Raw genomic sequence first — 144,179 nt, 5'->3', positions numbered from 1 at the left:
AGGGCAGAAATGAGATCTAATCAGGCTGAACTTAAAAATGCTATGAATGAAATGCAGTTTAAACAGGATACTTTGACTGCCAGGGTAAATGAAGCAGAAAAATGAATTAGTGAGTTAGAGGATAAGATGATAGAGAAGAAGGAAACTGAGGCAGCATGGGAAGAACAAATTGAAAGCTAAGGAATCAAACTGAGAGAGATTAGTGACTCAATGAAGCATTCCAATATCAGAATTATTGGAATCACTGAGGGGGTGGAGAAAGACAGAGGTCTAACAGATATATTTGAGCAAACCATAGCTGAGAATTTCCCTAATCTGGAGAGGGAAAAAAGCATTTGTGTCCAAGAGGCAGAGAGGACCCCTCCCAAGATCAATGAGAACAGACCAACACCACAACATATAATAGTACAATTTGCAAATCTTAGATCCAAGGAAACAATCTTGAAAGCAGTGAGGGGGAAGAGATTTCTTATGTACAGGGGGAGGAACATCAGAATAACATCAGACTTGTCCACAGAGACCTGGCAAGCCAGAAAGGCCTGGCAAGACATATTCAGGGTACTAAATGAGAAGAACATGCAGTCAAGGATACTTTATCCAGCAAGGCTGTCATTCTGAATGGATGGAAAGACAAAGAGCTTCCAAGACCAACAGAAACTGAAAGAATATGCGACCACCAATCGGGCCCTGAAATAAATATTAAGGGGGGGTTCTATAAAAGAAGAAAGACCCTAAGAGTGATATAGAACCGAAATTTACAGAAACAATCTATAGAAACAAGGACTTCGCAGGCAACATGATGACATTAAAATCATATCCTTCAATAATCACTCTCAATGTGAATGGCCTAAATTCTCCCATAAAACACCACAGGTTTCCAGATTGGATACAAAGACATGACCAATCCCTTTGTTGTCTACAAGAGGCTCATTTTGAATCTAAAGATACATCCAGACTGAAAGTGAAGGGATGGAGAACAATTTTTCATGCCAATGGACCTCAAAAGAAAGCTGGAGTACCAATTCTCATATAAGACACGTTAGATTTTAAGCTAAAGACTGTAGTTAGAGATACAGAAGGACACTATATCATTCCTAAAGGGTCTATCCAACAAGAGGAACTAACAATTATAAATATCTCTGCCCCCAACATGGGAGCAGCCAACTACACAAGCCAACTGTCAACCAAAATAAAGATACATATAGATAATAATATGTTAATAGTAGGGACCTCAACAGTCCACTCTCACCAATAGACAGGTCATCTAAGCAGAATATCAACAGAGAAACAAGAGCTTTAAATGACACACTGGACCAGATGGATCTCATACATATATACAGAACATTCCACCCTAAAACAACAGAATACTCATTCTCAAACGCACACCGAACTTTCTCCATTATAGACCACAAACCGGGTCACAAATCAGGTCTCAACCAATACCAAAAGATTGAGATTATTCTCTGCATATTCTCAGACTGCAATGCTTTGAAACTGGAACTCAATCACAAGAAAAATCTTGGAAGAAATTCAAACACTTGGAAGCTAAAGACCATCCTTCTTAATGTTTGGGTCAACCAGAAAATCAAAGAAGAACTTAAACAATTTATGGAAACCAATGAGAAAGAAAACACATAGGTCCAAAACCTATGGGATACTGCAAAGGTGGTCCTAAGGGGGAAATACATAGCCATCCAAGCCTCACTTAAAAAATAGAAAAAGCCAGAATATACACGCTATCTCTACACCTTAAAGAACTGGAGAAGGAACAATAAAGAAGGCCTAAGCCATGCTTGAGAAGAGAAATGATTAATATTAGAGCAGAGATCAATGAATTAGAAACCAGAAATACAGTAGAGCAGATCAATGAAACTAGAATCTGGTTCTTTAAAAAGATAGGTGTAGGCCCATTTGGAAAATCTATTTGTCTTTGAAGGATTTTAATAGTTATAATAAATCTATAGGAATTTTTAGAACCCTAATTAATTTGTTTCATTTAACATTGCCTGAAAATGAAAGTAAGTAATTACCTTATTTTTAATAGTTTAAAATCATAAAATTGAGCAGTGTATTCTATGGATGAACTGTAGTATCTCTGACTAACCCATGTGTTTATACTCATTTCTAATATGTTACAGAATTATCTGTGCAGAGACATATGAGAGATTTAATGTTTTGTTTTTAATTTTAAGGGGGAGGAGAGGACAGTGGTGGCAGAGTAGAATAACCGTTGGCCTGTCTCCTCACATTAACACAACTAGGAAACTATCAAATCATCCTAAATATCCCAGAAATCTACCTGAATACTGACAGAACAAACTCCTAAGGGGAGAAACAGGCCATATCAATGAATGTAGAAAGTGCAAAGATGTGGTTTAGGAGAGAAAGAGATCATGGCTGCTGCAATGGAGAGGGAGAGCTGGTGGCACAAAAGGGTGGGAAAGAGTGGAGTAAACAGGAAAAGCACAAGGGGAATAGTTCTCCAAGACCATCATGCATGGAAATCAAGAAAAGCTGAAGTACCAGAATTCTTACAACCAGAAGGGCTTAAAGCCTGGAGCCTTAAAGATGACTGGGCTTGGCTGGGATAGAACCCTGAGGGCACAGCTCTGCTCTAGGAGATAAGGCGAACAAACAACCTGGGGATAGATAGCTCCATAACAAAGATCTGAAGAATGCCTGAGGCATAAAGGGGGGAGAATATTGGCTCTTCTTAAAGACACTCTCTGAGAGGCAGTGTTCACAGAGATGCCTCTCCATAAAAAAGGAGCTGACTGGTGCCATTTCCCTCCCCTGCCACTCAGCACAAAATCAGAGCCACAAGTGAAGCACAAAAAGTGGCTGCCTAACTTGCTTACACCAATCCTCCCACCCTGCGTTCTGGCAGGACTGCCCGTTTTAGTCAAGCTTGACTTAGACCCAGTGCCATGGGCCCCTCCACCAGAACCAGCACAAAACCCTGCTCACACCGTGTCTTTCAACCAGAGTTTTACAGGTACTCGGATTTAGTGGAAGTGATGTCAGGTCTCATTTCACAAGCTGACCAGAGCACACCCAGTTAAAACTTGCCACATTCAGGACAGGGACCAAACACTGCCCACAGTAGGCAAGGAGAGCCTCTGCAGACAACTGACCTGAAGGAAAGAACAGCCAAAACATGACCACAGAGCACCTACAGCACATATCAAAGACATTCCGTGAAGCATCAGGTCCTGGGCACTAGGACATTCCTCATAATGCCATTAGTTTCAGGAGCAGGAGACATAAATGGCATTCGTAACTCAGAGAAGAAGGCAGAGACTTAGAAAAAAATGCTAAGACAGGTGAGTATACCCCAAATGAAAGAACAAGATAAGGCCACACCTAGAGATCTAAGCAAGCAAAAAAGGTATAACTAACATGTCTATGGAGAATTTAAAGCAGTAATCACAAGGGTACTCACTGGGCTTGAGAAAAAAAAGATATCAGTGAAACCCTTACCACAGAGGAAAAGAGTCAAAAGAGAATCAGTCAGAGACGGATAATACAATAAACAAGATTGTAAACAGGCTTGATGCAATGAACAGCGACTGGAAAGCAGAGGAACAAACTAGTGACCTAGAAGGCAAAATAAAGAAAAATAATGAAACTGAACAAAGGAAAGAAAGAATTATAGAACATGAGAAGAGACTTAGGGAAATAAGTGATTCCATCAAACATAATAGCATTCATATTATAGGAGCCCCAGAAGAAGAAGAAAGAGAAAGGGAGACAGAAAATTTATTTGAAGAAATAATAGCTGAAAATTTCCTTAATCTACAGAAGGAAACAGACATCCTGATCCAGGAGGCAGAAAGAACTCCCTTCAAAATCAACAAAAGCTGGCCAACAAGACATATTGTAATTAAATTTGCAAAATATAGTGAAAAAGAAAAAAGAATCTTAAAACCAGCAAGACAAAAAAAAATCCTTAACATACAAGGGAAGACTCATAAGGATAGCTGCAGATTTCTCAACACAAACTTGGCAAGCCAGAAGGGAGTGCCATGATATATTCAAAGTACTGAATGGGAAAGTCTGCAGCTAAAAATACTCTAACAATTGTAAATATTTATGCCCCCAACTTGGGAGCACTCAACTATGTGAAACAATTAATAGCAAGTATAAAGAAACTCATTTATAATAATACAATAACAGTAGGGGACTTTAACACCCCACTACATCAATAGACAGATCTCCTAAACAGACAATAAATAAGGAAACAATGGCTTTGACTGACACACAGGACCAGATGGACTTAATAAGTATAATCAGAACATTCCATCCTAAAACAGCAGAATACACATTCTTCTCAAGTGCACAGGGGACATTCTCCATAGTAGATCACATATTAGGTCACAAAACAGGCCTCAACAAATACAAAAAGACTGAGATCATACTATGCACCTTTTCTGACCACAATGCTATGAAACTGGACGTCAACCACAAGAAAAATTTGGAAAGAACACAAATACATGGAATTTAAATATCATGCTACTAAGCAATGACTGAGTTAACCAGGAAATCAAAGAAGAAATTTAAAAATACATGGAAACCAATGAAAATGAAATGAAAACACAATGGTCCAAAACGTTGGGATGTGACAAAAGTGGTCCTAAGAGGGAAGTATATAACAATACAGGCCTACCTTGAGAAGCAAGAAAAATCCCAAATAAACTACCTAAACTTACACCAAACCAACTAGAAAAAGAACAACAAATGAAACTTAAAGCCAGCAGAAGGAAGCAATTTAAAAAAAAGGCTAGAGCAGAAAAAAATGGTATACAAACTAAAAAAACAAACAAAAAATCCAAACAAACAAAAAAACCCAAACAAACAACAACAACAACAAACCCCAGGAGCTGGTTCATTGAAAAAATAAAAATGATAACCTCTAGCCAGATTTATCAAACAGAGAGGACCCAAATAAATAAAACCACAAATGAGAAAAGAAAACAACAAATGGCACAGAACTATAATTACAAGAGAATATTATGAAAGATTATATGTAAACAAAAAGGACAACATGGAAGAAATGGATAAATTTCTAGAAACGTATAAACTATCAAAAGGAAAAAGGAAGAAATAAAGAATCTGCAAAGACCAATAACAAGCAAAGAAATTGACCCAGTAATCAAAATACTCCCAACAAAAAGCAGTCCAGGATCATATGGCTTCAGCGTTGAATTCCACCAAACATTTAATGAATAAATAAATACATATATATCAATAAATACTGTAAATATAAATGGAGTAAATGATCCAATCAAAACACATAGGGTGTCAGAATGGATAAAAAAAGGACCCATCCATTTGCTTCCCACAAGAGACTCATTTTAGACCTAAAGATACCTGCAGATTGAAAGGAAGAGTTTATACCTATTTTCAAAATATTCCAAAAAAATAGAAAAGGAGAGAAAACTTGTAAATTCATTCTGTAAGGCCAAGCAGCATTACCCTGTTACCAAAACTAGATATCTTCCACTAAAAAAGAGAACTAGAGGCCAATATCCCTGATGAACAGAGGTGCAATAAAATACTAGTAAACCAAAGGCAACAATACAAGAAAAACTCATTCACCATGATCACTAGTAAATATTGTTAAAATATCTATATACCAAATGTAACCTACACATTTAATGCAATCCCTATCAAAATACCAACATTTTTCACAGAGCAGAAAGAACAATCCTAAAATTTATATGGAACCACAAAAGACCCAAAATAGTCTAAGCAATATTGAAAAGAAAAATATATCTGGAGGCATCACAATTGTGGACTTCAAGTTATATTACAAAGCTGTACAGTATGGTACTGGCACAAAAAGAGACACATAGATCAGTGAAACAGAATAGAGAACTCAGAAATAGACCCTCAACTCTATGGTCAGCTAATCTTCAACAAAGCAGGAAAGAATATCCACTGGAAAAAAAAGACAGTCTCTTCAACAAATGATGTTGGGAAAAGTGGACTGCAACATGCAAAAGAATGAAACTGGACCACTTTTCTACACCATACACAAAAGTACATTCAAAACGGATGTAACACCTAAATGTGAGACCTGAAACCACAAAAGTCCTAGAAGAGAACACAGGCAGTAACTTCTTTGACATTGGCTCTAGCAACTTCTTTATAGGTATGTGTCATGAGGCAAGGGAAACAAAAATAAAATCAAGTGATTGAGACCATATAAAAATTAAAAAGCTTCTGTACAGTGAAGGAAACAATCAACACAACTAAAATGTAACCTATGGACTAGGAGAAGATATTTGCCAGTGACTTATCTGATAAAGGGTTAGTGTCCAAAATCCATAAATAACTTATCAAGCTCAACACCCCAAAAACAATCCAATTAAAATTTGGCAGAAGACATGAATAGACATTTTTTCCAAAGAAGACATAGAGGTGGCCAGCAGTCACATGAAAAGATGCTCAAAATCTCTCATCATCTGGGAAATACAAATAAAAACTGCAATGAGATATCACCTCACACCTACCAGAACAGCTAAAATCAAAAACACAAGAAACAACAAGTGTTCGTGAAGATGTGGAGAAAGGGGAACCCTCTTACACTATTGATGGGAATGCAAACTGGTGCATCTACTCTGGAAAACAGTATGGAGTCTCCTCAAAAAGTTAGAACTACCCTACAATCCATCAGTTGCACCACTAGATATTTACCCAAGGAATAAAAATACTAACTCAATGCGATACATGCACCCTTATGTTTATAGCAACATTATCTACAATAGTCAAACTATGAAAACAGTTCAAATGCCCATCAACTAATGAATGCATAAAGAAACTGTGTATATATATTCCATTATATATATAAACACTGGCCTTTACTTAACTGTAAGGAACAAACTGATGGTTACCAGAGAAGAGGTGGTTGAGGGGGTGGATTAAATAGGTGATGGGGATTAAGGAGGGCATTTGTTGTGATGAGCACCAGGTGTTGTATGGGAAGTGTTGTATGACTCTACTGTACACCTGAAACTAATTTTACACTATTTCTTAAGTAACTGGAGTTTAAACAAAAATGTAAAAAATAAAATTAAGTAAGTAAAAGAGGAGAAGAAGAAGAAGGAGAAAAGAAGAAGAAGAAGAAGAAGGAGAAAATAGAAATGTAGCCATGGTTATTCTACTCACAAGTAATTTCTCCTAAAGAATGACATTGAAAAACATCAAAATATTTTATATAGCTACACAAATGCCCAGTTGGTGGGACTTGAAGGAAGATCTATAAAGGACAGATAACCAGAGAATATCTCCCAATGACTTTTCCCTATTTGCAAAGTATAACTAGTTAGTAATAGATAGGGTTTTCTTTGAATATAACCTCTCTGTAATTCCTAGCCTGACAAAAGCTATCCTTCCCCTTCATTAATTCCTCAAGAAAGTATCCACCAAAGAGACTGAAGTGTTTCTCTGGACATGCATGCCCAACCTGCCCATCATGATGTCTGAGTCCCAGTGCTAATGTTTATCTGGATTTTTAAAAAATTGTTCATTATTGTTACTAGTTGACATCCATTACAATTAATTTTTCTCTTGGCGTACTGTTCTATGAATTTTAATGCATGCATGAATTCTTGTAATTGTCACTGTTGATAGGATAAAGAACAATTACAACACCATAAAGTATTCCCCCTTTTTTCCCCCTTTGTATTTAGACCCTCTTCTCAGTACTAATCCCTGGCATCCATTGTCTCTATAGATTTGTCTTTTCCATAAAATCATAAATGAAATAATATAATATGCATCTTTTTGGGTCCATGTTCTTTTACTTAGTAAAATGCACTTAAAGTTCATCCATCTTGTTACAAATGTAATATTCACTCTTTTTAACTGCTGAGTAGTATTTCATTGTGTGGATATATAACAGTTGAAGTTCATCTGGACTGTTTCCAGTTCTGGGCAGTTATGAATAAAACTGCAATAAATATTTGCATGCAGGCTTTTGTGTGAATATAAGTTTTACTTTTTCTAGGATAAGTACCTGGAAGTGTGATTGATGGGTCTCAAGGTAAGTGTATATTTAACTTTATAAAACTGCCCAGATCTTTTCAAAAGTGGCTCTACACGCTTCTTATTTCTAACAGCAAGGATAGAGTGTTCCAATTACTCCTCATTCTTGCCAGCACTTTGTAGTGTCAAGATTTGATTACTATTTATTTCCAATCTAATAGATATTTAATAGTATCTCATGGTTTTAATTTGAATGTCCTTGACTTATAATGCTAAACGTTTTTCATGTGCTTACTTGCCACCTATTTATTTTCTTTAGAGAATTGTCTGTTAAAATCTTTTGTCCATATTGAAAAAATAGGTTGTTTATTTTTTTATCATTGAGGTTTGGGAGTTCTTTTATTTTTTTATTTTTATTTTTTAAAAGATTTTATTTATTTGAGAGAGGGAAAGCAAGCACAAGCAGGGGTGAGGGGCAGAGGGAGAGGGACAAACATATTCCCTGCTGAGCACGGAGTCCAACATGGGGATCGATTCCAGGACCCCAGGATCATGACCTGAGCCAAAGGCAGACACTTAACTGACTGAGCCACCCAGGTGCCCTTGGGGGTTCTTTTAATGTATTCTGGATACAAGTATTTTATCAGATATGCAATTTGCAAATATTTTCTGCCACACTACAACTTGTCTACTCATTCTATTTACAGTGTTCTTAGTAGAACAAACTATAATTTTGGTGAATTCCAATTCAGTGAGTTTTTCTTTTATGAATTTTGCTTTTTATGCCACTCTTAAGAAGTCTTTGCTTAACACAAGGGTATGAAAACGTGCTCTTATATATTCTTCCATGAGTTTTGTAGCATTACATTTAGGTCTATAATTCACTTTGGGTAAACCTTTGCATACAATGAAAAGTTTAGGTTGAGTTTTATATTTTTTGCATGTGTATATTCAGTTGTTCCAGCACCATTTGTTGAAAAGACTCACCTTTCTCCATTGAATTGGTTTTACATCTTTGTCAAAAGTGTACTGACAAAAAATCCAAAAAAACAAACAACAACAAAAAAAACAAAAACAGAAACAAAAAACCCAGAAAACAAACAAACAAAAAAAACAAAAAAACAACCTCCTGAAACTAATGTAACATTGCATGTCAACTGTACTTCAATATAAGAAAAAAAGGGCAATTGATCATATCTTTGTAGGCATGTATCTGGACTTTCTCCTCTGATTCCATTGAACTATGTGTCTATTGTTTCTCCACTACTACACTGTCTTGATTATTGTAGATTTATAGGAGATCTGTTTTTTATCATTTTATTTGATTTCAATATGATAAGTGTACTCTTTAATCACCATCTCCTATTTCCCCCATACTCCCACCCACCTCCCCTCTCGTAAGTATCAGTTTATTCTCTATAGCTGAGTCCCTTTCTTGATTTCCCTCTCTCTCTTTTTTTCCTTTGCTCGTTTTGTTTCTTAAATTCCACATATGAGTGAGATCATATGGTGTTTGTCTTTCTCTGACTTATTTTGCTTAGTGTTATATTCTCTTGTTCCATCAACATCATTGCAAATGGCAAGAATTCATTCTATATTTTGTGGTTGAATAATATTCCATTTTAAAAAGCTTTTATTCTGATTTGCTCCCATAGTGTATTTTTGCTTTTATTTCCCTTGCCTTCGGAGATGTATCTAGAAAAAAATCGCTGAGGCCAAATGTCACAGAAAATACTGTCTGTGCTCTCTTCAAGGATTTTTATGGTTTCAAGTCTCACATTTAATCCTTTAATCCATATTGAGTTTATTTTTGTGTATAGTGAAAGAAAGTGATTTAGTTTTGCATGTTTCTGTCCAGTTTTCACAACACCATTTGTTGAAGAGATTGTCTTTTTTCCCATTGCATATTAATTTCTTCTTTGACAAAGATTAATTAACCATATAATTGTGGTTTTACTTCTGGGTTTCATGTTTGTTCCATTGACCTATGTGTCTCTTTTTATACCAGTACAATACTGCATTAAGTACTACCACTTTGTAATGTAACTTGAAATTCAGAATTATGATACCTCCAGTTTTATTTTTCTTTTTCAAGATTCCTTTGGCTATTCAGGGCCTTTTGTGATTCCATAAATATTTTAGGATTGTTTTAGTTCTGTAAAAAATGCTGTTGGTATTTTGATAGGGATTTCATTAAAATGTAGATTCCTTTGGGTATTATAGACATTTTTTAATTTAAATTCAATTAGTTAACATATAATATATTATTTGTTTCAGGGGTACAGATCTGTGATTCATCAGTCTTATATAATACCCAGTGTTCATTACAACACATACCCTCCCCAATGTCCATTACCCAGTTACCCCATTCCCCCAACACCCTCCCCTCCAGCAACTCTCAGTTTGTTTCCTAAGATTAAGAGTCTCTTATTGTTTGTCTCCCTCCCTGTTTTGCCTTGTTTCATTTCATCCTGTCTTCCCCTGTGATCCTTTGCCCTATTTCTTAAATTCCACATATCAGTGAGATCATATGATAATTATCTTTCTCTGATTGACTTATTTGGCTTAGCATAATACCTCTAGTTCATCCATGTTGTTGCAAATGGTAAGATTTCCTTCTTTTGATGGCTGCATAATTCTATCATCTATCTATAGCTTTATCTATCTATCTATCATCTATCAATCTATCATCTATCTATTATCTATCTATCTATCATCACCTCTTCTTTATCCATTCATCTGTCGATGGACATCTGGGATCCTTCCATAGTTTTGTTATTGTGAACATTGCTACTGTAAACATTGGGGTGCAGTTGCCCCTTTAGATCACTACATTTGTATCTTTGGGGTAAATACCCAGTAGTGCAATTGCTGGGTAATAGGGTAGCTCTATTTTCAATTTTTTGAGGAAACTACATAGTTTTCCAGAGTGGCTGTACCAGCTTGAATTCTTACCAACAGTTTAGGAGAGTCCCCCTTTATCCACATCCTTGCCAACATCTGTCATTTCCTGACTTAATTTTAGAAATTCTGACTGGTGTGAGGTGATATTTCATTGTGGTTTTGATTTGTATTTCCCTGATGCCAAGTGATATTGAGCATTTTTTCATGTCTGTTGGTCACTTGGATGTTTTCCTTGCAGAAATGTCTGTTCATGTCTTCTGCTCATTTCTTGATTGGATTATTTGTTCTTTGGGTGTTGAGTTTGATATGTTCTTTACAGATTTGGGATACTAGCCCTTTAACTGATAGGACATTTGCAAATATCTTCTCCCATTTTGTCTGTTGTATTTTGGTTTTTTTGACTGTTTACTTTGCTGTGCAAAAGCTTTTACCTTGATCAGGTCCCAAGAGTTCATTTTTGCCTTTGTTTCTCTTGCCTTTGGAGACGTGTCTAGCAAGAAGTTGTTGCAGCTGAGGTCGAACAGGTTGCTGACTGTTTTTTCCTCAAGGATTTGATGGACTCCTGTCTCACATTTAGGCCTTTCATCCATTTTGAGTCTATTTTTGTGTATGGTGTAAGAAAATGGTCCAGTTTCATTTTTTCTTCATGTGGCTGTCCATTTTTCCCAATACCATTTGTTGAAGAGACTGTCTTTTTTCCATTGAATATTCTTTTCTCCTTTGTCGATTTTAGTTGACCATAGAGCTGAAGGTCACCTTACAGGCACTAAAATAGCACTAAATATACAATAGCAGTCACCTTACAGGCAATACAATGGCACTAAATTCATATCCTTCAATAGTTACCCTGAATGTAAATGGGCTAAATGCTCCAATCAAAAGACACAGAATATCAAATTGCATAAAAAGGCAAGACCCATCCATAAGCTTTCTGCAAGAGACTCATTTTAGAACCAAAGACACCTCGAGATTTAAAGTAAGGGGGTGGAAAACTATTTATCTTGCTAATGTATGCCAAAAGAAAGCTGGGATGTCAATCCTTATAGCAGACAAATTAGATTTTAAACCAAAGACTGTCTTAAGAGATGAGGAAGGACACTATATTATACTTAAAGGGTCTATTCAACAAGAAGATCTAACAATTAGAAATATTTATGCCCCTGACATAGGATCAGCCAATTATATAAGCCAATTAAGAACAAAATCAAAGAAACACATCAAAAATAATACAATAATAGTAGGGGACTTTAACAACCCCCTCACTGAAATGGACAGATCATCTAAGCAGAAGATCAACAAGGAAATAAAGGCTTTGAATGAAAGACTGGACCAGATGGACTTCACAGATATATTCAGAACATTTCATCCCAAAGCAAAGAACAAACATTCCTCTCGAGTGCACATGGAACATTTTCCAGAATAGATCACATCCTGGGTCAGAAATCATGTCTCAACTGATACCAAAAATTGGGATCATTCCCTGCATATATTTGGACCACAATGCTTTGAAACTGGAACTCAATCACAAGAGGAAAGTTGGAAAGAACTCAAATACATGGAGGCTAAAGAGCATCCTATTAAAGAATGAATTAAAGAAGGAAATTAAAGAATTTAAAGAATTCATGGACACAAATGAACATGAAAACACTACTGTTCAAAACCTTTGGGATGCAACAAAGGTGGTCCTAAGAGGGAAGTATAGAGCACTACAAGCCTTCCTCAAGAAACAAGAACAGTCTCAAATGTACAACCTAACACTATACCTAAAGGAGCTGGGGGAAGAACAGTAAATAAGGCTTAAACCCAGCAAGAGAAGAGAAATAATAAAGATTAGAGCAGAAATCAATGAAATAGAAACCAAAAGAACAGTAGAAGAGATCAACATAACTAGGAGTTGGTTCTTTGAAAGTATTAATAAGATTGATAAACACCTAGCCAGAGATATAAAAAAAAGAAAGGACCCAAATAAATTAAATCATGAATGAAAGAGGAGAGAACACAAACAACACCAAACAAATACAAAAAAATATAAGGACATATTATGAGCAACTATATGCCAACAAATTAGACAATCTGGAAGAAATAGATGCATTCCTAGAGACCTATAAACTACCAAAACTGAACAAGGAAGAAATAGAAAACCCTAACAGGCCCATTAACCACCAAGGAAATTGAAGCAGTAATCAAAATCTCCCAACAAACAAGAGTCCAGGGCCACATGGCTTCCCAGGGGAATTCTACCAAGCTTTTAAAAAATAATTATTAACTATTCTTCTGAAGCTGTTTCAAAAAATAGAAATAGAAGGAATATTTCCAAACTAATTCTATAAGGCCAGCATTATCTTAATCCCAAACCAGACAAAGACTCCACCAAAAAGGAGAAATAGAGACCAATACCCCTGAAGAACATGGATGCAAAAATTCTCACCAAAATACTAGCCAATAGGATCCAATAGTACATTAAAGGATTATTCACCAAGACCAAGTGGGATTTATTCCTGGGCTGCAAGGTTGGTTCAACATCCACAAATCAGTCAATGTGATACACTACATAAATTTAAAAAAAAAAGACAAGAACCATCTAATCCTCTCAATAAATGCAGAAAAAGAATTTGACAAAGTAAAGCATCCTTTCTTGATTAAAACTCTTCACAGTGTAGGGATAGAGGGTACATACATCAATATTATAAAAGCCATCTATGAAAAGCCCACAGCAAATACCATTCTCAATGGGGAAAAACTGAGAGCTTTTCCCCTAAGGTCAGAACATGACATGGATGTCCACTACCACCACGCTGTTTAACATAGTACTAGAAGTCCTAGACTCAGCAATCAGAAAACAAAAAGAAATAAAAGGCATCTGAATTGGCAAAGAAGTCAAACTCTCACTCTTTGCAGGTGACAAGATACTCTATGTGGAAAACCCAAAAGGCTCCACTCCAAAATTGCTACAACTCATACAGGAATTCAGTAAAGTGGCGGGATATAAAATCAATGCAGAAAAATCAGTTGCGTTTCTATGAACTAACAATGAGAAGAAAGAGAAATTAAGGAGTCAATCCCATTTACAATTGCATTCAAAACCATAAGATACCTAGGAATAAATATAACGAAAGAGGCAAAGGATCTATACTCAGTAAACTATAGAACACTTATGAAAGAAACGAGGAAGACACAAAGAAATGGAAAAAATTTCCATGCTAATGGTTTGGAAGAAAAAATATTGTTAAAATGTCTATGCTACCTAGAGCAATCTACACATTCAATGCAATCTGCATCAAAATACCATCAACTTTTTTCACAGAACAGGAACAAAGAATGCTAAAATTTGTATGGCACCAGAAAAGACCCCAGATAACCAAAGGAATGTTGAGAAAGAAAACCAAAGCTTGCGGCGTCACAATTCTGGACTTCAAGCTCTATTACAAAGCCATAATCATCAAGACAGTACAGTACTGGCACAAAAACCGACACATAGATCAATGGTCATATTGAAATTTTAACAATATTTGTTCTTCCAAACCATAAGAATCAATTGTTTTTTCCATTTTTTTATATTGTCTTGAATTTTCTTTCATCAGTATTTTATTATTTACAGAGTACAGGTCTTTCACCTCTTTGATTAACTTTATTCCTAGATATCTTTTTGTTTTGGGCATAATTGTAAATGGAATTGCTTTCTTCATTTGACTTTCTGCTGCTTCATTAGTGCATAGGAATGCAAATATCTGTACATTTATTTCATATATGTGACTATTGAATTCATTTATCAGTTATAGTTTTTTTTTCTTGGAGTCTTCAGGATTTTGTACATACAGTATCAGGTCATCTGCAAATAGTGACAGTTTTACTTCTTCCTTACCAATTTGGATGCCTTTTATTACTTTATGTATTCTAATTGCTGTGACTAGAACTTCCAGTTTTATGTTGAATAAAAGTGATAAGTCAGTATCCTTGTCTTGTTCCTTACCTTAGGGGAAAGCTCTCAGTTTTTCAATAATGAGTATGGTGTTTGTTTTGGGTTTTTCATATAAGGCCTTTATTAAGTTGAGGTAAGTTCCCTCTAACCTTACTTTGCCAAGAGTTTTTATCATGAATGGATATCGTACTTTGTCAAGTGATTCTTCTGTATCTATTGAAATGATCATTTTTTTAAAGATTAAAAGAGAAATAATTTTATTTTTTATTTTAATTTTCATTTATTTATTTTTTGAAAGTTTTTAAAATTTTTATTTTTATTCTAATTTAAAGGAGATAATATATTCACATAATTCAAAATTCAAAAGATTTATAAATGTAGGCATGAAAAGTCCCCATACATTTTTGTCCCCAAGCTATGTGTTTCCATTACCAGGACATAGTTGATTTACTGTGTATATTTTTTGTTTTGTTTTGTTCTGTTTTGTTTTTATTATGTTATGTTAGTCACCATACAGTACTTCATTAGCTTTTGATGTAGTGTTCCATGATTCATTACTCGCATATAACACCCAGTGCTCATTGCAATATGTGCTCTCCTTAATACCTGTCACTGGGCTAATGTTTTTTATCCTTTCTCTTATTATGTGATATATAACATTGATGGTTTTGTGAACCACTTTTACATCTCAGAAATAAATAACACTTGATTGTGGTGTATGATTTTTTATATGTATTGTTGATTCAGTTTGCTAATATTTTGTTGAGGATTTTTGCATCTATATTCATGAGAGTTATTGCTCTAAATTCTTTTTTTTCTTGCATCTGGTTTTGGTATCAGGATCATACTGCCCTCATTGAATGAATTTAGAAGTTTTGTTTTCTCTTGTGTTTTTTTTTTTTGGTGGGGGAGGAATAGTTTGAAAAAAATAGGTATTAACTCTTCTTTAAATGTTTGAGTGAATTCACCTGTGAAGCCATCTGCTCCTGGACTTTTGTTTGTTGGGAGTTTTTTGCTTACTGATTTAAATCCATTACTGCTAATTGGTCTGTTCAAGTTTTCTACTTCTTTCTGCTTTTGTTTTGGTAGGTTATAAGTTTCTAGGAATTTATCCATTTCTTCTCAGTTGTAAATTTGTTGACATATAGGTTTTCATTACATTGTTACAATTCCTTGTGGTGTTGGTTGTTATTTGTCCTCTCTCATTTGTTTTTTGTTTGTTTGTTTAGGTCCTATCTCTTTTTTTTGTTGAATCTTGCTAGAGTTTTATCAATTTTGTTGATCATTTCAAAGAACCAGCTCCTGATTTCATTGATCTGTTCTATTGTGTTTTTTTTTCAGTTTCTATATCATTTATTTTTGCTCTATTATTTCCTTCTTTAGCTGGATTTGAGTGTTATTTGTTCTTTTTCTAGCTCCTTTAGATGTAAGCTTAGATTCTTTATTTGAGATTTTTCTCATTTCTTGAGGTTGGCCTGTATTGTTATAAACTTCCCTCTTTGAACTACATTTGCTACATCCTACAGATTTTGAACTACTTTATTTCCATGTGCTTTTTGACTTCTTTGATTTCTAGGTTGATGCATTCACTGTTTAGTAACATGATATTTAACCTCCATGTATTTGTGCTGTCTCCAGATTTTTTCTTCTGATTGATTTCTAGTTTCATAACATTGTGGTCAGAAGCGTTGCATGCTATGACTTTTTTTTTAATTTGTTGAGACTTGTTTTGTGACCTAATATGTGATCTATTCTGGAGAATGTTCCATGCGCACTTGAAAAGAATGTATATTCTGCTATGGTATGATGGAATGGTCTGAATATGTCTGCTAAATCCATCTGGTCCAGTGTGTCATTCAAAACTGTTGTTTCTTCATTGATTTTCTTTTTTTTAATTTTAACTTATTTTCTATAAATTCAATTAGTTAACATGTAGTGTATCATTAGTTTTAGATGTGGAGTTCACTAATTCATCTGTTGCATATAACACCCAGGGCTCATTGCATCATGTGCTGTCCTTAATGCCCATCACCAAGTTACCCAATTCTACCCATCTCCCCTCCAGCAACCCTCAGTTTGTTTCTTATAGTTAAGAGTCTCTTATGGTTTGTTTCCCTCTCTGATTTTATCTTATTTTATTTTTTCCTCCCTTCTCCTGTGATCCTCTGTTTTGTTTCTTAAATCGCACATGAGGAAAACCATATGATAATTATCTTTCTATGATTGACCTATTTCACTCAGCATAATACCCTCCAGTTCCATGCACGTTGATGTCAATGGTAAGATTTCATTCTTTTGATGGCTGAGTACTATATATATATCAGACACACACACACACACACACACATACACACACCCCACCACCACCACCACCACCTCTTATCCACCTGTTATTTATCCATTCATCTTTCAATGGACATCTGGGCTCTTTCCATAGTTTGATTATTGGGGACATTGCTGCTATAAACATTTGGGTCCAGGTACCCCTTTGAATCACAACATTTGTATCCTTTGGGTAAATACCTAGTAGTGCAATTGCTGGGTCATGGATGATCTGTCCATTGATGTAAATGGTATGTTAAACTTCCCTATTATGATTTTATTACTATCGATTAGTTCCTTATGTTTGTTATTAACTGTTTTATGTGTTTGAGTGTTCCCGTGTTGTGTACATAAATATTTACAATTGTAATAACCTCTTGTTGGATTGTCACCTTTATTATTATATAGTATCTTTCTTTTTCCTTTGTTACAGTGTTTATTTTAATGTCTATTTTGTCAGCTATAAGTATTGTTACCCCAGATTTCTTTTGACATCCATATCCATGATAAATGTTTCTCTAGCCCCTCACTTTCAGTTTACAGGTGTCTTTAAGTCTGAAATGAGTCTTTTATAGGCAGCATATAGACAGATCTTGTTTTCTTAACCATTCTGTCACCCTGTCTTTCAATTGGAGCAGTTAGTTCATTTATAGTTAAAGTTATTATTGACAGATTGTATTTATTACTCTTTTTTTTACTTGTTTTGTGGTTATTTCTACAGATTTTCTCTGATCCTTTCTTCTCTTGTCTCTTCCATGGTTTGTTGGTTTTCTTTAGCAATATACTTGGATTCCTTTCTCTTTATTTTTTGCATATCTATTCAGGTTTTTGATTTGTGGTTACCATTAGGCTTGTATATAACATCTTCTTTATATAGCAGTCTATATTAAGTTGATGACTGCTTAAATTTAAGCCAATTCTTTACTCCTCTCTTACACCCCCACGTTTAAGTATATGATGTCATATTATTCATGCTTTTATTTTTTTAATCCCTTGACTGATTTTTATAGAAATATTTATTTTTACTGTTTTTGTGTGTGGGGGGGTTCTTTTCATATTCTCACTTATGGTCTTTCCATTCCACTCAGAGTCCTCTTTAATATTTCTTGTAGAGCTAGTTTAGTGGTCATGAACTCCTTTAGTCTTTGTTTATCTGAGAAACTATCTCTCCTTTTCTGAATGATAGCCTTGTTGAATAGAATATTCTTGGCTGTAGATTTTTCCCTTTCAATACTTTGTATATATCATGCTATACTCTTCTAGCCTGCAAAGTTTCTGCTCAAAAACCCACTGTTAGCCTTCTGGGGTTTCCCTTGTATGTAAATTTCTTCTTTTCCCTTGCTGCTAATTTTTTTTTTCTTTATTGCTACTTCTTGCCATTTTAATTACTAGCATCTTGGTGTGGATCTCCTTGAGTTGATTTGAGAAAGGATGTCTGTGCCACCTGGATCTGGATATCTATTTCTTTCCCCAGATTAAGGAAGTTTTAAGCTATTATTTCTTCAAATACTTTTTCTGCCCCCTTTCTCTCTCTTCTCCTGAGATCCCTATAATGCAAATGTTATTATGCTTGATGGCATCACTGAGTTACCTAAGACTAATTTCAATTTTCATAATTTTCTTTCCTTTTTTCAGGTTGGTTACTTTCCATTTATCTGTCCTCTGGTCATTAATTCATTCCTCTGCTTCATCTAGCCTGATACTTACTCTATCAAGTGTATTTTTAATTCATTTATCATGTTCTTCATCTCTGATCGGTTCTTTTTTTTAATCTCTTTGTTAAGAGTCTCACTGATGTCCTTCACTCTTCTCCAGCCCAGTGAATATCTTTATGATCATTACTTTAAATTCTTTATCAAGCATGTTACTTATATCCATTTTGCTCTGGTCTCTTGCTGTGGTTTGATTCTGTTCTTTCATTTGACAGATATTTCTCTGTCTCATTTTGTCTGACTTTCTGCATTTGTTTCTGTGTTTAGGAAAGTGAGCTACTTCTCTTGCTGCTAATGATAATAGCCTTATGAAGAAATCCTATTACAACCTGCAGTGCAGTGTCCCCTGTTTCCCAGGGCCTAGAGCTTCAGGGAGTGTGTCCTATGTGTGTTGCATGTGCTCTACTATTGTTTTTTCCTCTTTTTCATTCAGCCTAGTTATCTGAAGATGCTCTTTTTGCCCATTGTGGGGGCCCATTTAGTCCCCAGGAGGGGTGGGTGCATTTTAAGTAACTGTGCAGTGGTCTGCTTGTGATATGAGAACTGCCCACTTCTGCCAGAACTGAGGCCCCACAAAACACACAATTCAGGAGATATGGTGCTGGTAGAGTTTGGGCTGGTTTTCTGGGGGAGGCTCCCACAGTGTTGGGACTGAGGCCAGAATGACTGGGAAGGGTGGATCCGCTGAAGTGCAGAGGGTGAGGGTTTGGTGAAAACCAGTCAGGTGGTGAGTGTTGGTGCTGGGCTAGTTCTTGTGGTGGTGATTGTTTATGGGGGGGGAGGAAAATGTCACCTGCTTGTTCCTTTGTTCCTGGAGGGGTCACCCCATGATCCCTGTCTCTTCAGGCCACAATGAGGTGAGCAAATCACTCTCCCCCCCATCTGCCCCTGGCATTTTTCAAACTCCTGGCTCAAGGCTGTATCTGCAAAGGCTTTCTGTCATGCTGTCTCTTCAAGGGCAAGGACTCTGCTTCCTTTTGTCCTCCAGGCTTTCCCAGACCCAAGCATGCCAATTTTTAAAATTCCAGGCTTTAAGTCCCAGTGGTCATAAGAACTCATGAAATTGCTGCAACATGGACGGCACTGGAGGAGATAATGCTAAGTGAAATAAGTCAAGCAGAGAAAGACAATTATCATATGATCTCTCTCATCTATGGAACATAAGAACTAGGATGATCAGTAGGGGAAGAAAGGGATAAAGAAAAGGGGGGTAATCAGAAGGGGGAATGAAACATGAGAGACTATGGACTATGAGAAACAAACTGAAGACTTCAGAGGGGAGGGGGTGGGGGAATGGGATAGACTGGTGATGGGTAGCAAGGAGGGCACGTATTGCATGGTGCACTGGGTGTTATACGCAACTAATGAAGCATCAAACTTCACATAGGAATCTGGGGATGTACTGTATGGTGATTAACATAATATAATAAAATAATAAAGAAAAGAACTCATGAAATTGGGACCCTCTCACTTTCAAAGGCAAATAATATGGGGAGTCATCTTCATAAAGTCTGTTTTTTTTTTTTTGCTCTTCTCTGTGCCACCAGTTCCCTCCCTGCTGTGGATGGTAATTGTCTGTTTAGCTCCTGGACCACATCTTCACACTTCCTACCTTCTTCAATGTGGCCTCTTCTTCTACTTTTAGTTGTGGAGTTTGTTCTGCCAGTCTTCAGGTCAATTTTGTTTGCTTGTTTGCTTGTTTTTACACTAATGTGAGTGTTACCTAGCTGTATCCATGGGGTGCTCCTACTCTGCCATCTTCCCAGCTGGCCACTTTTTAGTAGATCTTAAGTGGCGTACTCCTCCTACTTTGATCATTTTTTTTTTCAAAATTTGTATGGCTAAGCCAAGGAAACAGTCAAAAAAACTAAGAGGCAGCCCAAGGAATGGGAGAATATATTTGCAAATGATGCTACAGATAAAAGACTGGCATCCAAGATCTACAAAGAACTTCTCAAACTCAATACACGAGAAACAAATGAACAAATCATAAATGGGCAGAAGATATGAACAGACACTTTTCCAATGAAGACATACAAATGGCTAACAGACACATGAAAAAATGTTCAAAATCATTAGCCATCAGGGAAATTCAAATCAAAACCACACTAAGACACCACCTTACGCCAGTTAGAATGGCAAAAATTGACAAGGCAAGAAACAACATTTGCTGGAGAGGATGTGGAGAAAGGGGATCCCTCCTACATTGTTGGTGGGAATGAAATTTGGTGCAGCCACTCTGGAAAGCAGTGTGGAGGTCCCTTAAAAAGTTAAAAATTGAGCTACCCTATGACCCAGCCATTGCACTACTGGGTATTTACCCCAAAGATGCAGACGTAGTGAAGAGAAGGGCTACATGCACCCCAATGTTCATAGCAGCCATGTCCACAATAGCCAAATCATGGAAGGAACCGAGATGCCCTTCAACAGATGACTGGATTAAGAAATTGTGGTTCATATATACAATGGAATATTACTAAGCTATCAGAAAGAATGAGTTCTCAACATTTGCTGCAACATGGAAGGCACTGGAAGAGATAATGCTAAGTGAAATAAGTCAAGCAGAGAAAGGCAATTATCATATGATTTTTCTCATCTATGGAACATAAGAACTAGGAAGATCAGTAGGGGAGGAAAGGGATAAAGAAAGGGGGGGTAAACAAAAGGGGGAATGAACCATGAGAGACTATGGACTCTGAGAAACAAACTGAGGGCTTCAGAGGGGAGGGGGGTGGGGGAATGGGATAGACTGGTGAAGGGTAGTAAGGAAGGCACGTATTGCATGGTGCACTGGGTGTTACACACAACTAATGAATCATCAAACTTTACATCAGTCACCAGGGATGTACTGTATGGTGACTAACATGATATAATTAAAAAAAACATTAAAAAATTCGTATGGCTATTCTAGTACCTTTATCTTTCCATATAATTTTTAGTATCCACTTGTGTATATCTACGAAGAATCTTGTTCAGCTTTTTATTGGGGCTGCATTAAATCTGTAGACAAATTTGGAGATAACTGTCATCATAACTATATTGAATCTTTCAGTCTATGAACATAGGATCTTTTTCCATTTATTTAGGTCTTGTTTGATATCTTTCATTAGCATTTTATAATTTTCAATATGCAGCTCATATATTGTTTGATATATGCTTCAATATTTCATTGGGGAGTTATGAATGTTATTTTTCTTTTAATTTCAATTTCCAATTATTCATTGGTAGCATATAAATTTCTATTGATTTTTATATTTCACCTTGTGTCTCACAGTCTTCCCAAACTCACTTATTAGTTCCAAGAGGTTTTTTTGTAGAGTCCTTAGAGTTGTCTACATAAAAAATCATGCCATTTGCAAATAGAGGTAGTTTAACTTTTTTCCCTTTCAAATGTGAAATCCATTTATTTAATTTTCTTCCCTTTCTTTCACCATCAACGACTTCATGTATGATATTAAATAGGATTGATAAGAGCAGATATCCTTGCTCGTTCCTGATTGTAGGAGGAAAGTATTCAATCTTTTATCATTAAGTACGATATTGTAAGTTTTTTGTAGATGCCTTTTATCTGATTGATGAAATTTCTGTCTTTATCTAGTTTATTAAGACTTGTTAACAGGCATGGATGTAGGATTTTGTAAAATGCTTCTTCTGCATTTACTAAGATAATTATGTTTTTTTTTCTTTTTTGGTTTCTTAGTATGGTGAATTATATTGATTGATTCTCAAACATTGAATCAGTCTGGCATTCCTGGGATAAACCCCACTTGTTCATGATATATTATTCATTTTATATATTGTGGATTTGAATTACTAATATTTTGAGGAGGATTTTTTAGTTTATGTTCATGAGGGTTATTTTTCTGTAGTTTTCTTGGATTGTCTTTGTCCGTTTTTAATATCAGGGTAATGCTGGCTTCATAGAATACATTACAAAGTACTCCTTTTCTATTCTATGGAAGAGATTGTATAGAGAATATACTGATTTTTCCTTAAATGTTTGGTGGAATTCAACATTTTTCTTTCTGGAAGGTTTATTATGTATTCTAGTTATTTTATAGATGTAGGATTGATCAGATTCTCTACTTCCTCTTGGGTGAGTTGTGGTACTTTGTGGTTTTCAAGGAATTGGTCCATTTCATCTAAGTTGGAGAATGTATGTGCATAGTTGTTCATAGGGCAGTTCATTATCCTATTAATGTAGGTGGAGCCAGTAATGATATCTCCTCTTCCATTCATGATTTTGGTTATTTGTACTATCTTTTTTTTTTGGTCTATCTTGTTAGAGGATTATCAATTTTATTTTTTTTCAAAGAACCATCTTTTGGTTTTATGAATTCTCTATTCTTTTGCTTTTCTAACTCATAGATTTCAGTTATTTGTTTGTTTCAAGTTTTTATTTAAATTCCAGTTAGTTAACATGTGGTGTAATATTAGTTTCAGGAGTAGAATTTAGTGATCATCATTTACATATAATACCCAGTGCTCATCACAAGTGTTCTTAATACCCATCACCCACTTAGCCCATCCCCTGACCACTTCCCCTCCAGCAAGCCTCAGTTTGCTATCTACAGTTAAGAGTCCGTTTTACAATTTGCCTCTCAGTTTTTCCCCTTATGTTCATCTATTGTATTTGTTAAATTCCACATATGAGTGAAATCATGTGGTATTTGTCTTTGTCTGACTGACTTATTTTGTTTAGCATAATACAGTTCTTATATTTATTATTTCCTTTTTGTTTGATTTGGGTACTTTTGTACAGAATTAGGGGAGGTAGGGGAATGGGTGAAATAAATAAAGGAGATTAAGAGTACACTTATCTAGATGAGCACTGAGTAATGCATATAATTGTTGAATCATATTATATAGCTAAAATATATAACACCGTTAATTATACTTCAATAAAAAGATGTTGATAATTGTAGCTACTCTAATGGATCCCCCTCTGATGAAAATAGCCACTCTCCCTTCAAGAAAATAAAACTTCTTATAAGTTCTCTACATTGCACACACATATCTGGAACAAATATCACAAGACTTAACCTCCTATGTAAACTCTTTCATCCTACCCAAGTTTTTTAAATTATAAATGACTGTCTTACAATCAAGCTTCTTTATGCTGTCTCCTTTCTGTTCTGTTTGTTGGGTTTCTCTGTGACTAAGTTATTTGGTATTTCCCCACTTCTGTTGTTTTTCCCGTTTTTAAGTCCAGCCTGCCTCATATATTGCTTTCTACTCTAAGCAGATTTCCATCTGCAAATCCATAGCAAGCTCTTTTTCCTTTATCCCAAACCAAATTTGGAGCAGAATGTTTAAGAACTGCCATTTAGTGAGTAGCTACTATGTACCAGATGCCATGCTAAACATTTTACACACACATTTTATCTAATCTACACAACAAATCCTTCGTTAGGGGCTATTATCCATTTTTCTGAGAATAACAGAAGCTCAGGGAAGTAATATGATTTGCCAAGCCATAGAGCTAATATATAACAGAGCTAAATTTTAAATCTAGGTCTGTGTGACTGCAAAGCTACACTCATCAGCACTATACAGTCTTTAGGTATACTCCAAATTCTCCTTTTATTAAAATAAAAATATTTTATGTTTAACATCAGATAACTCAGTTATAACTGATGTACTACACCATAGTTCATTCTCATTCTAACTTCTCCATATATATAAAACAGTTTGACTCTTACTAAGGGTGGTAGCTCACCGCTATTATAGACTTTTAACCACCTGAGCTGCTTATGAGTTCTTACCTAATACACTGAAAGTCTCATCTCTCTAGCACTACCATCTTCCTCTTTTATCCAAGCCTGCCTTAAACATACTGGTATAATTCAGGGATTTACAAATTGTAGTGTGCCTCAGAATCACCAGCAGAGCTTGTTAAACAGATTGTTGAGCCCCACCCCAGAGTTTCTGACTCAGGAGATCTGGGGTGGGGCCCAAGAATTAGCATTTGTGAAACTTTTCCAGGTGAAGCTAATGTTTCTGGTTCAGGGACTTCACTTCAAGTATCACTGGTATAGTGATATGGCTTGATCAAATGGTCTTTGGTATGTTTTTATGATATTGATAGAACTATAAATTAGATGTGAATTCCCACTTGCTTTATGAGTTGCGTTTAGAGCACATGGAAGAAAAAAGCATAAAGAAGAAAAAATCTGAAGAATACAAGTAACTGAAGTTATTCCACACAAAATATATTCCATCACCAACAAAACTTGAAAAACTCTACACATCAATCACATCACCCATTTAGAAGATCATAGTGTATATTAGCTTATGAAAATCTATAATTATGTCAGGAAAGCTACTTCTCAAATTATATTTAACCAAGTATTTCTTAAACTCATTCAGAGGCAAAACATTTCTCTTTTCTAGGTGTAACACTCTGGTGTTATTCAAGACATACTTTGAGAAATGCTACCGTAAAGTTATCTTTTTTACAGAAAAGGTCAGATATCCCTGGGGGTCTTCCAGAATCATAGAAGCCTGGTCTCTGTTCAACTGCATTAAAATCATATGGAGGAGTGATTTACTTTGTCTAGAATTGAAGTCTGGTTTTCTCTAGTGTGGCTCTTGGAACATTGAAATTAGTTCTCAGCAAAATTATGCCACAGTTAAAATTTACTTAAAGACTGAGATTCAGAAACCAGGATAAGGGATAACCAAAGGTCTTTCAGAGATTACTTATTTCTATTCTAAATATGTGTATTATCAGGCACCTGATAATCTGATAAAGACTTTTGACTGAATTGATGTCAGATTAAACTGTTCAGTTTGTAAACATCACCATTCATTTTTTTAAATCAAAACAGTGTTTTTTCATATCTGACATTCTGAAATATTTCCCAGTCTAAAGTTTCCCAACAGCAGTTAAGCAAGCTCAACTTTAAGATCTGTCAGAAGGCTGGAATGGAGTTCTGCTAGATCAAGTGACCTGGACTCATTTAGTAAAACACATAGGAGCTCTCATACAATATCTCATTATCTTGGTCTTCAGCTCTCTCTGACCAACGACTATTGACTCTTTCCATACGAACATACTTCTCCTTGATCATAGAGAAAGCAGTAGTAAAAAGACTTGAGTAACTTCACTTTAACTCTCTACCCTTTGCCATCACACCCTGAGCCTCAAAAGTGGGCCAGGGCTTGAGATAGACCTGGGCATCATTCCGATAAAACAAGAGGTGGAGTACAGGATTAGTTATACATATAAAAACACTACTGCTGATACTGATGAAATTCATTTGGTGTTAAAGTTATAATTACTTACATTGTTCGGTATTCTAAGATAGTTCTGTACATCCATTTTGGTAAATTAATTACCAATCTCTTTTACCTCAATGGTTTCAGGTAGATAAGCTTCTCAAAAACCAGGCCCATTCATATTTGCTTTTCAAACCCTACTATTTTACAAAAATCACACACATCATCTGTGAGTAATATATTTAAAAGCTTATACATGGATAGTGTGTTGTAATTAGCAGACACTTTCTAATTTGATTCTAATAACAATTTTATGAGGTAGGTAAAATCAAGACTTTTTCAGATGATCTTCAAAACATCTCAGTCAAAATGTAATCAGTTTTTTAAAATTATCAATAAAGTATACAGCAAACATTCCTGATCCTTAACGCATCCCTTACTCCTACCATCAATATGAGAAGTTTCATTTTCTACTTTATACATCTCTTTAATTATTTGAATTCTTTAAAATAAAGATTTATTTACTTATTTGAGAAAGAGAGAGAATGAGCAGGGAAAAGGGCAGAGAAAGAGGGAGAGGGAGAGAAGCAGACACTGCCCTGAGTGCGGAGCCCAACATGGAGCTCAATCTCACCACCCTGGGACCATAACCTGAGCCAAAATCAAAAGTCAGACACTTAACCAACTAAGCCACCCAGGCACCCCAATTATTTGAACTTTTAAAGAATGAATTATTTTTATAATCAGAAACAATAATTTTAAAAAAATCTGTTAGAACTGAACTAGTTTCTAAGAGTGTATCAGTTCTAAGGTGAAATCAAATCTATCATATAAATGAGTTTTTCAGTACTAAACATAAAATATCTACATTAGTGAGTAAAACAAAATATCTGCCAGAAATATAATTTAGGATTCTGTGAGCAAGTCTGGAGCTGAGAATAAGGAATCAACTCTAACTGTTTTATCCACCAATGCAGAATACAGTGTCAATCCCTTGGGTTTTCAGGTAGAAAACAGACAAATACCATTATTAAAGAGTCAAATATATTTATATGCATTTCTTAATAAAAATGGGTGAGAATATTATTTGCATTAAGAAGAAATAATACAATTGGAGATTCAGATCATTGAAGGCACAAATGAATTCTCAGAAAAGGAGCAGAAACTTTGATAAGAATATTGATAAACCTCTCTGAGGTGAACCAGGTTAGTCAACATCTATTTCATAGTTAGATGTGGTTTGTCTGCCAGATAGTGCCTAATCTCATTTCTTATATACTATCCCTGAGCTTTAAGTTTTCTCCTTCTCTCATACCCAGAGATGGGGAAGAATAATGGACGAGGCTCAAGGATTTCACACATTAATTTTTGCCCAAATGCATAAAAGTGGTTGCCTCAAAATGCCATATATCCAAGAAATGTGGACGACAGGTATAGTCACCATTTTATGGATGCAGGAATTTTTATTGTTCATCTCCATCTCTATTTAGTAGTCCATCTCTTGGCTGCAGATATTAACCGTACTATGTGTATGTGTTTTGAGCTTGTGTGTATTTTAAACCCAAATTTCAACAATCATAGCTGACTAGTTAACCTCACTTACCCATTCCCTTTTCACACATAAAGGTAATCCAAAATGATACTGCTAAGGAAATTAACAAGTTATCAATCTGATATTTTGCCAGGCTGTTTGGCAGGTTACATGTTTCTAATTAAATTTTCATTGATTCTTGAGGAATAGCATTAAAATGAACAAGGACTAGATTTGAAGCATACAGTATACAATGTAAATATACAATAATTTATTTTTAATAATTTTAAAGACATTTCAAGGTTGATTTTCAACATTTTGCTCACTTCTCCCCCATAAAAATTCTAAAGATTCCTTTTAAAGTCACTTAAAAGCCAGCAGGTCAAAAGTGTATTTTGATTTCCCACCTAGAAGATGTATTAGATGGCCAGAGGCAGAACACAATTTTAAAATTTATATAACAAAAAATACAGTAAATAAGAGCTTAATCTCAAAAATGAGCTGCTCTATATTAAAATTCTAGACCCACCATTTACTAGTTGTTTAACTTTGTGAAATATCTGTGGCTCTCTATGTCTGTGCCTCTGTTCCCTTCCTATACACCCTCATAAAGTTATGAGGATGACAGCTAATCCATGTAAAGCTCCTCACACAGTACCTGGTTATAGTAAGTTACCACTAAATCAGTATTTTTTGTTTACCTAGCAGATAAAAGACTGGATAGCCAGCTCAATGATATTCTCCTCCTCTCCAGAATGATGGTGTGCTAGGTTCTATGGTGTATATACAGACTAGGAAGACACCCCTTTTCTGAAGACACACTTGGTGAGTATTATATGGTTCAGTGATGCTGAAGTATCCTGCAGGGCAAAATTTGGTGGGTAAGTAGGCATTATGATAGTAATTTCAAGTAGTAATAAATATAAGTGCTGAGCATGTTTAAATCTCAATTCATAAAGTAAGGCATCTTTCAGGACTTGCAGCTTCCTTAACAGCTAGATACTACAAAATAAAAAAAAAAATAAGCTCAGTATTTCTTAGGGCACACGGAAAGTCAGGGTACATTCCTTTGCAAAAACGCAAAACAATAAATATAAATGCTGAAATGCAAAGCATTTGTGGAATGGCAAGCCCTTTCTTGACCAATCTCTCATTTATAGACAACAGCTCAATCATTTAGACAAATCTACTTCAATGTATGTTAAAAAATCATAGGAGGCCTGGAGGAAGATAAACAGGTCCATAAATTAGAGTTGCTAGAAGGTGACCCCATAGCAATCTTCCTTAAATGAAATTACCAGCTGGGTTTTGCAAAGAATGCAAATTTATCTGTGAAAATTAGTGTGTTCCTTGGCTACTACCTTGGTGTTTTGGTCTGGGACTCTAGAACGATAAGGTATTATCGTTCTAGAGTCCTTAAGCTTCGGTAAGCTTAAGAACCATGGAAAAGCCACTTTCATGTGATGTTTGTGACTTTGTTTTCTCTAGTAAGTTTAGGAATGAGCATGTCTTCGCCTATTTACAGTTAAATGAATTTCCAAGACTGTGGACTTGGAAGCTCTGGCTTCAGCCCTAAAATTCCTCCTTTCTGTTCTTTCCAGATTCCCTTACCTACTTGAATGCAGCCTTGTATCCCTGTGGCAAAGCAGGGCCTCTCCTGGCAGGTAAACCAGCCAGGTGAATCCACCCCTGAGGGGCGTGTCACTACCATTTCCTGGAGCAATCTCACGGGGTGGCTCTACTTTTCATTCGCGCTCCAATAACTTTGCGGTCTCTTCTGCAGCTGCCAGACTTGTTCCTGCCGCTGCTCAGGTAACTCTAACCTCTCCAGGGCACCACGACAGGCAGAGGGGCTTGATAAATGACTTCTATGTGTGCCTGCTTGCCTTCCCTTTTACCCTTATTCATGAGCGCGCTCTCGCTCTCTGTTTGTTCCATAGGGAGAGTGTCTGGGGAGTACCTTGCTGACCACTGAGACCATCATGAGCTCAAGCTATTGGAGCGAGATGAGCAGCAGCAGCTGTGGAACTCCACAACCCCCAGACGTGCTGCAGCACCAGCCCCAGCATTACCACTGCTACCATCAGTCAAGCCAAACCCAGCACCCACCAGAAAAAAATGTAGTGTACGAGAGAGTGAGGACCTACAGTGGGCCCGTGTACAAGGTGGTTCAGGCCTTGGACCCCATCACCTCACAGGAAGTGCTCTCTCCTCTCAAAACTGCCTCCTCCTACCAAAATTTGGTTTGGAGCAACCATTCTCAGGTACCATAAAGATAACTATGTGTGTGATTTGTAGAGAGGGGATATCTTGAACTTCATTTCTTTTCTTTCTGCTTCTCTGCCTCTGTTCTACAGGTTGTTATCTTTTGGTGGATTGCAGCTGTAGAAGCAATGTACGGTCACCCAAATTCCATCTCTTGCTGTTCTTTCATTTACTAGTGCCTGTGGTTGTTTAACAGCTCCAATGAGTTTTACAATCTAACTAGAGCACAGGATGACTCATTTTTTGTTGGATTTGATTGAAATATCTGATCCGGGATATTCCTTTGCGCTTACCATAAAGCAATCCGCAACTTGAATACAGTAATTTTTATACACTAGGTTCCCACTGATTCACTTTATTTCAGAAGTAAACAGATTTTTTATATCAAGTATGGTAGTTCAGAGACAATGACTTATATGGAGTGATGAGCAGCCATTTGTGCTCAGCAAATGCTCCTGGGTAAGTGACATGCACAAATATCTGTTCAAATTGTCGTATGTGTTTCATCTTCTGAAAATGACACACTGGTTCTTACACAGCCAAAGTGAATAATTTCTGAATATTGGTAGAAAGGGGATTGAAAGAGTGGATACAGGATTGAGGAAGGCAAGATCTAAGCAATTGTTATATAAAAGCTTCAAAAAGCAGAACTCTAAGACACCCTTTAAAATGAAATAAATTTATTTTTAAAGGGGTTATTTTAGCATCAGTATCTGTGCTAATAACCTTGCCAGTGAATGTAAAGGAACATTTTAAGACTATAAAATTAAAAGCTCTGTGTCTGTTTTCGTTCTTTGAATCCCTTTACGTTAAATTTGCATGACTTTCTGGAAACATCTGTCCAAACTAAAATTATGTTTTCAAGATAAAATTTATACTGTAAAGAGCTCAAAAAGCAACCATTGGGATGATATTATCTGAGATTGCATTGTTTTACCGATCTGGAATAATATGGGCTCTTTTTCCCAAAACCACAATTTAAAATAGGATATGAAGCAAAATTTCTAAAGTATATAATAAAACTGTATATAATATACAGTATATAATATACAGTATATAATAAAAAACTAAGAATTTTTAAAGACATAGACAACACAATTACAAAGGCCACAATTTTACTGATATTTCATGCTCAGCTTAATTTGAGGAAAAAAATATGAAGAAAAAATTCCAGAATTTACTATCAGTAATTTCCTAATTGAAAAAAACTCCACCTGTATTGAAGTTAAAGGGAAGAAAAATATGAAGGTAAAAAGTACTAGTTTGCATAACTGATAATAATGTGAATGTACATTCCAATATTTAGTATTAGGATGTTAATGACAGCAAAGTTGGTGTCATCTGTGTTCCTTAGTAGCCCCAAAACAATACAAAAACAAGTTACCATCATCATGGAAATGCTAAAATCACCCTGTCATAATTATTTAAAAACATTAATCTCTTTTCTTGTCAACTTACTAGTAAAGATAGATAAAAATTTAGCAGCAGAAATTCAACAAATTATTAATATTGACTACAAAACAAATTTTAGGATCACTTTATTGTATACTCTTTAGTTCAACTTTCCTTCTTAATAATCCCAGGACCAAGCTGGTCAAGATTTTTTACAAGACTTTTCTTCTTTCTACCTGATAATTACTAAAGTGATCCTTGTAAGACTATCTCCATTCTGAAACACAGTTCCCCATAAAGGAGTTTATAAAGAAACCTAGGGACAGAACGTGTGGCCACAAAAACTGGGATAAGAGATTTATAATAGAAAAGAAAGAAAAATAAGGACTATGTGAGCATGAAGTAGGTGAAATTCTATACATGTAGTAAAGGACAAAACTAAGAAGTTTCATTCCCTTAGTCAAACAAGAAGAAGGAAAATTTGACTATAAAATTTCAGACTGAGTTAGATAACAAAGGGTTTTCACAAATCCACTAAAAGGTAATTTGGCAAGAAAGCTTTTAGATAGTTGTCACAAATAATGTGATAAAGAAACTATTCTATTTTATTTTTCTTTCTCCTCATTTCTCAGCAGGATGGCATTGTGTAACGTAGAACTTAGATTTGATCTGAAATTACCTTCATGTTAATAATAGGTAAGATGAGGCAGCAGCTTTATTATATACCATGCCAAGCACTAGCAAACAGGACATATTACTTAAAACCCTTGATTGTTTCATGTTTTAATAAAGCTTCTCTTTAATATGCCATGTTTTAGATACATTTTGAGTTGGTACTTAGCAACTATTCTGATTGCTAGAGTTTGTGATCCTTGCAGGTAGGAAAATGTGTATTATTTAATTGTTGGTTATCATAAATTCAGTTAAACTTTTACTTTCTCTTTTAGCATTTTGGTGTTTGGATGACATTCAGATAATTCATAAGATTTAAAAATACATATAATTGGGTGTCTGGCTTTTTTTATTCATAAATTAAAAAATTAAGTAAAATAAAATAAAATATAAAAAATATGTAATAGTAGTAAAATATGTTCTCTTCAAGAAACTGAAATTGATGTCACTCTTCTTTGTTCGCTGATCTTTTTTTTTTTTTAAGATTATTTATTTATTTAATTTATTTGACAGCTATAGAGACAGCCAGCGAGAGAGGGAACACAAGCAGGGGGAGTGGGAGAGGAAGAAGCAGGCTCACAGCAGAGGAGCCTGATGTGGGGCTCGATTCCATAACGCCGGGATCACGCCCTGAGCCGAAGGCAGACGCTTAACCGCTATGCCATCCAGACGCCCCTGTTTCCTGATCTTAATTTTAGTTTATGTAGTACACATTTTAGATTTAACTAAATGCTTTTAGATTTAACTAAATGCTTTTTGCAGCACTTTAGTATTTTCTATTTCTGGCTTTTTAGTACATGTTTTTCCTCTATTGCCTTCTTGTGCACTAAAATGGTATTTATAAATACAAACATATTTTCAATTTCTCCAGATATAATGTTGCTTTGTTTCTTGTCTATAATAGATATATTTTATTATTCTCTCAGTTATTTTATCTGATTGATAGAACAGAGAAAATTGAATATAGAAAACAGTTGCTGGTGAAATTGTCTAAGCTAATTCTGGAATTAAAATGACCAGGTTTATCCATATGGACAGGTAAAATGAAACATGGGGTAATCAAGGGCACAGATACATTTTAAAACTGAATGCAGTCTTGTAAATAAATGAAGTTCTAGAAACTACACAAAATGAAATAAAACAACTTACCGCTCAACCTTTTAAAAAGCTTAAATATTAACCTCAAAATAAAATACTGCCTTAATGAACACCATTGACGTAAAATTACTCAACATATATATTTCCCATCCACAAATTTAGCTTTTCATGAAGTTGAAGATATTTTCCATGTATCCAAAGGAACTCTGTTGTGTGAGAGAGAATTGAATAAAAATAAAATATTTTTAATAAGTCATTCATTGAATTGAATATTTATTAATGCCTATTACATAGAAAGCACTGAGATTATTTGGATAAATACCACTTGCTTATCCCAGTGAAAGTTCACGTTGAGGATAGATGTACAGGACCTGCTCTATAATTGTTCCATATGTCTATATTTCATTTTTAAATATTATTTTGTGCTTTGGCCACCAGTATTTTACTGAATAAAACAAGTTTTGGTGAAAGAAGGGACCTCTTAATGTGTGTGTCATATGGGTTACCATTCTTTTGAAGTTAAAACTTGCAACCAAATTTAACTCTAGAAAGCAGCTGGGGAGAATGGTTTTTATGTGTGTTATTGACAGCCTCTGCTATCAACAATTACTCAGCTTGGGTTTATCTTTGTTTACATGATTTTTTTCCCCTTTCTTTGGTTGCAAAGATTGTGGATAGCTCCCTTGCTCTGCCAGGATTTCTATACAGTATCAGAAAAATTTCCTGTTCTGTGGGGAGGGGTGTGTTGCTTTGATAAATTGTTGTTCAAGGGTGTGGTCACTAAAGTGAATGACTGTTCAGGGAAGTAGGTTATAGAAAAGGAATGAGGTCATAGGATAAAGAGGCCCATGTTTTCAGCTTTGGTCAGCCCTTTTATGCTTGCAGTTAAATAAAACTATAGAAATTGTGAGTGTGACTAATTGCTGGGTAAAAATGCCCATGCCAATTGTCTATTGTTTAAGGGAGGTTTGATAAATTGCTGGGCCTGTTTTCAGGCCATGACACTCATAAACTGTCCTTGTGTGTGTATGTGACAAGGTGGGGAAGGGAGGCAGGGCAAGGGGAAAGAAGGTGAACTAGTCCTTTAAATGTTGTGATCTAAATTTCTTTTCTTGACAACTCATGGTAAAACAACTGGTAGATTTGCCATCTCTTAAATCCCATATATTTTTATTTAAATTTTTTATTTGATTATAGTTGACACACAATGTTACATTAGTTTCATGTGTACTACATAGTAACTCAACTTCTTTATACATTATGCTATGCTCACCACAAGCGCAGCTACAATCTGCCCCCATACAACATTATTACAGTATCATTGACTATAGCTCCTACGTTGTGTCTTTTATTCTAGTGACTTATTCATTCCATAACTGGAAGACTGTGTCTCCCACTCCCCTTCACCCGTTTTTTTCTATACCCTCACATCCCTTCCCTCTAGCAACCAACAGTTTGTTCTTTGTATTTACAGGTCTGATTCTGCTTTTTGTTTGTTAAAGCCCATTTAAAAGTGAAAACCTTTGTAAACAAGTATATTTGAGCTAACTTTTTTTTTTTTACACCAGCAGTTATGGTAATAGCATCTTTTTTTCTTTTTAATTTCCAACAGAGCATATATACTTCTAGTTTTTAAGACAAAGAGCATGTACTGTAAAGAGAGTATATACTTTATTTTTCCCCCAATTTCCTTCAGGAAAAGAAGAGAAGGAATGCATTTCTTAAGTGAGGGATTTCCTTTGGAGGAAAGGGGTGAGGGGAAGAAGTTCTATTTCTAGTACACTCCTTTGCTTTCTTAACATGAAAATAGACTTACAGATTTTATCCTAAATCCAGGAAGTGTTTGTTTCATCTAAAAAAAATCATTATGATTTGTATGTTTCTTCCTGTACAAAGTTCAGAACAGCATTGAACAATAACCTAAGGCAGGTGTTTAACTATGTTATTGGCTTTGAAAGATTTTAGCAAAAGCATCTTTTAAACTATTCAGGGAATGTATTCAAATGACAGTTTACTTTGGCAAATTCTGTCAGAACAAATGTCAGTTGGTATTTAAAGATATTGCCTTTTTTGAAGTTGTTGGTCCTAAACTGTTCCTAAGTCACCATTATTACTTTCAGTGATTCTCATAGTCATTTTAAGACTCCTTTTTGGTACATTATATTATTTATTAGTTTTTCAAAGTTTTAAAGTTCAAATTAGACAGCATACAAGTTCCATGTTCATTTCAACAAGCTTCCAAATGTTTAGAGAACAAAGTCCTATACTGTGTATGTAATCTCTATTGCCTAATTCTCATTCCCAGCAATCTTGCCATCTCTCCTGTATTTATTGCACCAAAGACTTGAACTCTTTGAACCAGGGATGTACTGTATGATGACTAACATAATATAATAAAAAATCATTTAAAAAAAGAAAAAAAGAAAATAAAATTGTGAAATCACCTATAAAAAAAAAAGAGTTACCAATAGTAGATGAAAGCTAATAGGTGTTGGCTGCAGAGGTTCCTATTTTGCAGAGTAATAATATGAGTCACAGAAAACATTGTGTGTGGAGATTATGCTAAGTGAAATAAGTCAAACAGAGAAAGACAATTATCATATGGTTTCACTCATTTGTGGAACATAAGAAATAGCAGGGAGATCGTTGGAGAAGGAAAGGAATAATGAAGGGGAGGTAAACAGAAGGGGGAATGAATCACGAGAGACTATGGACTCTGGGTCCAACTTGAACTGAGGGTTTTAGAGGGGAGGCCGGCTGGGGGATTGGGCTAGGCTGGTGGTGGGTATTAAGGAGGGCACATATTGCATGGAGCACTGGGTGTTATACGCAAACANGCACTGGGTGTTATACACAAACAATGAATCATGGAACACTGCATCAAAAACTAAGGATATACTGTATGGTGACTAACATAACATAATAAAAATTTTATATATATATTATATATATATAATATATATATAATATATATATATAAACATAACATAAAAAATTTTATAAAAAAATGACTGGAATAGCATTGTGTGCAGAAAATGTCCATACAAATGAAATCTATGGGCAATGGCTCATAGACAGCTGCAAATAATAAATGGACAGTGATGAGGTAGACTTAAACAGAACCAAACTATGAAAAAGTCTAGTGTAGTGGCTAAGAGTGTAGTTTTATATTTTAAATGACTTGGGTTTAATTCCTGGTTCAGGGACATGCTAGCTATAGGTATTAGTTGCTTAATTGGTAAAATGGGACAATAATCCCTAACTCATAGGATCGTTGTTAGAGTCAAAATCGATAATACATGATGGAAAACACACAGCATAGTGTCTAACACATAGTGTTAATGTCATAGATCCTAGAATAAATTTTGACCTCTCAGGACCTCATTGTCCTCATTTGTTAAATGGAGACAATAATACCTTCCTTCAGGGTTTTAGTGAGTATTAAATGAGATAACATGTGCAGGAGTCGAGTACACTGTCTGGACACTCAATAATTCTTTCCATTTTTATCATTGATTTATAAAAATAGAGCCAACAAAAGCCCCTAGTTGCACAGACAAAATAGGATAATAGATAACGAATGAATAAGCTATAAAGTGAGAGTTTTTTTTAACACTGGAAAGATTAGGTAAAGGCATATGCTTGAAAGGCTTATTAGGGTTCTACTAGCTAAGAAAGACTAATGAGGAAAACCATTAAAGCAATTTTCTAAAATTCGTGGTATATGATCAAATGACTGGAACAGCAGGAATGTATTTATAATGTTTACTGGCCTAAGTATCCTCTAGAAAGAGTAATTTGGAAGTTCCCATGCTCTTAGAGTCTTTGAACTTGAGCCTTAATATTTGAGATGGAGATTTTTTTAGTTTGTGCTTTGTTTTTTCTTTTTAAAATGCAGTGACACTGGGCATTTTAAGCTTGTTTGCTGTCTTTCTCCTACCTAATGTTTCCTCTAGAGCTACACTTCTAATAGGGTATCATGTGGCTATTTTCATTTATATCTAAATTAATCAAAATCAAATAAAACTAAATATTCTATTCCTCATTGAACCAGACATGTTTTAACTGTTCAACAGCCATTTGTAGCTGGTGGTCACTATATTGGACAACACAAATGTAGAACATTTCCACCATTGCAGAGTGTTCTGGACACTGCAAATCTACACAATCAGGCTATTCATTTGAAGATAGAATTACCTCTAAGATCACCACATTCAAGGAAATTTATGGTGGTACAATATGCGATCAAAGTGCTGCCAATTTACATAATCAGCTATAATGGGTAGATAAAAATGAAATAAAAAATGAAGCTACAAACTCTCAAAGCATAAGTTTAGAGTGACTATTTTAGGAGAAAGAATTAAATTCATAAACCTAAATAAAATATTTTTATGTATGTATATATCCTTCTGTTTATCTATACAATTTTTCTGGAACCTCACTTTTTGGCAGAGCAAATGGTTAAGAAGAGGAAAAAGATGAAAAATGACCTCCCTCAATCAAAATGCATCTTTCTTTCTTTTGGGCACATGACTGTTTTTCATAACCTCTCTGGAACTACCTATTTCCCTTATCTGACTGAATTAATTTTAAACTTTAGTCAGTAAAGTTCAAATATCATTCTCATTTTTACAGATGTGGTAACTGAAGCACAGGGATGTTATATGACTTGCTGAAGTTCATAAAGCTAGTATGTGGTGGAACTAGGATTTAAGTCTAGCGGTCTAGTTCCAGGTCTATGCTTGTAACCTCCATGCTATGCTATGTATTCCTGGTCTACACATTTGACTCATTTGTGTTACACAGTAACATCGGATATCTGATTCATATTTTTACTTCATGTATGTGCTTCCATTATGAACCACTTAAAATCTTTTGACACAAACCAGGGCATAAATAATAATGTAATGAACATCTCATTGTGTTAAATTTTGTTATTTACCAAGATGGGATAGGCTGGTGATAGGTAGTAAAAAGGGCACGTATTGCATGGTGCACTAGGTGTTATACGCAACTAATGAATCATCGAACTTTACATCAAAAACCAGGGATGTACTGTATGGTGACTAACATTATAATAAAAAAACATAAAAAAAAGATGGCAGACATTTTTTGCTGCTGTTCAGAATTCTTTTTAAAATATTTTTCTCATAAATTGTATTGATTGTTTTATATCAAAATATATAAGGATCGAGCAGTGGGTAATAAGTTGATTAATTTTTAGTTATTTAAAGATTCATAAATGCTTTAAGAGAAATTTGATAGAAGTATTATGAAGAAATAAAATCAGCTTTTACCTTATTGTGTGATTTATAATCTCAGCAATAAAATGTAATTTACTTTGTAGTACAGAATCGTTTCAAAAACTTTAATAATCAAGTTCCAAAGTTAGGTTCAAACTCCATACCTTGATGACGTCAAAGTATCTCCTTAGAACAGTCCTATCCTACTTTTATCCTGTTATTTCTCACTACCTACTTCCTCCCACCTTGTGTGCTGGACACACTTTACTGCTGTTTCTTGAAGAAACTAAGCATTTTGCCTCCCTCCCACCCCTGCCTTTATTCATTTCATTCCCCACTCTGGCAACAGTCACCCTTCCCTCACATCTTCCCTGGAATTCTACCTATCCCTTAAAATACATCTGAAAAATTGTCTCCCTAAAGACATCTTGTCCAATCCTGAATCTTCTTACCTTCTTCTCAATATAGTACCCCACTCCCACCTCCATCCCAGATGTGTTCTCCTAGATAGTACCACTTTTTATTATATAACTATAATGCACTTACAATACTTATAATCCTTCTTCCCCTCCACCATGGACTGTACACTTATTGAGGGTTAAGATTTTTAGAAATCAAAAGACAAAAATCAAAGACAAATCAAAAATAATGTTTTTGGGAATGGGATGGAACTGGAAATTCTCTCTCCCACTCTTTCATTTTCCTTTCCCCCCTCCCCTCTCCTTTCTTCTCTTCTTTCCTCTTTCTTCCATTCCCTCTCCCCCTGCCCTTTGTGATTATGGCTTGCAAAATGCCTGTGAATGTGGCTGTGAGCAAAGATAATAAAGATATATGGCTATGATTATTAGTGAGTTTCACTCTTCTATTCCTTCTCTTTGAACTGAAAATGGAAAGTAGGGGACAAATTGCTTCTTTAAATAAGTCAAAACCACATAAAGTAAATATTAGGAAGCCATTTAATAGGCCAATTAGTTTTCTATTTTAGTTCTTGGGTCACATTAAGAATCTGGACTTGACTTGTTTATATTCTATTTATTCTTTTTTCACCTATGAACAAATATTTATCATTACTTATAATGGCAAATTATGTTAAAGTGTTGTTGATTCTGATCTGTCATCATATTATTTCCCTGGGATATTGTTATGTTGCTTCTTTTAAGCAAATTAGTTTGAAGCTGCTAATTAGTCTGCTTATACAGATATTTCTTTTACTTCCCCTGCTACTTAAATTCTGTCTAGGTGAAGTGATTTTATTTATTGAATCTTGCTCAGTTATCCTGTAACTGTTTTAGTATATCAGTTATGTGCCCCAAGATTCCCTCATAAAAACTATTACTAGTGTTCAGTAGTCATCCAACATTATTTTAAAATATTCACAAACATAATTATATCTAAGAGTATGTTATCCAGAAAATTTCCTTAAAGACAATTATCATATGGTTTCACTCATTTGTGGAACATAAGAAATAGCAGGGAGATCGTTGGAGAAGGAAAGGAATAATGAAGGGGAGGTAAACAGAAGGGGGAATGAATCACGAGAGACTATGGACTCTGGGTCCAACTTGAACTGAGGGTTTTAGAGGGGAGGCCGGCTGGGGGATTGGGCTAGGCTGGTGGTGGGTATTAAGGAGGGCACATATTGCATGGAGCACTGGGTGTTATACGCAAACAATGAATCATGGAACATTGCATCAAAAACTGGGGATGTACTGTATGGTGACTAACATAATATTTTATTTTAATTCCAGTTTGTTATCACACAGGGTTATATTAGTTTCAGGTGTACAATATAGTGATTCAACAATTCCATACATCACTCAGTGCATGCTCATAACAAGTGCACTCCTTAATCCCCATCACCCATTTGACCCATTCCCCCACCTACCTTCCCTCCGGTAACCATTAGTTTGTTCTTCTTGGTTTGTCTCCTCCCCGCCATTTGTTTTGTTTCTTTAATTCCACATATGAGTGAAATCATTTGGCATTTGCCGTTCTCTGACTGACTTATTTCACTTAGCATTATACTCTTTAGCTCCATCCATGTTGTTGCAAATGACAAGATTTCATTCTTTTTTATGGTTGAATAATATTCCATTGTGTATATATGCAACATCTTCTTCATTCGTTCATCAGTCAATGGACACCTGGGCTGCTTCCATATCTTGGTGATTGTAAATAATGCTGCTATAAACATCAGGGTACATGTATCCCTTTGAATTAGTATTTTTGTATTTTTTGGATAAATATCCAGTAGTGCAATTGATTGCTGGATCATTGGGTAGTTCTATTTTTAACTTTTTGAGGAACCTCCATACTGTTTTCCAGAGTGGTTGCATCAGTTTACATTCCCACCAACAGTGTAGGAGGGTTCCCCTTTCTCCACATCTTCACTAAAACTTGTTTCTTGTGTTTTTTATTTTAGCCATTCTGACAGGTGTGAGGTAATATCTCATTGTAGTTTTGACTTTCATTTTCAGGCCAGTAGACTTAGTTGAGCTTTCAAAGGTAGTTTTCTACCATGGTTGGAAATTTTTGTATTTTATGTTTTTGTGTTGATAAATTTTGCATCTTGTTACATTGCAGACGTATAATAACATTGGGGTATATATATATATATATATATATATATATATATATATATATTATTTATTTGACACAGAGAGACACAGCAAGAGAGGCAACACAAGCAGGGGGAGTGGGAAAGGTAGAAGCAGGCTTCCCATTGAGCAGGGAGCCCGATGTGGGGCTTGATCCCACGACCCTGGGATCATGACCTGAGCCGAAGGCAGANTTCAGTAATGTGCTCTTTGGATATCATCTAAGAAAACATGAAATAAAGTTCTAACAAACTGGGTTATCATAAAATTAAAGGAAATATGGGGCACCTGCGTGGCTCAGTTGTTAAGCATCTGCCTTTGGCTCAGGGCATGATCCCAGAGTCCTGGGATCGAGCCCCGCATCAGGCTCCTCGGCTGGGAGCCTGCTTCTTCCTCTCCCACTCCCCCTGCTTGTGTTCCCTCTCTCGCTGGTTGTCTCTATCTCTGTCGAATAAATAAATAAAATCTTTTTTAAAAAATTAAAGGAAATAATACCTAAAGAAAGACATTCAAATAACACTGCTTAGTAACCATTTCTGAAACCCCCCTTTTTTCTCAACAGGAACTCCATTCTCCAACTCTGAAAATATCTACTTGTCCCCCAAGCAGTGTACATATAACCCCAAATACTGAACAGGTAAAAGAAGTTATGGATTAGATTAGATCTTTTTCTTTTTATGTAAGCGTTGCTCATATATTTAAGTAATCTTTAAGCCCTCCTAGGGCTTTACACATTTCCAAAATGTCAGGAACACGAAACTGGGAAGGGGATTCTCACATAATAATCAGCTCAGCGCATCAAAGGAATGTGAAACAAGTGCCGAAACAAATGCTATGAACTGAGTTTTTTCAGTTTCATTGTCTATTCAATCTGATTGCTTTAAGTTTGAGTGCAGTTTATTTTTAGTCAAGGATCTCCTAGTAATTATATATATTTTAGGGTCCTTGATTTTAGCACAAATAAAGTACTTAGATCTTGGATTAATCAAGGACCTGACTGTGTACTATAAGCTTACATTCAGAGAGAATAGCTTATAGGGTCAGAACTACCCCTTCTCAATTTGAAAGACATGCAATGATCTAGTTCCTTAGCCTTTACAACTTAATAATCACATGTTTAAGACTACCCTGGAGTCTAGGCATTATATCTCTAAAAGGTGCCTATAATAATAATTCAATACCATATTAACAAATATGTGTTTAATGAGCTAGTCACCATTCATTAAAAAGTGAATCCTAAGAAAAGAAAATAAAAAACTTCCTACGTTTGTTACTACATAGGAGGGGAATACGAAGGATGTGGGATTTGGAGGCTAGGATGGAGAAAGATGGTGTTCTAAGAGAGCAGGCCTGCCCAGATGAGGTGCTAGGGTATGAGCTTGAACAATAAGGGAACAAAGGGACAAAAACTGGTTTCTAGACTTTGGTACAGTAAGGAAAATGTGATCTTATGCAAAACAAATAAGATTATCAAAAGTTTGTCTACCATTTCCCAATTTGGCCGAGCTGGGAGCTAAGTCGGTTAGAGTCATGCATTTATTTATTTAAAGATTTATTATTTTAGGGGCGCCTGGGTGGCACAGCAGTTAAGCATCTGCCTTTGGCTCAGGGCGTGATCCCGGCGTTATGGGATCGAGCCCCACATCAGGCTCCTCCACTATGAGCCTGCTTCTTCTTCTCCCACTCCCCCTGCTTGTGTTCCCCCTCTCGCTGGCTGTCTCCTATCTCTGTCAAATAAATAAATAAAATCTTTGAAAAAAAGATTTATTATTTTAGAGAGACAGAGAGCAGGAGTGGGGGGGAGGGAGGGGTCCAGAGAGAAGCAGACTCCCTGTTGAGCATGGAACCCTATGTGGGGCTTGATCCCAGGACCCTAGGATCATAATCTGAGCTGAAATCAAGTTGGTCACTTAAACCACTGAGCCACCCAGACGCCCCTAAGGTCATGCATTTATTTAGCAAACATGTGCTGAGTGCTATGTATCAATTATTGTACAAAGATGTATTAGACCCAATTACTATTCTCAAAGAGCTCAAAGAGCTCACAGACTAACATGGGTCACATACACAGCAAAACATAGGGCAGTGGAATAAAGGCTACAATAGAGATAAAAATAGAGCCCTATAGGACCACCAAAATAGGATTTCCTCAGAAAAGTAAGTCTACTTAAATCACAGAGCTATTCATTACATTCTAATCCAGGCAGCAAATTGCATTAGCTGTTATTTTTCATAATGAAAGCTTTAAAATTGGGTTTGCTCTGTTTTATTTCTGATAATACAAATTTGTTTATTGTAGATAATTTTGGAACCATAAAAAATGTAGAGAAAAAGAAATAAAAATCACTCATGATCCCTTCCCTTACCAACAGATAGTATTATTAGCATTTTATGTTTTCTTCCATTCAAATAAAGAATTGAGATCATACCATATATGCAGTTTTATACCTTCATTTCTCACTTAACTTTATATAATATTATGAGCTTTTTCACTTAAATGTGTATTACTCAAAATCATTATTTTAGTAGCTACATATTTCAGCCTATAGATGATTATTTAATCTTTCCCTTCTCCATGGGAAAGTGCTGCTCTTAGTGTACCTTCATCAGTATTATTATTTAAAATTTTTTCCTGGTTGAAATATGGTACTTTTGTTATGTTTATTTGATTCTTAGTTTGATTGAATACTTCTTGCTCTTTATTAACCATTTGCTTTTCTTCTTTTATAAATGTTCATGCCATTTGCTCATTTTTCTGTTAGTATGAATTTTTTTCTTATTGAGGTATAAAAACTCTATATTAATGATATTGACTCTTCTTCCATCAAAAGCTTATAAATGACTTTATTCTAATCTTTTGTCTCCCTTTAATGTTATTTATGGCCCTCTCCCACCACCACACTGAATATTTAAATGTTTAAGTACACACACACACATACACACACAATTTTCTCTCTGTGTCTCCTTCCATTTTTAAAAATATGAGATAATAAATTTTAATCTATATTTTCTTCTAATATTGTGGGGGTATTACAATGCAATGAATATTTTGAAACTTTCATCAACTATAGCTTGGAATGTGTGGTGAATTACCATGAAATGAGTATTTAATAGAAATACCTAGCACAATGCTGAATACAAACACAAGTTTTCATATATTTTTCTAAGACTGAAGTTAACTAAAACCATAATTTCATATGTCATCATTTATTCAAATGACTTTTATAATTTCACTCTGAAAATTGCTCCCTATTATTATTATAATGGCTTCAAGGTCACTAAGCAACTATAATTATATGCAGCTTTTATCTTTCCTTACAGGAACTCCATTCTCCAACAGTGAAAGTCACTGCATATCCACAGACTACTATTAGGAGATACATAGTACAAAATCCTGAACAGGTGAGCTATATCACACAAACTCTTGTCCCAACCTATAATTCCTTAGAAGTTGATAGCTTAAATGAGAAGGGTGAGTCAGTTACCAGATCCCTAAAATCAGATCATTGGGAGTTTCTTCTGGTTATAAAGTTAATTTTTAATCATTAGTATAAAAAAAGTCATTTTTAAATATTTTAAAGATTTTATTTTTAAAATTTTAGTGATTCATCAGTTGCATATAACACCCAGTGCTCATTACATCAAGTGCCCTCCTTATTTCCCATCATCCATATATCCCTTCCTCCCACCCCCTTCTCCTACAGCAAATCTCAGTTTGTTTCTTAGTTATGAGTCTCTTATGGTTTGCCTCCCTCTCTGTTTTTATCTTATCTTTCCTTCCCTTCCCCTATATTCATCTGTTTTGTTTCTTAAATTCCATATATGAGTGAATTCATATGGCATTTGTCTTTCTCTGACTGACTTATTTTATTTATCATAGTGCACTCTAGCTCCGCCTACATCATTGCAAATGGTAAGATTTCACTCTTTTTAATGGCTGAGTAATATTCCATTGTATATATTTACCACATCTCCTTTATCCATTCATCTGTCGATGGACATCTGGGCTCTTTCATAGTTTGATTATTGTGAACATTGCTGCTATAAACATTGGGGTGCATGTGTCCCTTTGAATCACTATTTTAAAAAGTCATTTTTAATTCCAGACAACTATGTGCCCATATACTCTCATTTAGTGAGGCAACAGTTCCAAGCAGCATGGAAAGTCTTGGGTTATAAAATCTTTCTACTTCTATAGCACCACCTTTGTACTACAAAGGATTCTGTAGCCTTTGAACCAAAGGAAAAAAGACAAAGTTCTTTCACAAACTTCACATAAAAGCTATCAGCTGTTATATCAGGGGTTGGAGTCCTTAGTTTATTTAGATTTGCCATTGAGATATGGGATAGGAAGAAGAAAATGAAAAATCAAGAGTTCAAACTGTCTCCATGCCTTTATTGCCTATCCTGTGAACTTTTGTGCCTATCAGTGAGCTCTTTTGAAAATTATAGTTATATTTTCTACTAAGATATTTAACCTTATATTTTACAAACTAGGATATTATTCTCTATCTCATTTTGAGGAGAAAATTAAGAAAACTTTTTCCCACAGTAAAAAGCCTTCCTCAACACATGCAAAACCATATACAGTCCTTCTTTAGCTCTAACAGGAAGTTCTATGGGGTTATAAGGACAAAGTTTTACAAAGAGAAACAGTGTGCCACAGATAATAACACAGCAATTCTTTGTGTTGCTCTTTATTTCTCCATGATTGCAAGAAAGAATCTACCCCTCTCTCACAAAATAAAATCAATGATTCACTTCAGTTGTGGAAAGCAAAGGATTAAATTAGGGTTACACACCTGATACTACTCTAGGTGCATGGGTGGGGAGGTGCACAGTTTTTCTGCTATCTGTTCTCCCCTCTTCTTTCTTTATTTTAAAATCATTTTCTCATGTCTCTTCAGCTACAAAGGCAGTTAGTTGTGTATGTGTGCATGTGTGAACATATGAGCATGCGGGTCTGTGGTCAGGGGGATGATTATTTTGAACATTTGCTTCAGTTTTCACGTATTTTTTGTAAATATCAAAAGAGAATGTGATTACACTAAAGCAATTGCTTGTGCCTTCATTTGCAGAATCAAATGTTTAAACAATAAATCTCAAAAGTGTGTTGGGGAAGGGAGACATAAAGAGACATTGGGAGATGAGAATGTACATTTTTCTATGACATGGCCACTTTACCCTTTCCCCTTCTTCTTCCCTTTTTCTCTTTTTTCTTCCTTTCACGTACAAACTGGGGAATATGTATACTTGGATGCATATTACATTTGATATCCCTGGCTTTCAAATAGTTAGTTCTAGATAGCACTTTTTTTTTTCATAATGTGAGAATTGTTGTGTTTACCTAGGATATATTCATAGTGTAATTTTTAAATATCAAATAATTTGGATTCCAACCCACTTTGTCAGTGATTCTTATTTGACTTTGAATAAATTCTTATTCTTAAGTTAATGGAGAAAAGGAAGAATTAATGTTTATTGGATATATGCTCCATGCTGGGAAATTTACATATTTTATCCCATTTAATCCTAAAAAGGTGAGAAAATAGAAGCATAAAGAAGTTCAGTTATTTATTCAATGAATATTTATCAATTGTCTACTATGTATTAAAAATACCTCCAAGAATTGGGGATAGAGCGGTGAACAAAACAAAGTCCCACTCTTCTTGAAGCTTAGGTTTTTAACTAGCCTCAAACTATTCAGTTACAAAGTAACAGACTAGGAACAGAAATTGAACAATGCCCATCTGGAAAGATATATTTGCAAATTAAGGACAATTGAGGATGTAGGTGAATTAGGTTCCAGAGACTTATCTACATACCAACTTCCCCTCATCATCTCCTGTGATGGTGTAATACAAAGGCAGAGAAATTAGAAGTACGTATGGAAATGCATAGCATATTTGTAACACTGAACCTGCCCATGTATAAAGACTTACTATTATGGCTATGTTCTACTATAAAGAAGCAAATAGTTTCTTAGGGAAAATCCCCAGCAGAGGGTAATGATTATTTTAAAGCTTTTAACTCTTTCTGTTATTGAGGAATAAAACAAATTTCAACCCCTATGCTTTGTAAACAAAAATAATCTAACTTGTTTTGCAGAACAGCTTGAAAATCTTCTTTAAATATATTCCCCATTTTATTTATCTAAGTATATGCCGTTTTGTCTGTTCTTTTAAATCCCCCCAGGAGAAGATTCTGGTGTAATTACAATATTTATAATAAGCTGAGCCTCCTAAATGGCAACTTTATTCTCTTTCACCTCCCAGCTTGTCTAATCTTCACTTCTCCTCCCTGTAATTAATCTGATCTCAATCTACTTCTCTTATTATGATTTCCTTCTACCTCTGTTCAGCCTTTTTAAATTTTTGGTTGTTCATGATCTTCTTTATTCTCCATTTATTGTCATTTTAATCAAAGCATTCTGGTATATAATTTGACCTAGAAATGAAGAAAATATTTTTGTCCCATCAGTAGATAGAATCCAATTGATATTAATCAGTTTTATTAATTTTCTAGTTGTGGAGCTCCTGCTATGCAGACTGAACTGTACAGCCTTCATATGGGTGAGGGGAAAGAAACAAGACATAGTTCCCATACCAAAAAAGCTTACAGTTCCTCTTGGCAAGGGAAATAAGATATGTCCACAAATCACTATGAAAATATATGCTGGGGTGTATGATAGATGACACGAGAAAATGACAGATTCAGTCTTGCTGAAGTTCCAGGGGTTGGAGATAACATGTTTATTTGGGGGAATCAGAGAAGGATTTATTATGGTATTTAAGGTATTATTACAGTTAACATTGTTGCTAGTATCATTTTACTAATGAGGAAATCAAAGGTTAAATAAGTGTGGCTTGTTCAGGTCTTCTGACACCAAGTCTATTGTTGTCTTTTCTGACAGTTATTCTGGGGGTAGTTTTGATAAGATTTAATAACTTATATTGAATATGGAATTGAAAGAAGAAGAAAAGTCGGGTGCCTGGGTTGCTCAGTCAGTTAAGTGGCCAACTCTTGATTCTGACTCAGGTCATGATCTCAGGGTACTGGGTTGGAGCCCCGAATCAGGTTCCACTCTCAGTGGGGAGTTTGCTTGAGGATTCTCTCTCTCCCTTTCCCTCTGTCCCTACCCCCCATTCATGCTTTCTCTCTCTCTAATAAATAAAAATAAATCTAAGAAAAAAAAGAAGACTAAAAGTCAAATATGACCCTAAGCTTCTCAGTTTGAGATACTGGGAGTATGGTAGCCCAATTAAGAAGTGAGGGGGAGCAGAAGCTCATTTGGAAAGGGGTAGATCATGAGATCTACTTGAACCAGTAGTGTTTGAGGTGCATGGAAGGGAAGATGATCACAAGGGCAGTTAAAAATGACCTGAAGAGGGGCATCTGGGTGGCTCAGTTGGTTAAGCGGCTGACTCTTGATTTTGGCTCAGGTCATGATCTCAGGGTCCTGGGATTGAGCCCCTTGTTAGTCTCCATGCTCAGTGAGGGATCTGCTTCAGTATTCTCTCTCCCCTCTCCCTCTGCCCCTCCACCTGATTGCTCTCTCTCTCTCTCAAAAAAAAGTAATCTTAAAAAAATGACCTGGAGAGGGCAACTGCATGGCTCAGTTGGTTGTGTCTGACTCTTGATCTCAGCTCAGGTCTTGATCTCAGGGTCATGAATTTAAGCTCCACACTGGGCTCCATGCTGGGTGTGGAACTTACTTAACAACAACAACAACAACAACAACAACAAAGACTGGAGAAAGGTCACATTTGAGGTAGAGACATGGAAGTTATTCCTTTGAAAGTTGTCATTGTAGCTGTGAGACTGAATGAGAAAACCAATGGGTAACGGAGAGGGTTGAGGTACAGAACTTTGAGAAATGCCTAACTTAAGGAAACAGAAAGGAGCCACTTTCATGCACAGAGGAGTTGTCAGAAAGAAATGTGAACAAAGAGTAACTGAAACAAATAGAGAAAGGGGGTGGTCAACTGTCTCAAATAACCAAAAGGCCAAAGAGGATGAGGATGAAGTTTGAGAATAGAGAGTTTGTCCATTAAGTAATGGTGATGTTTGAGGTTTCCCTATACTTGTGGAAGCAAAACCCAGACGTACAAAGTTAATGCGTGAATAATCAAGAAGTGGAGGAAATAAATGAAGATTACTCTTCTAAGAAGGATATCTTTCAAATGAAGGAAAGATGGGATTGTAGCTAAAGGAGAAAACAGAATCTTGGAGATCTGAGAAATTTACAGGCAGAGGAAAAAGAACCAATAGTAAGGCAAAAGATCCCACAGAGAAGGGAAAAATGGAACATAATTCTGGAAGAGACAAGAGGGGATAGGATTCCAGGTATAGAGAAGTGACTTCAGGATAAAAGGAGGACTTTGTCTTTCTTGGTGATGAGATGGAAGGAGCAGAAATTGAAGAGAGATTTTTGAGGTACAGAGGAAAATGAAGGGATCTCATTGAATAGATCTTGGTTTTCTCAGTAAGAAGAATGAGGGAATGTGAGCATAGGGGATTGAGGAAATTGAAAAAACATTGTAACCACAGTTATAGAGAATTTGATAAATACAACTGTGACCATGAAGGTTAGAGAGACTCTTAAAGTTAGGTAACTTGAATTTGTACTGAGCCAAATCAGCAAACATTTTTTTTTAACTTTCTCCAGCAAGGTTTCATGGCCTGGGAACAGCAAAGTAGATGCTGGGGATTATGTACTTTGTTAGACGTGAGAACTACTGCCATAGATTCTAAAAGTAACAATTAAAATGATAAAATCAGCCATCTTTGAAGACACCTATATAATTTTTAGGGTGGATCTGGCACCAATTCAAGTGTACAGATAAAAAAAAAAATAAGCTGCCAAAATAGTAAAGCTAACAGCTCATTTGTGAAAAATCTAAGACTTTAATTAAATTTATTTTGCTGAACTGCTTTACTAAGAATGATTTATTCAAATATAGTAAAATTTGGTTTTAATTTTTGTAAACATTTTGGGAAAATAATAATATCCTAAAGTGGAAGTTTTTTTTTTTTCAGTAAGTCATTTAAAATAGTAAGTCCAGCACATATTTTGGAGAGAATTGACAGTTAGGACCCAAACCATTTTTCTTCTTAAAATTAATAATAGCTCAGCATTTATAGTGAACAAAGAGAAATTTTTTTTTGCTAACTTTGTTTTCCCCTGTTAGAAGGTGCTTGTATCTTTAAGATAAACATTCATGTCATCTCTTCTCATCCAGTCATCTGTTCATTCACTATGGGGTATTCAAGATGGATACAGTCCCTGCCTTCAATAAGCCTATTTTTGTATATACTTTATCTTGATATCTTAGAATAGCTCTAACAAAGTTCTCATCAACTTTTTTAAATGCAGTATGGACTTAAAACATTATATTACTATATTATTACAAACCAATATCATTTGTACATTAAAGTCACAGATTAAAGGTATTTAGAATACATTAATTTACTTGATATAAAGTGTTCTGCATTACTATCTCCGTGATAAGAAAGCTAAGCCTCAGAGAAGTTAAATGACTTTCCCACATTTCCACAACAAGTAGGTGATAGAAGCAGAACTGAGTACAGATTTTATGACTCCAGAATTTTTTTCCATTACATTTTCTTCCACTAATTTTAGTAGTCAGATCCAATGGATCTGTAGTAGTCCAAATCCAATCCTCTTTGGAATTCTCACCTGTTGACATCTCTGAAGCATTTATACTGTCACTTACCTTTCTACTGCTTTATGAAAATTTTTCATCTCTTTTTGTTTATTTATTTATTTCTATTATAATAATATTTTTATTATATTATGTTAGTCACCATACAGTACATCCCTGGTTTTTGATGTAAAGTTCCATGATTCATTATTTGCGTATAACACCCAGTGCTCCATGCAATATGTGCTCTCCTTAATACCTATCACCAGCCTATCCCAATCCCCCATCCCCTCCCCTCTGAAGCCCTCAGTTTGTTTCCCAGAGTCCATAGTCTCTCATGGTTCATTCCCCCTTTTCTTTACCCCCCCTTCATATCTCTTAAGACTTATGTAGTTACATCTTTGATCTTCACTTGCCTTTTTAGCAATTGCATGATTTTAACAAGATCTTCTAAGCATATGATTCTGAAATCTAGAACTAGAACTGTAGCCATGAAATCTCCACTCATTGTGTTCTGGACATCTATAACCTGGTGCCTTCCTGCACGTTTTGATAAAAGTCTCTTTGCTAATTCTTTGCATAATTTAATACATGTTTAAGGTATTACTATGCTCTATATATTTACTAAATATTATGAGGAATAAAAGCATGAATCAGACCTAGGTTTTTACCAGGAGCATGTAAAATTCAATATGTCTCAACTTTTCTTGTTTTTGTTTTTGGCACCATTGGTTATGTAGATTTCTCAGATTTAAGATCTTAGAGTCATCTTTGGAAAGCACTGTCCTTGATGATTTAGGATAATCTCTTAACTAATCTCCTCCCCTGTACTCTTTCCTTTCTCCAACAAACCTTCCTAAAGTAGATTTATGTTCACCTCACATCCTTGTTTAAAAGCATTCAAGGACATCTCACTGCTTTCAGAACCAAGCTTCCGTCTGCCATCTGTGTCCCTTACATATTACTTTACACTTTTACAGTCTTGGTTTCATGACTTATTTTGCTTACTTCATTTGGAATACTACTTTCTTCCATCTCCTCATATGCAAAGCCCACCTTAACCTTTTCTCAAATGCCACCTGATGCAAGTAACCTACCTGAGCAGTGCCAGATGGAATTCAATTTTTCCTCTTCTGAATTCCATCCCATAAGTTATTTCTCTGTACCTCTTAAAGGCACTTGCTTCTTTCTACCTTGTACTATAGATGTTTATGTTAATATATTATCTAGACCAGGAATCAGCAAAAATTTCCCATAAAAGGCAGTATAGTAAATATTTTAGGCTTTTCTGTCACCATAGGGTTTTGGCCTTCTTTGTACTTACATTCTTTTAAAAATCTAAATATCATTCTGAGCTTGAGGACATTATAAAAATCGGCTGCTGGCTATAGTTTGATGAATGCTGATCAATATTCAGTGTTTCTGGTAATAATCTAAGTGTGATTCATGTCTTATAAAACAGCACTGGGTGTTATAAGCAACTAATGAATTGTTGAACACTACAACAAAAACTTATGATATACTATATGTTGGCTAACTTAACATAATAAAAAAAGACTAAAATGACAGAGTAAAGTGGAAAATGAGGAAAAGAGATGTATTTTTTAGTAAAAAAAAGTTTAGCCATTTTTTAAAACAGATCATTGATATATAGTCTACATTTACATAAATGTGCATATTTCAGTCAAGTCACCTTTTATATTTTTAATCTTTACTATCACCAATAATATGCAGTAAGCTAAAGTATATTGATATCAGTTATGTTGACATTAAATAGTTATGATGACTATATTGTTACAGTTTGAAGTTATTGCAGTGCTAGATTTATACATAATTATAAGTATTAAACATCCCAGTAAAATGCTTAAAAAAACTTAGCCAAGTGTATTGTGAATAGTAAGTTCTTAAACATGTGTTATATGATTGCAAATAACTACCAAAAAGTCTTTTTTTTTTTACAAAGACAAACACAAAAGAGCTTCTAGGGGAATCTTTCTAAACATACCCACCTTTAGATTTAACAATTCATCAGCTAGTCAAATTTAATCACTTGCATATTTGTTTCACCAAAGTATTCCAGGGACATTTAGTTAAAGCACCTTTCATTCAAACTTGAATATGAGAAGTATATAGCTTTGGATTTAAGAGTGTCTTACATTCTCAACAACCAGTGTTTTCATCCAGTTGTTTTAAGAGTTTTTACAATCGCAGATGACAAAAATGCTAGCATATTTTGATTTTGAAATGGACTTAAATATATTAACTGGTAGCAGGCTTAGTCAATCCTCTTCTATACTGTTCCCATGTATTACGAAAATAAATGAACGCATTTTTTCTCTGTAACAAAACAACCTCAACTCCCCCCATACAAGTAGACTCATATGAAAACCAAAAGAAAGGAAAGAAATATAGCAATATTGCATTTATTTTAAACTTTTTAAAAAAGATTTTATTTATTTATTTGACAGAGAGAGAGCCAGCGAGAGAGGGAACACAAGCAGGGGGAGTGGGAGAGGAAGAAGCAGGTTCCAAGCCGAGGAGCCTGATGTGGGGTTTGATCCCAGAACACTGGGATCATGCCCTGAGCTGAAGGCAGACGCTTAATGACTGAGCCACCCAGGCACCCCCGCATTTATTTTAAACTCTTGATCTAATTCTTATTAGTCCTTCCCTGATTTCTTTCAGATCTTGGACATGTCACCAGTCTTTATTTCATTGGCTGATATCTTTTAAGCACTTGGATAATCCTACATCAATTTAGTTGATTATATGGGGATACAGTGGCGCTTAATGACTCTACTCTGTTCTTAGTATTCAAAACATATGTTGTACAGAGAGACTTAGCTTTGGTTATAATCACAAGTAAGAATTATACACTTCAAGCACACCAAAGCTATGTTCCAGGAAAAAAAAATCTTTAATGCAGTTTTACCGACTTTACAGCTCAGGGATGAATTGTTTATTTTGCATTTCTCCAATAATACTTTTGCATAAAAAGAAACCTGCTAGTGAACTCAATTTAAATGAAGTTGACCTCATGTGTGTCTACCTCAGAAAACTCACTATATCTTACTTTAAGAACAGGAAAAACTCTCTTCTATTCTCTGAGGAAAAAACTCTTTTCTATCCTCTAACAATGAGATTGTCTGTCTTGAGACTTTATTAAAACTTGACACTAGAAAAAAGAAGAAAGAAAGAAGAAAGAAAGAAAGAAGAAAGAAAGAAAGAAAGAAAGAAAGAAGAAAGAAAGAAGAAAGAAAGAAAGAAAAAAGAAAAAAAGAAAAGAACAGGAAAAAAATTATCTTTTTCAGCCCCTTCCAATTTCCCTTAAAACACTTTGTTAGGCTTAGTAAAAGGTAGTAGGAGAAATCCAGATTGCTCTGTTTGACAAAATAGACCATCTTTGTTACTATTTCATTACGTCTCTCAAAGTTTTATTGGGATGTCATTCCATTCTCCTAGTATGTTACTAACTCAGAGTTTATTAGAGACTAGATATTTTTTTTTCCTAAAGATTTTATTTATTTATTTGACAGAGATAGAGACAGCCAGTGAGAGAGGGAGCACAAGCAGGGGGAGTGGGAGAGGAAGAAGCAGGCTCATAGCAGAACAGCCTGATGTGGGGCTCGATCCCATAACGCCGGGATCACGCCCTGAGCCGAAGGCAGACGCTTAACCGCTGTGCCACCCAGGCGCCCCTAGAGACTAGATATTTGATTAAGTTAATGTTCCTCTGAAAAGGTACCCTTCAAAACAAAATGCAGTCATTATTATCTTTATAGGAACCACTTTCTCCATTCCTAAGAGGAGGCCATTTCTTCCCAGGAAACAATGTTATTTATGAAAAAACAATAAGAAAAGTAGAGAAGCTAAATATGGATCAGGTATGTAAAATTTTTGTTTTAAAGCTTATTAAGTGTATACTTTTAATTACCAGCATTTTAATAGAGTTAAAATGACAATTTTCAAGTGCCAAGCAGGGCCACTATGAGTCATGATAATACCTTATTATGTCTACAGCTCTTCATATCATCCTTAACACTTTCATATTCATTCTCTCATGTGAAGTATTATTGTCCCTGTTTTAGTGAAAGGGAAACAAGTAAAAATATGTCAAGTCACATAGAAAATTAATGGTAGAAACTGAATTTAATACAGATATCCCAATGCTTTGTATGTTTCTTTTAAACTGGTCTCACACAAATTATAATTTAAAACATTATAACTTTGTCCTAATTGTGGAATTTGAGAAACAAAACAGATGAACATAGGGGAAGGGGGGAAAAAAGAGAGGGAGACAAACCATAAGAGACTCAACAATAGAGAACAAACTGAAGATTGATGGAGGGGAGTTGGACACAGGATGGTCTAAATGGATGATGGATATTGAAGAGGGCACTTGTGATGAGCACTGGATGTTATATGTAAGTGACGAATCACTAAATTCTACCCCTGAAACTAATACTACACTATATGTTAACTAACTAGCATTTAAGTAAAGACTTGAAAAAATGTAAAAAATTATATAAAATGAATTTTCAAATGTTATTTGAAAATTGGTATGTATGAACAGATATGTACAGTACTATATACTGTAAAAGTCTAGAAAACTGCATTTCACATTTTAAAAATTTCATTAAAATCAACTGAGACCAAGTACAACATTCAAAACTGTAGCAGGGCAATGGTAATTCCATAACAACTAGAGCTACTAGACCTATAAGCACAGTGGTTACTGTAGCCAGCAGAAGTTTTGCATTGATCTGCCAGTGGATACAAGCATGTCCAATCCAGACAAAGCCTAGGACTTGTCTCTTGGACATTCTTGAAGTAGTGCAATGTATTAGTTTCTTAGGACTACTGTAAAAATGTATCACAATCTGAGTGGCTTAAAACAACACAAATTTACTGTCTCACAGCTCTGTAGTGAAGTATGAAATCATTGTGTTGGCAGGGCCATGCTCCCTTTGAAGCCTTTAGGGAAGGAGCTCTCTATGCCTGTCTTCTAATTTCTTGTAGTCTCAGATGTTCCTTGGTTCATAGATACTTTATCTTCACATGGCATCCTTCCTGTATGTCTTCATGTCATCTTCCCTCTGTGCATGTCTGTCTCTGTGTCCAAATTTTCCCTTTTTATGATGACAACAGTTATATTTGATAAAGTCCCATCCTAATGACCTCATTTTAACTTCTTACTTCTATAAAGGCCTTGTTTCAAGGAAAAAAAAAAGAAGAAGCCCCTGTTTCTAAACAAGGTCACATTCTGAGGTACTAAGGATCAGGACTTTAACATATTCTTTTTGTTGGGAGGACACAATTTAACCTATAAAAGGCAGTTAAATAATATCAAATGAATTTTTATCACAAAATCATTTTTCTCATGTACAAATGAAATATTAAAGTATACTAAATTTTTTAAAATTTTCTTGGCATGAGAACACATCTTATTTTTATGAGCATTTATGGGCAGTTGTTATCAGATTCATAGGAACTAATACATTATCACTTATTTGATGCTCATTAAAAATAAAATAGTGTAAACTCTCAGAATCATAAAAATCCAAACCTTTAAGACGCTGGTCTGCTTATAAAGTTGGATATAATAGAGGATTTGGTATGGTATGTATTGAACACATATCTTTCAGAAGAACAATAGAATATTTCTGGACATTATGATACCAAATAGAAAAATTTTATCAAGTATGTTAGTTCTTTAAGGGACACTTTCCTCGAGCTATCAAATTATAACATCTGTCCTTTATCCAACTGGACTGACAAAACAATAAGTTTGACACATTTTAAAAAGAAATGTTTGAGACACATCATTTTGTGCTTCTTCTAATTTCTTGTCTCAAGAAGGATAAATACTTCTCTAAATCTTGGTTCCTAGAGGAAAAGACTGAATATCCTGTACATTATTATTGCTATACATATGGAACCATTAAAGAAGAACTCCTTTAAAAGAACATTGCAGTTACTTACTATTAATTTGAATATTTACCTTTTTACATCTACTTTTTTTATTAGTGACTTAAATGATTTGGGAATTTGGGGACTGCCATGAGAGACTACCCAAGATAAAAGGAATGATGCATATGGAACAAACTATAACTGCCTTGATATAGTTGAGTTTCCTCAGTGATAGAAATGCAATAGGACAAGCTGGATAAAGCTAGAGTCTGGATGAAATGCTTAATGTTACATGAGAATAGTTCAAATAAGACTAGCTCTTAGGAGATAAGATGTGCCCCAAAAAGAGGTCTTTGTCTTGGAAGGGTGGCAAATTGGTGCCAGTTGCAAGATAATTATGCAGTTCATATGAACTGTACTCTACATATTATTCCATCAAAAAAGACAAAATATATGATAAATCAGAAATGTTTGTTCTTTCATACATTAAAAATCTAGCTTTGGTACACTTCAAAAGTATGAGTAATGTATGAATATCATGCTTTACAACAATAATTTTAGTAGTCAGGTGTGAGAATTGAAACTGAAAATCTGCTAAGACTTCAGTGATACTAATAAGTGGTTCAGAGGCCAGATAGGCTCAGGGAAACCACAAGACACCCCAGATTGAGAGACTGTCAGCATTCTATTCAAGAGTCAACTGATATATTAATAAAGGAAGATGATTGAGAAATTAGTTTTGTTTTGTTTATTGTCCTGTATTGATATGTCCTTCAGAGTGTTTCCTAACTTGCTTTTTAAAGAGCACATTCATTTTTTTTTCAGGAGGAATTCTATTTCAGTAGTGTACAAGTTCCCCACTGGGTGAAGGTTTTCTCAGCCTGTCACTCTGACTTTATTCTAATCCAGTGTATGAAGGTATTTTGTAACATAAAAGAACAGATAATACATTCAGCCCTACAATTTGTACAAAAGTGGCTGATAGTACACAGTCTGACTTCTAAACTGTAGAGATCTTAGGGCTAGCATATAAAGTGAGTCATATTTGAAAAGATCCTGGAGAAAATGATTCTATGAACAGATTCTATGACCTTTATTATCAATTACTACCAAGGTAGTTTCTATTTGTAAAATATGTTTCTTTATATATTTTTCTTTCTTTCAAAATAATTTTTTGTATACATAAAAAGATAATTTGTATACATGTTAAAAATTTCAAAGCATGAAAAGTATGAAAAGATAATAAAAAGAATATAAAAAGAGAATAAAAATATATGCAGTGGTAAAAAAAAGCCTCTCTATCTTAACCCTCTCATCTCTCAATTCCTCTTCCCAGGGGCAGTCACCTTTAAAAGATTTTTGCTCTATGCATTTAAAAGCAGTTGTGTATATTTGTAAACATACACATATATATATTTTTAAAAATGTTATACAAAAGGGAGCATAGTACATTCCTTCTTATGCATCTTGCTTTTTCCATTTAATATAGTTTGAAAATTGTTCCACATAAAAAATATAAAATTTGAAGTGTTTACTTTATTAATGCAGGTCAGCTTTCCACTGTCAAAAGGAAATAGAGCATTGAATTTATACTTCCAAAGCTAAATGTGTGTGCATGAATGTAGCATTCTGATTCAAAATAGAGAATGTTTTTCTTTGAAAACTGGCTTTCAGATGCCTGTTATCAAAGTAGAATAATAACAAAATAATATAGGAAATTGAAGTATATCTGAAATCCTCAAAACTAAAACAACCTGATATCCTTTATTATCCTGTGCTCTATACTTTATCAGCAAAAAAAGCCATGACAAATAAACAAGTGGATAGTAAAGATTTAGTTTAAAACCAAAAAGTTCCAGACTATTTTGAGGACAGTAAAAATTCAGCCTTATGTTCTGAAAGAACTCTGAGCTGGAAATCATGAATTCCAATCCCAATTTTTCCAAGAATTAGTCATGTCATTATGAGTAAAGCATCTTACTTCTCTGGATCTCAGGTTTTTTTTCCACCTGCAAAATTAGTGGGGTGGATGATGATTAAGTTTATGATGACAACGATAATGACATAACATGATAATAGTAAATGTTTATTACCCACATACTTTGTAATAGGCACTTTATAAACATTATAAACATTTACTCCTCACAGCAACACAATGAGACACATATTATCTCCATTTTTGCAAATGAAGAAACTGAAGCTCATAAAGATTGCATAGTTTCCCAAGATCAGAGAGTAAGTGGTAGAATCAGTTAGAATCCCTGTTTTCTGGATCTGAAGCTTCAGTCACTGTTTTCCAACCTTTTCTCTTAATTTGTGCTTGATTTTCATAAGCGTAAGAATTTGTTCTGCCCCCACTGTGATTCTAATATGCTTCCTGATATTGAAAATCACTGCATTATATTATTTTCCAATTTTATATCCATCTACATCTTCAGTATGATAGCATTATTATAAAATTAGATGCTGAAGTGCCTGTTGAATCATCAGAGTAATTAATATTAATAGTCATTATAGTTTTAGTGTTAAGTGTAACTGGAATATTAATTTAATCAGAACATGCAATTCCCTGGCCAATTTAGGAGTATTTGGATGGTCACAGCCACCTGATCAAACAAAAATAGAATTTAATACAACTTCTCCCCATGAAATAATTTGAAAAAAATAATATATCATTTTTAAAACTACGAATCCTAGGGATTGAATTACTTTGTGAAAGAACACATTAAATTTCTAAAAATGCATTTAGTGGGCCTTTCTCAATTAGTAATTTTTATTCTCAGTGGCTATTTTGGCATGCATGTGTGTTTTAGGAATGCTATCCACAGGTCCAATGCCATCATCACATTGTCCAACAGCCCCAGATTGTCCATTCTCCACACTGTCAACAATCCCAGTCTAGCCAACAAATCCAAACCATCATAGGAAGTGACTCGATTTCTACAAGCACTGGAAATGAACTGTGCCATGGTGGATCAAATCACGTACATGATCAGGTAAGATCAATCAGCTGATTCCTTATGAAACTGAAATAACTCTCTTAACCCTTCTCACACCACTGTATATGCACCCACATTGAATTTTCATCAAAATATTGAGGTACTTGTGTTTTGTTTGTGGCATTTTTAAAACAAAATTTTCTATTTCCTCTCAGAAGACAAAATAATTCAGGTCTATTAATGCATTAAGTCTATGAGGGAAGTTATAAACTGATTAATGAATACCTAATTTCTAGCCGATCCTCCTTTCTAAACTGGATTCAATGGTTGTGCAACATTAAATATTTTATGAGGCATGGTATTTAAATGGGCAATGAATTGGAAATGATATTATCTAAGGATTATAATGGTCACATTTCACAAACTGGCAATTACTTCCTATATGCATTCTATGAAAATGTGCTATTTAACTCAAGTCAGAAAATGTATCCATTTTATTGTATAGCACATCAACTAAAAAGAAACTAAAACTTGGTTGCTAAGGGGAAATCTCTTGGGATACAATCACCAGTGACTAATTTATATTCTGAAAACTTTGGAAACTTGGAAACATCTGTTATACAAGTGTTAAAGGAAAAAAATATTTTATTGTATCTTGGTAAAACTAACAACAATAACTGAAACAGTGGGGGAATCAATCAACATTTGTATTTTGCAGATCTTTTTTCCCAGTAACGAAAAACTTGCTTAGATTGACCTCTTTCATAGGCAGCTCTTACTAAAAGATAGAAGGAAAAGAATAAGAAAAAATAAAGAAGGAGATTGCACATATAAGAATTTTGATTGGTTTATATTAAATATATATGAGATTATTTCTAAGGACTGAAACTTTGAAATATGTACTTTGGCCACATTGATCAAAAATAACAATAAAACATTTTAAATTCATATTTTTCTACCCTAAAAAACCCTAAAATTATATTTTCTTTGAATCTCATGTATGGAAATATTGCCATCTACGATTACTCTAAAACATGGTTCAGATGGTGTTGAACTTCTTACATTAAAGGGATTGGTAATAATGCTTAAAAACATTTTATTAAGTTAAATCATTTGAAATTGTCATTTTTATAGGTCTATGTTTGTCAAATAGCAACAATTTCATACAGTTTAGTCTAATTCCTTGCTTTGCTTCAGAATCCTCATCATAAATAGAGAGTTATCACTCATAAGTTACTTGTAAAGGTTTGCACATGGTAGAGCCAGGATTCATACAGAGAGATTTGGGGAGTACTTTATCAATAGGGTAAACATAAATAGAGCACTGGACTAAAAGCCTGCTAGTGGAGAGGTACTGGTGATATAACAGAAAGTGGACCAGCTTCAGAGAAGGAAGAACTGGGTTCCAGTCCTAGGCTTTGTGCCTTTCAAGCTGTGTGCTTTTAATAAATACTAAATCTCTCAGAAACATCCTCATCCATAAAATTTAGGTAGTAATGTCTACCTCACAGGGTTGATGTAAACTCTAAATACAAACATATGTTGAAAGTTCTTTATAAGCTATAAACTCTACAACATAAGCAAATGTCACAGAGATTTTCAGAGATTCTTAGAAGCTATTTCAAGTGTAAAACTGAAGCTAGAATAATAACAGTAAGAATGGAGAGAGGGACAATTATCAGAGATGGAAACAATATCACAGGGTTAAGAATCTAGTCCAGTGTCAATGGTGATGCTATAATATCCTCTCACTAGCTTAGTACAACTAATAATATATTTGACCAGACTAGATATTGTCTATATTGAAAATTGAAAGAGCTGAATAATTAATATATTAATTTTTTTATTATTTATGCTTTAGGTTGAGATTATAATCTGGCTTTGTTAATATTGGAGAGGTTTCTTTTTAATAATAATTTTTTATTGGTATGTTAGTCATCATACCGTACATCCTTAGTTTTTGATGTAGTGTTCTATGATTCATTATTTGCGTATAACACCCAGTGCTTCATGCAATATGTGCCCTCCTTAATACCCATCACCTGCCTATCCCAATACCTCACCCCCCTCCCCTCTAAAGCCCTCAGTTTGTTTCCCAGAGTCCATAGTCTCTCATGGTTCATTCCCCCTTCTGTTTTACCCACCCTTCATTCTTCTCTTCCTTCTCCTACCGATCTCCCTGCTATTTCCTATGTCACATAAATGAGTGAGACTGTATGATAATTGTCTTTCTCTGCTTGATTTATTTCACTTAGCATAATCTCCTCCAGTCCCAACCATGTTGCTGCAAATGTTGAGCTATCTTATGATCCAGCAATTGCACTACTGGGTATTTACCCCAAAGATACAGACATAGTGAAGAGAAGGGCCATATGCACCCCAATGTTCATAGCAGCGTTGTCCACAATAGCCAAATTGTGGAAGGAGCCAAGATGCCTTTCAACAGATGACTGGATTACAAAGATGTTGTCCATATATACAATGGAATATTACTCAGCCATTAGAAAGAATGATTACCCAACATTTGCAGCAACATGGACGGGACTGGAGAAGATAATGCTAAGCGAAATAAGTCAAGCAGAGAAAGACAATTATCATATGGTTTCACTCATTTATGGAACATAAATGTAGGAACATAATAAGTAGGAATTTGGTAGGAGAAGAAAGGGAAGAAGGAAGGGGGGTAAAAAGAAGGGGAGATAAACCATGAGAGACTATGGACTCTGGGAAACAAACTGAAGACTTCAGAAGGGATGAAGGTGGGGGACTGGGATAGGCCGGTGATGGGTATTAAGGAGGGGAGGGCACGTATTGCATGGTGCACTGGGTTTTTACGCAAGTAATGAATCATGGAACTTTACATCAAAACTTGGGATGTACTGTATGGTGACTAACATAATAAAAAATTATTATAAAAAATAAAACCAATTTTGTCTGATAAAAAAAGAAAAAGGAAAAAAGGGAAAAAATAAAGAAAATTTTAAAAATTAAAGTTGAAAGATTAAAGACTCATGGGAAAAAAGCCATGAATTCTATGTGCTGTATTCTCCTAGTGCTGGAATTTTGCAGTTCTGATTGATTGGTAAAATTGGTCTTGGATGAATATTCTTGCTGATCTTTTGGGGGAGGGGACTTTTGCTTGATTTTCAAATGTCTTTGCCCCAGACAGAATTGCACTGCTCTTGCCAGGGGCCAGGCTAAGGAATCTGCTCTAGTTTGCTCTCTGTAGCTTTTTTTTTTTAATGATTTTTATTTATTTTTTTTGTCAGAGAGAGAGAAAGACAGAGAAAGCACAAGCAGGGGGAGAAGCAGAGGGAGAGGGAGAACCAGGCTCCTCAATGAGCTGGGAGCCTGACATGGAGCTCAATCCCAGGACCTGGAGATCATAACCTGAGCCAAAGGCAGATGCTTAACCATCTGAGCCACCCAGGCACCCCTCTCTGTAGTTTTTGTTCCCTGAAGGTTTTCCGCACAGCTTTAGAGGATGAGAATGAAAATGGCCACCTCCCAATCTCTGGCCCTGGAGCCAAAAGCTCAGAGCTCCACTCTTCAGTGAGCCCTCAGAGAAAAGTAGTCAACCCGTCTCCCTGGTCTCTGTCCACACTCCATGCTCACCCTGCCTGTGACTGTGTATTTCTATTTCTGACACACAGCCCTGTTTGGAGTCTCCAAACCCAGTGATTCCTGCAGCGCGCTCCCTCACTGCTCTTCCCAGGGAGGAAGGGGAGTCTCCCCAGATCTGCCACTTGTTGGGCCCCGGTTTGGGGAACAGTCCCTCGATAGTGCCACGGATCCTGGTTTAAGGCAACCGCAAGCTGAGAGCCCACTCCTCAGCTCACTCTTTGCAACTGGCTTCCCTGCTCTGATACCTGGGAGTTCTGCTGCACTCAGGCACCCCCAGTCTTTCTGTGACCCTGAGGGTCCTGAGACCATACTGTCCCTGCTAGGGTTCCACCCACCACTTAGCCACCAGAGCGACATCGCTCAGCATAGCAGACTTCTAAAAGCTCTAATTTTGTGCTCTGTTGCTCTATCCCTCGCCAGTAGCCGGCTGACAGAGACTCCCTCCCCTCCGAAGGTCTATCTTCCCATATACCGCCTCAGATTCACTTCTTCGCACATCCTACCTTGCAGAAAGTGGTTGCTTTTCTGTTCATAGAGTTACTGCTGTTCTTTGGTCTCTTGTTGAGTTCATAGGCGTTCATAATGGTTTGATAGCTATCTAGTTGAATTCCTGGGGTCAGATGAAATTTAGGTCTCCTACTCCTCCGCCATCTTAGACCACCCCTAAGAAAAAAAATATTTTAAGACAGTTTGAAATCATGAAATTACGCTGCCAAATGAATCACACTGGAAGGAAAAAAAATGATTTTGACAGCATCCTATTGCACGGGATTATAAGAAGCTAAGAGGAAAAAATATGCAAAATACTAAACATCAAATTAGCTGTGTGGAGATTCTAATGGGAGCTCGGCATTGAATATTATTGGTTAACAAAATGCCCTCTTCTACTTGGGAAAATAGTTTTGGAAGGGACACGCATAGAGAGGTGAGGCAGGGAGGGGTTATCTATCTGGCCAGCTACAGCAATGAAATAACCTGAAGATCACAGAATGACACTGACATGACAGCTAGATTTTCTCCATATCCAGTTAAACTTGAATTTTAAAATCATATTGGAAACCATGTTTTTAAGCCACTTCCAGTTTGGTAAATATATAGATGCTTCATACAGGAGAAATGCATATGTAAAACTTGAAATCAAAAGTATTCTTTTGATTATTTTTAATAAAGAGTTGCCTAATTTTAATCTTCATTTCCCGAGAGGGGTCTACCACTAAGGGGCTGATTGACAAGATCTAGAAATCTAGGTAAAACTCAAATGTCAGTCTCTAACTCTGCAAGGAATTCAGTTTAGTTGCTGCAGTTAGACTTAACCTACACTTAGGAAGAGAATGTAAGGGATTACCATGACATTCTTGAGGAAGTTTTTAATCTATGCTTTTTTTGCCTTTAAACATTCTTGGTCAGCTTCTTTGAAAAACCTGTAAAAAAAAAAAAAGAAATCTTTCCAGAATCAGCTAGCATTTGGGATCACTTCTAAACATGTAGGTAGGTGACTTCTTTAAATTCAACAAGTATTTACTGAGCAACTAACTATAGGATGTTCAACCACTATTGTGTTAGATACTATGGGATATAACAAGAATTATGACTCAGAGTGACGGGAGCTCAGCGATGGCTGCCCTGCCACTGCACAAACGGCTGTTGGGAAGCTGGTGAGCTGTGGGCACCGGGGCCTCCACTGTCTGAGCTGCAGTTCCTGACTCTGCAGCTCCTGGTTCTCAGAACTTTTATATTTAAAGTATCCAGAAACGAAAAGAAAGGTAGTGACTGCTGGTACGATGAGACTGAGTCTTAATGAGGAAGCTTACATTTAAAGGAAGACTATGAAAGACAACGAAAACTAAGATTGCTGCAAGTTCGAGAACCAGAAAAGGATATCGTTTTACAGATAAAATAAGATATAAAACAGAGGAGAAATCAGCAATTAACTTGTTTGACAGAGGAACTAAGGACAGAATGGAAAGAATCACAAACTCAGAAAATAAAGAACTTGGAAAAACTGTATTTGGCAAGCTTAAGAAGTATGGGAGAGGGACACCAACGGGCTAAAGAAAATGAACCTGATTTGAATGCTCTGGCACAGCAGGCAGCAGAAAGAAGAAAAAGCAGAAATGAAGCATAAAGAGTCTCTGAAATTACAGAAAAATAAAAAAGAAGAACTAATGAAAAAAAAGTGGGATATAACAGCTGGAAGGGAAGCACTGTTTGTGGGAAAAAGAGAGATCTGCCAAAATTACAAGTCTACCAACACCTCCAACTCTTTTTGAGAACATTGATCTAAAGAGAACTTCTAATGTGAAAACCAGTAGTTCCACCTAACATCAGCTTTGCACTTTGGTGAATAGAGAGATGGGCACAAAGCAGGTGATTGACTTACTGTTGTTCACAATCCTCACTTTATTTCTTTGTTCACTGAAGTAAGTTATATCTATACATGTTCTTTGTGAAAAATTTGGAACTATACACATAAGCAAAAACTATAGGAAAAACAACTACAATTCCATCACCAAAACGTAATGTGATTAATCCATTAATTAAGTCATTATAGCCTTTATATATACACATATACACACACTTTTCAAAACATAATTTTTATAGGCACTTAATATCTCATCATAGATTTGACCATTGTTCTTTTGTTCTTTTATTTTTGCTTCTGTAAATAATGCAAACATAATAATCTTGTACATTTTTCTCTACAACTCTGAGGTACGTGTGAAGTAGATTCCTAGAAGAGAAATTACTGGTTGCAAACTATATAACATTTGATACAGATACTCAATGTGAATCATTAAATTGCCTTTTAAAAAGTATTGGCAATATGGGAGAATGGCCATCTTATCATATCCTTATCCATTTCCTTGTATGGGTTATTATGGTTTAGAAATTATTGCCAGTCAGATACAGATACTCAATGTGAATCATTAAATTGCCTTTTAAAAAGTATTGGCAATATGGGAGAATGGCCATCTTATCATATCCTTATCCATTTCCTTGTATGGGTTATTATGGTTTAGAAATTATTGCCAGTCAGATACAGATACTCAATGTGAATCATTAAATTGCCTTTTAAAAAGTATTGGCAATATGGGAGAATGGCCATCTTATCATATCCTTATCCATTTCCTTGTATGGGTTATTATGGTTTAGAAATTATTGCCAGTCAGATACAGATACTCAATGTGAATCATTAAATTGCCTTTTAAAAAGTATTGGCAATATGGGAGAATGGCCATCTTATCATATCCTTATCCATTTCCTTGTATGGGTTATTATGGTTTAGAAATTATTGCCAGTCAGATACAGATACTCAATGTGAATCATTAAATTGCCTTTTAAAAAGTATTGGCAATATGGGAGAATGGCCATCTTATCATATCCTTATCCATTTCCTTGTATGGGTTATTATGGTTTAGAAATTATTGCCAGTCTCAAGAGTAATAAATGATAATCCTTGTTATTGAAATTGCTATTTCTTTGTAACTGTATTTTAATTTCTTTTCATGTTGGATATATTTGGCTACTAGGAAAACAAACTTCCTCAATATAGCTTTCTAGTTTAGAATGCAGCAAATACACATTTTGGTTAACTGCTTAATGGCAGTTGTTAAAATCACTATTCAGTCAAGATCTAAGATGAGTATTCTCATCATAGAATTAACTTCTAAGAAATAAGAATAAATATTGATTTGTTTAAAATCATAAATTATTATTACAACTTCAATATTATTATAACATAGAAACAATAACTTCAGTCTGTGGCTAACTTGCTTTTGTGGTTACTGTACTACATTTTGCAGTACTAAATAGATGTTCTCTCTCAAGTACGATTGATGAAAAAAAACATGTTTTTACCTAGCTGTAGTATAGGGTACCACTGATGGTCTTAGAGTAAGTTATTAAACTTTTCTCTTTGATAGTAACTGAAAGACCTCTCTTCAGTTTCTGGTTTGAAGATTGGATCAGTAGTTATAATTTATAAAAACAGCCCCACAAACTAAAACATTCTGATATCTTCTTTATTTGCAACTGTATACCATCACTTAAGAAAAATCTGTCACAGGACACTTGGGTGGCTCAGTCAGTTAGGCGTCTGCCTTCACCTCGGGTCATGATCCCAAGGGACTGGGGCCGAGTTCCACATTGGTCTCCTTGCTCAGCGGGGAACCTGCTCCTCTCTCTACTTACCACTTCCCCTGCTCGTGTGCTCTCTTTCTCTGACAAATACATTAAAAAAATCAGAAAAAAGCAAAATTACCTCTGAATTTTCATCTGCATCTTAAGCTTACATCACATGCACAATAATTTAGCATCTTTTCTGGAGTAGAACGATAGCATCTTTACAGCCGGTATCATATAAAAAATACTTGCACTCTTGGCATACATGGTTGGTGACTTCTTTAGAAGTTTTCTGAAAATAAAGTATTTTCATGTGTTCAGTCAGCCTTTTTAACATGTATGAGTGCTATCATGTTTTGCTTGAATATCCTGCTAAAATAGTTCTGAAATCTCTTATAAGTCATAAAATTTGTCTTTGGTTGAAGGTTGATCAGCCAGCCTACTATATCCCCACTTAGAGCCAGTTATTCTCTGAATTATGTTTAGCTACATTTAATTTCTATGCACACAACTAATAGAACAGGCTTGCAATTTCTGACTTACTCATGGCCTTCATTGTGTTTGTTCCTTTGTCAATGACAGTTGCATAGCACTTGTTAAAAATGGATTTTTTTGTCCTAGAAGTATTTTTCCAATCAGATACACTGTATTGTTTGCTGTGAGATCCAGCAAAGTACACAGGTAAAGCAGAAACAGTTAAATTCATCAGTTTACTCTGCTGTCATATTTAAAAGCATTTCTGTCTAAATGTCTGATGTACAAGATGCAGAAGTAGCATACTTAATAATATCACTTACTGTTTCATGCCCTGAAGATTATAATTCATGGAAAAGTTTTTAGAAACATGTTTTCTAAAAAGAATTTTTGCTTGGGATTCACAGTTTTTGCAAATTTCACATACCTTTTGAGTTCAACTACTAAAAATGTAATCTAACAATTATTTCAACCAGATTTTTGTCTCAATTTTTAGTGTCATTAACACAAATCTATAAGGGATTGTCTTCCTAAAGAATTCTTGTAAAATCTTGTTTTGAATTTGGTTGGGCAGTCACTTTAACCCTTTATTTTCTTCATATCTTCTATATACTTCATCATGTTCGGGCTGAATATGTTTATTGTGAATGCTGTATATTTTGAAGTTTTTCCTTCCCTTAAAATTTTGGTTTAGCAAAATTGACATTCTGCTATTAATTCACCTTCAAATGATCTGACAAATTTCCAAACAACATTTTTCTTAAAAATTTCATGGCCTAAATGGAATGAAATATTATTCCTGAAAGTTATTTCATTTAATTTTATGCATTTTAATACCCTAAATAAATGTTTTGGAGAGTTAATAAAAAAAAGTATGACTCATTTTTTAATAAAGATTTTATTTATTTATTTATTTATTTTAGAGAGAGAGAGTGCAGGGGGAGGGGCAGAGGGAGAGAATCTTAAACAGACTCTGAACTGAACATGGAACCCAATGAGGGGGCTCCATCTCATGACCCTGAGATCATGACCTGAGCCAAAACCAAGAGGCAGATGCTTAACTGATTGAGCCACCCAAGTGCCCCTCACTCTTTACTCTTAAAGTTTATTTCTTCAGGGTAGGGACAGGGACCAAAGAGAACAAGATTTACATATGTAAAATAATATGAAAACAATTTAATATAATGGAACACAGAGAGTTAAGTTGAATTAGCTTGTTGGCTGGTGTACTTTTAGTTTTCATGCTGGTATTAAATCTTGAGATGGTTTTCAAAGTGTGGGTAAGATTTGGATACACAGCAAGAAGGAGAGAGAATATTCCAAGGAGTGAAAAATGTGAGTAAAGACTAGAGACAGAAATAACACGATGTGTGCCCAGGACAGTGAAATCCACTATGGTTGGAACAGAGAAAATGTTGGGGAACAGAAAGTGTTACTATGTGTTAGCACTTGAAGGTTTTATATTGAATATACACAAGTTAATAATTCTATGACATCAAACATATTATATGATGATATTGACCTTACCAGTTTATCTACTCATGCCTTTATATAGGAGACTTTACTCTCTTTGGGAGGCAATCATTATTTCTTTCAGAAACCAACTTCAAAGAGTACGTAGACAAGATAACATTGTGCTGTATTCACCAAGACTTACAAAACTGTAAAAAATATATATATATATCTTAACGAAAACATAGAGAACCCAGAAATGGACCCTCGGCTCTTTGGGCAACTAATCTTTGATAAAGCAGGAAAAAACATCCAGTGGAAAAAAGACAGTCTCTTCAATAAATGGTGCTGGGAAAATTGGACAGCTACATGCAAAAGAATGAAACTTGACCACTCTCTCACACCATACACAAAAATAAACTCCAAATNCACAAAGATAAACTCCAAATGGATGAAAGACCTCGATGTGAGACAGGAATCCATCAAAATCCTAGAGGAGAGCATAGGCTGCAACCTCTACGACATTGGGCACAGCAACCTTTTTCATGACACATCTCCAAAGGCAAAAGAAACAAAAGAAGAAATGAACGTATGGGACTTTATCAGGATAAAGAGCTTCTGCACAGCCAAGGAAACAGTCAAAAAAACTAAGAGACAGCCCACGGAATGGGAGAATATATTTGCAAAGGACACCACAGATAAAGGACTGGTATCCAAGATCTACAAAGAACTTCTCAAACTCAATACACAAGAAACAAATAAACAAATCATAAAATGGGCAGAAGATATGAACAGACACTTTTCCAATGAAGACATACAAAGGGCTAACAGACACATGAAAAAATGTTCAAAATCATTAGCCATCAGGGAAATTCAAATCAAAACCACACTGAGATACCACCTTACACCAGTTAGAATGGCAAAAATTGACAAGGCAAGAAACAATTGTTGGAGAGGATTTGGAGAAAGGGGATCCCTCCTACATTGTTGGTGGGAACCCAAGTTGGTACAGCCACTCTGGAAAACAGTGTGGAGGTCCCTTAAAAAGTTAAAAATTGAGCTACCCTATGATCCAGCCATTGCACTACTGGGTACTTACCCCAAACATACAGACGTAGTGAAGAGAAGGGCCATATGCACCCCAATGTTCATAGCAGCATTGTTCACAATAGCAAAATCATGGAAGCAGCCGAGATGCCCTTCAACAGATGACTGGATTAGGAAGATGTGGTCCGTATATACAAGGGAATATTACTCAGCTATCAGAAAGAACGAGTTCTCAACATTTTCTGCAACATGGACCGCACTGGAGGAGATAATGCTAAGTGAAATAAGTCAAGCAGAGAAAGACAATTATCATATGGTTTCTCTCATTTATGGAACATAAGAAGTAGGAAGACGGGTAGGAGAAGAAAGGGATAAAGAAAGGGGGGTAATCAGAAGGGGGAATGAAGCATGAGAGATTCTGGACTCTGAGAAACAAGCTGAGGGCTTCAGAGGGGAGGGGGTGGGGCAATGGGACAGGCTGGTGATGGGTAGTACGGAGGGCACATATTGCATGGTGCACTGGGTGTTATACGCAACTAATGAATCATTGAACTTTACATCAAAAACCAGGGATGTACTGTATGGTGACTAACATAATATAATAAAAAAAATTGTATCTGAAAAAAAAAGAAAACATGAAGATACTATACTGTAATTTGAATATGGCCTTTTCTATTTATATGTATTTTTTAAAGATTTATTTATTTTAGAGAGACAGAGAGAGAGTGTGTGTGTGATCATGAGTGGGAGGGGCAGAGGGAGAAGGAGGGAGAATCTCAAGCAGACTCTGCCCTGAGTGTGGAGCCCAAGATAGCACTTGATCTCATGACCCTGAGATCATGACCTGAGTTGAAACCAAGAGTTGGACACTTAACTGATTGTGCCGCCCAGGCACCCCAATTTATCTGTATTTTATAAATGACTTACCATATCACAGACATGGTTATGAAAACTCATCTTTGTTTACTTTGCAATATTTGTAAATCTTCTATTTGCCTCAGCATGCATGATTTCTTAGGGTCTACATTCAGAGGACAGGTTGAAAAGGAAGAATTAGTGGTCAAATTTGAAGTCCATTTATCATCTATATACTTAGGAATAAATGTATTTATAAGACACTTATGGTCCCACATGCAATATTAAAGGTAGTATGGAATGCAGTCTAAGTTATTAACCTCTAGGTAGTGTTTTGGAGATGCAACACAAGGTGGTCAACATTTTTGAAAAGATTGGTACCAAATTATATGAAGCCAATAGAATAGGTCTTATTTAAGACACTGTTCATAGTAATTTGTGTTTAGGACTTCATATATCTTTGAAGTCTATGAATTTTCTACATTTGGCCATTAGCTACTCTTTCCCATGTCAGATTGACTAGATATTCAGTCCAAATAATAACCGAAGGGAATATAAGAAGAAATACACAAAAACATATTGAATTGAGGTTAATTTAATCTAAGTGTAATATATGCTGATAAATTAAGCTGCATTTCACTGAGAAGATGCAAGCCCAAATAAAATTAATTCTTTTATGTCAGTATAATTCAAATAATTCATATGTTCTTTTCCAACAGAAAACAGAAGAGTAAGTCATGTGGTGATAATGGGCAATTTAGAGATTTTGATTCACTTGTTTTACTGTTTTATTTAAATATATAGGTATATATCTCAAGAATTTTTATATAAATTATTCAAGTTTTGCATTCATTAGATCACTTAGATTAGTGAAATAAAATTGAAAATGTTATTGTAATGTTGTTTTTCCCTTAAAATCCTCTCATATTGAAAAATGTGTACCTCAGTTGTAAAGAAAATTTAGTGGGTTGACTCAAGTAATGACTTTGTAATGACTTACTTGTATTCATAGGTTATGTAACTTTTCCTCATTTGACATCAAAACATCTATCAACTTAGAAATACTTAATGTTGTTTATAATTGTGCTTGATGCTTTCTTCAGGTGATAATTCAAGATGATGGCCCTGAAAAGTTGGACCCCAAATATTTTGGAGAGTTACTTGCTGATCTAAGCCGTAAAAATACAGATCTATATTATTGCTTATTAGAACATTTGCAGAGAATTGGAGGAAGGTACTGTAAATATATAATATCATTTGCCTTGATGTTGTAGCCATCAAACATTTTATGATACTTTGGTATTTTTTAATGTACTTTATTTTTTAGAGCAGTTTTAGGTTCACAGCAAAACTCTAGTACTTCTTTTTTTAAGGTTTTATTTTTAAGTAATCTCTACACCCAACAGGAGGCTCAAACTGACAACCCCAAGATCAAGAGTCACGTGCTTCACTGACTGAGCCAGCCAGGTGCCCCAAAACTCTAGTATTTTAATGGGGAAATAGGGTAACTATATGAGCAGATCTGAGCAAATGTCTCATTTTAAGAGTTAATGTACTTAATGAAAATCATCAAAAAAGATCACACCAGTCCTTTTAGCATCAGTAAAGAATTCCTCGGACCTTCTTTTGTAACATACTTTGATGACAAATGCAACCTCTTGGACAGGGAGCTCAAAAAAATGCATAGCATACTATGACTTCTTATAAGATATTATACTGATGATACAAAATACAATCCATTGTCAATACACTACTATTCATCTTCCATTGATTTATGCTCAATGTACAAAGGCCAAAGTTTAATATACATTTAGTGTTATATATTATAAATAATGTTATGTACTATTTTAATATATATTATACTACATATAATATATTAAACAAATTATATAAGTATCTGCAAATTAATAGAAATATGAATGTGTATGTTTTATAATTATAGACTAAATAATAATTATATGTATTTACATATATACACATAAACAATTTATCAACTGTTCATGCATAGATGAGAGCATATTATGTCCTGAAATGAATTCCATAAGCTACATAAGCTGGAAAAGTTGCCTTTTGCTACATACTCACATCATATATATGGCCAACTATCAGACAAATTCTAGGAAAGCTCCACAAATTCAGAAAAATATGTAGGATAAAAGAAAGTTGGTAGATTTTTTTTTAGTTCACACTTCACTAACTGTATTCTTCTACATCTTAAAGATCTTTAATCTCTTATCCATCTTTTTCCTCTCCATTTATTACAGTCCTTTCTCTCCATTTTTAGCTCCATCCTCTCTAACTTTTCTCACTTTCATATTCATGTCTGCAACCATTCCCTTACTATCATCCTCAAGTGCCTTACCGTCTTATCTTATTGTCCCTCCCACTTAGCAAAATTCCAATTCTTGAGTAGCCTAGCTATCTGCTTTATTTATTGTTTCTTTTACCACTCTTTTTACCACTTTGTATCTACTCTGTCCAATACATAACACTCACTACCCCTAGAATTCAGAGAGCTCTGTGAGGGCTGTTTTATATACCAGGGTTTCCTTGGTGTTTAGCATGGTGATTAGTTTAGTGTGGTGTACCGTAAATATTTGTTGGATATATGAATGCCTTCTTTTTTAAAGTTTTTATTTAAATTCCAGTTAGTTAACACACAGTGTAACATTAGTTTCAGGTATTCAATATAGTGACTTAACACTTCCATACATTACCTGGTTCTCATCATAAGTGCCCTCCTTAATCCCCATCACCTATTTAACACCCCCCCACTCACCTCCCTTCTGGTAACCATGTTTGTTCTCTATAGTAAACTTAAAAAACTCAGCACACAAAAAACAAATAATCCAATTAAAAATTGACAGAAGACAAAGGATACATGTACCCCAATATTTATGGCACCATTATCAACAACAGCCAAACTATGTCCATTGACTGATGAATGGATAAAGAAGACATGGTGTATATATATACAATAAAATATTATTCAACCATCAAAAAGATTGAAAGCTTGCCATTTGCAATGACATGGATGGAGCTAGATTGTATTATGCTAAGTGAAATAAGTCAGTCAGAGAAAGACAAATACCATATTATCTCACTCATAATTGGAATATAAGAAAAAAAACAGATGAACATATAGGAAGGGGGGAAAAAAGGAGAGAGAGAAATAAGCCATAAGTGACTATAAACAATAGAGAACAAACGGAGTGTTGATGGAGGGACGTGGGTGGGGGATGGGCTAGATGGGTGATGGGTATTAAAGAGGGCACTTGCTGTGATGAGCACTAGGTGTTGTATGTAAGTGATGAATCACTGAATTCTACTCCAGAAACCAATGTTGCAGTACATGTTAACTAACAAAATCTAAATTTAAAAAAATGGGAAGAAGACATGAATAGACATTTTTCCAGAGAAGATATACAGATGGCCAACAAACATATGAAAAGATGCTCAACATCACTGATCACCAGGGAAATGCAAATCAAAACTACACTGAATGCCTTCATTACTGCTACATCCATAGTTGAGCACTGTTAGAGAAAAGCACAGGCGTTTATTTGAATTGGAGTCATCATAAATGCATGATTTCCATCTTCAATTAGTCCTTCTTCATTGTTTTATTCGAATAAACACCTTTTCTCATTACCCAAACAACTATTTCACACAACCAGCCATTTGCATAAGGTCATTACCTTAAAATCTTCCCCCTCACTCTAGTCAATTATTTATTGAGTGTACACTATGTGCTAGAGACACTGTGCTAAGTACTTTTCCTGTATTGTCTAATTTGTACAGTAACCCTAGCAAGTTCCAAACGGAGACCAAAAGGGAGTAAGTTATTAACTTAAGGTCACAACAGCTACTAAGTGCTTGAAATGGATTAAACATTTTTGAGTATTTTTTTACCTATAACCTGTGACTCAGCTTTTCTACAAAGCCTCCCTTAGATATTTAGTTTGGTCAAGTGTTCATCTTCAGTGCATTCATCACGCCCCATGAATATTTTTATCAAAGTATCACATTGTAAAATCAAGAGCATAAAGAGACTTAGTCTTAAGTACCCTGATTCTAGATCCAGAGTTCATACCCTGGGCTTGTGTTTCAGCTTTTGTTACATACTTGATGTGTAATGTCAGGCAACTTGTTTACTTTCTCCATTCTTCAGTTTCTTCATCTGTAAAATAGGGATTATAATAACAATACTTATCTCTTAGATTTGTTATAAGCCAAAAATGGTTTAAGACATACACTTACAAGCAGCATCAGCATGATGTAAGAACTTGGAAATAGTACCACAGAATCAGATACTCAGGGAGTTATACACAACTAATGAATCATTGAACACTGCATCAAAAACTAATGATGTAATGTATGGTGGATAACTTAACACGATAAAAAAAAAAGAAACTCAGGGAGTGGGGGCCAGCAACAAACCCTCCAGAGGACTCTGATTTATGTTCAAGTTTGAGAATCACTTACTTAAGGCCACAAAGGTCAAACAATCTGGGAATAGAGCCCATATTCTGAGGACATTTTCTCCTTAAGCAAATCACTTAACCTTTCAGTATTAGATATATATATCTCCAAATTATTTAAGATAATGAAGACAAATTGAAGAAATTATCATTTTTTGAGTCATCAAATTTGAAAAGTTCACAGTATTTAGACTGGTTTGACATCGTTCAAATTTTGTCTAGGAACAATTATGTTTATATGAAGTAAGACAGTATTTGTCTTTTATATTGCCCCCAAATAGTTCAGAGCACATGGATTTGACAAAGTTGCTACTCAGTAAAGGGTTATAGAATGAGAGTTAAGTATATTCCAAATTTATTAGTTCACACTAATTAGAAGTAGATAAAGTAACTGAGCTTAGGATGTTACATTATTTCATAATGATTACCCCAGTAAAGGTGTAATTCGTGGCTTGGGAACAACTCTTTCATTGAAGGGTTTTGATAAATTTACATGTATGACTTGAAGATGTGATTAAGCAATACAAAGCCTTGAATTTAATTCTTAGAGTACCTAAAATACTACATACACAAAAGAGATAGAAAGGTAGTGTCTCCGCATTAATAAACACTCCACAGTGGAGAGGGTCTTTTAAAATTTTGGTGATTAAGACTTTCTGTTAGAAGGTTGTCAGTTTATTTCTCCTTATTCTTTCCCTCTTTTCCAACTTTCATTCTTCTTGTTTTGTTTTGTTTTTCCTTATTATATTCCTTCCTTCCTAGGAGGTGAGATGACATATAGTAAGTGCCACTGTTTTCAAAAAATGTTTAAAGTTTTTATTTAAATTCCAGTTAGTTAACATACAGTGTAATATTAGTTTCAGGTGTACAATATAATGATTGAACACTTCCATACAACACTTGTGCTCATCATAACAAATGGACTCCTTAATCTTTATCACTTATTTAACCCATCCCCCCACCTCCCCTCTGGTAACAATCAGTTTGTTCTCTATAATTAAGAGTCTGTTTCTTGTTTTGCCTCTCTCTCTGTCTCCATGCTCTTTTGTTTTGTTTCTTAAACTCCACTATGAGTCATATGGTATTTGTCTTTCTCTGACTTATTTCCTTTAGTATAATACGCTCTAGCTCCACCAATGTCATTGCAAATGGCAAGATTCCGTTCTTTCTTATGGCTGAGTATATTTCATTTTATATATACCACCTCTTCTTTATCCGTTCATCAGTTGATGGACACTTGGGCTGTTTCCATAGTTTGGCTATTGTAAATAATGCTTCTATAAACATAAGAGTGTCTGTATCCCTTTGAATTAGTATTTTTGTATTCTTTGGGCCAATACTTAGTCACGCAATTGCCGGATCCTAGAGTTCTATTTTTAACTTTTTGACGAATCTCCATACTGTTTCCGGAGTGTCTGTGCCAGTTTGCATTCCCACCAACAGTGTAAGAGTGTTCCCCTTTCTCCACACCCTTATCATAACAACTGTCATTTCTTGTGTTGTTGATTTTAGGCACATCTTTTCATGTGTCTATTGGATATCTCTGTTTGGGAAAATGTCTAGTCATGTGTTCTGCCCATTTTTATTTTTTTAATTTTTATTTAAATTCTAGTTAGTTTGGGTGCCTGGGTGGCTCAGTCAGTTAAGTGTCTGCCTTCAGCTCAGATCATGATCCCAGGGTCCTGGGATCAAGCCCCACATCAGGCTCCCTCATCAGCAGGGAGTCTGCTTCTCTCTCTGCCCCTCCCCCAGCTTGCAGTCTCTCTATCTCTCTCTTGCTCACTCTCTTTCAAATAAATAAAGAAAATCTTTAAAAATTAAATTCTAGTTAGTTAACATAGAGTGCAATATTGGTTTCAGGAGTAGAGTTCAGTGATTCATCACTTACATACAACACCCAGTGCTCATCATAGCAAGTGCCCTCCTTAATACCCCTCACCTATCTAGCCCACACCCCGCCCACCTCCCTCCATCAACCTTCAGCTTGTTCTCTGTCTGTAAGAGTCTCTTATGGTTTGTTCCCCTTTCTTTTTCTCCCCCTCCCATACGTTCATCTTTTTGTTTCTTAAATTTCACAGATGAGTGAAATCACATGGTATTTGTCTTTCTCTGACTTATTTCGCTTAGCATAATATATTCTAGCTCCATCCACATCATTGCAAATGGCAAGTTTTCATTCTCTTTGATGGCTGATTAATATTCCACTATATATATATATATATATATATATATGCATACATATACTATATCTTCTTCATCCATCCGTTAATGGACATTTGAACTCTCTCCATAGTTTGGCTATTGTTGATAATGCTTTCTGCTCATTTTTAAATTGGATTATTCATTTTTTGGGTGTTGAGGTTCGTAAGTTCTTTGCATATTTTGGGTACTAAACCTTTATCAGATGTGTCATTTGCAAATATCTTCTCCAGTTCTATAGGTTGCTTTTTATTTTATTGATTGCTTCCTTTGCTTTGCAGAATCATTTTATTTTGATTAAGCCCAAATAGTTCAGTTAAAAAATAATTCAATTTTGCTTTTTAAAAAAATTTTTAATTATGTTGTTAGTCACCATACAGTAGTACATCATAAGTTTTTGATGTAGTGTTCCATGATTCATTGGAACACCCAGTGCTCCATGCAATATGTGCTCTCCTTAATACCTATCACCAGCCTAACCCAATCCCCCACCCCCCTCTCCTCTGAAACCCTCAGTTTGTTTCCCAGAGTCCATAGTCTCTCGTGGTTCATTCCCCCTTCTGTTTACCCCCCTTCATTCTTCCCTTCCTTCTCCTACCTATCTCCCTGCTATTCCTTATGTTCCACAAATGAGTGAAACCATATGATAATTGTCTCTTTCTGCTTGACTTACTTCACTTAGCATAATCTCCTCCAGTCCCGTCCATGTTGCTGCAAATGTGGGGTGATTGTTCTTTCTGATGGCTTAGTAATATTCCATTGTATATATGGACCACATCAATTTTGCTTTTGTTTCTCTTGCTTTGGAAGACATTTCTAGAAAGAAGTTGCCATGGGTGATGTCAAAGAGGTTACCTGTGTTCTCCTCTAGGATTTTTATGGTTTCAGGTCTCACATTTAGGTCTTTAATCCATTTTTAATTTCTTTTTGTGGTTGGTGTAAGAAAGTGATCTAGTTTCATTCATTTGTATGATGTTGTCCAGTTTTCCCAACACCATTTTTTTGAAGATACTGTCTTTTCTCCCGTTGGATATTCTTTCCTGCTATGTTGAAGATTAATTAACCATATAGCTGAGGGTTCATTTCTGGGTTTTCTATTCTGTTCTATTGATCTTTTTGTCTATTTTTGTGCCAATACCATACTATTTTGATCACTACAGCCTGGTAATATAACTTCAAGTCCAGAATTGTGATGCCTCCAGCTTTGCTTTTCTTTTTCAAGATTGCTTTGGCTATTCAGGATCTTTTCTGGTTCCATACAAATTATAGGATTGTTTGTTCCAGCTCTGTGAAAAATATTGATGGTATTTTGATAGGGATTGCATTGTATATGTAGATTGCTTTGGGTACCACAGACATTTTAGCAATATTTGTTCTTCCAGTCCATGAGAATGGAAAGTATTTCCATTTTCTTGTGTCCTTTGTAATTTCATTCATCAGTGTTTTACAGTTTTCAGAGTCTAGGTCTTTCACCTCTTTGGATAGGTATCTTACTTTTTTTGGCACAGTTGTAAATGGGATTGATTCCTTGATTTCTCTTTTGGCTGCTTCGTTACTGTTGTATAGAAATGCAACAGATTTCTGTATGATGATTTTGTGTCCTGCAAGTTTACTGAATTCCTGTATCAGCTCTAGGAGATTTTGGTGGGGTCTTTTGGGTTTTCTATATATTGTATCATGTCATCTGCAAATTGCGAGAGTTTGACTTCTTCCTTGCTGATTTGGATGCCTTTTATTTATTTTCCTTCTCTGATTGCTGTGACTAGAACTTCCAGTACTATGTTAAATAACAGCAGTGAGAGTGAATATCTCTGTCCTGTTCCTGACCTTGGAGAAAATGCTCTGTTTTTTCCCTACTGAGGATATTAACTGTGGGTTTTCATATACGACCTTTGTTTTGTTGAGGGTATGTTCCCTCTAAACTTTGTTGAGGGTTTTTATCATGAATGGATGTTATACTTTGTCAGATGTTGCATATGTTTATATGATCATGTGATTCTTATCCTTTCTTTTATTAATGTGGTGTGTCATGTTGATTGATTTGTGAATATTGAACCACCCTTGCAACCTAGGAATAAATCTCACTTGATTATGGTGAATGTTTTTTAATGTATTGTTGGATTTGGTTTGCTAGTATTTTATTGAGAATTTTTGTATCCATATGTTCATCAGGGATATTGGCCTGTATTTCTCTCTCTCTCTCTCTCTCTTTTGTGGAGTCTTTATCTGGTTTTGGTATCAGGGTAATGCTGGCCTTATAGAATGAATTTGCAAGTTTTCTTTCCTTTTCTATTTCATGCAATATTTGAGAAGAATAGGTATTAGCTGTTCTTTAAGTGTTTGGTAGAATTTTCCTGTGAAGCCATCTGGCCCTGGACTTTTGTTTGCTGGGAGTTTTTTGTTTTGTGATTCAATTTCTTTGCTGGTTATTGGTCTGTTCAAATTTTTTATTCTTTCCTGTTTCAGTTATGGTAATTTATATCTTTCTAGGAATTTATCCATTTCTTCCAGGTTGTCCAATTTCTTGGCATATGGCTTTTCATAATATTCCTATAATTTTTACATTACTGTGGTGTCAGCTGTTATTCCTCCTGTCTTACTTATAATTTTATTTATTAGGGTGCTTTCTCTTTTTTTTGATAATTATGACTACAGGTTTATCAATTTTATTATTTTTTTCCAGGAATCATTTCCTGTTTTCATTGATTTTTTTCTATTGTTTTACCCCCGTATCATTTATTTCTGCTGTAATCTGCATTATTTCCTTTCTTTTTTGTAGCTCCTTTAGGTGTAAGTTTAGGTTGTTTATTTGAGATTTTTCTTACTTCTTGAGGTAGGCCTGTATTGCTATATATTTCCCTTTTAGGATCACTTTTGCTGCATCCAAAAGGTTTTGGACAATTTTGTTTTCATTTTCATTTGTTTCCATGTATCTTTTATTTTTTCTTTGATTTCCTGTTTGTCTGATTCATTTTTTAGTAACATGTTGCTTAAGCTCCATGTATTTGTGGTCTTTCCAAGTTTTTTCTTGTGGTTGATGTCTTTTTCATAATGCTATGGTCAGAAAAGGTGCATAGTATGATTTCAAATTTATGTATTTGTTGAGACCAGTTTTGTGACCAATATGTGGTCTATTCTGGAGAATGTACTATGCGCACTTGAAAAGAATGTGCATTCTCTTGTTTTAGGGTGGAATGTTCTGAATATATCTGTTAAGTCCATCTGGTCCAGTGTGTCATTCAAAGCCATTGTTTCCTTGTTGACTTTTTGTTTGGCTGATCTGTCCATTGATGTAAGTGGGGTGTTAAAGTCCCCTACTATTATTGTATAATTATCCTTTAGTTCCTTTATGTTTGTTATTATGTGCTTTATGTATTCGGGTGCTCCCATGTTGGGTGCATAAATATTTACAATTATTATATCTTCTTGTTGGATTTTTCCCATTTACAATTATATAGCCCTTGTTTGCTTCTTCTTACAGTCCTTGTTTTAAAGTCTAGTTTGTGTGATATACGTATTGTTCTTCAGGCTATCTTTGACATCCATTTGCATGATAAATGTTTCTCCATCCCTTCACTTTCAATCTGCAGGTGCTTTTAGGTCTAAAATAGGTCTTTTGTAGGCAGTGTATAGATGGGTCTTATTTTTTAATCCTTTCTGACACCCTATGTCTTTTGATTGGAGCATTTAGTCCATTTACGTTCAAAATAATTATTTGTTTATATGCATTTATTACTTTTTTGTCATTGTTTCTGGAGATTTTTTCTGATCCTTCCTTGCCTTTGTCATTGTTGGGCTCTCCTTTGCGCCCAGAGTCCCCTCGAATATTTGTTGCAGAGCTGGTTTAGTGATCATGAACTCCTTTAGGTTGTGTTTTTTTGTTTCTTTTTTTGTCTTTGTTTGTTTGTTTGTTGTTGTTTTTTGTTGTTGGGGAAAGTATCTTTCTTATTTTGCATGTTAGCCTTGCTGGATAGAGTATTCTTGACTGCAGATTTTTCCATTCAGCACTTTGAATATATCATGCCACTTCCATCTGGCTTGCCAAGTTTCTGTTGAGAAATCTGCAGCTAGATTTGTGGGTCTTCCCTTGTTTATTAAGGACTTCTGTCTTGCTGCTTTTAAGATTTTTTTTTCACTGTATTTTGTAAATTTAATTACAATATCTTGGTGTGTGCCTGGTTTTGTTGATTTTGATGGGCGTTTTCTGTGCCTCTTGGATCTGGATGTCTGTTTCTTTCTGCTAATCAGGGAAATTTTCAGCTATTATTTCTTCCAATAAATTTTCTGCCCCCTTTTCTCTTTTTCTTCTGTGACCCCTATAATATGAATGTTATTACATCTGATGGAGTCATTGACCTCCCTAAATCTATTCTCATATTCAATTAATTCTTCTTTCTCTCTTTTATTCAGCATCTTTTTCCCCCATTATTTTTTCTTCTACATCTCTCATTCATTCCTCTGCTTCTTTCAGACTGCTGTTGATTGCATCAAGCTTGTTTCCAATCTCATTTATTGCATTATTCATCTCTGACTGATTCTTTTTTAACTCTTTTATCTCTGTGGTAGGGGGTCTCACTGATGCCTTGTATTCTTTTCTGAAGCCAAGTGAGTATCCTTATGATTGTTGCTTTAACTTCTCCATCAGGCATGTTACTTTTATCTGTTTCACTTAGATCTATTGCTGTGGCTGTGGCCTTACCTTGTTCTTTCATTTGAGATAAGTTTCTCTGTCTTGGCATTTTGTCTTAGTGTCTGCCTTCTTCATGTTAGAAAAGCCAGTTATGTCTCCTGCTCCTAAAATTAATGGCCTTATGAAAAAGAGGTTTTCTAGTGCCCAGGGCCTGGCACTTCAGGGATTGTCTCTGGTATGTGCTGTGTGCACTCTGCTGTGATATTTTGGCTGTGGTATCCTTCAGGCCTGTCATCTTCATAGGCTCTTCTTGCCTGTTGTGAGCAGTGTTTGGTACCTGGCCTGAATATGTTGACTTTTTACTCCGTGTGATCTGGTCTGATTATGAAGTGAGACCTGACACCAACTCTACCAGGACTGAGGCCCTGCAGATTTCTTGTTAGGAGATGTGGTGTGAGCAGGGGTTTAGGCTGGTCTTCTGGAGGAGGGGCCCACTCTGCTGGTACTGAGGTATGCTTGACTTAGAAGGGCAGTCCCACCAAAGTGCAGGCAGGTAGGTTTGGTATAAGCAAGTTAGGCAACCAGTGTCCTTGCTGAGCTGCTTACTACAGGTGCCTCTTTCTTTATGCCAGAATGGGGGTAGGAAATGGTGCCAGCCAGCTCCTTTCTTCCCAGAGAGGCCTCTCTGTGAAAGCTGCCTCTCAGGGATGTGCTCTGAGTGGAGTGTATAATCTCCCTGCTGTGTGCCCCAGGCATACTTCAGATCTTTGTTGCCATACCATCTGCCCCCAGGTTGTTTGCCTGCCTTCTCTTCAAGAGCAGAGCAGTGCTCTCAGGGCTCTATCTCAGCTAAACCTGCAGTCCTTTAAAACCAGGCTTTAAGCCCTGCTGGTTGCAAGGTCTGACTAAATTCAGCCCTTCTCATTTTCCAAGCCAATGGCTTTGGGAAAACATTCTCTATGTGGGTTTCCCTGTGTGCTACTCTCTCCCTCCCTCCCTCTCTCTCTCTCTCTCTCTCACCCTTCTCCATGACCATGGCTCTCCCCTCCACAACACCCAGAATCTGTTTCTCCCTTAAACCACATCTCTACACTTCCTACCTACTTTGATGTGGCTTCTTGTCTCCCTTTAGTTGTGAAGTTTGTTCTGTCAGTGTTCAGGTCGATTTCTAGGATGTTTAGGATGATTTGGTAGTAATCTAGTTGTGTTCATGGGAATAGAGGAACCTAGGGTCCTCCTACTCTGCTGCCATATTCCCCTCTTCTCCTGCCACTGTTTCTTCTTCTTCTTTTTTTTTCCCCCAGCCCATTGTAATTCTAGCCATCATCCCCTGGTGAGGATGGAGATGTAATCCACATTGACCTCTCCACCTCCTTGCTCTGATGTTTTTGTTTTCACTCTCTCTTTCCCTCTCTTTCTGTACTCACTTTTCTTCTTTTTCCATGTTACAATTTAGCAATGAGTGAGTGCAGGGTCAGAATTAAGAAAGGTTGTCTCGTAAAACCATCCTGGTTACTTTAAAACATTGCAGTATTAAGTGCTGTTGATTGTTCTTTGCTTTATTTGTTTGTTTTGTTTTCTTATTTGTAGAAAGAAATGACTAGGGACATGTGTACTAGATTGTCTTGGAAAGTGGAATAGTTAACATAGAGGTCCACTAATACTGTGATAATTCCAGTTAATAGTAATGTAAGATGACTAAAACTGCACTGATTCATATTTTTAACTTGTTGTAACTCCCAGTATATGCATGCTGTTACTTTAGTAAAGCATTCAAAAAGTATACGGTATTTTATTTATTTATATTTCTAGGGCCTCCCCACAATTTCTATTTTGGGCAATACAGGAATTCCCACATACATACATAGAAACAACTGCAAATATGTAGCCATGCCTCAGGAAATTGAATTTTCAGTTATCTTCCTCCACATTAGTCTTTTTTTTTAAACATATGCAAGGTGTTTGGTACAGTGAGTGACCCTCTTATCTCCGTAAGCAATATATTACTCATAAGCACTTACTTAGAAGGTAAAGATAGGAGGTAATGTCCTAACATATCTCTAAAATACTTTTCTCTTATACTGAAGATATGGCACTCATATACCTCTGATTTTTTTTATGACCATTTTTAAAATATTCTGCCTTGCTGTCAGAACATGTGTACTGTGTTGTTGTTTGAGAAGTATGTTCACCAAATATTTTGTGCTCAGTTCTTCAATTAAGCACAGATGGAGCAAGCAGGCAGAAATAAAGTCTTGTCTCTTGCCTGTGACACTAGAACAGTATCCTTTTCCACCTTCATTATTTCCCAAAGGAGCAAGTTCCAGACTGGTATAATCACTAACAATTCGTTTACAGCATTTGCCTACCTAACATGACTTCACAAAGGGTCTTCTAACCCTGGTGCCCAAACACTCATTTTGATGTTGTAAGTTCTATTATCCCACTAGAATTTTGGTCATGTTGCTCAAGGCTCTGTCCCTATGTAAACATTCAAATGCCTTTTAAGTTTTGTCACTGCCAATCTAAATGGCTTAAACTCTCCCATAAAACGCCACAGGGTTGCAGATTGGATAAAAAGACATGACCCAGCCATTTGCTGTCTACAAGAGACTCATTTTGAACCCAAAGATGCATTCAGACTTAGAGTAAGGGGATGGAGTACCATCTTCCACGCAAATGGACCTCAAAAGAAAGCTGGAGTAGCAATTCTCATATCAGATAGACTGGATTTTAAACTAGAGGCCATAGAGAGAGATACAGAAGGGCACTATATTATTCTTAAAGGAAGTATTCAACAAGTGGATATGACAATTATTAATATATATGCCCCCAACAGGGGAGCAGCAAGATACACAAGCCAACTCTTAACCAAAATAAAGAGACATATAGATAAGAACACAGTAATAGTAGGGGACCTCAACACCCCACTATCAGAAATAGACAGAACACCCTGGCAAAAACTAAGCAAAGAATCAAAGGCTTTGAATGCCATACTCGACGAGTTGGACCTCATAGATATATATAGAACACTACACCCCAGAACCAAAGAATACTCATTCTATTCAAATGCCCATGGAACATTCTCAAGAATAGATCATGCTCTGGGACACAAAACAGGTCTCAGCCAATACCAAAAGATTGAAATTATCCCCTGCATATTCTCAGACCACAACGCTCTGAAATTGGAACTCAACCACAAGGAAAAACCTGGAAGAAACTCAAACACTTGGAGGCTAAGAACCATCCTGCTCAAGAATGACTCGATAAACCAGGAAATCAAAAAACAAATTAAACAATTTATGGAGACCAACGAGAATGAATACACAACGGTCCAAAACCTATGGGATACTGCAAAGGCAGTCCTAAGGGGGAAATACATAGCCATCCAAGCCTCACTCAAAAGAATAGAAAAATCTAAAATGCAGTTTCTATATTCTCACCTCAAGAAACTGGAACAGCAACAGAGGGACAGGCCTAACCCACTGACAAGGAAGGAGTTGACCAAGATTAGAGCAGAAATCAATGAATTAGAAACCAGAACCACAGTAGAGCAGATCAACAGGACTAGAAGCTGGTTCTTTGAGAGAATCCATAAAATTGATAGACCACTGGCAAAACTTGTCCAAAAACAAAGAGAAAGGACTGAGATTATTAAAATTATGACTGAAAAGGGAGAGGTCACGACCAGCACCATTGAAATTGCAAGGATTATTAGAAACTTTTATCAACAGCTATATGCCAAAAAACTAAACAATCTGGAAGAGATGGAGGCCTTCCTGGAAACCTATAAACTACCAAGACTGAAACAGGAAGAAATAGATTTCTTAAATAGGCCAATTAACTATGAAGAAATTGAGTCAGTGATAAACAACCTTCCAAATAATAAAACTCCAGGCCCAGACGGTTTTCCTGGGGAATTCTACCAAACATTCAAAGAAGAAATAATACCTATTCTCCTAAAGCTATTTCAAAAAATAGAAACAGAAGGAAAGCTACCAAACTCATTCTATGAGGCTAATATTACCTTGATCCCCAAACCAGGCAAAGACCCCCTCAAAAAGGAGAATTACAGACCGATTTCTCTAATGAATATGGATGCCAAAATCCTCAACAAGATCCTTGCTAATAGAATCCAACAGTACATTAAAAGGATTATCCATCATGACCAAGTGGGATTCATACCTGGGATGCAAGCATGGTTCAACACTCGCAAATCAATCAATGTGATACATCATATCAACAAGAAAAGACTCAAGAACCATATGATCCTCTCAATTGATGCAGAAAAAGCATTTGACAAAATACAGCATCCTTTCCTGATTAAAACCCTTCAGAGTGTAGGAATAGAGGGTACATTTCTCAATCTCATAAAAGCCATCTATGAAAAGCCTACTGCAAGCATTATTCTCAATGGGGAAAAGCTGGAAGCCTTTCCCTTAAGATCAGGAACACGACAAGGATGCCCACTCTCGCCACTATTATTCAACATAGTACTAGAAGTCCTTGCAACAGCAATCAGAAGACAAAAAGGGATCAAAGGTATCCAAATCGGCAAAGAAGAAGTCAAACTGTCTCTCTTTGCAGATGACATGATACTCTATATGGAAAACCCAAAGGAATCCACTCCCAAACTATTAGAAGTTATAGAACAATTCAGTAAGGTGGCAGGATACAAAATCAATGCCCAGAAATCAGTTGCATTTCTATACACGAATAACGAGACTGAAGAAAGAGAAATTAGGGAATCCATCCCATTTACAATAACACCAAAAACCATACGTTACCTTGGAATTAACTTAACCAGAGACGTAAAGGACCTATATCCTAGAAACTATAGATCACTTTTGAAAGATATTGAGGAAGACATAAAAAGATGGAAAAATATTCCATGCTCATGGATTGGAAGAATTAACATAGTTAAAATGTCCATACTACCCAGAGCAATCTACACTTTCAATGCTATCCCGATCAAAATACCGAGGACATTTTTCAAAGAACTGGAACAAATAGTCCTTAAATTTGTATGGAACCAGAAAAGGCCCCGAATCTCCAAGGAACTGTTGAAAAGGAAAAACAAAGCTGGGGGCATCACAATGCCGGATTTCGAGCTGTACTACAAAGCTGTGATCACAAAGACAGCATGGTACTGGCACAAAAACAGACACATCGACCAATGGAACAGAATAGAGAACCCAGAAATGGACCCTCGGCTCTTTGGGCAACTAATCTTTGATAAAGCAGGAAAAAACATCCGGTGGAAAAAAGACAGTCTCTTCAATAAATGGTGCTGGGAAAATTGGACAGCTACATGCAAAAGAATGAAACTTGACCACTCTCTCACACCATACACAAAAATAAACTCCAAATGGATGAAAGACCTCAATGTGAGACAGGAATCCATCAAAATTCTAGAGGAGAACATAGGCAACAACTTCTATGACATCGGCCAGAGCAACCTTTTTCACGACACATCGCCAAAGGCAAGAGAAATAAAAGATAAAATGAACTTATGGGACTTTATCAGGATAAAGAGCTTCTGCACAGCCAAGGAAACAGTCAAAAAAACTAAGAGACAGCCCACGGAATGGGAGAATATATTTGCAAAGGACACCACAGATAAAGGACTGGTATCCAAGATCTACAAAGAACTTCTCAAACTCAATACACGAGAAACAAATAAACAAATCATAAAATGGGCAGAAGATATGAACAGACACTTTTCCAATGAAGACATACAAATGGCTAACAGACACATGAAAAAATGTTCAAAATCATTAGCCATCAGGGAAATTCAAATCAAAACCACACTGAGATACCACCTTACGCCAGTTAGAATGGCAAAGATAGACAAGGCAAGAAACAACAATTGTTGGAGAGGATGTGGAGAAAGGGGATCCCTCCTACATTGTTGGTGGGAATGCAAGTTGGTACAGCCACTCTGGAAAACAGTGTGGAGGTCCCTTAAAAAGTTAAAAATTGAACTACCCTATGACCCAGCCATTGCACTACTGGGTGTTTACCCCAAAGATACAGACGTAGTAAAGAGAAGGGCCATATGCACCCCAATGTTCATAGCTGCATTGTCCACAATAGCCAAATCATGGAAGGAGCCGAGATGCCCTTCAACAGATGACTGGATTAAGAAGCTGTGGTCCATATATACAATGGAATATTACTCAGCTATCAGAAAGAACGAATTCTCAACATTTGCTGCAACATGGACGGCACTGGAGGAGATAATGCTAAGTGAAATAAGTCAAGCAGAGAAAGACAATTATCATATGATTTCTCTCATCTATGGAACATAAGAACTAGGATGATCGGTAGGGGAAGAAAGGGATAAAGAAAAGGGGGGTAATCAGAAGGGGGAATGAAACATGAGAGACTATGGACTATGAGAAACAAAGTAAGACTTCAGAGGGGAGGGGGTGGGGGAATGGGATAGACTCGTGATGGGTAGTAAGGAGGGTACGTATTGCATGGTGCACTGGGTGTTATACGCAACTAATGAAGCATCAAACTTTACATCGGAATCCGGGGATGTACTNGGAATCCGGGGATGTACTGTATGGTGATTAACATAATATAATAAAAAAAATTAAAAAAAAGTTTTGTCACTGCCATATATATTGTAGTGTAGATTGAATGAGTTAACCTTGTCTTGCAAGTTTTGATTTTGATGAAAAGTGTATGAATAACTTGAAGACTCTGTAGAGAGAAGCTGGAGTCAGCACTGAAAGTGAGCAATACAGGAGAAAAGGGTGGTGGAAATAGAGAACAACTATTATTGTTATTCATTCATTCAGGTAACATTTATTGCCAGTACCAAGGGTTTCTACTTCTATCCATAAATGGACAGGTACTAATGGATGGCAGTAACTGATTCTCTATATTGTTTTGGTTGGTTATTTTGATATTTTCCATTTTTAATAGATTAGGTACTTCCAGGAAAATTATCTTTATTTTTGTCAAATTCCAATTTAGTTAGTTTAAAATTTCTTTTTTTTTTAAAATTTTTTTTAAAGATTTTATTTATTTATTTGACAGAGATAGAGACAGCCAGCGAGAGAGGGAACACAAGCAGGGGGAGTGGGAGAGGAAGAAGCAGGCTCATAGCAGCGGAGCCCGATGTGGGGCTCGAACCCATAACGCCGGGATCACGCCCTGAGCCGAAGGCAGATGCTTAACCGCTGTGCCACCCAGGCGCCCCTAAAATTTCTTATTTGAATTATAAATTGAAATGTTGCTATTATGATATATCAAAAAGTAAGAAATTAATTTGAACACTAGCATTTATATATGATCATTATATACGCTTTCTTAAGGTTGTCTATCTTTTTTTTTTCACTCTTACAGCAAAGAGGACTTTGAGTCTACAGATGAGGTAAGTGCAGAAATAGTTGAAAATCAAATATACTTGACAACAAAGCAGATTCTGAAATTTTCAATAATGATACTGTTTTAGTTTGGTAACTTTGTTAGACTAGAAACATAGATTAGTGAAAGACATGATGATTATTTTGCCTTTAAAATGATAAAACAATTTATATATTTGTAATAGCTATAAAAAGTAATAATCATTGGGGTGCCTGGGTGGCTCAGTTGGTTGAACTTTGAACTCTTGATTTCAGCTCAGATCATGATCTTAGGATTGTGTAATTGAGAGCCACGTTAGGCTCCGTGCTCAGTGTGATGTCTGCTTGAGGTTCTTTCTCTCCTTCTCCCTCTACCCCTCCCCCCACTGTCTTTCTCTCTCTCGCTCTTTAAAATAAATAGATAAAATCTTTAAAATAATAATAATAAAAGTAATAATTATTCATGCAAAAATGTTTTATCAGCTGTTATTTATGATTCAATTTGTCTTTGCTTATCAAAACATTGAAAATTTCATTGACCAATACTCTTTGCTTTAGAAAATTGAAACTTACATTAACTACATAAATAGCAAAATTAGTTTTAGTGTACTTTGAAGACTTATATGACCCATGTCAAATAGCAACTTAAAGTACATTTTTTTCAAGTTTAATTCTATTATATATGCACATTTTGTTAATAATTACTTTTAATGGAATAAGTCATCAAATAGAGAAAACTGATTTCAATGTAATAAAAAAGCACAGTGGCCTCTTTTATGTTATTTTTTCTTTATTTCCAATGTATTAATACACTGTATCCATTACAATAATTCAGAAAGCCCTAGATTGCTGTTAAGAAGTACTAACTTCAGTTCAGCTTCTCACTTAAAATTAGCAGAAGCCTCTCACCAGAGGGGAGGTTGGTAGGGGTGGTGGATAAAACAGATAAAGGGGCTTAAGAGTACACTTAATTTGATAAGCACTGAGAAATGTATACAGTTGTTGAATCATTAATTGTACACTTGAAACTAATATAACTGCATGTTAATTATACTCGAATGAAAAAAAAAAGACAATGGTGCTTGGTGGGCTAGGCAAGGGATTTGTGGAGATAAGTGTCTGGCTGTGATACCTTAGCTTCAGTACTTGGCTGTCTTTTTAAAAATATTTATTTATTTATTTATTTATTTATTATTTATTTATTTGAGAGAGAACATGTGTGTGAGTGGGGGTGGGGGCAGAGGGAGAGGGAAAGGGAGAATCTTAAGCAGGCTTCACACTCAGCACTGAAACCAAGGTGGGGCTCGATCCCAGGACCCTGAGATCATGACTTGAGCCAAAATCAAGAGTCAGACACTTAACTGACTGAGCCACCCAGGTACCCAGTTCTCTGAGTTTTTGTAAGGACATCATCCTTCTATGGTTTGGGGGAAGGATACTGAAGTCAGAGGTAGTGGATGGTATTGTCTTGCAAAATCCATAGAGAAAGGCCACCCCCTGTGGAAGAGGGCAAGATATGCTCTGAAGAAGTGGATTCTTGGTCAGTCATCCAAGGAGGAGAGTCTTGGGCAGGTGAGAGAGGGAGACCCTGCCTCTATTAGAATCTTCCTCTCTTGGATCTAGACCTCAGAAAGGGAACTGTATGTATATGAGCTTCAGAATGAGGGAAATAAGATGATGTGGAAGACAGAATAATGGCCCCCCAAAGATGTCCACATCTTAATCCCTAAAACCTTTGAATATGTTACCTTAACATGGCAAAGGGACTTTGCAAATGTGACTAAGTTAAGAATCTTAAAGTAAGGAGATTACCCTGGAATATGTGGGTGGATCCAATATAATCACTAAAAGTCCTTAAAAGAGGGAGGCAGGAGGTCAGAGTTAGATCTGCCAGGAGAAGCTGAGGTTGGAGTGATGAGGCCACCAGCCAAGGAATTTAGGCAGCCTGTAGAAACAAAAAAAAAGCAATGAAATAGATTCTCCCCTAGAGCCCACTAAAAGAATGTGGTCCTGCTGACACATTAATTTTAGCCCACTGACTTCCAATCTCTAGAACTATGAGATAATAAATTTGTGTTTCTTCAAGCCAAAAAAAAATAGCTAAAGCATCTCAGTGTTGTTGCAACATCTAAATTTTTCAGAAGTTATCACAGCTCAGTGTAAATCCTCAATAAGCCCTTAATTTTATTTCCCCAAATTTTCATTATTTAAAAAAAATCAGCCTTTAAAATGTCATATTTACTATTCAACAAAGCTTCCAGTTGTTGAAAGATAGACTAAAATAAAGTGTTTAATTGGATTTGAGAACCATCTTCTTGTTTTTTAAATTGCTCTTTTAAAAATGTAGAAATGGTACATCTGGTTGTTTGCACAAAGCTTTTCCCTAAAATGCCTGGAATTCAAGGCTCTTTCCATAGTGTATACGGTATAATCAATTTTTTAAAAGTAAGAACTGATAAGGCTGGCAATGAAGTTGGTAGCAACTATTGCCTAGAAAGCGAAATAATCTTTTGATGTTCCTAAAAATAGGCTCTGCTGCACAGAAGTCTGTGAACTGCTGACCCTAAGATTATAATACTAATATGTATCTGTTAAATGGCTAACCTTCTCTTTTCTTACAGTCAGAAGACATTGAATCCTTGATTCCTAAAGGATTGTCAGAGTTTACAAAACAGCAAATTCGCTATATTCTGCAGGTGAGGTGGGGTCAAGAGTGGGTGTGAGATCAATGACAAACCACTAGCCAAGCATGCTTCCCTTGATTAAGAACAGAAAGTTCTAAATAAAAATCCTGTTCCACAAAAGTCGATTATACTTTGATTAAACAAGTGTTGCATTATAGTTTGTTCAGACTTTCACTTATATTGAATAACTAGCATTCAGGTAAGCATTCTAGAAATACTGTTCCCTGCTGTGGAATGGCCTTATTCTTTCCTCACTGCTATAGCACAACTTGACCTAATTTATAGCTTTGCCCTCATCTTCTCCATTTTCCATTCTACCCCCCCCCATTCTTTGCAGTAAGAGATGGGAGGGGCCAATGCCTTGCTTTTTCTGATTTGTAGAATGATAGAGACTACTGGGGCAATAAATTCCCCTACAATGAAGGGAGAAACAGAAGAAGATAGATGCTAAGGGAATATGGCTAAAGAGTACATCTTTTTTCAAGAAAGGATTGTAAAAATAATCTAGCTCTGTTTAAGTGAGACCAATTTCTAAATTATTGGTCTTAAACCTTTGTTGGACATCCAAATATTGGACCTGATGTCATTTTTGTGAAATTTAAATAAAATATTTTTAGTGACATACAGTGTATATTATAAAAAGACAGTAGTGTAGGAAATACATATGCTTTGCAGAATCTAAATCTCAGAGATATCCTTGATGTTATGTTGGGTGGTGGGATGTCAATTGAAAGTGCATTCCAGGCCTATTTCTTTGAAAAACTCTTTCAGAGGATTTTTGCATCAAAGTTCATGAGAAACATTGGTCTATAGTTTTCTTGTATTCTCTGGTTTTGATATCAGGAGAATACTAGCTTCATAAAATGAATTGGGAAGTGTTTCTTCTTTTCTATTTTCTAGAAGAGAATGTATAGACTTGGTATTAACCCTTCTTTAAACATCTGGTAAAATCCTTCAGTAAAAATATCTGAACCTGGAGATTTTTTGGGGGGGAGTTTAAAAAAATACCAAATTCAACTCCTTAATAGTTATAGGTTTATTCAAACGATCTGTTTCATATTGGGTGAGTTGTGGTAACTTATATTTTTCAAGGAAGTATTCTATTTCATCTAAATTGTCAAATTTATAGCATATAGTTGTTCATAGTATCCCCTTATTATCTTTTTTGATGGCTGCAGGGTTTGTATTACTATCCCCTATTTAATTCTTGATACTAGTTATTTGTATCTTCTTTTTTCTTTTTCAGTCTTGTTGGAGGTTTATTAATTTTGCCCATTTTTTTTTCAAAGAACTAGACTTCAGTTTTATTGATCTTCTCTACTATTTTCTTGTTTACACTTCCACTAATTTTTACCCTTGTCTGTATTATTTCCTTCCTTTGCTTACTTTTGATATGTTGTTCTCTTCTTTGGTTTCTTGATATAGAAAGTTAGATTATTGATTTGAGAAATTTTCTATTTTCTAATGTAAGCATTTAGTGCTATAAATTTCCTTTGAAATGCCTTTAGCTGTGTCCCACAAATTATGATATGATTTTCATTTTCTTTCAGTTCTATGTACTTTTTAGCTCCCTTTAGACTTCTTCTTTGACCTGTGGATTATTTAGAAGTATATTATTTAATTTCAGAGTGTTTAGAGATATTCCTGTTTTCTTTGTAGTACTGATTTCTAGTTTGATTCCACTGTGGTGAGAGAACATACTTCATATGGGATTAATTTTTTTTTTGAAATGGTTAAGTTTTGTTTTATGGTCAAGGATATAGTCTATTTTGGTTTATGTTCAATGGGCATAGGAAAGGATTAGATACTTTGCTTGATGGGGTTGTTGAGTTCTTTTATATTCTTTTTTTATTATTATTAATTTTATTTTATTATATTATGTTAATCACCATACAGTACATCCCCTGATTCTGATGTAAAGTTTGATCTTCATTAGTTGCGTATAACACCCAGTGCACCATGCAATACGTGCCCTCCTTACTACCCATCACCAGTCTATCCCCTTCCCCCACCCCCTCCCCTCTGAAGTCTTCAGTTTGTTTCTCATAGTCCATAGTCTCTCATGTTTCTTTTATATTCTTGCTCATTTTCTGCCAGGTAGTTCTTATCAGTTGCTGAGAGAGGCATATGGAAATCTTCAGTTATAATTGTGGATTTGTCTTTTTTCCTTTCACTTCTATCAGTTTTTGCAGTTATAAACATTTTGCGGCTCTATTGTCTGGTGCAAAAACATTTAGATTGTTATGTCTTCTTGGTGGATTGACCCTTTTATCATTATGTAATGGTCCTCTTTGTCATTGGTAATTTTTTTTGCTCTAAAGTCATTTTTATCTAATATCAATATAGCACTCTGGTTTTCATATATTAATGTTTGCCTGGCATATCTTTTTCCCCCAACCTTTTATTTTCATTATATATTTTTAAATTTCCATTATATTTGAAGTTAGCTTCTTAGAGAAAACATGTAGTTGGATCAAATTTTTTTCACTCTGTAAATCTCTGTTTTTAATTGGTGTATTTAGACCAAGTTGTAATTATTGATACATTAGAGTTTAGCTCTGCTATTTTTATTTTTTGTTTTCTGTTTGTTCTGTTTTTTTGTTTCCTGTTCTCTTTGTCTTGCTTTCCTGTGGATTAGTTGAAAATGTTTTTAGAATTCCATTTTTGTTTATCTCTGGTACTTTTGAGTATATCTCTTAGTATAGCCTTTTTAGTGGTTGCTCTAAGAATTACATTATATAGCCATAATTTATCCCAGTGTATTGGTGTCAACATTTTGTCAGTTTCAGTGAACTGTAGAAAATTTTGCTTCCTTTATCACTCTTTACTCTCCACATCTGTAACATAGTTGTCTTACATATTTCCTTTTTGTGCATCGAGATCCACTGTTACAATTTTTTGCTTCAACCATCAAATATAATTTAGAAAACGCAAGAGAAGGAAAACCTACTCTGTTTTCTCATATTATTACTTATGGTGCTATTTCTTCTCAATGCTCCAAATTCCTTCCTTTATCATTTTCTTTCTCTTCAGAGAACTTCCTTAACCCATTTTTTTAGGGTAGGTCTGTTAGTGACATTTTTTTTTTCAGTTTTCTTCATCTGGTAATGTGATCTCCCCTTCATTCCTAAAGGATATTTTCATTAGATACAGAATTTGTGGTTGACAATTCTTTTATTTCAGCACTTAAAAATGGTGTACTATGTTCCTCTGGCCATTAAGATTTCTGATGAAAAATATGCTGTTATTTGAGTTGTTATTACCAATAGTGAAGTTTTCTCTTGCTGCTTTCAAAATTTAAAATTTATCTTTTGTTTTAAGAAGTTTGACTCATTTGTCTGGGCATGGATTTCTGTTCAGGACTTCCTCAACTTTTTGAATGTATACTTATGCGTTTTGCTAATTTGGGGAAGTTCACAGCCATTATTTCTTCAAGTACTTTTTCAGTTCCACTCTCTTTCCTCTTTTCTTCTAGGACTTTTATAGCATGTATGTTAGATATGTCTTATACTCTCACAGGTCTCTGAGGCTCTGTTCAATTATTTTCCAATCTATTTTCTCTCTGCTGTCCTAATAAAGTACTTTCTTATTGTTCTATCTTCAAGTTTACTGATTCTTTGTTCTGTTATTTCCATTGGATTTTTAGTCCATCCATTGAGGTTTTTGTTTTTTTAGTTATTGAGGTTTACAATTCTAGGACTTCTGTTTAGTTATTCTTTACATCTTCTATTTCTTTTCTGAGATTTTCTGTTCTGTTGCTGAGACTTTCTATTGTTAAGTCTGTTTGTAAATTTTTATTGAAGTATGTTTATGATGGCTGCTTTAAAATCCTTGTCAGACTATTCTAACATTTCTGTTATCTTGATGTTGGCATCTGTTAATTGTTTTTCTTATCAAGGTAAGATTTTCCTGATTCTTAGAATGACTAGTGGTTTTTTTTAAAAATTGAAACCTGGACGTTTTGAATATTATGTTATGACACTGAATCTTATTCAGATCTTCTGTTTTAGTAGGCCTCCTTTGATACTGAAACAACAGAGGACGTGGGGGCACTGCCTGTTACTGCCAGCTGAGGGTGGAAATCCAGGCTCCCCAGTCAGCCTCTGTTGACACCAATCAGGGAAGGAGCTCCTTGTTCCTCCTGAGCTAGGGTAGAAATTGTGGTTCTCTATGAGGCTCTCACTGATTTCACCCTGGTTTGGATGTAGAGGGGTGTCTTATTACTGTTCCTGAGTTGGCCTTCACTGACACTGCAAGGTGAGTGGGCTCATTTCTGCTGGGCAGTGATGAAAGTTTTGACTCTTCATTGAGAAAACTCTGACATCACCCCAGCAGGGAGATGGAACAGTTTATTATTACTACTGGAAAAGGTGAAAGCCGAGGCTCCTTTCATACTTTCAACTGAACCACAGTGTTTGGGGTCTCATTTTTTTTTCCTGGTGGGGGGGATAAAAGTCCTATCTCTCCACCCTGCCTTCCCTAACACCAACCTGGTAAGTGGTGTTGGTGGACCTTTTTAGAGCCTGGTGAGAGAGAAAGTCTAGGTTCCCTTCTTGGCCTTTGATGGTTTGGGTGGCAGTATAAAGTTGAAGGTAATTCTCTGCGGTGTTTGGTTGGAATAGAGTGGTTATTATCTAAAAGTTCTCTGCCTTGCTAAGCTGCTCTTTTCATGGTCCTTTGGCTAGAGAGAGGAGATTTTCTAAAGACTTTTGTTGTCTGTGTCCAGTAGTGTTTCTGGGTTACTGACTTCTCCAACACCAGTTTGTGATACATGAAGCAAAAAAAAAACCTAAGAACTCACTTCTGTGTCATTTTGGGGGTTGCGATTTTCCTAACCAGACTTCCTTCTTCTTTCCACCTTTCTGAGTCTTTTCATGTTTGTTTTATACATAGTAATGTCCAGGCTTTCAGTTATACTTAGAAGAATAGGGAAAAGTATTTCTACTCTATCTTTCCAGAAATGAAGTTGCCTGTTTTTTAAACCATTTTTTAAAATAAGTGAGTTTAATCTAGTAAAAGGGCTTTTCTCTTTCCTCTTTAAAATTTGAGATGTTTCTATACTTCAAAGTTAAACTTAATTAGTATTATATTTTTCTCACCTCAGGAAAAATCCGTACATTTGGCAGCACACTTAAAGATATGCATTTTATTATTTGAAGTTTGACTGACTCATCTTTTCTAATCTTTAAATAAAGAATAAAAACAAATTTAAGAATTTGTTGATAGAGTTCTGTCTTGTGAGAAATATGATACTTCATCGTGGAAAAAATAATAGACTCTTGTTCTAATCACATAGCTATGATGTCTTCAGGAATACTGATTGGATTACTTGTGTATGTTATTGATAAAATGCCTTGTATCATTATTCTAATATTGCTATATAAAAAATAAAATTGTTAGTAAGTTTGCTTATGGGAACAGAAAAATAAGCCTACTATCACTTATATTGTCTGTTTGTAAATGCTAGTAAATACAAACCATCAATCCTTTTCTTCCTCCAGATGAGGGGTATGTCTAATAAATCACTTCGGCTAGTGCTGTCCACATTCAGCAACTTACGGGAGGAGCTTGGACATCTTCAAAATGACTTGACGGTAACATTTATTTTTATTTTTCTTTCCAAAGCCTTCCTAGTTCCTAGCTTCCTAACATAGAAATGAAGTCATTCAGTCTACCTTTCAAAATTTAATACAATGAAACAATATTATGCTCACCCAGACATAGTTATTTTCTTGAAACAATTGAGTTTGAAAGAAAAGATAAGAGCTCTCCAATGTCAAAATAAAAGAAAGTTGGGTATGCACTTATTATTTAGTTTACCACTAAGATAATTTAATACCTAGAGCCAGGAAGTAGCTTGCAAAATTAGAATAATCTAATTCATTGAATGGGAATTTCGCATCTTTCTGTAATAATAAAGCATACTCTGAATTTCTTTGAATACTTGAAGGCTTCTTTCTCCAAGAAGCTAACCTTTTCTATTTTCTATTTTAGTTGGTGTTCTTGATGCCATCAGCTAAATGCATTCAGAATACCTTCCATATAATGAATAACTCCCCCCAAACTGGAGTGGGTTATTTCATTCTGGGTTCTGATGAAAACATTTAGACTCTAATTTGGAAATTCACCACCTGCTGGGGTTAACAAGGAGTCTTTGTAGATTCAGACAAAACATTAAAATAATTTGAAGGTTTTATTTCATTGAACTTAGAATTAGTCAATTCATCAAAAGGTCTCTAAGAATGCAGGTTTTTAAAGTTGTATCATTTGTATCTTATATTTTGCTTGACTTTTTAGAATTCTGTTTTATCAGGCAACTGCAAGTGAAAGAAGTGCTTATTTAAGGCTTCCAATATAAACTAGACTTTGAAGTACATAACTGTTGACAAGTTTTTGTAATTCTGAATCTTAACCAGTAATTTTGCTTCTAGTCATTGGAAAATGACAAGATGAGACTTGAGAAAGATGTGGCATTCAAAGAAACTCAAATAAAAGAGTATGAAGAACTCTTAGCATCAGTGAGAGCGAATAATCGCCAGCAGCAGGTAACTTGTTATCTTCATTGATGGTAAACTAGATTGATAGATTTTCATATGCAGAATTACTGACACACTGTATTTATGGCATACAATCCAGACTAAAATATGATGGAACAATTTATTCATATTAGAACTGAGTGGCTTTGATTATTTCCAATGACTGAAAGCTCTCTCATAAAAACAGATAACCTTGTATACTTTAGATATAAAGTATATACTAATCCACAATTATCTGTGTTGTTAGGTGACAAGAACTGTATAAATATTGAAAAGCTAAGTTCACTCATTCATTTAATCTACTAATGTGTAGATTAAAAAAAGGTTTTGTGGGTCTTAACACACGTTTGTGCTGTGAATAAGTGAGTTAACTCTAGACATACTCTCCAGATGTCTAAGCAGAGATGATTTCCAAGAAATTGTAATGAGTGTTTAAGGCTGATCCCTTCCTAATCTTCACTTCTATGACAGTCCTAATTTTTTTTCTGTTTCCACATAAATAGTCAGGTATATGGTCATATTGTTGCCTACTAGAAGGCAAAATATTGTTGAAGAGTATCAAGAGTCAGATTGCAAAATTGGACCACTGAAAATTCATCCAGTCTTGATTCTTTCTCACTCAAGTAAGCATATCAGATTAGGGGCAAGAATCTCTTTCATGGTTGATTTAACTTACCGTTTAAGGGTAACTATATAAGAAAACTGGGCATGGAAAACTGTTTGCTTTATTTCATTGAATTAATCAACCAAGAGAGCACTTTCCTCCAAAAAAGTAAAATCCCTTTGTCTTACTTGTGTCTTCTTTATAGCAAGGACTTCAAGACTCAACATCAAAATGCCAAGTATTGGAAGAAAACATTCTCTCTCTTCGACATACACTATCAGACATGGAATATAGATTAAAAGAACTGGAATACTGTAAGCGTAATTTAGAACAAGAGAATAAAAATCTTAGAATACAGGTATTAAAATTTTGTTTTAAATATATGTTATTGCCTCAGTTATACCATTCCTCTTAAGAAAATACATGGACTGCTTTCTGATGATCTTATATGTAGTTATGTCTCATCTCACTGCCATTTGAGCTGTATAGTGCAAGTCCTAAAAATTGCTTTTTTATTTCAATGCCTCATTTAATCATGTAGTTTTCATCTAATTATATCTTATAATATAATATGTATTTTCTTCATAACAATCCAATTACAGAAAGTTGTTTTGCCTTGTGTAGGTTTCTGAGACTTGCACAGGCGTGATGCTGCAGACAAAAATGGATGAGATTGGAAACCATTACATGGAGATGGTAAAAAACTTAAGAATGGAGAAAGATAGAGAGATCTGCAAGCTAAGGGTATGTTGATCCTACAGCGCATGAATAGAAAGGTCTGCAGAAACTTTCTAATAAGTTTAAAGCTACAAGGAAAAATCAACTGAAGGTAGAATCAGGAATATGACATAGAACTTTTTATTTAAAAACATATTACTGTGTGTAGAATATTGCTAAATTGTTTTCTAATTTAGGCTAATCAAAATTAGGGTGACGTTTGTGAGAATAAGTATACATTGCCTTATCTTGTAATTCTAGATCAAAGTGACTAACTCTTAATTTACTGATTCCTAAATATAGTTAAATATACTTAAATATTTAATGGAAAAGCCAACCATAGATTTTTCTTTCCAAATATCATTGTAGAATTTTTTCTAAAAACCAAAATGAAACAAAATATAATTTGTTCAAAAGCCTACCATGTTTTCTAGCAGATTTCCTTCACTTGTTTCTTTTTCAACCCAACATTACTTTAACTTAACAGCCATCTATGCACACATAATGTAGTAAAGATGAAAATGGGCAGGATTTAGAGTCAGAATACTTGTCTTGGAGTGCAGCCATGTTGCTTACTAGTTGTGGGACTGTATGTCATGTAACCTCTCTGGTAATCTCATTTACCTGTTCTGCAAATAAGGATTTTAATAATACTTATTTCACAGGGCTGCTGTGAGAATTGAGATAAATCATGCAGGAGGAATATTTTGTGAACTGCAAATCACAGTATAATATTAGTTATTAATGAGTTTTCTTTAATTAGTATCTGAAGGAATCTAAAGTACCTATTTTCTTAGCTTTATTTTAATTCTTGTGGCTTAGGACTGTTACTAAAATGCCTAGCCCTAAATAGTATAAGGTATTTTTAAAAAATGAGAAATGCTTAATTATCATTTTTATTCATATTTTACATTCATCAAACTCTACAAATGTTTACAACTATTGGTACTTTGCTCTTCATTTCGTAAATTGCTGTATGACTTTATGTCACTAAACCTCTTGGAACTCAATCACCTATTTCATAAATCAGATTTATAATAATTCTTCTTTCTTTTAAATCACTAGTCTCAATTAAATCAGTACCAAAAAGATGTTTCAAGAAGAGAAGGAAGTTGCAGTGACTTCCAATTCAAGCTTCATGAACTGACAAGCTTGCTGGAAGAAAAGGATTCCCTTATAAAGCGTCAGTCAGAGGTAAGAAGGGAAGTGGTAGAGGTAGAGGGGAACTCAGTTCAGTATGATAAATACTTTCCATGAACTAGAGAAGGGCACATTCCCAAAACTCACTTTATTCATGAAGTAGAATGCAACCGACTGTGAAGAAGTGAAGATTCATATTTTAAGAGATATAATTCAAATGAAAGTAAGAATTGAAACAAAAAAGACTGTTACTGTGCACTTAATATTTTAATGTTATATATCATTAGCAATGAAACTCTCAGTAAGACTGTGAGCTCTTTATGCTTTATTATTAGTTGCTTCAGTGAAGGACGGTTATAGTCCTCTCTGTATCTGTAGCATATAGCCCAGGATCTGTTATAAAATAGGTACTGAAGTAAGGAACTACCAAAAATGGTGGCTAATGTCATATCACTGTTACTGAACTAATGCTTTGTAGTAATGATCAGTGATAGACCTTCTGTTAGGAAATAATACCTGCTTCCATATTGAAGTTTTAGTACCTTTTTGCCATGATGATACTTTTCAAGCTTCTTAGGACAAAACTTTCTCATCTTTATCCTGAAAACCATGCCCATTCTATATCATGTTATCCCTTAAATATGGAAATCCTATACCAGTTAGAGAATTCCTGAACAGGCATATTATGTAACTTATTAGGTACCATGAAGCAATAATATATAGTATTCAACAGGTAGGATTAGAACATTCTCATGTTCAAGGTAAAAGGGAAGGAAAAAAAAATAATTATTCTTAGTAACCTTGTTAAATGATCGAACATACTTCTTAACCTCATGTTTCTACTGTTTTCAAATAATTATATTGTCTTTTATTTGTAAGGAACTCTCAAAGTTGAGACAAGAAGTGTATTCATCTCATAACCAACACTCCAGTGGTGGAAGGACTACTATTACTACTAAAAAGTAATGTATTTTTAAATAAATTTTGAATATAACTTTGGCTATTATTTAATCCAAGTTATAGCATGTTTAATTGATGTATATGCCCCTAGACAGAGTTTGTTTTCTGCAGGGCAGCAAATCTACTGAAGAATGAATATTTACACAAAAACATAGCTATTATGGTAAATAAAGTTCTGTAGCACATCTTTTCTGTATTTACAATATATCAAATACAATGTAAGTAAAAAACAAATAATTTGTTTTTTAACCAACCATTTGAGTCAAGATTCTTTCAGTTGCACATGCCAGAAACCCAATATAAACTGGGAATTAGTTAATTCACTTAATTGGGATTGCTTGGTGTTCTGATGGATTTGTGTACTAAAAATATGTCTTCAGAAATATGTCCTTCTTTATCTCTTGGCTCTGCTCTTTCCTATATAGACAGCATCCTTAGGCATCTCCCCTCATAGTAGCAATCTGACCACAGCTGACATCCCAGCAGTTTAGCAAAATGAAACAGAAAGTGACTGTTTAGGAATAGTTTCAGCAAAAGTCTACTTTGGATATTTCATGTAAATGGAATACAAAATGTGGTCTTTTGTGACTGGATTCTTTCACTTCACATAATGTTTTCAAGATTCATTTATGTTTTAGCATGTGTCAGTACTTCATTGCTTATTGTTATTAAATAATATTACATTTCAGGGTTATACAACATTTTATGTATACACCTAGGAGTGGGGTTGCTGGGGCACATGGTAACCCTGTTTAACTTTTTGAGGAGCTGCTAAACTATTTTTCAAAGCAGCTGCATAATTTGGCATTCCCACCAGCAGTGTATTGAGGGCTCAATTTCTCTCCATCCTCCCCAACATTTGTTATTGTTCATCTCTTGGATTATAGTCATCTTAAGGGTGCGAGGTGGCATCTTACTGTGGTTTACATTTTTATTTCTTTAATAATTAATGTTTAGTATTTTTTCATGTGTTATTGGCCATTTATAGATAGTCTTTGGAGAAATGACTGTACAAATTCTTTGTCCATCTTATCTTAAATTATTTGGTTTTTTACTGCTGAATTGCAAGAGATATTCTGGATCCAAGTTCCTTATCAGAGATATGTTTTTTCAAATATTTTCTTCCATTCTATGGGTTGTCTTTTTACTATCTCAATAGTATCATTTGCAGCACAAGTTTTCAAATTTGAGGAAGTCCAATTCACCTATTTTTTTCTTTTCTTACTTGTGCTTTTGGTATCCTATTAAGAAACCATTGCCTAACCCAAGATCATGAAAATTTGCACCCATGTAGTCTCCTAAGAGTTTTATAGTTTTACCTATTACATTTAGATCTATGAACCATTTTAGGTTAATTTTTTCTGCTGTGTGAATTAGGAGTCCAAGTTCATTCTTGTGCATGGGGCTATCTTGTTGTCCCAGTATCTTTTGTGGAATATGCTATTCTTTCACCAATTGAATTAACTTGACATTCTTGTCGATAATCAAAAGACCATAAATGTAAGGGTAAATTTGTAGATTCTCAGTTTTACTCCATTGATCTAATCATCTGTCTTTATGCAAATACCATGCTGTCTTAATTACTGTGGCTTTTTCATTACGTTTTGAAACCAGGAGTGTGAATTTTTAAAATTCTTTTCAAGGTTGCTTTAGCTATTTTTGGTCCTTTGCTTTTCCATATGTACTTTAGGATAAGCTTTTCAAAGGATTTCATTAAATATGTAGAAAACTTTGGGTATTATTGCCATGCTAACAATTTTAAGTCTTTTAATCATGAGCATGGATCCTCTTTAATTTCTTAAAACAGTATTTTGTACTTTCATTGCACAAGTCTTACACTTCTTTTTTGTTAAATTTATTTATAAGTATTATATTTTTTGATTTTACTGTTATAGAATTGTTTTTGATGTTAGACTTGTTTTTCTTTTTTTTTATGTTTCAAATTTTTATTTGAATTCTAGTTAGTTAACGTATAGTGCAATATTAGTTTCAGGAGTAGAATTTAGTGATTCATCACTTACCAGTACTTTTATTTGAGTGTAGTTGACACACAAAGTACATTAGTTTCAGGTGCATAATGCAGTGATTCAACTTCTCTATATGTTATGTCATTTTCACCACAAGTGTAGTTACCACCAGTCACCATGCAACACTATTACAATATCGTTGACTATATTCCTAATGCTGTGCCTTTTATTCCTGTGACTTATTCATTCCGTAACTTGAAGCTTGTAGCTCCCACAGCCTTTCACCCATTTTGCCCATCCCCCAACTGCCTCCTTTCTGGCACCATTGGTTTGTTCTCTGTATTTATAAGTCTGATTCTTCATTTTGTTCATTTTGTTGTTGTTCTTGTTTAGGTTCCATATATGAATGAAATCAAATGGTATTTTTCTTTCTTGGTCTGATTTATTTCACTTTGCATAATACCCTCGAGTTCCATCCAGTTGTTGCTTCCATATCTTGGCTAAATAATGCTTCAATAAACATAGGGGTGCACATATCATTTCAAATTAGTATTTTTGTTTTGTTGGGTAAGTACTCAGTAGTGGAATTATTGGATCACATGGTATTTCTATTTTTAATTTTTTATGGAAATTCTATGCTGATTTCCACAGTGGCTGTACCAATTTACATCCCCATCAACAGTATATTAAGGTTCCTTTTTCTCCACATCCTTGCCAATACTTGTTATATCTTGACTTTTTTATTTTAGCCATTCTGATACATGTAAGGTGATAGCTTATTGTGGCTTTGATTTGCATTTCCCTGATGATTAGTGATGTCGAGCATCTTTTCATGTGCCTGTTGGTCATCTATCTGTCATCTTTGGAAAAAGAAGGTCCTCTGATCTTGTTTTAAACAAATTGCTGGTTTTTTGGTGTTGAGTTGTATAAGTTCTTTATATATTTTGGATATTAACCCCTTATTAGATATATCATTTGCAAATATCAGAAGGTTGTCTTTTTGTTTTTTTGATGGTTTCCTTTACTGTGCAAAAGCTTTTTATAGCTTATTTTTGCTTTTCTTTCTCTTGCTTTAGGAGACATATCTAGAAAAAGTTTGCTATGGCCAATGTCAGAGAAATTACTGTCTGTGTTTTCTTCTAGGATTTTTATGGTTTCAGGTCTCACATTTAGGTCTTTAATCCATTTTGAATTTATTTTTGTGTATGGTGTAAGACAGGTCTAGTTTCATTTCTTTGTGTTTTGCTGTCCAGTTTTTCCAATACCATTTGTGGAAGAGACTGTCTATTCCCCTTGTATCTTCTTGCCTCCTTTGTCATAGACTAATTGACCATTAAGTGTGGGTTTCTTTCTGATCTATTTTTTCCATTGACATATGTATCTGTTTTTGTGCCAGTAACATAATGTATTGATTATGTACTTTGTAATGTATCTTGAAATTTGGAATTGTGATACCTACAACTTTGTTTTTCTTTCTCAAAATTGCTTTGGCTATTTGGGGTTTTCTGTGGTTCCATAAATATTTTAGGATTATTTGTTCTAGTTCTGTGAAAAATGTTATTTTTAAAGGGATTGCATTATATCTGTAGATTGCTTTGGGTAGCATAAACATGTTTTAGAATTATTTTTTATTATGCTATGTTAGTCACCATACAGGACATTTTTAGTTTTTGACGTAATGTTCCATGATTCATTATTTGCGTATAACACCCAGTGCTCCATGCAATATGTGCTCTCCTTAATACCTATCACCAGCCTATCCCAATCCCCCATCCCCCTCCCCTCTGAAGCCTTCAGTTTGTTTCCCAGAGTCCATAGTCTCTCATGGTTCATTCCCCCTTCTGTTGATCCCCCCTTCATTCTTCCCTTCCTTCTACCGATCTCCCTGCTATTTCTTATGTTCCATAAATGAGTGAAACCATATGATAATTGTCTTTCTCTGCTTGACTTATTTGACTTAGCAAAATCTCCTCCAGCCCCGTCCATGTTGCTGCAAATGTTGGGCAATTGTTCTTTCTGATGGCTGAGTAATATTTCATTCTATATATGGACCACATCTTAATCCAGTCATCTGTTGAAGGGCATCTTGGCTCCTTCCACACTTTAGCTATTGTGGACAATGCTGCTATGAACATTGGGGTGCATATGGCCCTTCTCTTCACTACATCTGTATCTTTGGGGTAAATACCCAGTAGTGCAAATGCTGGATCATAGGGTAGCTCCATTTTTAACTTTTTAAGGGACCTCCACACTGTTTTCCAAATTGGCTGCAGATTGGATAAAAAGACATGACCCATCCATGTGCTGTCTACAAGAGACTCATTTTGAACCTAAAGATATATCCAGACTGAAAGTGAAGGGATGGAAAACCATTTTTCATGACAATGGACCTCAAAAGAAAGCTGGGGTAGCAATTCTCATATCAGACAGATTAGATTTTAAAATAAAGACTGTAGTTAGATATACAGAAGGACACTATATTATTCTTAAAGGATATATCCAACAAGTGGATATGACAATTATAAATATCTATGCCCTCAACAGGGGAGCAGCTAGATACACAAGCCAACTCTTAAACAGAATAAAGAGACATATAGCTAATAACACATTAATAGTAGGGGACCTCAACGCTCCACTTTCAGCAATAGACAGATCACCTAAGCAGAAAATCAACAAAAACACAAGAGCTTTGAATGACATACTAGACCAGATGGACCTCATAGATATATCCAGAACACTACACCACAGAACAACAGAATACTCATTCTTTTCGAATGCACATGGAACTTTGTCCAGAATAGACCGTATACTGGGTCATAAAACAGGTCTCAACAGATACCAAAAGACTGAGATTATTCCCTGCATATTCTTAGACCACAATGCTTTGAAACTGGAACTCAATCACAAGGAAAAATTTGGAAGAAACTCAAACACTTGGAAACTAAGACCCATCCTGCTCAAGAATGATTGGGTAGGGGCGCCTGGGTGGCACAGCGGTTGAGCGTCTGCCTTCGGCTCAGGGCGTGATCCCGGCGTTATGGGATTGAGCCCCACATCAGGCTCCTCTGCTGTGAGCCTGCTTCTTCCTCTCCCGCTCCCCCTGCTTGTGTTCCCTCTCTCGCTGGCTGTCTCTATCTCTGTCAAATAAATAAATAAAATCTTTAAAAAAAAAAAAAAAAAAAAGAATGATTGGGTAAACCGGGGAATTAAAAAGGAGATTAAGCAATTTTTGGAGACCAATGAGAATGAAAACACATCAGTCCAAAGCCTATGGGACACTGCAAAGGCAGACCTAAGGGGAAAATACATAGCCATCCAAGCCTCGCTCAAAAGAATAGAAAAATCTAAAATGGGTAGCATAAACATTTAAAAAATATGAAGGCTCCCAGTACATTAGCATGGTATATGTTTCCATATGTCTTCAATTTCTTTCTTCAATGTTTTATAGTTTTCAGAGTACAGGTCTTTCACCTCCTTAGTTAAGTTTATTTGTAAGAATTTTGTTCTTTTTGGTGGAATGAAAATGGGATTGTTTCTTAATTTCACTTTCTGCTGCTTCATTATTAGTTTATAGGAATACAACAGATTTCTGTACTTTGATTTTTGTATCCTATGACATTACTAAATTTATTTATTATTTCCAATTGATTTTATGGAGTCTATAGGGCTTTCTATGTATGGTACATCATCTACAAATAGTGAAAGATTTACTTCTTCCTTACCAATATGGATGCTTCTTATTTCTTTTTCTTGTCTGCTGTGGCTAAGACTTTCAGTACTATGTTGAATAAAAGTGGTGAAAGTGGACATCCCCCATCTTTTTCCTGATCTTTAAGGAAAATCTCTCAGGTTTTCACCATTGAGTATGATGCTGGTTGCAGGTTTTCCATATGTGGCCTTTATTATGTTTAGGTATGATTCCTTTCAATATATTTTGTTGAGAGTTTTAATCATAAACAAATGTTGAATTTTGTCAAATGCATTTTCTGCATCTACTGAGGTAATAAAATTTTTATCCTTCCATTGTTGATGTATATCACATTGATTGATTTGGGAATATTGCACCATCTTTGCATCCCCAGAATAAATCCCAATTCATCATAATGAATGATCCTTTTGATTCATTATTGAGTGTGATTTGCTAATACTTTGTTGATGATTTTTATATTTATGTTCATCACAGATATTGACCTATAGTTTTCTTTTTCTGCGGAGTCTTTTGTTTTGGTGTCAGAGTGATGCTGGCCTCAGAGAATGTATTTAGAAGCTTTTCTTCCTCTTTTTTGGGGAATAATTTGAGGGGAATATGTATTAATACTTCTTTTTAATTTAAATTCAATTTAGTTAACATATAGTGTTTTGTCAGTTTCAAGGGTAGAATTTAATAATTTATCAGTTGCATATAACACCCAGTGCTCATTACATTAAGTGACCTGCTTAATGCCCATCACCCAATTACACCATACCCTCACCCACTTCCTCTCCAGCAACCCCCCAGTTTGTTCCCTGTAGTTAAATTTAGTAATGTCATAGGATACAAAAATCAAAGTACAGAAATCTGTTGTATTCCTATAAACTAATAATGAAGCAGCAGAAAGTGAAATTAAGAAACAATCCCATTTTCCTGTTCCTTTAGGTGCAAGGTTAGGTTGTGTATTTGAGACTTTTATTGTTTCTTGAAGTAGGCCTGTATTGCTATATACTTCCCTCTTAGGACTGCCTTTGTAATATCCCAAAGGTTTTGAACTGTCATGTTTTCATTGTCATTTGCTTCCATGTATTTTTTAAATTTTTCTTTAATTTCCTGGTTGACCCATTCATTATTTAGTAGGATGTTCTTTAACCTCCATGTATTTGTGGTCCTTCCAAATTTTTTCTTCTGGTTGACTTTAAGTTTCATAGCACAGTGGTCTGAAAATATCCATGTATGATCTCAATATCTTCGTGCCATTTGAGCCCTGATTTGTGACCCAGTATGTGATCTATTCTGAATAATGTTCCATGTGCACTCGAGAAGAATGTGTATTCTGCTGCTTTAGGATGAAATGCTCTGAAGATATCTGTTAAGTCCATCTGTTCGAGTGTGTCATTCAAAGCCCTTATGTCCATGTTGATCTTCTGTTTAGATGATCTGTCCATTGCTATGAGTGGGGTGTTAAAGTCCCCTACTGTTATTGTATTATTATCAATGAGCTTCTTTAGTTTTGTTATTAATTGTTTTATTATATAACTGCTACCAAGTTAGGGGCATAAATATTTACAATTGTTAGATCTTCTTGTTAGACAGACCTTTTTATTATGATACAGTGTCCTTCATCTCTCATTACAGTCTTTGGTTTAAAATCTTTGGCTACCTCAGCTTTCTTTTGATGTCCATTAGCATGATAAATGGTTCTCCACCCCCTTATTTTCAATCTAGAGGTGTCTTGGTTCTAGAATGAGTCTCTCATAAGTAGCATATTGATGGGTCTTTTTTTTTAAATCCATTCTGTAACCCTATGTCCTTTTTTGGGAGCACTTAGCCCATTTACATTCACAATCCTGATTGAAAGATATGACTTTAGTGCCATTGTATTACCTATAATGTTGCTGTTCCTGTAAATTGTCTCTGTTCCTTTCTAGTCTTTGTTACTTTTGGTCTCTCTTTCTGCTGAAAGGATTCCCTTTAATATTTCTTGCAGGGCTGGCTTAGTGTTCATGAATTCCTTTCATTTTTGTCTTGGAAACTCTTTATCTCTCCTTCTATTCTGAATGATAACCTTGCTGGATAAAGTATTCTTGGTTGCATATTTTTCTGATTTAGGATGTTGAGTATATCATGCCATTCATTTCTGGCCTGCCAGTTCTCTGTGTACAGGTCTGCTGCTAGCCTTATGTGTCCACCCTTATAGGATAAGGACCTCTTTTCCCGAACTGTTTTATGAATTTTCTCTTTATCTTTGCAATTTGCAAGTCTCACTCTAATATATAGAGATGTTGACCTATTTTTGTTGATTTTGAGGGGACTTCTGTGCTTCTGGGACTTGAATGCCTGTTCCCCTACTCACATTAAGGAAATTCTCAGCTATGATTTGTTCAAATTAACCTTCTGTCCCTTTTTCTCACTCTTCCTCTGAGACACCTTTAATATTGATATTATTTCACTTTATGGAATTGCTGAGTTCCCTAAGTCTATGTTCATTATCTAATAATTTTCTTTCCCTCTTCTTTTCAGCTTCATTATATTCCATAATTTTATCTTCCATATCACTGAATTGCTCTTCTGATTCATGTATCCTCTTTTTTTATGGCCTCCACTTGGGACTGCATCTTGGTTATAGCTTTTTTAATTTTGGGTTTACTAGATTTTAGTTCTTTTATCTCTACAATAAGGGATTCTCTAGTGTCTTCTATGCTTTTTTCAGGCCCAGCTAGTGTATATAATTGTTGTTTTAAATTTTAGCCCAAACATCTTACTTATATCTGTACTCATTAAATACCTGGCTGTGAGTAATACCTCTTGTTCATTCTTTTGGGGTGAATTTCTCCATCTTGTCGTTTTGTCCAGAAAAGAAAAGAAAGAAAAAGGAAAAAAACAACAACAACCACAAAACAAAACAAACAAACATAACTAGATCCTGGGTGTGTTTTGATCTGCATGTTAAAAGAAACTATGTCCGAAGATAAGAAAAAAATATATATATAAATACAATGAGAGGAAACAATAAATAAAATATATATATAAAAAAGTATATATGGATAAAACTTTATTTAAAAGAATTTAAAAAAGAATTGAAAAAATAAGAAAATAATTGAAAAAGTAATAATAAGCTAAAGAATAGAAGTACAAAGGATACTAGACTATTTCCTTTAGTAAATTTGGTGTGAGTTGTTTATGCTGGTCTTCTGGGAGAAGGGCCTGTTTTGGTGATTCTCAAGTGGACTTGCTCTAGTGGAAATGCACCTCCAGTGTGCAGGGAGGCAGGGTTTGTTGTAAGCAGCTCTGGACTCCACTAGGCGGTGCTGTTTTGCTCTGTGATGTCTTCCAGCACTGATCTGCAGGATCAGGATGTTGCTGCATCCTGCTCTTTGGCCCCAGAGTTAAAAATTCGCACCCCTCACTCTTCAGTGAGCCCTCACAAAAGAGCAATCAATCACTCTTGTCTCCCCAGTTTCCGTCAGAGCTCTGTGTTCACCCTGCCTGTGTCGAGCTTTTAATCTCAGGCACAAGACTGAGTTTCAAAACTCCAAATTTTAGGGACTCCCGTGGTGCAGACCTGCACTATTCCTCTCAGGGAGTGTCTCCCAGCACTTCTGCCTTTTGTTGGACACCTCCCGGGAAAGCAGTCGCTGGACTGTGTGATGGTTTGAAGTTTATGGCAACACAGAGCAGGAAGCTGGCACCTAGACTCGCTGTTCTCAGGCAGCTTCCATGCTCCTCTGCCTGGCAACAGTGCTGCACTTAGGCACCACCCATTATTCTTGCAACCCTGGGGATCTTTGGACCATGCTGCAACACATCCAAAGACTTGTGGAGAACCCTCTACAGGTCTCTTGACCTTTATCTATGTAGCTTTCTTCTGTCTGGTATTCTGCCCTACACCAGCTACTTTTTTTTTTTTTTTTTAAGATTTTTTTTATTTATTTGACAGAGAGAGACAGCCAGCGAGAGAGGGAACACAAGCAGGGGGAGTGGGAGAGGAAGAAGCAGGCTCCTAGCGGAGAAGCCTGATGTGGGGCTCGATCCCAGAATGCTGGGATCACGCCCTGAGCCGAAGGCAGATGCTTAACGACTGTGCCACCCAGGCGCCCCGTACACCAGCTACTTTGTCATACCTTTATTTGAAATTCTGTCACTTCAACTTTGTGAGACTGAAGGAATTTATTTGGCTCCATTTTCCCTATCCTGTGACCAAGAAAATCTCTTGGTAACTTGGCACTTGTAGGGCTCATGTCATTTTGTTCCCTTCTCTAAGATCACTGTCTTGTGCTCCCAGTGGTCCATCACTGCAGTAGCAGAAGTACTTCCCTTTTACTTTTTTGAAAATAATAGCAGTAAAGATTTATAGGTATTTTCTTTTTAGAGTTAAAAGTCATTCAGAGCCAACTTAATAAGGAGAATCAAACTAGGAGTGACTAAAAAAGAATGACAATCATTTTCTTGTGCAGGTGGTAAACTAACTTTTTTCTATATAGGTACAGGACACAATATCCGATCCTAGGCCTCCTTTATGATGACTATGAGTATATACCACCAGGTAGTGACACACAGACTATTGTGATTGAGAAAACAGAAGACAAATGGACTTATGTAAGTTCCCTTGTGTATTTCTAGTCCTATTAAGAATAGAAATTTATGTATATTCTACATATAACAGCCTTCAAAAATTGTGGTAAAATATCAAAGTGAACTAAAATCTTCCAGTTAATTTTTTTTCTTTTAAAGATTTCCCTATGTTTTCCTTACTGATCTGTAGTATAAATTAAGAAACTTTAGAATGATTCATACACAGGTAATATAATTGTTTTTTGAACTGATTCTATTCAAATTTTGCTTAAAAGCCCTTATTTTTTTCTAAAGCAGGTAGAAAATGTCATAGACAATTATGAAGAAGAATGGTGTATGGAGAAGAGGCATGTTTTAATAGAATTTGTCTTTCAGTCTTGAACGTGGTACTTATTACTATAGATAGAAAATTTTCAGTATTTTGAAAGCGAGGAGGTGTGTCTGTCTTTCTCAATAGATTTTAAGATCCTCCAGGTTTAAATCCCACAGTTATAGTGAGGCTGATGAAGAATACTTTATAGGTCATGTACTCTAATATCTACCTTCTATAACGTCCTCCAAGATGACCAACTGACATATACCTTAGCATCTTTTTAAGTAGGCTAATACATTGCTAAGTGGTGCTGATTACTAAAACGCCCTTCTTATAAAGGACTCAATAATATTTTACTAAAACTTTTACTTATTGTCTTGTTAACCTTTATTTTTTTTTAAAGATTTTATCCATTTATTCAACAGAGATAGAGACAGCCAGCGAGAGAGGGAACACAAGCAGGGGGAGTGGGAGAGGAAGAAGCAGGCTCATAGCAGAAGAGCCTGATGTGGGGCTATCCCATAACGCCGGGATCACGCCCTGAGCCGAAGGCAGACGCTTAACCGCTGTGCCACCCAGGCGCCCCTGTCTTGTTAACCTTTAAAGTAGTGAACATCAAATAGAGGATATATTTACCTTAGTTCAGTGGCTCTCTATCAGGGGCAGTTTTGCCACTAGGGGACATTTAGCAATGTTTGGAGACATTTTTGGTTTTCACAACTGGGGGATGGGGACTATTGGCATCTGGTGGCTAAAAGCCAGGGATGCTGCTAAAGATCATACAATGAATAGGACAGTCTCCCACAACAAATAATTGTCCAGCCCAAAATGCTAATACTGCTGAGGTTTGAGAAACCCTAACATGAAAGAATCACCTTGGGGTCTTTTCTTCCTAATTGTATACTCCTACACTATTGCCAAGAGATTCTAACAGTAAACCATTGTTAATGATGGGAATGTATGATATTTCTCAAGTGAAATGGACATAAAAAACTGAGAATGACAGCCCTAAACCACACAGAATCTGACTTTAACACTGAAAATGAACAGCCTTTGTTATGTTAAAAACTGCTTAAGTACTAAAAACAGGTAAAACTAATCTGTGGTTATTAAAATCAGTAAGTGGCTATCCTTGAGGGCAGGTACTGATTGGAAGGGAGCAAAAGGAGGGCTATTAGGATACTAATGTGTTGTTACTTGATCCGGGTAATGGTTGCATATGAGTGTTCAGTTTGGGAAAATTCATATTGTTGTATACTTGTATGTGTATTTTTTGTATAGGTTTATTGTATACTTCAATAAGTTTTAAAATGCCTAACTAAGTACACCATGAGGAGCAAAAGATAAATATACAAATGTCAATTATTCTGCATAACCTTTTGAAGAAATTTTAAAATTGCAGATTTATAGTTAATAAAAGACACAGACATTGTTAATAAATTGCTGTAGATGTATAGTTAATAAAATAAATCTGTTAAATAACTCACTCTAAAAATGATCTTTTAATTGAGAGCTCAAATTTTTGAGTAAACAAAAAAATTCAAAAAGTTTTTAGCTCTGAAGCCCTTCTCTAATTACAATCAACCCATCAATCTTGATTATATGGTTGTCTATCATCAATGAAAGCAACCAACATTTGGTAAACTCCCCCCAAAAATAATTTTAGTGTTGACATATTTTGTGTTTCTTAGGACATTAGCTGATAATTACTTATTACTAATTAAATGATAAAGGTAACTGATGGCCCAAGAACCAGATGTGCAGCAAGGAAAAGTCATCATAGGATTTAAAATTTGTTACTGAGAGATTTGAAACTGAAATTTAAGATTGGGAAGCAACTACTACTGCTAACCACATGTTCATCAAAGTGAGGACTTGCCAAATGAAGGGTCTACAGAATAGTAGTCATTATTTCTCTCTCTATTAAAAATGTGCAGCAATAAACATCAAACTTGATACCCAGAGGGGTCTAGATACTGAGAGGAAGTTCAAAATATATTTTAGTAAGTTCACAGATGATAGATTTACATTTATTAACAGATAAGTTTAGACATATTTAGCCTCTAAATATGACACCAAGAAAGAAATCTATTCAATCCTCCCTTCAGTCATTGAAAGATATACCTTGACTAAAGTCAGATAAACCATTATTTCACTGAATATACATATAAAAAGTTACCACAAAAGTGCAGTACATTTCCTTTGGTTTTATGTATAACAATTTAAATCATTTTCCATAACTGTGTATACACAATAAGAATATCTTAAATGAATTATGAACCAGTTGTAAACTAACTTTTTTTTTTCCTTTTCTAGCCATGAATGGATCTCCAACTCAAAGTAGGTTTTTTTTGGCATCTACATTAGTACTTTGCTATTTTCCATAACTAAAAGCCAATCAAAATTTTGAACCATGCTACTACCCAGTGAATCTAATGGAATGAATTAGTTCTGCAGATAACAGCTTCTCCAGCCACTAATGAAGCTTTTCTATCACACTTTTGTATTCAATAGCAGCACCCTGGTTGTTTAAACTTCAATTCTAGACACTGTAAAACATAATGCACTGGTTTTCAATAGGGTACTTCCTAGACACTGATTAATTTGTTGGAGTAGAGATTTTACAATTTATTCCATTAGAAGATTTTCTCTGATTTTAGATGTGCAATTAAGCTACAAAAGTAAATACTGTTTTTTAACCAAAAAAGAGGCAAAAACTATTGAATTTTTTAAAAGTTTACGACATTGTATATACAGCATATATTTGCTTTTCTCACATTAAACTCTGTGACTAAAAGAGATGCTTTATACATGCTATTTATACCTTTTGGAGACATAACTAAATCACAGGTGATGGTTAATTTCATTTATCAGGGAAGTAGGATAATATCTTTTAAAATAACTAAATCCACTAAATTACACATTATACTATGATGGTTTTAAGAATGTATCAATGGCTTGGCTTGGCAAATCTGTTCTTTCAAAGCATATTATCCTCAAATGAGTCCACCCACTTCCTTAAAAGTATGTAATACTATATTGTAGGAGTGGGTAGAAGGAAGGCAGACTTTTTAATAGAAGTATACAACATGTAACATTGAATTGTTGCATTAAGGCTTTGGGAATAAAAAGAGCAAGAACAAATACTTGATACCTGTATCTTATTTGGGAGAAAAAGATTTTATAGTATTTAATGCACTTAGAAGTTGGTTGATTAATTGGGTTCTAATGACTCTGCACAGTGAACAAAAATATTTTCCAAATACATTAGTAGGTAAGAATGAAATTTCTTAATTTCAACCCCTATGGTTAAAGTTAAGAATTGGTGAAAATTAAAATGTTTGCATTTGACAAAGTACAGATTAAGGCAATAAATATATTTGGGTTACATGTGATTGAGGTTTTGCACCGAAATATCTCTGCAAGTATCTATATAGTATTGTCATGCCTTATAATTATATTCTAATAATTATTCATTATACTAAGAAACTATTAAGATAGGAACAGATGAGGCATTACACTGAATCAAGCCATCAATGAAGAGATAAATGCATTTAATATTCTCATATAAATATTCAAATAGGTCTTGATATGAAGCTAAGAGCCTTATTTTATTATGTCAATACTTTGACTAAAATGTTAAGCTCTATAATTGGATTAATACAATTCCAATTTTATCAATATTTTGTGATAGAAAATGTTAATATTCTTCATAAGTTATATAGTCCTTACATTTTTCCCTTGGTGTAGGAACAACAGGGCAGTTTCTCCTCTGCTAACTACACATGTAACAAAAGTATGCCACATTATCTACCCATTACATATGATATAAATGGAAGTTTTTAGTAGCTTGACAGAAAATTGTTGCCATAAGTGTTTGAAAATTAGAACAAGTGTTATTTTCCCAAAATTTTCTTAAATAAAAATAACAATGTCCAAAATTTGGGGCAGTTAAAGAATTAACAGTTCAGTGACTCACTTGATCCATGTATAATGAATGGGTGTTTTAACAAGGTGCTCATTATACTTAACAAACTTAAATGTATGTATTCCTTTTCCAATGTGTGGTTAAGATCAACAGAAATAGTAGTGATTTTTTTCCTCTCACAAGTTTCACACAGCTTATCTTTGAAAATTGTAAAGATATTGTCAAGTGAGAAATGCCTGTTTGTCTAATTTCTGTTCCAGCATGTTTTGCTTTAGATATCAAATAAAATGGAGACTGTGTAATTACATGCAAGGTAATTTAAGTGTCTTAATAAAAATATGTGAAGGGACACGTGGGTGGCTCAGTCGGTTAAGTGTCTGCCTTTGGCTCAGGTCATGATCCTAGGGTCCTGGGATCCAGCCCCGCGTCGGACTCCCTGCTCAGTGGCGAAATCTCCTTCTACCATTCCCTCTCCCTCTGCCCCTGCTCTTGTTCTCTCTCTCTCTCACCCGCTGTCTCAAATAAATCAGTAAGTAAGTAAGTAAGTAAGTAAGTAAATAAATAAATAAATAAATAAAAAGTGTGTGAAGTATGTGGAAGTCGTAGTAGGAAACGTATATTTTTAGCTTGGCCGTATATTTTCATGAGGAAGTTTTTATCACCTTAATGTTTATGTTAGAACTACCAAGCACCAGTCTAATATTTTAAAAAGTACCTGATGTGGACTACCAGAGACAACATTGTAACATAGATGGACCTCTGGCTGATGCAGGTTTCTGCTTTAAATGAGAATTTCCTTGCTTACAAATCTAGACTTCCAAGTTCCATAACTCATTGTTTCAAATGTGATTCCATAAATCATTCTCCCCACCCTTGTAATGAATGGTGCTTTAACTGTAATACATTTTCTTAACACAAACAGTACAAAAGGAACAAAATAGGCCTTAAAAAACTTCATCTCACAACCCAATTTAGATCACCCTAACAAAAAGCCATTCTCACTTCTTCCCATTATTGTATTCTACAGAGATGACACGTAGACATAATTCTTTTGAAAGTAAATATTAAGTTGTGAAAAGACTTCTCAACAAAGTACCTCTCCTCCCACCACACATTATTAAATTTATTGGATTTCCATAATACCTTTTGTTCAATAAAAAATATCAAGTATTTCATGCTCATCCTAGAATAAATAAAATAGTAAAGACTAATCTTTTTAAAAGTAAAGAATATAATAAATAATAATGTCTATCTTAATAAAACTTTTAACATTTAGTGACAAAATAACACATACTCCTTTTGAGTCTACAAAGGAACACTGGAATTGTTATATAATATAATTACATGATAACCAGGCAGTCTTGGTAATCTTCTTGAATTGGTCTCTTGTAAATGAGATATTGTTAAGTCCAGGGTCTTCATGTTTGGTTTCCCATCCCATTACTTAAAATAATTTCATTATTAAACTTTATGTTCCAGAGATCCTTTATGTTAAGGGATAGCCTTTGCAATATGCTTTGATTCAGTACCTGGTATGCTAACACAATCAGTGTCGAACACTCTTAGCTCATGTGTGCCAGATATAACAAAACAGACTAATTTCTTAAAATAGGAGAGGATATGAGCGTTTTGAGATGGTTCCCTAAAGGGTTTTGATAAGCCAATCATGTTATGATGGGTAGGTGGTGCTGGGATCTAGGATGACAGGGTTTTGGGCTCAAATGGGAAGTGACTGGGACATAACATTATGGGTTAAATGGGATAGTTTCAATATTGCCAATTGTTCCAGATTTTAAAATGGAGCAGAGTTCCTTTTGGAATAGTTACTTGGACAATGATCAAGAGAAAGGCATAGCAACTGGAACAAGGCATATGAAAGCATTTTTAGTTTGGGATATCTAGTACTAGAGCCTTGACCCTACCAATTATACAATTTCTTCTGTGAGGCCACCATATTCCAATCAATAATACCCAGTCTAATTCTAGGATCCAAAGTTCTAAGAGACCTTTCTTAAGCAGTATCAAATTTACAAAGCTAATTCTTTGGAATGACAGAACGGAGCTGAACAAAGTTGGGAAGATTCTCTAATCCAATGATATTCTAGGGTTCTACTTTAGTTCTGCATTTTCTCTAAGTGAAGCCTTATTAGTTTTAGGAAACTTACCAAATAGAATTTCAAGTCTAGCCAGTTTTTTTCTTGATTCTCACAAAAGGAAATAGGAAGATTTGAATAAGAGGATTCTTTTGTTTCTGTACCTTCATGGGAAAATTTTTTTTTTCCGGGAAGTAGGCATATTTAAGAATTGTGCTGTATTTTCCTTCAAAACTTTTTAAAAAGATGTCAGGGATTTACTTCAAATTAAACCGCTGAGAGAAGGGGATCTTCAGATTAAACCAATCAGGGGTAAGTGGGTGAAGGGAAGAGTGAGGAAGAATATAAATGAGTCAAAACTGGCCAAAAAGTGATGATTGTTGAAGCTGGGTGATAGCTATATAGGGCTCTGCAAAAAAAGTTTTCAATTATATATACCATACATATCTTTAAGCGCAGTTCAAGGTCCAAACTGGTAGTTGTCCTGTATGAGACATGAGTTGAATTTGAGAGCCCTACCTGAGTAACAATTCAAATACTTTCCTCTCCATCATGGTATAGGCCATTTAGAAGTGACAATCAGACAAATCTATCTCAACATAATGATTGTGAACTGTTTGGAAAAAAAATTTTTTTGGTAATTACCAAATGATTTTCCTTATTTCACCACCTTGACCTGCTGATAAAAATCTGTATTTTTTAAAGATAATTTTTTGTTTGTAACATGGGCTGACTTCTTATCTGTTGTATCTTAGCTGAGGTTTTCTAGACCCAACATACTTTTTTTAATAAAGATTTATTTCTTTGAGAGAGACAGAGAGCAAGCATGCCTATGCGCGGGCGAGTGGGGGGTGGGGCAGAGGGAGAGAATCTTCAAGCAGACTCCACGCTGAGTACAGAGCCTAAAGGCAGGGCCAATCTCACAACCCATGAGATCATGACCTGAACCAAAACCTAAGAATTGGAGGCTCAACTGACTGAGCCACCCATGTGCCCCTCTAGACCCAATTTATAAGAAAAAGAAAGAAAATCCATCTATTTTTCTCCAGCTACACTGTAACAATGAACAACTGGAATAACCTCTTCACACAGCTGTTTCCCTCAGCTTCTCTGCAATGTATTCCTCCCATAGCCTCCAGAGTGATCTTCAAAATGTAAATCGTATCATATTATTCCCTTCCCTAAAATCCTATAATGGCTTCCCACTTCAAATTCTCACACGTCACATAGAGACCTCACCATGGTCCTGCCAAAGCTTGTTCCATCTCAGGTCATTTGTATTTGAATGCTTCTCTGCCTTGAATGCTCTTCCACAAGATCTTCATATGACTGGTTCCTTCTTGTCACTCATGCCACCCATGTCTTCAGTATGGATTACCTCTATCCACTTAGCCATAGATATGTGTTTAAGGAAACTTGCTAAAGTGTACCAGAATTAGACTGGGGGATTTTGTCTAACACATTTTAATCATATGGTGGTAATACATGGGAGCTTACTAGAAATGCAGAATTGTAGGCCCCATCCCACACCTACTGAATCAGAAAATGTATTTTAATGAGATCACTAAGTGAACTCCATAGATACTAAAGCTTATAAAGCACTGGCCTAACATATAATGGCTAAAAGGTTTCTTCTTTTTCTGTTAGTGATCATTTAGGAATAATTAACCCAATTGACAGTTTTAAGCAAAAGGGCTATATATCTAGGTTCATGAATTCTATTGAATGTTGACTGATTTGAATACAGCAGGTTATTTTTACGCTCATTTGTAGAAATCTTTCCCAAATACTTGATTTAATGCTTTTCCTTTTGAATGCATATTGGTCTATTTGAAACATAATTAGATTCTTTTCTCTGGATTGTGTTACTTAAACAGGAAAGGAATTTTTAGTTTTCTCTATAATACTAAATCCCAAGTCTTAAAATAAGCACCTTTATAGTATTCCATAATGGTTTTAGCAGAAATATACATTTTTGAGGAATAATCATGCCATAGTCATCATAATTGTTTAAGTTCCTAGCTCATGTTATCAATGCACAAAATCTACAAGACATTAAATTGTGGACCAAATTACCTAAGAGCAATTTTAAGTAAAAAGTCTTTTAATAAAGAGTGAACATTACACAAACTTTAAATAAATTCATAAAACCTTGAAGTGCAATAAATGCTTTTTATTGTATGCTCATTTCAATGAGTAACATTTAGAAATAATATTCCCACATAACAACGACAATCTTATTTTACAGCGTGTACATCATTTACAGCCACATAACACACTATTTTAAATTTTCCAAATTTAATATTCTGAAGTTAAGAAAGATAAAAAATTTATTCTCACGGAACAGATTCTTATCTGGTGCAAAAACAGAAAGGTGAACATTATTTCAAACACAAAGCCACAATATAGCATAAAGTAAAATTACATTTTAATTATGTTGAACAGCTGAGTGTAAACATGAAGCAACTATAACTTAAAAATACACATCATATGCATTACATTTATGAACAGGATTTTCATTAAATTTCCCTAAACCAGCTTTTTATATTAAGCGCCATTTTGATTTGCAGCATGCTAACACAAAGCGTTGTTAAAAGGATGCATATTTTAAATTTATACACTGTAAACTGAATATCCACCTCCAAACTCTATTGGCAACACAGTGTTTTGTTAAATACTGCATATATGCTGCCTCACATTGAAAATGCATGTTAATAATATGGTATATAGATTTTAAAAATCAAAATTTTCAATGGCATAAAATTGCACCTTTAAACATTAGAGCAAGTAAGACTAAAACAATCCTACTTGCTGAGACTGCCCTAAAAAGAAACTTCTAAACATTGTTTTTAAGAAAACTGTGTTCTCTCCATTTAATCTTAAGATCATTAAGAAATATAGTGCTAGCTTTATTTGCAACACTACTGCTGCATCTGTTTTAAAAAGCCACATTTGACTCAAATATATTTTTATCATATATGCCATACTGAAAAATCAACTTAACAATCAGAAAAAAGGGAACTTTAATCGTAGACTTCACTTTAGACTTCAGCAAAAAATGCCGTATTTTAAACATCCTATCCTGTGATAAAATCTTAGCAGCTCTGAAATTCTTTTTAATAGTATTGAATTAATATAAGCTGTTTTCCAGTGAGATTTCTTTTAATGAATACACAAAACTTTTGCCATTTCTGGAATTCAATTTTCAGTTACCATAAAAAAGGCTCAATGACTAAGTGACTGATGGATGACTGCATTTTATTGCCCCACCTCATTTCAAAAATCACATAAAAGTGATACTTGCTTGCCACAGCAAAACATTGCTAAACCCAATTACATATGATCTTTTCAGAAACATTTATCTCTAGTATGATCAGTCAAATAAAGTCATTGTCTTTGCTTTTCCCTTCTGTAATTTAATTATACATATAATACTATTAAATAGACACTTAAGAGTTTTTCTGCAACCATTCTATGGTGCTTCTTAAATTCTTTAAGTAATTTTCAAAGGGCTATGAGATCCCCTGTCAATTCAAATATTTCAAGATCTCTAATACAAAGAATGTAAAGTTATGATTTACTATCAAGCTTTGGAACTAGATGAAACAGTTCATGAAATTTTCCTCCCATGTAGCATATCATATTTTCGAAATAGCTTCTTTCTTTATATTGATCTTATTACATAAGAGCCTCCTTGTGGTGCCTCATAATATGCTGATTTTTTTCTGATGGTCTTCGGAATCCCTTCTTGCAGAATTCACACCTGTGTGGGTAGTCTTTTGTATGTATTGATATCACATGTCGTTTAAAGCCAGATGCATCTGTAGTGCTATATTCACAATACTCGCATTGGTAAATCTTCCTTCCAGTATGGGTCTTCATATGTTTTTTGAGCTCATTTTGTTGTCTGAACCCTCTCTTGCACCTTTTACACTTCAATGACTGATCCTTAGTATGAACTGAAAGGATATGACCACTAAGAATAAATGGATCTGATGTTTTAAAGTCACAGTGCCTACACTGATGAATCTTCCTACCCTTATGGATATCACTATGCTTTTTGAGCTCAGAAGGACGATGGAAACCTTTTTCACAGACCTCACATTTGTGAGGAAAATCCTTAGTATGGACAGATATGATGTGCCGCTTAAGGTCACTTGAGTTGGTGCTCTTATGGTCACAATGAGGACACTGGTGTGTCTTATGTCCTTGAAACAAATCCAGATGGCGCTGAAGCTCCCTCTCATCGCCAAATGCTTGAGGACAATGCTCACATTTATATGGTAAATTGCTACCATGCTTAGATTTAATGTGAGTTTTCAGATTTGACTGATCTGCACACCTGAAGACACAATACTGACACTGATATGGCTTCTCACCAGTATGGGTTCTCATATGTTTCTTGAGTTCAGAAGGATGTCGAAAGCCCTTCCCACACTCAACACACACATGAGGAAAATTCTTGCTGTGAACAGCCAGTAAATGTCTGTTTAACAGTCCTTGTTCTGCAGTTTCATAGTCACAGTACTTGCACTTGTGCATCTTCGGTTCCTTGTCTCTTAAGATAAGTTTATTTGAACTCAGTGGACTAGCCTCTCTGTATCTTCGTGTGTATTCTGTAAATTCATGGGTTTTGTCAACTTTGTTTATAAGCTTATGGCTTTCCAAGTGGTTATGGAAACTCACTTTCTTGTTAGTCGTAAAGTCACAATCTGTACACTGGTATTTTTTTCTCATTAAATGATCAGGATGATTCTTCATGTGTCTTTTCAAGAATCCCCTGGATTTAAACTTTTTTGTGCAAATATGGCAAGGGTATACTGTCAGGGGCTGTCCATCAGGGCCTATTATAACAGCTAGATTAAAAAAAAAAAAAGGAAGTTGCGACATTTGGCCAGATGTTTTAAGGGGTTTTACAACAAAGGTGCCAAAATTAGCTGGCATTCACAATGTGAGAACTATACTAGTAGAATAAAATCCTGAGGATAAAATGCACATTAAAAGCAACTGATGATAAAATAGCTCACTAAAAAGTAATAAGCATCTCTGTACTATAGACTACTCACCTGCCAAAATTTTACATACATTTTGTCAACTAGAAATAGGCACCCTTTAATGTGAAACCAACCTGAAAATTCTCTTTGAAAACACCATTTGGGTAAAGAACAAACAAGCATGGTTTTATTAAGTACCAGTCAAATACTTTAAAAAAAGAAACTATTTAAATAAAACAGACAGGTATATGGAAATTGGACTACACTGTAACAACTGACTCTATTTCCCTTGTTTACAAAAAGATAACTTCCACATTTCAAATCATGGTAATATTCATAAAACAAAGTATTAGTATTTTACCTGTTTGCCACTGCCTGGTTTCTCCCCTTCTCCTCTTCTTGGCTTTTTGCTTAAGTACTTTATTTGTATTAATGCTATCACAAATTTGAAGGTATTGTGCTGTTGTACTACTTCTGCTTTCTAAAGTTGAGTCCAAGGTATTTCCTAGAAAAAAAATTGATACCCTTTTAAGTTACATAATATTTATACTTTTTGGTTTTGGTTAGATGAATTACTAGATATGACATGGCATTAAGTTGCCACTGTGGTGCTATATTCACAAAGTGTATTCATATTCTCTCTTTTATACCCTTTTACACACACACACAACTGTAAACACTTTAAATAGGATATAATGTGAAATTAACTTTAAAATATCTCAATTTATTCATCCTAAAGCAATAAACTAATAAGGTGAATGTAACACGAGAGACTTTTATGGCCCAAACAAAATATTGGCATCATATCAATTTCTCACCAAAAAAGGATGATGAAGTTAAAGAGACTTAGAAAAGAAATATACATGTGTCAGTGAACCAATATGGTCATGGTGTAATATATAATAAAGTGTAATATATAACAAATAATACATCTCTTGTATATATGCTTTAGAATAATTTAATTCATGTAAAAAGTATGAAGACTGATATTAAAGACTAAGATAGATGTGGCAGGCAATTTACCACAATTTCAGTGGCATCAGTGTATACAGAATAAAGTACTTAATAATATCTTAGTTTTCACAAATCTGTTTTGTCATGCAATTTAGTTTAAAAGTGTAGACCTGTGGGGCACCTGGGTGGCTCAGTCCATTAAGCATCTGGCTCTTGATTTCAGCTCAGGTCAGGATCTCAGGGTTGTGAGATCGCGCCCCCCGCCAAGCCCTGTGCCAAGCCCCGTGTTAGGCTTCCCACTCAGTGCAGAGTCGGCTTGTCCCTCTCCCTCTGTTCCTCCCCCTGCTCTCTCTCTCAAATAAGTAAGTAAGTAAATAAATAAATATCTAAAAAAAATGTAGACCTGCAAAGCCATTTAGCTTATAGGCTGTGATGTATGCCTCTCATCAATTCCTCTGACATCTACATTTAAATTTAGAGTCAAGTATCTCCTAAAGGTAGAAACAGAAGAGTCAGACATTTTATCATGAGAAAAAGTCTCTTTGCTTAAGAAAATAAAAAGAAACTATCAACCATGGAATAACACTCTATGGAGTATGTATTATAACTAAAAAGAAAAATGAAGCTGACACCTGGGTTTTATTTAACAGTTATATACATCTACCGGTTGCCACAGAAATTAAGAAAACAGTTCTGCTCCAAGGAAGACATTAACAAGTCATTGATATCATGGATAATTTTTACTTTTTGTCAAAATAACTTCTATTTTATAATTTTCTCCATAGCAACCTTTTATGATTCATGTTATAAGTTGCCCAACATTTTTATCTTGAGATAAATCTAAAATGAACTGCACTCACAGAATAACACACATTATGTCTGTATATAAATTAATCAACTCCCAAAAAAGGCAAACTCCTATGTAACTAACTAGGTAGGGTATGACCAGGCAAGTCAGAGTCTACCACATGTGTCTGTACACACAAACCAATAACTGCTTATTTTCCAAGCAGTATATAAAACTGGCTATTTAACTTACATCTCACATAAAATACTCTCTCACCTGATGTTTGACAATCTTCATATCTCCGGGAAATTCTTCTTTCATCTCCTAAAAAAAGAAACTAATTAAAAACTTATATGCTCAGTTTAATGATTACTAGTGGATCACATCTTAATCTACAAAAATCTTACTTTGACCACTGTTCCTTGGATTAAATTTTTTTTTTGTTGAGTTCTTCCACTCCCACAGATTAGACATAATTTCACGCACTGAAAATAAGGGCTACTGTTAGCATCCTTGGAACTGTTACCATCCAGAACAATCTTACATTTTAAATAAAAATTGAGTAGATATTTCTGCAGAATACACTCAAAATTGAAGATGCTCGATAAACGACTGTTGAATGAATGAACCTTTGGAAAAACCAAGATAAGATAATGCATTTGAACACCAAAATTTTTCAAAGTAAAGAGTATACCTGGACCATCTTGTAAATTAAGTAGGAATGAGGTAAAACGGAAAGAAAAAAAAACTTGATAAATTTACCTTCCATTAGATACTTTGTAGAAGAGCATACCTGGATTTCTGTTTCTTTTCAAACCCCCAAAATCTTATCTGTGGTGTTAATACATGAAATAAGTTTTTGAAAAAAGGGAAGGATCAATTTTCAAAGGATATTCCTATTTTAGAAAAATAAAACTTTTTTATAACGGTAGGATTTTAAATAAATCCTACTGAAAAACGACAATGCATTAAGCAAGGCTTATTTTAAATAGCATAAGATACATGGTAGGAAAATCATGTAAGTACCTAGAAATTAATCAGTCCACAGCAAAACACTTTATAGTATCAGTCAATTCATGGGGGGCATTAGCACAGCATATTTAATGACCTAAAGGCTGATCAAATAGATATGTACTTATCAGGTGAAAAAATGCCAGTGTCCTACCATATGCCGCAGCCCAGACAACAGGGACAATTGTTTTATTAACATCAGAGTCCTCAAGCTGAGTCTCAGGGAGAGAAGTTCCTTCCTCTTCCCCTACAATGACTTCCATGTAAACTTCATCTGCTATTTCAGCGCAACCTAAATTTTAGAAATAATTGCTTGTTTATAACCCCAAATATTTAATAAATGGGTAAAAATTCCAAACAGTTTAAATCTTTCAACTGTCAAGATTTCAATTTGGTTAATTTAAAAATGACATTAGGCACTTTGGAGACTAGTGCCACTAGGAGACAATCATTTATCAAAACTCTTATTCTCCTCTTAGAACCTATCCTACAAAAATGACTTTTAGACTATATAAAACGTGCGCTTGAATATACTGACTGATTTTCCAGTCCATAGGGCATTACAAATTTGTAAAAAAGGTTGCAGTCTGTAATTCTGCCTGACTATTCTTTGGAACTCAGAAAGTATTTCCCATAGAACCAATACTAGAAAGTGGTCCTTGCTACCCCACATACTGTAACTTAAATGCAGTACTGTACATGCAAAGAAAAGTAGTAAAAAATACTAGTAATTGAAAAAAATGTTAAATAGAAATAATTAAATCACATATATATGTAATATTTATACACACATAATACATATGTAAGCTGGTGCTCATGAATATGTGGACAGCCTTTTAAGAGGCAGGATTTTCAGAGACCGTACTGAGAAAAAAAAAGCATTAAGTGAGACTCATTTAAAAAAAAATATAGTATTGGTGTAAAAAATTTAAACCTAGAGGGTCATTTAGTGTATTTTATGTGATATAACCCATTTAAATTTAGGCTGTTGACTAAAATTTGGCTTGAATTTATGCTTTTCCTTTGATTCACATACTGGGATCTTCTCTTCGTTATGGAAGAAACGTGGAAAAAATGTGGGATAAAAGTGTCCCTCTTCTCCCAAGTTTCCCTTCTTTCAACTGATGAGAAAGAGACACTGGTCAAAGTTTTCCACATCCCCAAGGAATTCTGGCATCAGCTAACTTAAGCTTCAGTCACCCACCTTCTATTGTGCCCCCTTACTGACCAATGAGTAAAAAAAAATATAAGAATTTAGAGGCCAAATAGAAATTATTTTCCTTTTCAATCAAATCCTCTAGACTTACTTGTTTTTATATTTTCAACTGTGGTGTGTTATTCATGTTTGGGATTGGAATTCAGCTTCCCATGGCTTCTAGGGAAGGAAATCTGAGGAGTGGAGATCAGAGTACAGTACAGGTAAAGCTGAGTATCATCCACGTAATGCACTGAAGTGGAGGCTCTTGCCCTTCTAGGGCAAAACAAAATAGTTTTTATCTCAGTATGTCAAGAAGACAGAAGCCTTAGGGAAGGGCTGCATTCCTACACTGAGGTGAGAAGAAAGAAGGCAGAGTAACATGTCATCCTAAGAAAATGGGCAGCATGGCAGGAAAGGAAATCTGAGGAGTTATTTTCACCCTGCGGTACTCAGCTCCAAGAAACCTTAAGCAGCAACTACTTGGAAACCATCAAAGGCATAGAAAGTAAAGATTCTGGCAGTTTAACTTATTTGGAAGAATATTTACTTATCTAATCCTTCAGTGACAGAAGGAGAACAACCAGTTAGCCCTTCCACTGCTAAATCCAGACAGAGGCCAACAGTGTTCACTGCCATGTGGAAAGAACACTGGCAGTAGTTAGACAGATATGAGTTGAAATCCTACATTCCTCACTTAATATTGAAATGATCTTGGGCAATTATTTAATATCCCTGAGTATTTTTTCCTTCCATAAAACAAAGATAATATCACCTACCTCAGAGACGAGTTGTATTAATTAATATATATGCAACATATCCAATAACACACAAAACAGATTTGCAATAATTCCATACATATTTGTGGGCTCTAATGAAGTCAGGAACCATATGTTGTTTATCTCTATATCCCTAATATCTGAGACAGAGTATTTCATGTTTGCTGATTTGAACAATACATGTACGCATGAATGGTCAAAAGGACCCTTTCCTTTTAAATTAATTACAGAAAAGGTCAGACTTACTTTATTTAACTTTGTTCTTATATAATGCTTGTATCTCTGAGATTGCTTAATTTTTTTTTAAAGAATGCATGATGGCTACTGACAAGTCACTACAGTGCCCTTTTACTGATATCTTACTAATATCATCTTCTTCTTGAGAAGAATCTTTAACTGCCATGTAAACCATCTTCTCCCGCTGCATTCGGCTCTGGTCAAGCACTCCGGCTACAGAATGTCCATTGGTGTACTCACTCTCTGTCACAATTTCTGTTCCACCTTAAAAATTAAATCACATATCAAAGTAGAGAAGTATCATGGAATAATTCCCTAAATTAATAAGAAGGAGGTATAAGAAATATTTTCCTGAGTTGCCTGGGTGGCTCAGTCAGTTAAGTGTCTGTCTTTGGCTCAGGTCATGATCCCAGAGTCCTGGGATTGAGCCCCGCATCAGGCTCCCTGCTCAGCAGGGAGTCTGCTTCTCTCTCTGCCCCTCAACCCACTCGTGCTCTCTCTCTTACTCTCTCTGTCTCTCTCTCAAATAAATAAAATCTTTAAAAAAATAAAAAAGAAATGTTCTCCTTTTGAAAATTATTCCCCAAAATATTCCAATATAAATTTCTAAGTGTCAAGAGAATTTTCTTATAAATTACACTCAATTTTCAGTAACCACTGAGAAATAACAACAAATGTTAACATTCACATTACACACATGCCAAGTACTATATAAGTCTTTAACATGTATTTTGCCCATTTAATCCTCACAATAGCCCTATGAGGTAATTACTGTCATTATGGCCATTTCATTGATGAGAAAACTGAGCCAGAAGGAGGTTAAGTAACTCACCAATAGCCACTCAGCTAAATGGCAGAACTAGGGTTAAAATCCAAGCAGCCCGCCTCTAGCCTTCCCTTAAATAATATAACTTCCTACTTTAAATCAAATCCTCTCCACTCATTTGTTTTTATAGTTCCAACTTTAATATTCTACTAATGTTGAAAGTATCCAAGAACAACATATTCTGCATTCCTGCTTTTTATTCATATACAATTTTTTAATATTCCATCCCCAAAGAAACTACAAAAAAATCTGCATTTCGAGCCCCACGTCAGGCTCCTCCACTATGAGCCTGCTTCTTCCTCTCCCACTCCCCCTGCTTGTGTTCCCTCTCTCGCTGGCTGTCTCTATCTCTGTCAAATAAATAAATAAAATCTTTAAAAAAAATAAATAAAGACAATTTTAGGGGCGCCTGGGTGGCTCAGTCATTAAGCCTCTGCCTTCGGCTCAGGTTATGATCCCAGCGTTCTGGGATGAGCCCAGCATCCCATCGCATCTGGCTTCCTGCTCAGCGGGAAGCCTGCTTCTCCCTCTCCCACTCCCCCGGCTTGTGTTCCCTCGCTTGTGTTCCCTCTCTTGCTGCCTCTCTCTCTGTCAAATAAATAAAATAAAAAATGTTTAAAGAAAAAATAAAGACAATTTTAGAATAGTTAAAAGATAAGAATTACTTTTAATTCCTATTATAGTAATAAATTAAGATTTGTACCTATTTCAACATCATCTTCGGCCTCAGCTTTAAATATATACACTTTTATTACTTCTGAACCAAATGCATCTTCTTTAACATCTTCCTGTGAACCATCACTGCCGATTTTTAATGGTGTGTTCCCCATATGCTCTAATTTTTCCCCAACATCATCCACTGTAAAATATAAAGAGGAAACTATTTTAGTCAAAAAGTATAATTGACATTTAGTGGATGTTAAGCATAAGTGAAACATTAAATGTGTTAATCACCTATCTGCTATATTCATTTAATGACTTATTATGCAACTATTGAAAGTGATATGATTCATGAAAAAAATATACAAGATCAGATACATTACATGATCATAACTATATAAAAACTTATTTGGAGATCTTAATTTATAAATGAAATACTTAATAACCATAGAGCTTTAATTAAAACAGTTTGGGAAATGATTAATCCTAACACCAAAGTTAATAACAGAAAAAATCAGAACATACAATACATAGTACTCTTAAAATAAGCTCACATAAACAATTCCCAAATGAAATAGCAGTATTTCTAAAACAAATTAGCATATGAAATCTAGAATTAAAAAAGAGGAAGCAGAAAACAGCTGAATTATTTTATATAAAGGGCTTTTCAGAAATTATAAAAATAAAATCTTAATACTTTTAATTTCTGTTGAGTCAATGGAAGACAACTTCAAACCAGAAATTTTGTGTACTTCTATATTTACTAACATATGCTAGACTCCAAAGTCATATGGAAAGGTAAAGCGACAATATTTGAGAATATTACTCACATTTTAAGTATACTTTAATTTTTGATTCTCTGCTCTGCAGTCTTTAAGAATAACATTTATTTTCACATGAATACTATGCACAAACTATGCAGTAAATATATATTAATAAACTTTGTTCTTTGACCATAGATATTAAACAATATATTCCCCCAAATATTATATACCTACCATTTTTTATTTCAATGTTTGTACCTATAAAAACTGAAGCGTAACCTAAATCGAAAATCTGCTCCTTCCTGTTATGTATAACATAGCATCATATAAGAAACATAAAATCTTAAAGCCTCTGACTATATCTAAACAATTACAGAACCCTTGAAAAAAGAATAAAGTGACATAAAAAAGTTATTAATGCAGTACTCTTAAAAATGAATTTCAAGAAGATCTAAATGGGTCAAAGTCTAGATTTCCCTTACCTCGGTTTCAAATCTGAAACATACAAACACAAAAATATTCTTTTGGCCTTTCAGAATGGTGAAAAGACAGTAAGTTTCAGAAATTCTTTTTACAATGCAAAGCTACTTTAAACTTTGTGATAAAATAGAAATGATTCCATACTATTTAAGAGTTCAAATAGCCTGTCTATGAAAGAAAGGACCTAAATGGTCAAAATAAATAGAATAAATATTTTCATTCCATCATAGCCCCTAATTCTATTACTATGTTTTTTGACAAAATTCTTTTTGACAATGGGACAGATTGAAATGAAAGAATAAAAGATGATGAAGTATCTGATATTGATTTAGTAGCTTCTTCGAAAATATGTTAAATTAAATTAAAACAATGACATCACAGAAAAAATTAAAAGAAACGAGTAAAGCTTCCAGAAAATGCTTTCTCATTCTTGAAAATAAAGATCTAGGATATCCAAAAACCTCAAAAAGTGTCCAAAATATTAATTTCTTAAGTTGGAATAACTTACAGTAAATTAATAAAATACTGAAAATACTCTCATTTGATAAATACTGCTTTATTATAATTGAATGGTTTAAAGTGATCACAGTTCCTTCTGCAACAAACTAAATTAAAACTATAATTCATGAAATTTAAGCTCATGAAAGGAAATACACATCTTTTGGTCACTTCTCAATAGCTTTGTACCATAGCTTTTACTTTAAGTATCGAAGTAACTGTTGCTATTCCTATTCCATTTATACCATGCCTTAAGTCCATAGTATAATGTATCCATTATTTTCTACTTAGATTCCTCAGAATTAACAATTTTGAAATATACTGAGTAACCAAACTTGTTCTGTATTTTAAGTTCATAAAAGATGATAAAGTTTTTAAGGATGCTAGTGCGCAGTTTTAAAAATTAAAACCATCAACTTAACCAATATTTATTCTATATTCTTCATTATAGAAAGTACAAAGTTAACAAAGATTTAATAGGCAATCAAGTGATTTTGGAAATGGATTCTCAAAGATCTTCTTAATGCAAATAATACTCAAAATACCCCAAATTAAGGCTTAACCTTTTTGCTTATTGTAAGGCTTTCAATATCCAAGTCCCACAGTGTTGTTTCTTAACCCACATGACATTCCAGGCAGTAATAGCAGGTAGTATTATACACATCACAGAATTCTACTGGTGCTAAGTGTAACATAAAACAGTAAGATGCACTGTTGGCAAGTTTGCTAATGTTCAATATTCTTTTATATAGCTGAATAGCACAGTTTTATTAAAAATTCAATATTCCTTTTAAAAGCTGAGTAAGGCTTTTTACTGTACCCCTTTTATGTTACAACTACCAAAATTATATGGTAGATATGTTATTATCAATATAGAGTATATTAATGTACCACAGAGATGGGGTCAGGCAATATGTAAATGATCTATATTTCACAGAATTGAAACAAACAAAAGTTAGTAACATTTAGATTACAAAGGTGTTCTACTCCCAGGTGTATACCCAAGAGATCTAAAAACATATGTCTGCACAAAATCTTGTACATAAATCTTCATAGCAGCATTATTCATAATAGCCCAAAAGTAGAAAGAGAACCCAAGTGTCCATCAACTGATGAATGGATAAATAAAATGTATATCCTTATAATGAAATCTTAGTAATGAAAAAGAGTGAAGTACTGACACATGACACATGCAACAATACAGAAGATCCTTGAAGGCATTATGCTAAGCGAAAGAAGCCAGACACAAAGGACTACAAATTACATGATTCCATTTATATGAAATGTTGAGAATATGCAAATCTATAGAGATAGAAATTGGATTAGTGGTTGCCAGGGGAGGGAGAGTGGTAGGTGAGGGAGGTGACTGCTAAGGGGCATGTGGTTTCTTTTTGGAGTAAAGAAAAAATTCTAAAACTGATTGTGGTGATGGTTATACGATGCTATGAATATACTAAAAACCACTGCATGCCTTAAATGGTGAATTTTATGGCATGTGAATCATATCTCAATAAAGCCATTATATCAAAAAAATACAAAAGTTTTAACTTTTCTTTTTTTACCCTTGAAATTGGTGAGGTTTGATGAGATCTCCCATAATGACCCAACAAGACATTTTGCTTTATACAAGATTATGTTCCCGAAAGAAATATAAACTGATTTTATAGGTAAAAAACAATTTGGATGCATTATATTCGTTCATTATTTAATGGAACTTCCCTCTTCCAGTGCAGCTTTTATAAAGGAAATCATCACCCATAAATGTCTTGTGGATGTTAGGTATTTTTAAAGAAGAGCACACCTAAGATAATTTTAGAAAGATACAGTTATTCTATATTAATTTCCAAGTTACTTAAGCAGAAGTGGGAAAACCTAACCATGTGCTAAGATAAAGAATTTGTGACATTTGGCCTGAAAGGCGAAAAAGCTCAAATGCACCTCAGATATGAAAGAAGACAAATTCCCTACCTCTAAAACTCAGCTACTGATAAGATTTCCTCATAGGAATATTTAGGGACTCAGGAACAAGACAAAGGTCTGTTTTAAGTCCTCAACTTTATCTCTTAGAAATTTTGAAAATCTCTATCTTGGAAAAAAAAAAACCAGAAAAGAGGACTTTTTAAATTAACATTGAGGCTTTTAAGGCAATTTATTCTCTTAACTCCTGTAAGAGTCAATGGCCAAGAGAAACCAAGAGGTAAAGATAATGAAATGAAAATTATGAAGGAAAAAAGGGAAAAATTAAATCAAAAGAGAATAAAATAAAATAAATGAAAATGGTAAAGAGTAACTAGTTCCAATTTGAGTATAATATCCGTTATAAAAATAGCCAAGGATCTGGGTGGTGGGAAAATGGGTGATATAAAAAAGTATTTAATTTTTGTATATTCCATTTTCTACAAAAAACTGCTTTAAGTTTTAATGGATTTTTTTTTAATTGTTGCTGTTTCTTTACTAATGATTAAGGAGTTAATTAATTCCCATTCTAAATTTTCCCTAAAATGATCCCATAGCAGTCCCAGTATTATTCAAACAATACGATTTTCTTTATAATCTTTAGTTTATTCCTCTTAGAGTAGGACACAAGTCCTTTGCATTTGACATATATGGCAATATAAAGATAAATACTGTAAATTAAAATATTCCAGAAAGTCTTAAAAAATGTTTTGCAGGATCAAATCACAGAAGATATGTTAAGGCTTGACAATTCACAAAACATATCCTGTCTAAATTTTAAACTACTCTAATATCAAAGAGTTTGATTTGACAAGTACTTTTGTAAAGGCATAATATTATTTTGATACAGAAAGGCTGCCAACTTTTGTCACACCATTTTATATGATCATAAACATAGTTTTTTTTAATGTCAGTAAGATAAATATGGAATTCCTTTAGTAATGGACATCAATTTAAAAAGAGGTAATAACATTTGCAGACAGTATTTTAGTGGCTTAACTCATTCCCTTAAAAACAATGTGAATATTCACTTCAAAAGTGGTTACAGAGGGAAAAAGCTAACATGCTAGACTTCAGAATCATATTTACAAATTAAATAAATCCAATTGGTTTTTAGTTTTAAATTCACTGATACACATATAACATACAATCACTTTATACACACATACATATAACTCTACCTGTTGATGTACTTCCCAATCAATCCTTTTTTATTTTAAAAAGAAAAGAACAAAAATCCACCATGAAAAAGTGAAATTTATCTAATCTTTATTACTTCCAGCATGATCCCTTCAAATTTTATAAAGAATAGACCCACTTCTTCCTCAGACTCCTTCAATAACTCATCATGAGATTTTTTATTATTGTTGCTGTTCAGGCAAACCCACCACTTAAAATGAGAACAAGATATTTCTATCTTCCTCCTTCAGACAGAATGTCTTATAGACATCATAAAGCAATCTGAAATAAACACAGTAAAGTATTTTTTGCTTAGAATATGCATATTTAGACAAACGGGAAATAAACACGGGGAGAACTGCAGAACAGAATCTGAGTTTAAGATTTCCTTTTCAAGTATTTAATAAAAAATTAATTACACATTTCTTAATATATAATGCTTGAATTCCTAAGCAAAACTGAACTGACAACTCGAGTACCTGCTACAATAAAGAGAAAGCAGTGGCTGCATAAAATAAACTTCCCACTTTGAAATATATATATTTACCATTAAAAATTTTATCAGTTAACACTCTCGTTAAACCTTCCTTTCTCCTCTAAGATATTAATTACATTATTTTTGTTAATTTTGGGTATGAATTTTCATTGAGTAAATTAAAAATATGAGCAAGTTCAAAAAAGCATCTCAACAACACAGCTTTGAAAAAAATTATTTTTCAAAAGGATTATCCCCATGATTTGTATTGAATAGATCCCCCATCCCAGAAAACCTTTCCAGGTTATGTATAAACCAATCTCCCAAGTAATTTTGTCTTTTGTTTCACTTACAAGATATCATTAAGTAGTCTTCAGAAGTGCTCTTGACATCATCATCATCATCATCATCATCATCATCATCATCTTCGGTTTTAATAGTAACTGAAGAACCAGGAACACCACCAGCTCCTTGAATCACAGTTTCTGTGTCTGAATTAGTGACAAGAACCTCCTCTGACACCATTGTGGGAGAGTCAACTCCTGAAACACAATCTTGGACCACATGTTCTAAGTGTCCATCAGGACCAGTAACAAGGTCAGCCACAAAAACCTGCTCAGGTACTCTAACGGTTTCTGTTATTAGCTCAGAAGTCAAGATATGATCACTATCATCTTCCTCTAAGTCTTCTTCAATAGCAACATCAGCTTCAAGTACAGCTTCAGGAACAATTACACCTTCGGTTACTACATCAGTCTCAGTGATGATATCAGGCCCATGGACAACTTCAGCTGCAAGGCCATGATCAAGGGTTATCCCATCATCTGTGACAACATCAGAAACTAATACAGCCTCAGGAACTGAAACAACAATATGGTCTCCATCGATATGTGCAGTACCAGCCATTCCAGCCACTATAATACAAACAATTATCCAAAAAAAGTAAAGTTATTTTATTAATTAAAAGTAGTATATTTAATGTATCAGATGACATAAAACATTTTAAAAATATGAAATAGTTCTGGCCAAACTATCATTAAAAAAAAACCACTGATAAATTAACTGTAGTAAAAACCATCACCAGGGGCACCTGGCAGGCTCAGTTGGTAAAGCCCATGACTCCTGATCCCGGGGTTGTGAGTTCAAGCCCCACGTTGGGCATAGAGCTTAAATAAAAGTGAAAAACTAACAAAGAAACAAACAAAACAGCACCAACCAGGCACTGGTGTGGAGGTGGGTGAAAACAATGTCAGTAAAATCTAAATTAAGACCTTAAAATAATGCATTTTATTTTCTTTATTTTCAAGTAAAACATAAAAGCCACAATGAGATATCACTATATTAGAACAGCTAAAATAAAAAATAAAAAAAAAACAATACCACCACAGGTTGGGGAGGATACAAAGAAAGGATCTGTCATACATCGCTGGCAGAAAGGTAAAATGGTAGCAGCCACTCTGGAAAATATATGGCAGTTTCTTACAAAACTAAACACGTATTTACCATACAACCAGCAATAACACTCTAGGGCATTTTCCCCAGAGATATTGAACATATGTTTACACAAAAAATTGTAGATGAAAATTCATAACAGGTCATAGTAGCTATTTATTACACATAGTAGCAAAAATTTGAAAATAACCCAAATGTACTCCCAGTAGATGAATGGTTGGTAAAACCAACTCTGCACATTTTTACCACGGAATGCTACTCAGCAATTAAAAGGGGACAGACTATTGATACATTCAACATCTGAATGAATCTCCAGAAAATTAAGTTATGAATTCCCATAACTAAAGGTTATGATACCATATAATGTATACATGGAATCAATATAACATTCTCAAAATTATAAACTATAGAGATAGAAAACAGATTAGCAGTTTCCAAGAGTGGGCGTGTGTGTAAATAGGTTGGCATAGCATATATGTGGTAATGGAATAGTTCTAGATCTCTACTGTGGTGGTGTTTACAAAAATCTATATACAGGATAAAACTGCACAGAACTATATACACTCACACAAATATATGTAAAAACAATGATGAAAACTTAAGGAGGTCTTTAGTCTACTTAACAGCAATTCACCAATGTTAACTTCCTAGTTTTGATATTGTACTACAGTTATATAAGATGTCACCACTGGAAGAAGAGGAGTACAGGCTACATGGGACCCTATGTACTATTTTTTTCTTCTTCCTGTGAGTATTGTTTTTCAAAAAATTAAAATTAAAAGGACACACAAACATAAATGGGTACTAATATGTTTAATTAAGTTAGTAAAATATGACAAGTTGGATATATTATAAAATATGCATTATAAACATAAAAGTCCCTAAACTTCCTTATCTTTTAAGAATTACTACACTCAAAAGTGGAAGGAATCTTTTAACACCTGATTTTGGGGAGAAAAATCCCATCTTATTTTAGACAAAGATTTGGTTTGATAAAGTTCATACACAGGGATTCTAAATTGCACTAAATTCTAAACTAGTAAATCTGCAGGAACAAAGCTTTAAACAATGTTTTTCTTGAGTAGCATGGTAAACAACTCCTACCCCCTTTATAAATGTAAAAGTGTAAAATCCCTTCACGAGGAACTCTTAAATTCTGCCTCACGGAAGTGTACAGGAAACAAGTTAATAGAGTTTATGGACTAGGTTATAATAAAATTATCTACATTAAATAATCTAATACAAAGCCTTCTCCACATAATGATCACTTTCTATAAAGTCATACCTGAAAGAGTGCCATTTGCTACACAGTGTTCATTATTATTAACCAATTCATTATGGAAGTTAGTTAACAAGTTAGGATGGAGACCAGTGGACATTAATACTCCTACCCATTAAAAGACAAGGTGAGAAGGGAAAGGTACCTTTCAGAATTATCTTCCTTTCAATTCCTCTGTATTGTTCTTAGTATTCTCAAACTCTTGCCTAAACCACCATATTACCCCAAAAGGGTAATCTTGGAAATCTGGTAGACAAAGGGAGTATGTATAAAACAATTACTTCCTATTCACTTATTTTTCCACTGGCCATTTTGGAGATGGGCAGTTGGTGAAGGTTCAAATTTAGCATTCAGCCAATTTAGGAATGCGGTTTTTAGCAAGGAAAAATTAAACATTAAACCTATAAAATTCACAGTATTGGAATTCTATGTATATAAACAATAAAATTAATATTTTATAAAATCCTTTCACAGGTCAGATTTAAAATATGGACAATTGTGGAGGTCAGTATGGTTTCTGAGACTGGACACTAGGGAATGATGGAAGGATAAAATAACACTTAGTTGCTGGCCTAGGTTCAGATTAACCTGGCTGGGATGATTCTAGCCTCTAATTTAGTAGGAACTTAACAGGTCAAAATAAATCAGACCTAAGCTAAAATAAATCCAAATATGCTTGTTTAAACTGAACTAAATAATATCAAAGATCCTAGACAAGGAATTGACAAGTTCCCCACGGTGCTGGCAGATTACTCAGACCAAGATCCAAGATGTCTCCTATTAAATTTTGCTTTTTCCTCTTATCAGCTCATCTGCTAGATCCCAATGAATTTCTAAACAAAGTCACTTATTTAACTACACACTAGCTATATTTATTGAGCAATGACTATGAACCAAGCAACCTACTAATATTTTTACATATACTATCTCATTTAAGCCTCAGAATAGTTGTATAATGTATTATCTCCTTTTTAAATATGAAGGAACTATAAAAATATGAAGGAACTATGGTTTTAAAAAAGTTATATAAGCTTGCCCAAGATTAAAGCTGAGGGCTGAACTTACTGTTTAACTTTAGACTGGCTTATTTCTACCTGTTAAAAGGAGGAGAATAGAATTTATTTACCATAGAGACTGTTTCGTTTTTTTTTTTTTTTTAAGAGATTTATAGGACTAACCAAGTGAGTCACTATTAAAGGAACAGTTTGAGAAAGAGTAAAAAAATCTGGGGCACTTGGGTGGCTTGGTCAGTTAAGCATCCGACTCGTGATTTTGGCTCAGGTCATGATCTCAGGGTTGTGAGACTGAGCCCCATGTTGGGCTCTACACTGGGTGGGGAGCCTGCTTAATATTCTCTCTCCTTCTCCCTCTCCCCACCCCTACTTGTGCACACATTCTCCCTCTCTCTTTAAAAAAATGAGTAAAAAGATCTATCACACAGTCACTCAATTAAATTTTATAGCATTTAATAAGCAGCATTAAATGGCATTAACTATTTATCTCACTAGGTAACAAATTATAAATGGTAAGAAATCATCATTTAAAAAGTGTGAAAGCAATTATATAACCAAATAACAGTAAGAAATAAGTCATTTCAAACATTTCCCATTTTACTAAAGTTATTTCATTTAAATGTAAATACCTGGAATTTCACCAGAGGTATAGGGAAAAATTTGGTATTTGTTGGGTCTGTCTTGGGCCACTATCTAAGGCTGTTTTGCTATTTAAGTCACAGAGCAACATAGACTTTTTGCATCAATAAAATCTTAACTATTAAATTCAGTGGCACAGATTCCAAAGGACAACTATTACACTGAGACACAAGCAAAGTTATTACACAAATCATGTTGTAAATTTTTAAATCTCAGGGGCACCTGGGTGGCTCAGTAGGTTAAGCATCTGCCTTCAGCTCAGGTCATGATCCGAGTCCTGGGATCCAGCCTGGCGTGGGCTCCCTGCTCAGGAGGGAGTCTGCTTTTCCTTCTCCCAGTCCCCCTCCCCCTGCTCATGCTCACTCTCTCACACTCTCTTTCAAATACATAAAATCTTTTAACTTTTTTTAAATCTCAAGTAGCCTTCAAAAGAAACTGGTCTAATAAGTTTCTGACTTAAATTAATATTTCAAATTCTTAATATAGTAGCCATCCTAGCCCCACCAAAAACATTATAGAATTTAAAGATCCTGTGATACACAGTAAACGTATTTGGTTAGCTCTACCTGTGCATGCCAAACTGTTTCACAAATATAATTACTTTATGGGATTGCAAATATCTAAGTTTTGATATTGGCAGAAATTTAGAGGGAACTGATACAGGCTACAATATTGATGAAACTTAAAAACTATGCTAAGTGAAAGAAGCCAGACACAAAAGGCCACATATGATATGGTTCTACTTATACGAAATATCTGGAATAGGTAAATCCATAGACAGAAATATTAGTGGATGCCTAGGTCTGCAACGGGGTTGGGGGTGACTGCTAACGAGTATTAGGTTTTATTTTTCCAATGATGAAATGTTCTAAAATTAGGTAGCAGTGATGTTTGTACAACTCTGTGAGTATACTAAAACCACTGAACTGTATTCTTTAAAATGGGTGCATTGTATGATATATGAATTATTATCTCAATAAAAAAATTAAAAAAAGAATGTACATAATGTATTTCAATATGGTTGTTCTACTTCCCTAGCAACTAAAAGGAAGTAAAGTATTAGATGTAATAAAGGATTGATTAAACTTTAAGACACCAAGGAGGAACAATGAAAAGGAAGGTAAGAGGAAGACCAAGTAAATATTCACCAGCACTAAATGGACATTTTCTCCAATCTTAGAAAGGAATCAGTCTTTACTTGCTAACAGGCAACTTCTTCAGGAGTGAAGGAGGTCTGGCACTTCACCAAATGCTACAGGGTAGGTTAAATTTTGTATCATATGGAGAAAATGCTGTATTTCTTCCATTTCTAAGATATTTTTATTTTATTTTATTTTTTTAAAGATTTTATTTATGTATTTGAGAGGGAAAGCACAAGCAGGGAGAGTGGCAGAGGGAAAGGGAGAAGTAGGCTCCTTGCTAAGCAGGGAACCTGATGCAAGGCTCAGTCCCAGGACTCTGAGATCATGACCTGAGCCTAAGGCAAACGCTTAACCAAATGAACCACCCAGGCACCCTCTAAGATATTTTTAAAAGGCAAAAAATTAAAGGTGACATTTCAACCAAAATGTATTTACTATACTGAAGTTAAAGTGTTCCAGTATTTTAAAAACCATTTCTAGCAAAGAATTCACAAAATTCTCTGTGAAATCTTTACTCTTCAGTTCTTTGTCCTACGTCTAGAATTTATTCCTGGACTTTTTTCACCCAAAATCACTTCTAAGTCATCCATAATCAACACAATTGACTTCTTTTTTTAATGTTTTTTTATTATATTATGTTAGTCACCATACAGTTGACTTCTGACTCATTTAGCAGAATGAATCAATGATTGCTTTCTATTTCATCAATTCACTACATAATCATCTCCATCCCCACCACGTTCAATCTTGATCTATGCACCACATCTTTATTCATCAGACAGAAGTGTCAGGGAATCATAGAACTGGAAAGGACCTTAAATGTTATCTAGTCCAATCCCCTCCCAAAAGTGAATTAAGTAATTTGCCCAAGTTTACACAGAAAGTTAATAGGACTGTCAAGACTCTCAACTACTGCAGGCTCTACAACAAGGGACAAAATAACATATTCACATTAATGTGAAAACAGTGGTAGCATTTTCTTAATTGAGAAATGTATTACTAGTTGTAATGCCCCACCCCTGATATTATCTTTGATAACTCCATAATACCTTGTTTTCTGTTTACTTTTTATCCCAATTTACTATTTGTCTTTTCTACTCTCACTCCACTTTTCTTCAATTCTTACCACCCTATCCCTGCCTCTTATACTTCAGATATCTCAATCTCTTCTATAATTCAGACTGACCCTGCCCAAATTCAGTTTCTTTGTTGACTGTGATAGAATCTTAACATTTCATCAAAATAACTACTGTTAAGAGGCTACTGAAAAACTTGGCCACAAAAGTAGGGAATCTTTTCTCAAAAAAAAAAAAAAAGAAAATTGTAATGTTACTAGAAACAACTTTCTGAAGATACTACATCAGAATATAATTAATCACCTAATGCATGATATTCCTATATCTCACTATATAAGCATCTAACTTCTTTGTAATGACTGAAGCAGTTCCTTTTCCAGTTTTATCAACATTACAATTTATAATGATTTTAGAAAGCCAATTTAATATTTCCTACATTCAAGAACTGATGTGGTTATTTATGTAAGCTGAGTTTTTTTCATTTTAAATGCCACATTACCACTATATTCCAAGTTTCCTTACTTCAACCTTCCCACAAAATTTTAAGAATGATTTTAAGTAGACTACTGACACATAGCTTTACTTTAAGAAAATGAGCCTTACAAATGAACTTTCCTAGCAAAAGAACAAATTTTCATAAATTCTCCCCTTCTTCAATATAGTTTTGAAATTTAGTGCTATGACTTTTAAAAAAGAAAGAAAAAATACAACAAAGAAAATGCTTTACCAAAATCCTGCATAATCATGGTATGGGCCATTCTACAGTCTGATGTGTGCAATCCAAGACTTCCACCACCTGAATCCATATTTAGCAAAGCTCATTCACAAATCTCTGTAAAAGAAATGGTTTTAAAAATAGTTTAAATACGTTTAGGCCCAAGTCAGTTGTTCTGAGAAAAAAATGCAATGGAAAATATGCCTCAGAACCATGTGTGCAAATCTTATTACAAAGGAAAATAAAAACCTTGATTAGATAGTTTATGTGACAAGCATAAGTAAAAGAAGGGCTAAGTGAAAGGAAATAAATCAAAGATAATGGAGAATAAGACACAGTAAGGGTGACAAGCCACAGGGTAAGTGATAGAGGCAAGCAAAAGAACAAAACTGTAGCACTGACGTTCCAACTAAAATGTAGGTTATAAAAGAAGAAAAAGAACAAGATGACAACAGACAATGGTTGGGATATTTATACATTACTAGAGGACTCAGGTGTCTAGTATTAGTGAATTTCATCCAGTGGCTCTCATCCATTTCTTCCAGACCCAGCTCAGCCCTGCAGCGGAGCTCTGCAGATAAACTTGTGTTTCACCTCTGGCTCCCGGGGTTCTACTTATAATGTACAATGTTCTATCCCAGTTTCCCTGGAGTTCTTTGAGCCAGTAAGGACTTCTGGCCTCACTCTACTACATTCTCTTGTCTCATAGTTTTGAGGACTCATGAAACATGACTGCTTCCTAAATATGGTAGAGATAAGATCAATCACATACAAACATTTAGCAAATTGTTCCTTTCAGAATATCATTTACTTATAATTGTACAACTGACTTTTTTTCTTAATAATTAATAAAGTCACTCTAGCTTCAAGCTAGTTTTGAAAGCAAGGATTCTATTTCACTTCAAGTGATGTATCCTATATTTAAGATCACCAGACAGTATGGAACCTAAAGTCAAATGCTGTCACTAAGCATATTTCTTAGAATTACATATGTGTATTTCCCCTTCAAACATAAAATTCTAAGTATATCAACCAAAAAAATCTGTCAATTTTATAAAACATTTGTCTCATTTTTATTTAGGAGTGTTTAATAAATTGAGCTATATTGCACAAAAGATGAGTTTGTATCATTAAACTTTTAGAAAGCTGCCAGGTAAAGCAACTAAATCTATCCTTAAGTATGATCACTAAGATTTTTTTTCCTTGCCTTAAAGTTCTATAGGTGTACAGGAGGCAGGA

At 34.9% G+C, this 144,179-nt stretch overlaps 2 protein-coding genes across 11 annotated transcripts in view; one reads left to right on the top strand and one right to left on the bottom strand.

Annotated features, from left to right (window-relative positions):
* The first annotated feature begins 29,356 nt into the window (after positions 1–29,356).
* Positions 29,357–117,043, top strand: POF1B (POF1B actin binding protein). 4 transcript variants are annotated; one of them, XM_019793018.1, is made up of 17 exons: positions 29,357–29,410; positions 29,539–29,862; positions 41,428–41,502; positions 44,187–44,267; positions 54,313–54,414; positions 59,254–59,436; positions 72,057–72,187; positions 89,623–89,650; positions 92,243–92,317; positions 97,807–97,899; positions 98,737–98,850; positions 99,651–99,803; positions 100,070–100,189; positions 101,228–101,356; positions 102,182–102,264; positions 112,405–112,519; positions 115,125–117,043. In XM_019793018.1, the coding sequence occupies exons 2-17, from the start codon at positions 29,581–29,583 to the stop codon at positions 115,128–115,130; spliced, it is 1,770 nt and encodes a 589-aa protein (XP_019648577.1). In that variant the 5' UTR covers positions 29,357–29,410; positions 29,539–29,580; the 3' UTR covers positions 115,131–117,043. The 4 variants fall into 4 exon arrangements, with proteins under 4 accessions (XP_019648577.1, XP_019648578.1, XP_019648579.1 ...); XM_019793019.1 differs by lacking the exon at positions 41,428–41,502; XM_019793020.1 differs by lacking the exon at positions 54,313–54,414.
* Positions 117,044–120,994: 3,951 nt separating this feature from the next.
* The window catches only part of ZNF711 (zinc finger protein 711), a 25,609-nt gene continuing 2,424 nt past the window's right edge, over positions 120,995–144,179 (bottom strand). For 2 of the 7 annotated variants that reach the window (XM_034649580.1, XM_034649581.1), the window contains 9 exons: positions 142,953–143,057; positions 135,978–136,538; positions 130,316–130,471; positions 128,913–129,050; positions 126,730–126,867; positions 125,972–126,049; positions 125,841–125,888; positions 124,185–124,328; positions 120,995–123,685 (listed from right to left, as the gene is read on the bottom strand). In XM_034649580.1, the coding sequence (XP_034505471.1) occupies positions 122,508–123,685; positions 124,185–124,328; positions 125,841–125,888; positions 125,972–126,049; positions 126,730–126,867; positions 128,913–129,050; positions 130,316–130,471; positions 135,978–136,538; positions 142,953–143,031 (2,520 nt within the window). In that variant the 5' untranslated portion in view covers positions 143,032–143,057 and the 3' untranslated portion in view covers positions 120,995–122,507. Of the gene's footprint in view, positions 123,686–124,184; positions 124,329–125,840; positions 125,889–125,971; positions 126,050–126,729; positions 126,868–128,912; positions 129,051–130,315; positions 130,472–135,977; positions 136,539–142,952; positions 143,058–143,417; positions 143,680–144,179 lie in introns of all 7 variants that reach the window. The other 5 variants (XM_034649579.1, XM_034649578.1, XM_034649582.1 and 2 more) reach the window with 5 other exon arrangements.

This window comes from Ailuropoda melanoleuca, chromosome X, assembly GCF_002007445.2.
Source record: "Ailuropoda melanoleuca isolate Jingjing chromosome X, ASM200744v2, whole genome shotgun sequence".
Classification (NCBI taxonomy): Eukaryota; Metazoa; Chordata; class Mammalia; order Carnivora; family Ursidae; genus Ailuropoda; species Ailuropoda melanoleuca.
This window is presented reverse-complemented; position numbering and strand designations above follow the sequence as displayed.

Bases quoted from the DNA above. Each gene is read 5' to 3' on its own strand.
- POF1B (XM_011216925.2), top strand. From the start codon at position 29,581: ATGAGCTCAAGCTATTGGAGCGAGATGAGCAGCAGCAGCTGTGGAACT. The intron at 89,651-92,242 runs GTAAGTGCAGAA...CTTTTCTTACAG, and splicing joins ACTTTGAGTCTACAGATGAG to TCAGAAGACATTGAATCCTT. The intron at 99,804-100,069 runs GTATTAAAATTT...TGCCTTGTGTAG, and splicing joins ATAAAAATCTTAGAATACAG to GTTTCTGAGACTTGCACAGG.